We start from the raw sequence: 142,204 nt of genomic DNA on the forward strand, positions 1-142,204 counted from the left end.
TGATCAGAGCCACCACTTCCTCCCCGCAGAGCTGTATAATCAGTGCCACCACCTCCACCCCGCAGAGCTGTATGATCAGAGAAATCACCTCCACCCCGCAGAGCTGTATGATCAGAGCCACCACCTCCTCCCCGCAGAGCTGTATGATCAGAGCCACCACCCTCTCCCCGCAGAGCTGTATAATCAGTGCCACCACCTCCTCCCCGCAGAGCTGTATGATCAGAGAAATCACCTCCTCCCCGCACAGCTGTATGATCAGTACCACCACCTCCTCCCCGCAGAGCTGTATGATCAGAGCCACCACCTCCTCCCCGCAGAGCTGTATGATCAGAGCCACCACCTCCTCCCCGCAGAGCTGTATGATCAGAGCCACCACTTCCTCCCCGCAGAGCTGTATAATCAGTGCCACCACCTCCTCCCCGCAGAGCTGTATGATCAGTGCCACCACCTCCTCCCCGCAGAGCTGTATGATCAGTGCCACCTCCTCCTCCCCGCAGAGCTGTATGATCAGAGCCACCACCTCCTCCCCGCAGAGCTGTATGATCAGAGCCACCACCTCCTCCCCGCAGAGCTGTATGATCAGAGCCACCACCTCCTCCCCGCAGAGCTGTATGATCAGTGCCACCACCTCCTCCCCGCAGAGCTGTATGATCAGTGCCACCTCCTCCTCCCCGCAGAGCTGTATGATCAGTGCCACCTCCTCCTCCCCGCAGAGCTGTATGATCAGAGCCACCACCTCCTCCCCGCAGAGCTGTATGATCAGAGCCACCACCTCCTCCCTGCAGAGCTGTATGATCAGAGAAATCACCTCCTCCCCGCACAGCTGTATGATCAGTACCACCACCTCCTCCCCGCAGAGCTGTATGATCAGAGCCACCACCTCCTCCCCGCAGAGCTGTATGATCAGAGCCACCACCTCCTCCCTGCAGAGCTGTATGATCAGAGAAATCACCTCCTCCCCGCAGAGCTGTATGATCAGTGCCACCACCTCCTCCCCGCAGAGGTGTATGATCAGTGCCACCACCTCCTCCCCGCAGAGCTGTATGATCAGTGCCACCACCTCCTCCCCGCAGAGCTGTATGATCAGTGCCACCTCCTCCTCCCCGCAGAGCTGTATGATCAGAGCCACCACCTCTTCCCTGCAGAGCTGTATGATCAGAGAAATCACCTCCACCCCGCAGAGCTGTATGATCAGAGCCACCACCTACTCCTCCCTGCAGAGCTGTATGATCAGAGAAATCACCTCCACCCCGCAGAGCTGTATGATCAGTGCCACCACCTTCTCCCCCGCAGAGCTGTATGATCAGAGCCACCACTTCCTCCCCGCAGAGCTGTATAATCAGTGCCACCACCTCCACCCCGCAGAGCTGTATGATCAGAGAAATCACCTCCACCCCGCAGAGCTGTATGATCAGAGCCACCACCTCCTCCCCGCAGAGCTGTATGATCAGAGCCACCACCCTCTCCCCGCAGAGCTGTATAATCAGTGCCACAACCTCCTCCCCGCAGAGCTGTATGATCAGTGCCACCACCCTCTCCCCGCAGAGCTGTATAATCAGTGTCACCACCTCCTCCCCGCAGAGCTGTATGATCAGTATGATCAGAGCTGTATGATCAGAGAAATCACCTCCTCCCCGCACAGCTGTATGATCAGTACCACCACCTCCTCCCCGCAGAGCTGTATGATCAGAGCCACCACCTCCTCCCCGCAGAGCTGTATGATCAGAGCCACCACTTCCTCCCCGCAGAGCTGTATAATCAGTGCCACCACCTCCACCCCGCAGAGCTGTATGATCAGAGAAATCACCTCCACCCCGCAGAGCTGTATGATCAGAGCCACCACCTCCTCCCCGCAGAGCTGTATGATCAGAGCCACCACCCTCTCCCCGCAGAGCTGTATAATCAGTGCCACCACCTCCTCCCCGCAGAGCTGTATGATCAGAGAAATCACCTCCTCCCCGCACAGCTGTATGATCAGTACCACCACCTCCTCCCCGCAGAGCTGTATGATCAGAGCCACCACCTCCTCCCCGCAGAGCTGTATGATCAGAGCCACCACCTCCTCCCCGCAGAGCTGTATGATCAGAGCCACCACTTCCTCCCCGCAGAGCTGTATAATCAGTGCCACCACCTCCTCCCCGCAGAGCTGTATGATCAGTGCCACCACCTCCTCCCCGCAGAGCTGTATGATCAGTGCCACCTCCTCCTCCCCGCAGAGCTGTATGATCAGAGCCACCACCTCCTCCCCGCAGAGCTGTATGATCAGAGCCACCACCTCCTCCCCGCAGAGCTGTATGATCAGTGCCACCACCTCCTCCCCGCAGAGCTGTATGATCAGTGCCACCACCTCCTCCCCGCAGAGCTGTATGATCAGTGCCACCTCCTCCTCCCCGCAGAGCTGTATGATCAGTGCCACCTCCTCCTCCCCGCAGAGCTGTATGATCAGAGCCACCACCTCCTCCCTGCAGAGCTGTATGATCAGAGAAATCACCTCCTCCCCGCACAGCTGTATGATCAGTACCACCACCTCCTCCCCGCAGAGCTGTATGATCAGAGCCACCACCTCCTCCCCGCAGAGCTGTATGATCAGAGCCACCACCTCCTCCCCGCAGAGCTGTATGATCAGAGCCACCTCCTCCTCCCCGCAGAGCTGTATGATCAGTGCCACCACCTCCTCCCCGCAGAGCTGTATGATCAGTGCCACCACCTCCTCCCCGCAGAGCTGTATGATCAGTGCCACCTCCTCCTCCCCGCAGAGCTGTATGATCAGAGCCACCACCTCCTCCCCGCAGAGCTGTATGATCAGAGCCACCACCTCCTCCCTGCAGAGCTGTATGATCAGAGAAATCACCTCCTCCCCGCACAGCTGTATGATCAGTACCACCACCTCCTCCCCGCAGAGCTGTATGATCAGAGCCACCACCTCCTCCCCGCAGAGCTGTATGATCAGAGCCACCACCTCCTCCCTGCAGAGCTGTATGATCAGAGAAATCACCTCCTCCCCGCAGAGCTGTATGATCAGTGCCACCACCTCCTCCCCGCAGAGATGTATGATCAGAGCCACCACCTCCTCCCCGCAGAGATGTATGATCAGAGCCACCACCTCCTCCCTGCAGAGCTGTATGATCAGAGAAATCACCTCCTCCCCGCAGAGCTGTATGATCAGTGCCACCACCTCCTCCCCGCAGAGGTGTATGATCAGTGCCACCACCTCCTCCCCGCAGAGCTGTATGATCAGTGCCACCACCTCCTCCCCGCAGAGCTGTATGATCAGTGCCACCTCCTCCTCCCCGCAGAGCTGTATGATCAGAGCCACCACCTCTTCCCTGCAGAGCTGTATGATCAGAGAAATCACCTCCACCCCGCAGAGCTGTATGATCAGAGCCACCACCTACTCCTCCCTGCAGAGCTGTATGATCAGAGAAATCACCTCCACCCCGCAGAGCTGTATGATCAGTGCCACCACCTTCTCCCCCGCAGAGCTGTATGATCAGAGCCACCACTTCCTCCCCGCAGAGCTGTATAATCAGTGCCACCACCTCCACCCCGCAGAGCTGTATGATCAGAGAAATCACCTCCACCCCGCAGAGCTGTATGATCAGAGCCACCACCTCCTCCCCGCAGAGCTGTATGATCAGAGCCACCACCCTCTCCCCGCAGAGCTGTATAATCAGTGCCACCACCTCCTCCCCGCAGAGCTGTATGATCAGTGCCACCACCCTCTCCCCGCAGAGCTGTATAATCAGTGTCACCACCTCCTCCCCGCAGAGCTGTATGATCAGTATGATCAGAGCTGTATGATCAGAGAAATCACCTCCTCCCCGCACAGCTGTATGATCAGTACCACCACCTCCTCCCCGCAGAGCTGTATGATCAGAGCCACCACCTCCTCCCCGCAGAGCTGTATGATCAGAGCCACCACTTCCTCCCCGCAGAGCTGTATAATCAGTGCCACCACCTCCACCCCGCAGAGCTGTATGATCAGAGAAATCACCTCCACCCCGCAGAGCTGTATGATCAGAGCCACCACCTCCTCCCCGCAGAGCTGTATGATCAGAGCCACCACCCTCTCCCCGCAGAGCTGTATAATCAGTGCCACCACCTCCTCCCCGCAGAGCTGTATGATCAGAGAAATCACCTCCTCCCCGCACAGCTGTATGATCAGTACCACCACCTCCTCCCCGCAGAGCTGTATGATCAGAGCCACCACCTCCTCCCCGCAGAGCTGTATGATCAGAGCCACCACCTCCTCCCCGCAGAGCTGTATGATCAGAGCCACCACTTCCTCCCCGCAGAGCTGTATAATCAGTGCCACCACCTCCTCCCCGCAGAGCTGTATGATCAGTGCCACCACCTCCTCCCCGCAGAGCTGTATGATCAGTGCCACCTCCTCCTCCCCGCAGAGCTGTATGATCAGAGCCACCACCTCCTCCCCGCAGAGCTGTATGATCAGAGCCACCACCTCCTCCCCGCAGAGCTGTATGATCAGAGCCACCACCTCCTCCCCGCAGAGCTGTATGATCAGTGCCACCACCTCCTCCCCGCAGAGCTGTATGATCAGTGCCACCACCTCCTCCCCGCAGAGCTGTATGATCAGTGCCACCTCCTCCTCCCCGCAGAGCTGTATGATCAGTGCCACCTCCTCCTCCCCGCAGAGCTGTATGATCAGAGCCACCACCTCCTCCCTGCAGAGCTGTATGATCAGAGAAATCACCTCCTCCCCGCACAGCTGTATGATCAGTACCACCACCTCCTCCCCGCAGAGCTGTATGATCAGAGCCACCACCTCCTCCCCGCAGAGCTGTATGATCAGAGCCACCACCTCCTCCCCGCAGAGCTGTATGATCAGAGCCACCTCCTCCTCCCCGCAGAGCTGTATGATCAGTGCCACCACCTCCTCCCCGCAGAGCTGTATGATCAGTGCCACCACCTCCTCCCCGCAGAGCTGTATGATCAGTGCCACCTCCTCCTCCCCGCAGAGCTGTATGATCAGAGCCACCACCTCCTCCCCGCAGAGCTGTATGATCAGAGCCACCACCTCCTCCCTGCAGAGCTGTATGATCAGAGAAATCACCTCCTCCCCGCACAGCTGTATGATCAGTACCACCACCTCCTCCCCGCAGAGCTGTATGATCAGAGCCACCACCTCCTCCCCGCAGAGCTGTATGATCAGAGCCACCACCTCCTCCCTGCAGAGCTGTATGATCAGAGAAATCACCTCCTCCCCGCAGAGCTGTATGATCAGTGCCACCACCTCCTCCCCGCAGAGCTGTATGATCAGTGCCACCACCTCCTCCCCGCAGAGCTGTATGATCAGTGCCACCACCTCCTCCCCGCAGAGCTGTATGATCAGTGCCACCACCTCCTCCCCGCAGAGCTGTATGATCAGTGCCACCTCCTCCTCCCCGCAGAGCTGCATGATCAGTGCCACCACCTCCTCCCCGCAGAGCTGTATGATCAGTGCCACCACCTCCTCCCCGCAGAGCTGTATGATCAGTGCCATCACCTCCTCCCCGCAGAGCTGTATGATCAGTGCCACCTCAACCTCCCCGCAGAGCTGTATGATCAGAGCCACCACCTCCTCCCTGCAGAGCTGTATGATCAGAGAAATCACCTCCTCCCCGCACAGCTGTATGATCAGTACCACCACCTCCTCCCCGCAGAGCTGTATGATCAGTGCCACCACCTCCTCCCCGCACAGCTGTATGATCAGTGCCACCACCTCCTCCCCGCAGAGCTGCATGATCAGAGCCACCACCTCCTCTCCGCAGAGCTGTATGATCAGAGCCACCACCTCCTCCCTGCAGAGCTGTATGATCAGAGAAATCACCTCCTCCCCGGAGAGCCGTATGATCAGTGCCACCACCTTCTCCCCGCAGAGCTGTATGATCAGAGCCACCACATTCTCCTCGCAGAGCTGTAGGATTAGAGCCATCACATCCTCCCCGCAGAGCTGTATGATCAGTGCCACCACCCTCTCCCCGCAGAGCTGTATGATCAGAGCCACCACCTACTCCCCTCAGACCTGTATGATCAGAGCCATAACCTCCTCCTCCCTGCAGAGCTGTATGATCAGAGAAATCACCTCCTCCCCGGAGAGCTGTATGATCAGTGCCAACACCTTCTCCCCGCAGAGCTGTATGATCAGTGCCATCACCTCCTCCCTGCAGAGCTGTATGATCAGTGCCACCACCTCCTCCACGCAGAGCTGTACGATCAGTGCCACCACCTCCTCCCCGCAGAGCTGTATGATCAGTGCCACCACTTCCTCCCCGCAGAGCTGTATGATCAGTGCCACCACCTCCTCCCCGCAGAGCTGTATGATCAGTGCCACCACCTCCTCCCCGCAGAGCTGTATGATCAGTGCCACCTCCTCCTCCCCGCAGAGCTGTATGATCAGTGCCACCACCTCCTCCCCGCAGAGCTGTATCATCAGTGCCACCACCTACTCCTCCCTGCAGAGCTGTCTGATCAGAGAAATCACCTCCACCCCGCAGAGCTGTATGATCAGTGCCACCACCTTCTCCCCCGCAGAGCTGTATGATCAGTGCCACCACCTCCTCCCCGCAGAGCTGTATGATCAGAGCCACCACCTCCTCCCTGCAGAGCTGTATGATCAGAGAAATCACCTCCTCCCCGCACAGTTGTATGATCAGTGCCACCACCTCCTCCCCGCAGAGCTGTATGATCAGTGCCACCACCTCCTCCCCGCACAGCTGTATGATCAGTGCCACCACCTCCTCCCCGCAGAGCTGCATGATCAGAGCCACCACCTCCTCCCCGCAGAGCTGTATGATCAGAGCCACCACCTCCTCCCTGCAGAGCTGTATGATCAGAGAAATCACCTCCTCCCCGGAGAGCCGTATGATCAGTGCCACCACCTTCTCCCCGCAGAGCTGTATGATCAGAGCCACCACATTCTCCCCGCAGAGCTGTAGGATCAGAGCCATCACCTCCTCCCCGCAGAGCTGTATGATCAGTGCCACCACCCTCTCCCCGCAGAGCTGTATGATCAGAGCCACCACCTACTCCCCTCAGACCTGTATGATCAGAGCCATAACCTCCTCCTCCCTGCAGAGCTGTATGATCAGAGAAATCACCTCCTCCCCGGAGAGCTGTATGATCAGTGCCAACACCTCCTCCCCGCAGAGCTGTATGATCAGAGAAATCACCTCCTCCCCGCACAGCTGTATGATCAGTACCACCACCTCCTCCCCGCAGAGCTGTATGATCAGAGCCACCACCTCCTCCCCGCAGAGCTGTATGATCAGAGCCACCACCTCCTCCCCGCAGAGCTGTATGATCAGAGCCACCTCCTCCTCCCCGCAGAGCTGTATGATCAGTGCCACCACCTCCTCCCCGCAGAGCTGTATGATCAGTGCCACCACCTCCTCCCCGCAGAGCTGTATGATCAGTGCCACCTCCTCCTCCCCGCAGAGCTGTATGATCAGAGCCACCACCTCCTCCCCGCAGAGCTGTATGATCAGAGCCACCACCTCCTCCCTGCAGAGCTGTATGATCAGAGAAATCACCTCCTCCCCGCACAGCTGTATGATCAGTACCACCACCTCCTCCCCGCAGAGCTGTATGATCAGAGCCACCACCTCCTCCCCGCAGAGCTGTATGATCAGAGCCACCACCTCCTCCCTGCAGAGCTGTATGATCAGAGAAATCACCTCCTCCCCGCAGAGCTGTATGATCAGTGCCACCACCTCCTCCCCGCAGAGCTGTATGATCAGTGCCACCACCTCCTCCCCGCAGAGCTGTATGATCAGTGCCACCACCTCCTCCCCGCAGAGCTGTATGATCAGTGCCACCACCTCCTCCCCGCAGAGCTGTATGATCAGTGCCACCTCCTCCTCCCCGCAGAGCTGCATGATCAGTGCCACCACCTCCTCCCCGCAGAGCTGTATGATCAGTGCCACCACCTCCTCCCCGCAGAGCTGTATGATCAGTGCCATCACCTCCTCCCCGCAGAGCTGTATGATCAGTGCCACCTCAACCTCCCCGCAGAGCTGTATGATCAGAGCCACCACCTCCTCCCTGCAGAGCTGTATGATCAGAGAAATCACCTCCTCCCCGCACAGCTGTATGATCAGTACCACCACCTCCTCCCCGCAGAGCTGTATGATCAGTGCCACCACCTCCTCCCCGCACAGCTGTATGATCAGTGCCACCACCTCCTCCCCGCAGAGCTGCATGATCAGAGCCACCACCTCCTCTCCGCAGAGCTGTATGATCAGAGCCACCACCTCCTCCCTGCAGAGCTGTATGATCAGAGAAATCACCTCCTCCCCGGAGAGCCGTATGATCAGTGCCACCACCTTCTCCCCGCAGAGCTGTATGATCAGAGCCACCACATTCTCCTCGCAGAGCTGTAGGATTAGAGCCATCACATCCTCCCCGCAGAGCTGTATGATCAGTGCCACCACCCTCTCCCCGCAGAGCTGTATGATCAGAGCCACCACCTACTCCCCTCAGACCTGTATGATCAGAGCCATAACCTCCTCCTCCCTGCAGAGCTGTATGATCAGAGAAATCACCTCCTCCCCGGAGAGCTGTATGATCAGTGCCAACACCTTCTCCCCGCAGAGCTGTATGATCAGTGCCATCACCTCCTCCCTGCAGAGCTGTATGATCAGTGCCACCACCTCCTCCACGCAGAGCTGTACGATCAGTGCCACCACCTCCTCCCCGCAGAGCTGTATGATCAGTGCCACCACTTCCTCCCCGCAGAGCTGTATGATCAGTGCCACCACCTCCTCCCCGCAGAGCTGTATGATCAGTGCCACCACCTCCTCCCCGCAGAGCTGTATGATCAGTGCCACCTCCTCCTCCCCGCAGAGCTGTATGATCAGTGCCACCACCTCCTCCCCGCAGAGCTGTATCATCAGTGCCACCACCTACTCCTCCCTGCAGAGCTGTCTGATCAGAGAAATCACCTCCACCCCGCAGAGCTGTATGATCAGTGCCACCACCTTCTCCCCCGCAGAGCTGTATGATCAGTGCCACCACCTCCTCCCCGCAGAGCTGTATGATCAGAGCCACCACCTCCTCCCTGCAGAGCTGTATGATCAGAGAAATCACCTCCTCCCCGCACAGTTGTATGATCAGTGCCACCACCTCCTCCCCGCAGAGCTGTATGATCAGTGCCACCACCTCCTCCCCGCACAGCTGTATGATCAGTGCCACCACCTCCTCCCCGCAGAGCTGCATGATCAGAGCCACCACCTCCTCCCCGCAGAGCTGTATGATCAGAGCCACCACCTCCTCCCTGCAGAGCTGTATGATCAGAGAAATCACCTCCTCCCCGGAGAGCCGTATGATCAGTGCCACCACCTTCTCCCCGCAGAGCTGTATGATCAGAGCCACCACATTCTCCCCGCAGAGCTGTAGGATCAGAGCCATCACCTCCTCCCCGCAGAGCTGTATGATCAGTGCCACCACCCTCTCCCCGCAGAGCTGTATGATCAGAGCCACCACCTACTCCCCTCAGACCTGTATGATCAGAGCCATAACCTCCTCCTCCCTGCAGAGCTGTATGATCAGAGAAATCACCTCCTCCCCGGAGAGCTGTATGATCAGTGCCAACACCTTCTCCCCGCAGAGCTGTATGATCAGTGCCACCACCTCCTCCCTGCAGAGCTGTATGATCAGTGCCACCACCTCCTCCCTGCAGAGCTGTATGATCAGAGAAATCACCTCCTCCCCGCACAGCTGTATGATCAGTACCACCACCTCCTCCCCGCAGAGCTGTATGATCAGAGCCACCACCTCCTCCCCGCAGAGCTGTATGATCAGAGCCACCACCTCCTCCCCGCAGAGCTGTATGATCAGAGCCACCTCCTCCTCCCCGCAGAGCTGTATGATCAGTGCCACCACCTCCTCCCCGCAGAGCTGTATGATCAGTGCCACCACCTCCTCCCCGCAGAGCTGTATGATCAGTGCCACCTCCTCCTCCCCGCAGAGCTGTATGATCAGAGCCACCACCTCCTCCCCGCAGAGCTGTATGATCAGAGCCACCACCTCCTCCCTGCAGAGCTGTATGATCAGAGAAATCACCTCCTCCCCGCACAGCTGTATGATCAGTACCACCACCTCCTCCCCGCAGAGCTGTATGATCAGAGCCACCACCTCCTCCCCGCAGAGCTGTATGATCAGAGCCACCACCTCCTCCCTGCAGAGCTGTATGATCAGTGCCACCACCTCCTCCCCGCAGAGCTGTATGATCAGTGCCACCACCTCCTCCCCGCAGAGCTGTATGATCAGTGCCACCTCCTCCTCCCCGCAGAGCTGCATGATCAGTGCCACCACCTCCTCCCCGCAGAGCTGTATGATCAGTGCCACCACCTCCTCCCCGCAGAGCTGTATGATCAGTGCCATCACCTCCTCCCCGCAGAGCTGTATGATCAGTGCCACCTCAACCTCCCCGCAGAGCTGTATGATCAGAGCCACCACCTCCTCCCTGCAGAGCTGTATGATCAGAGAAATCACCTCCTCCCCGCACAGCTGTATGATCAGTACCACCACCTCCTCCCCGCAGAGCTGTATGATCAGTGCCACCACCTCCTCCCCGCACAGCTGTATGATCAGTGCCACCACCTCCTCCCCGCAGAGCTGCATGATCAGAGCCACCACCTCCTCTCCGCAGAGCTGTATGATCAGAGCCACCACCTCCTCCCTGCAGAGCTGTATGATCAGAGAAATCACCTCCTCCCCGGAAAGCCGTATGATCAGTGCCACCACCTTCTCCCCGCAGAGCTGTATGATCAGAGCCACCACATTCTCCTCGCAGAGCTGTAGGATTAGAGCCATCACATCCTCCCCGCAGAGCTGTATGATCAGTGCCACCACCCTCTCCCCGCAGAGCTGTATGATCAGAGCCACCACCTACTCCCCTCAGACCTGTATGATCAGAGCCATAACCTCCTCCTCCCTGCAGAGCTGTATGATCAGAGAAATCACCTCCTCCCCGGAGAGCTGTATGATCAGTGCCAACACCTTCTCCCCGCAGAGCTGTATGATCAGTGCCATCACCTCCTCCCTGCAGAGCTGTATGATCAGTGCCACCACCTCCTCCACGCAGAGCTGTACGATCAGTGCCACCACCTCCTCCCCGCAGAGCTGTATGATCAGTGCCACCACTTCCTCCCCGCAGAGCTGTATGATCAGTGCCACCACCTCCTCCCCGCAGAGCTGTATGATCAGTGCCACCACCTCCTCCCCGCAGAGCTGTATGATCAGTGCCACCTCCTCCTCCCCGCAGAGCTGTATGATCAGTGCCACCACCTCCTCCCCGCAGAGCTGTATCATCAGTGCCACCACCTACTCCTCCCTGCAGAGCTGTCTGATCAGAGAAATCACCTCCACCCCGCAGAGCTGTATGATCAGTGCCACCACCTTCTCCCCCGCAGAGCTGTATGATCAGTGCCACCACCTCCTCCCCGCAGAGCTGTATGATCAGAGCCACCACCTCCTCCCTGCAGAGCTGTATGATCAGAGAAATCACCTCCTCCCCGCACAGTTGTATGATCAGTGCCACCACCTCCTCCCCGCAGAGCTGTATGATCAGTGCCACCACCTCCTCCCCGCACAGCTGTATGATCAGTGCCACCACCTCCTCCCCGCAGAGCTGCATGATCAGAGCCACCACCTCCTCCCCGCAGAGCTGTATGATCAGAGCCACCACCTCCTCCCTGCAGAGCTGTATGATCAGAGAAATCACCTCCTCCCCGGAGAGCCGTATGATCAGTGCCACCACCTTCTCCCCGCAGAGCTGTATGATCAGAGCCACCACATTCTCCCCGCAGAGCTGTAGGATCAGAGCCATCACCTCCTCCCCGCAGAGCTGTATGATCAGTGCCACCACCCTCTCCCCGCAGAGCTGTATGATCAGAGCCACCACCTACTCCCCTCAGACCTGTATGATCAGAGCCATAACCTCCTCCTCCCTGCAGAGCTGTATGATCAGAGAAATCACCTCCTCCCCGGAGAGCTGTATGATCAGTGCCAACACCTTCTCCCCGCAGAGCTGTATGATCAGTGCCACCACCTCCTCCCTGCAGAGCTGTATGATCAGTGCCACCACCTCCTCCCCGCAGAGCTGTACGATCAGTGCCACCACCTCCTCCCCGCAGAGCTGTATGATCAGTGCCACCACCTCCTCCCCGCAGAGCTGTATGATCAGTGCCACCACCTCCTCCCCGCAGAGCTGTATGATCAGTGCCACCACCTCCTCCCCGCAGAGCTGTATGATCAGTGCCACCTCCTCCTCCCTGCAGAGCTGTATGATCAGAGAAATCACCTCCTCCCCGCACAGCTGTATGATCAGTACCACCACCTCCTCCCCGCAGAGCTGTATGATCAGAGCCACCACCTCCTCCCCGCAGAGCTGTATGATCAGTGCCACCACCTCCTCCCCGCACAGCTGTATGATCAGTGCCACCACCTCCTCCCCGCAGAGCTGCATGATCAGTGCCACCACCTCCTCCCCGCAGAGCTGTATGATCAGTGCCACCACCTCCTCCCCGCAGAGCTGTATGATCAGTGCCACCACCTCCTCCCCGCAGAGCTGTATGATCAGAGCCACCACCTCCTCCCTGCAGAGCTGTATGATCAGAGAAATCACCTCCTCCCCGCACAGCTGTATGATCAGTACCACCACCTCCTCCCCGCAGAGCTGTATGATCAGAGCCACCACCTCCTCCCCGCAGAGCTGTATGATCAGTGCCACCACCTCCTCCCCGCACAGCTGTATGATCAGTGCCACCACCTCCTCCCCGCAGAGCTGCATGATCAGAGCCACCACCTCCTCCCCGCAGAGCTGTATGATCAGTGCCACCACCTCCTCCCCGCAGAGCTGTATCATCAGTGCCACCACCTACTCCTCCCTGCAGAGCTGTATGATCAGAGAAATCACCTCCACCCCGCAGAGCTGTATGATCAGTGCCACCACCTCCTCCCCGCAGAGCTGTATCATCAGTGCCACCACCTACTCCTCCCTGCAGAGCTGTATGATCAGAGAAATCACCTCCACCCCGCAGAGCTGTATGATCAGTGCCACCACCTTCTCCCCCGCAGAGCTGTATGATCAGAGCCACCACTTCCTCCCCGCAGAGCTGTATAATCAGTGCCACCACCTCCACCCCGCAGAGCTGTATGATCAGAGAAATCACCTCCACCCCGCAGAGCTGTATGATCAGAGCCACCACCTCCTCCCCGCAGAGCTGTATGATCAGAGCCACCACCCTCTCCCCGCAGAGCTGTATAATCAGTGCCACCACCTCCTCCCCGCAGAGCTGTATGATCAGTGCCACCACCTCCTCCCCGCAGAGCTGTATGATCAGTGCCACCACCTCCTCCCCGCAGAGCTGTATGATCAGTGCCACCTCCTTCTCCCCGCAGAGCTGTATGATCAGAGAAATCACCTCCACCCCGCAGAGCTGTATGATCAGTGCCACCACCTCCTCCCCGCAGAGCTGTATCATCAGTGCCACCACCTACTCCTCCCTGCAGAGCTGTATGATCAGAGAAATCACCTCCACCCCGCAGAGCTCTATGATCAGTGCCAACACCTTCTCCCCCGCAGAGCTGTATGATCTGCGGGGGAGAAGGTGTTGGCACTGATCATAGAGCTCTGCGGGGTGGAGGTGATTTCTCTGATCATACAGCTCTGCAGGGAGGAGTAGGTGGTGGCACTGATGATACAGCTCTGCGGGGAGGAGGTGGTGGCACTGATCATACAGCTCTGCGGGGTGGAGGTGATTTCTCTGATCATACAGCTCTGCGGGGAGAAGGAGGTGGCACTGATCATACAGCTCTGCGGGGAGGAGGTGGTGGCACTGATCATACAGCTCTGCGGGGAGGAGGTGGTGGCACTGATCATACAGCTCTGCGGGGAGGAGGTGGTGGCACTGATTATACAGCTCTGCGGGGAGAGGGTGGTGGCTCTGATCATACAGCTCTGCGGGGAGGAGGTGGTGGCTCTGATCATACAGCTCTGCGGGGTGGAGGTGATTTCTCTGATCATACAGCTCTGCGGGGTGGAGGTGGTGGCACTGATTATACAGCTCTGCGGGGAGGAAGTGGTGGCTCTGATCATACAGCTCTGCGGGGGAGAAGGTGGTGGCACTGATCATACAGCTCTGCGGGGTGGAGGTGATTTCTCTGATCATACAGCTCTGCAGGGAGGAGTAGGTGGTGGCACTGATGATACAGCTCTGCGGGGAGGAGGTGGTGGCACTGATCATACAGCTCTGCGGGGTGGAGGTGATTTCTCTGATCATACAGCTCTGCAGGGAGGAGTAGGTGGTGGCACTGATGATACAGCTCTGCGGGGAGGAGGTGATGGCACTGATCATACAGCTCTGCGGGGAGGAGGTGGTGGCTCTGATCATGCAGCTCTGCGGGGAGGAGGTGGTGGCACTGATCATACAGCTGTGCGGGGAGGAGGTGGTGGCACTGATCATACAGCTCTGCGGGGAGGAGGTGGTGGCTCTGATCATACAGCTCTGCGGGGAGGAGGTGGTGGTACTGATCATACAGCTGTGCGGGGAGGAGGTGATTTCTCTGATCATACAGCTCTGCAGGGAGGAGGTGGTGGCTCTGATCATACAGCTCTGCGGGGAGGAGGAGGTGGCACTGATCATACAGCTCTGCGGGGAGGAGGTGGTGGCACTGATCATACAGCTCTGCGGGGAGGAGGTGGTGGCACTGATCATACAGCTCTGCGGGGAGGAGGTGGTGGCACTGATCATACAGCTCTGCGGGGAGGAGGAGGTGGCACTGATCATACAGCTCTGCGGGGAGGAGGTGGTGGCACTGATCATACAGCTCTGCGGGGAGGAGGTGGTGGCACTGATCATACAGCTCTGCGGGGAGGAGGTGGTGGCACTGATCATACAGCTCTGCGGGGAGGAGGTGGTGGCACTGATCGTACAGCTCTGCGGGGAGGAGGTGGTGGCACTGATCATACAGCTCTGCAGGGAGGAGGAGGTTATGGCTCTGATCATACAGGTCTGAGGGGAGTAGGTGGTGGCTCTGATCATACAGCTCTGCGGGGAGAGGGTGGTGGCACTGATCATACAGCTCTGCGGGGAGGAGGTGATGGCTCTGATCCTACAGCTCTGCGGGGAGAATGTGGTGGCTCTGATCATACAGCTCTGCGGGGAGAAGGTGGTGGCACTGATCATACGGCTCTCCGGGGAGGAGGTGATTTCTCTGATCATACAGCTCTGCAGGGAGGAGGTGGTGGCTCTGATCATACAGCTCTGCGGGGAGGAGGTGGTGGCTCTGATCATGCAGCTCTGCGGGGAGGAGGTGGTGGCACTGATCATACAGCTGTGCGGGGAGGAGGTGGTGGCACTGATCATACAGCTCTGCGGGGAGGAGGTGGTGGCACTGATCATACAACTGTGCGGGGAGGAGGTGATTTCTCTGATCATACAGCTCTGCAGGGAGGAGGTGGTGGCTCTGATCATACAGCTCTGCGGGGAGGAGGTGGTGGCACTGATCATACAGCTCTGCGGGGGAGAAGGTGGTGGCACTGATCATACAGCTCTGCGGGGTGGAGGTGATTTCTCTGATCAGACAGCTCTGCAGGGAGGAGTAGGTGGTGGCACTGATGATACAGCTCTGCGGGGAGGAGGTGGTGGCACTGATCATACAGCTCTGCGGGGAGGAGGAGGTGGCACTGATCATACAGCTCTGCGGGGAGGAGGTGGTGGCACTGATCATACAGCTCTGCGGGGAGGAGGTGGTGGCACTGATCATACAGCTCTGCGGGGAGGAAGTGGTGGCACTGATCATACAGCTCTGCGGGGAGGAGGTGGTGGCACTGATCGTACAGCTCTGCGTGGAGGAGGTGGTGGCACTGATCATACAGCTCTGCAGGGAGGAGGTGATGGCACTGATCATACAGCTCTGCGGGGAGAAGGTGTTGGCACTGATCATACAGCTCTCCGGGGAGGAGGTGATTTCTCTGATCATACAGCTCTGCAGGGAGGAGGAGGTTATGGCTCTGATCATACAGGTCTGAGGGGAGTAGGTGGTGGCTCTGATCATACAGCTCTGCGGGGAGAGGGTGGTGGCACTGATCATACAGCTCTGCGGGGAGGATGTGATGGCTCTAATCCTACAGCTCTGCGAGGAGAATGTGGTGGCTCTGATCATACAGCTCTGCGGGGAGAAGGTGGTGGCACTGATCATACGGCTCTCCGGGGAGGAGGTGATTTCTCTGATCATACAGCTCTGCAGGGAGGAGGTGGTGGCTCTGATCATACAGCTCTGCGGAGAGGAGGTGGTGGCTCTGATCATGCAGCTCTGCGGGGAGGAGGTGGTGGCACTGATCATACAGCTGTGCGGGGAGGAGGTGGTGGCACTGATCATACAGCTCTGCGGGGAGGAGGTGGTGGTACTGATCATACAGCTGTGCGGGGAGGAGGTGATTTCTCTGATCATACAGCTCTGCAGGGAGGAGGTGGTGGCTCTGATCATACAGCTCTGCGGGGAGGTTGAGGTGGCACTGATCATACAGCTCTGCGGGGAGGAGGTGATGGCACTGATCATACAGCTCTGCGGGGAGGAGGTGGTGGCACTGATCATACAGCTCTGCGGGGAGGAGGTGGTGGCACTGATCATGCAGCTCTGCGGGGAGGAGGAGGTGGCACTGATCATACAGCTCTGCGGGGAGGAGGTGGTGGCACTGATCATACAGCTCTGCGGGGAGGAGGTGGTGGCACTGATCATACAGCTCTGCAGGGAGGAGGTGGTGGCTCTGATCATACAGCTCTGCGGGGAGGAGGTGGTGGCTCTGATCATACAGCTCTGCGGGGAGGAGGTGGTGGTACTGATCATACAGCTGTGCGGGGAGGAGGTGATTTCTCTGATCATACAGCTCTGCAGGGAGGAGGTGGTGGCTCTGATCATACAGCTCTGCGGGGAGGAGGTGGTGGCTCTGATCATACAGCTCTGCGGGGAGGAGGAGGTGGCACTGATCATACAGCTCTGCGGGGAGGAGGTGGTGGCACTGATCATACAGCTCTGCGGGGAGGAGGTGGTGGCACTGATCATACAGCTCTGCGGGGAGGAGGAGGTGGCTCTGATCATACAGCTCTGCGGGGAGGAGGTGGTGGCTCTGATCATACAGCTCTGCGGGGAGGAGGTGGTGGCTCTGATCATACAGCTCTGCGGGGAGGAGGTGGTGGTACTGATCATACAGCTGTGCGGGGAGGAGGTGATTTCTCTGATCATACAGCTCTGCAGGGAGGAGGTGGTGGCACTGATCATACAGCTCTGCTCCTCCCCGCAGAGCTGTATGATCAGTGCCACCTCCTCCTCCCCGCAGAGCTGTATGATCAGAGCCACCTCCTCCTCCCCGCAGAGCTGTATGATCAGTGCCACCACCTCCTCCCCGCAGAGCTGTATGATCAGTGCCACCACCACCAGTGCCAAACCAGGGATTCAAGCTTCAGGAGGCTAATTTGCATATTCCAGGTGCCTTCTGGGAGAAGCGAAGTCTCCCTAAGCTAGAAGATCGTTGGGTACAGCCGGGACCAGCTGCTTCGAAAGCATCACCAAACCAGGGATTCAAGCTTCAGGAGGCTAATTTGCATATTCCAGGTGCCTTCTGGGAGAAGCGAAGTCTCCCTAAGCTAGAAGATCGTTGGGTACAGCCGGGACCAGCTGCTTCGAAAGCATCACCAAACCGCGCGCCTTATGGCGCGCGAATTTTTGCCTGTAGGACATTATTGCAAGAGAGCTTGGCTGAGTAGATTACACAAGAAGGAAAACACACAGCAAGTCAGCAGGATCTAGCAGCAACATGGCAGATGTGACAACCTACATGGTGAGCTGCAGCATGTGCTACATGTTCACAGATCGACCAGAAGAAGAATCCAATTTCACCTGTCAGAAGTGTAGACTAGTGGCCCTTTTAGAAGAAAAGGTGCGGGGTCTGGAAGAAAGAATAGCAACTTTGAAACTCATCAAAGAGAATGAAGACTTTCTAGACAGAACAGAAGCATCTTTACTGGTCACAGAAGGTGAAAAAAGTGTCAGAGAACCTCCAAAAGCAGATGAGTGGAAGCATGTGACCAAAAGAAGCAAGAAGACCATGGAGAAATCACCAACCACACAACTGAAGAACCGATATCAAATCTTTGTAGAGGATGAAGATGGCACACCTAAGAATGAAGCAATACCAGCAAGCAAAAAAGAAAAGGGCACACAGCAACAAGTGACAGCAAAAAGTACAGCCAAGAAGCAACGAAGAGTGGTGGTGGTGGGAGACTCACTACTGAGAGGCACAGAAGCAACCATCTGCAGACCGGACATAACTGCAAGAGAAGTATGCTGCCTTCCAGGTGCGATGATCAAGGATGTGACCGATAGGATACCAAAGCTCTTCAGCTCCAAGGACGTCCACCCATTTCTTCTGATACATGTTGGCACCAATGACACGGCAAGGAAGGACCTACCGACAATCTGCAAGGACTTTGAAGAGTTGGGGAAGAAAGTAAAGGAACTGGATGCACAGGTAGTTTTTTCTTCTATCCTTCCAGTAGACGGGCATGGCACCAGGAGATGGAACAGGATCCTTGATGCAAACAACTGGCTAAGACGATGGTGCAGACAACAAGGATTTGGATTCCTGGACCACGGTGTGAATTACTGGTATGATGGACTCCTCGCCAGAGACGGACTACACCTCAACAAACCTGGGAAACACACATTCGCCAGAAGACTCGCTACAATCATCAGGAGGGCGTTAAACTAGAAGAAAAGGGGACGGGAAGAAAAACATTAGACTCGAACAAAGACGACCCAGGAAAACATATTCAGAAGGGAGGTAAGAACATTTCTAAAACAATCCACAGTGAGGAGATTGGAACAAAACAAAATCCTCTAAACTGCATGCTCGCAAACGCCAGAAGCCTGACAAACAAGATGGAAGAACTAGAAGCAGAAATATCTACAGGTAACTTTGACATAGTGGGAATAACCGAGACATGGTTAGATGAAAGCTATGACTGGGCAGTTAACTTACAGGGTTACAGTCTGTTTAGAAAGGATCGTAAAAATCGGAGAGGAGGAGGGGTTTGTCTCTATGTAAAGTCTTGTCTAAAGTCCACTTTAAGGGAGGATATTAGCGAAGGGAATGAGGATGTCGAGTCCATATGGGTTTAAATTCATGGAGGGAAAAATGGTAACAAAATTCTCATTGGGGTCTGTTACAAACCCCCAAATATAACAGAAAGCATGGAAAGTCTACTTCTAAAGCAGATAGATGAAGCTGCAACCCATAATGAGGTCCTGGTTATGGGGGACTTTAACTACCCGGATATTAACTGGGAAACAGAAACCTGTGAAACCCATAAAGGCAACAGGTTTCTGCTAATAACCAAGAAAAATTATCTTTCACAATTGGTGCAGAATCCAACCAGAGGAGCAGCACTTTTAGACCTAATACTATCTAATAGACCTGACAGAATAACAAATCTGCAGGTGGTTGGGCATTTAGGAAATAGCGACCACAATATTGTGCAGTTTCACCTGTCTTTCACTAGGAGGACTTGTCAGGGAGTCACAAAAACATTGAACTTTAGGAAGGCAAAGTTTGAACAGCTTAGAGATGCCCTTAATCTGGTAGACTGGGACAATATCCTCAGAAATGAGAATACAGATAATAAATGGGAAATGTTTAAGAACATCCTAAATAGGCAGTGTAAGCGGTTTATACCTTGTGGGAATAAAAGGACTAGAAATAGGAAAAACCCAATGTGGCTAAACAAAGAAGTAAGACAGGCAATTAACAGTAAAAAGAAAGCATTTGCACTACTAAAGCAGGATGGCACCATTGAAGCTCTAAAAAACTATAGGGAGAAAAATACTTTATCTAAAAAACTAATTAAAGCTGCCAAAAAGGAAACAGAGAAGCACATTGCTAAGGAGAGTAAAACTAATCCCAAACTGTTCTTCAACTATATCAATAGTAAAAGAATAAAAACTGAAAATGTAGGCCCCTTAAAAAATAGTGAGGAAAGAATGGTTGTAGATGACGAGGAAAAAGCTAACATATTAAACACCTTCTTCTCCACGGTATTCACGGTGGAAAATGAAATGCTAGGTGAAATCCCAAGAAACAATGAAAACCCTATATTAAGGGTCACCAATCTAACCCAAGAAGAGGTGCGAAACCGGCTAAATAAGATTAAAATAGATAAATCTCCGGGTCCGGATGGCATACACCCACGAGTACTAAGAGAACTAAGTAATGTAATAGATAAACCATTATTTCTTATTTTTAGTGACTCTATAGCGACAGGGTCTGTTCCGCAGGATTGGCGCATAGCAAATGTGGTGCCAATATTCAAAAAGGGCTCTAAAAGTGAACCTGGAAATTATAGGCCAGTAAGTCTAACCTCTATTGTTGGTAAAATATTTGAAGGGTTTCTGAGGGATGTTATTCTGGATTATCTCAATGAGAATAACTGTTTAACTCCATATCAGCATGGGTTTATGAGAAATCGCTCCTGTCAAACCAATCTAATCAGTTTTTATGAAGAGGTAAGCTATAGGCTGGACCACGGTGAGTCATTGGACGTGGTATATCTCGATTTTTCCAAAGCGTTTGATACCGTGCCGCACAAGAGGTTGGTACACAAAATGAGAATGCTTGGTCTGGGGGAAAATGTGTGTAAATGGGTTAGTAACTGGCTTAGTGATAGAAAGCAGAGGGTGGTTATAAATGGTATAGTCTCTAACTGGGTCGCTGTGACCAGTGGGGTACCGCAGGGGTCAGTATTGGGACCTGTTCTCTTCAACATATTCATTAATGATCTGGTAGAAGGTTTACACAGTAAAACATCGATATTTGCAGATGATACAAAACTATGTAAAGCAGTTAATACAAGAGAAGATAGTATTCTGCTACAGATGGATCTGGATAAGTTGGAAACTTGGGCTGAAAGGTGGCAGATGAGGTTTAACAATGATAAATGTAAGGTTATACACATGGGAAGAGGGAATCAATATCACCATTACACACTGAACGGGAAACCACTGGGTAAATCTGACAGGGAGAAGGACTTGGGGATCCTAGTTAATGATAAACTTACCTGGAGCAGCCAGTGCCAGGCAGCAGCTGCCAAGGCAAACAGGATCATGGGGTGCATTAAAAGAGGTCTGGATACACATGATGAGAGCATTATACTGCCTCTGTACAAATCCCTAGTTAGACCGCACATGGAGTACTGTGTCCAGTTTTGGGCACCGGTGCTCAGGAAGGATATAATGGAACTAGAGAGAGTACAAAGGAGGGCAACAAAATTAATAAAGGGGATAGGAGAACTACAATACCCAGATAGATTAGCGAAATTAGGATTATTTAGTCTAGAAAAAAGACGACTGAGGGGCGATCTAATAACCATGTATAAGTATATAAGGGGACAATACAAATATCTCGCTGAGGATCTGTTTATACCAAGGAAGGTGACGGGCACAAGGGGGCATTCTTTGCGTCTGGAGGAGAGAAGGTTTTTCCACCAACACAGAAGAGGATTCTTTACTGTTAGGGCAGTGAGAATCTGGAATTGCTTGCCTGAGGAGGTGGTGATGGCGAACTCAGTCGAGGGGTTCAAGAGAGGCCTGGATGTCTTCCTGGAGCAGAACAATATTGTATCATACAATTATTAGGTTCTGTAGAAGGACGTAGATCTGGGTATTTATTATGATGGAATATAGGCTGAACTGGATGGACAAATGTCTTTTTTCGGCCTTACTAACTATGTTACTATGTTACTATGTTACCTCCTCCCCGCAGAGCTGTATGATCAGTGCCACCACCTCCTCCCCGCAGAGCTGTATGATCAGTGCCACCTCCTCCTCCCCGCAGAGCTGTATGATCAGAGCCACCACCTCCTCCCCGCAGAGCTGTATGATCAGAGCCACCACCTCCTCCCTGCAGAGCTGTATGATCAGAGAAATCACCTCCTCCCCGCACAGCTGTATGATCAGTACCACCACCTCCTCCCCGCAGAGCAGTATGATCAGAGCCACCACCTCCTCCCCGCAGAGCTGTATGATCAGTGCCACCACCTCCTCCCCGCAGAGCTGTATGATCAGTGCCACCTCCTCCTCCCCGCAGAGCTGTATGATCAGAGAAATCACCTCCACCCCGCAGAGCTGTATGATCAGTGCCACCACCTCCTCCCCGCAGAGCTGTATCATCAGTGCCACCACCTACTCCTCCCTGCAGAGCTGTATGATCAGAGAAATCACCTCCACCCCGCAGAGCTGTATGATCAGTGCCACCACCTTCTCCCCCGCAGAGCTGTATGATCAGAGCCACCACTTCCTCCCCGCAGAGCTGTATAATCAGTGCCACCACCTCCACACCGCAGAGCTGTATGATCAGAGAAATCACCTCCACCCCGCAGAGCTGTATGATCAGAGCCACCACCCTCTCCCCGCAGAGCTGTATAATCAGTGCCACCACCTCCTCCCCGCAGAGCTGTATGATCAGTGCCACCACCTCCTCCCCGCAGAGCTGTATGATCAGTGCCACCACCTCCTCCCCGCAGAGCTGTATGATCAGTGCCACCTCCTCCTCCCCGCAGAGCTGTATGATCAGAGCCACCTCCTCCTCCCCGCAGAGCTGTATGATCAGTGCCACCACCTCCTCCCCGCAGAGCTGTATGATCAGTGCCACCACCTCCTCCCCGCAGAGCTGTATGATCAGTGCCACCTCCTCCTCCCCGCAGAGCTGTATGATCAGAGCCACCACCTCCTCCCCGCAGAGCTGTATGATCAGAGCCACCACCTCCTCCCTGCAGAGCTGTATGATCAGAGCCACCACCTCCTCCCCGCAGAGCTGTATGATCAGAGCCACCACCTCCTCCCTGCAGAGCTGTATGATCAGAGAAATCACCTCCTCCCCGCAGAGCTGTATGATCAGTGCCACCACCTCCTCCCCGCAGAGCTGTATGATCAGTGCCACCACCTCCTCCCCGCAGAGCTGTATGATCAGTGCCACCACCTCCTCCCCGCAGAGCTGTATGATCAGTGCCACCACCTCCTCCCTGCAGAGCTGTATGATCAGAGAAATCACCTCCTCCCCGCACAGCTGTATGATCAGTACCAACACCTCCTCCCTGCAGAGCTGTATGATCAGAGAAATCACCTCCTCCCCGCACAGCTGTATGATCAGTACCACCACCTCCTCCCCGCAGAGCTGTATGATCAGTGCCACCACCTCCTCCCCGCAGAGCTGTATGATCAGAGCCACCACCTCCTCCCCGCAGAGCTGTATGATCAGTGCCACCACCTCCTCCCCGCACAGCTGTATGATCAGTGCCACCACCTCCTCCCCGCAGAGCTGCATGATCAGAACCACCACCTCCTCCCCGCAGAGCTGTATGATCAGAGCCACCACCTCCTCCCCGCAGAGCTGTATGATCAGTGCCACCACCTCCTCCCCGCAGAGCTGTATCATCAGTGCCACCACCTACTCCTCCCTGCAGAGCTGTATGATCAGAGAAATCACCTCCACCCCGCAGAGCTGTATGATCAGTGCCACCACCTCCTCCCCGCAGAGCTGTATCATCAGTGCCACCACCTACTCCTCCCTGCAGAGCTGTATGATCAGAGAAATCACCTCCACCCCGCAGAGCTGTATGATCAGTGCCACCACCTTCTCCCCCGCAGAGCTGTATGATCAGAGCCACCACTTCCTCCCCGCAGAGCTGTATAATCAGTGCCACCACCTCCACCCCGCAGAGCTGTATGATCAGAGAAATCACCTCCACCCCGCAGAGCTGTATGATCAGAGCCACCACCTCCTCCCCTCAGAGCTGTATGATCAGAGCCACCACCCTCTCCCCGCAGAGCTGTATAATCAGTGCCACCACCTCCTCCCCGCAGAGCTGTATGATCAGTGCCACCACCTCCTCCCCGCAGAGCTGTATGATCAGTGCCACCACCTCCTCCCCGCAGAGCTGTATGATCAGTGCCACCTCCTTCTCCCCGCAGAGCTGTATGATCAGAGAAATCACCTCCACCCCGCAGAGCTGTATGATCAGTGCCACCACCTCCTCCCCGCAGAGCTGTATGATCAGTGCCACCACCTCCTCCCCGCAGAGCTGTATGATCAGTGCCACCTCCTCCTCCCCGCAGAGCTGTATGATCAGAGCCACCACCTCCTCCCCGCAGAGCTGTATGATCAGAGCCACCACCTCCTCCCTGCAGAGCTGTATGATCAGAGAAATCACCTCCTCCCCGCACAGCTGTATGATCAGTACCACCACCTCCTCCCCGCAGAGCAGTATGATCAGAGCCACCACCTCCTCCCCGCAGAGCTGTATGATCAGTGCCACCACCTCCTCCCCGCAGAGCTGTATGATCAGTGCCACCTCCTCCTCCCCGCAGAGCTGTATGATCAGAGAAATCACCTCCACCCCGCAGAGCTGTATGATCAGTGCCACCACCTCCTCCCCGCAGAGCTGTATCATCAGTGCCACCACCTACTCCTCCCTGCAGAGCTGTATGATCAGAGAAATCACCTCCACCCCGCAGAGCTGTATGATCAGTGCCACCACCTTCTCCCCCGCAGAGCTGTATGATCAGAGCCACCACTTCCTCCCCGCAGAGCTGTATAATCAGTGCCACCACCTCCTCCCCGCAGAGCTGTATGATCGGTTTTCCTACTTGTAATGTTTTTAATATAACTGATGCTGGGCGCAGTCTCAGGATGGGGGGGTTGGTGTGATCTGACGATAATGTGGGAGCTGCACTGTACAGCGCTATACACGGGGACATTTCAACGCAGATACATCAGCTGCTCCAGCAGCGGCAAATGAGTGATCTGAGGACAGACGCATCACGAAAGAGGCGGGGACTTCAGGGGGCGGGGTTACTGGGCGGGAATAATAACAATGACTGGTCAAACATATCAACCCTTATTGGCCTCTTTTTTTCATGAAAGAACCAGTGGAGCGCAGGGGGCGTGTTTCCCGGAGACCAATGAGGACGCGCACCGGAGCATAAATACCCTGCTCCCGCCGCTCCTCTCATCACATCTGTGCCCGCCACGTCTATACGGAGCCATGGCAAGAACAAAGCAGACCGCTCGTAAATCCACCGGAGGGAAAGCTCCCCGCAAGCAGCTGGCCACAAAGGCCGCCAGGAAGAGCGCTCCCGCCACTGGTGGAGTGAAGAAGCCGCATCGTTACCGGCCAGGAACAGTCGCTCTCCGTGAGATCCGCCGCTATCAGAAATCCACCGAGCTGCTGATCCGTAAGCTTCCCTTCCAGCGCCTGGTGAGGGAGATCGCCCAGGACTTCAAAACCGATCTGCGTTTCCAGAGTTCGGCCGTCATGGCCCTGCAGGAGGCCAGCGAGGCTTATCTGGTGGGGTTGTTCGAGGACACCAACCTGTGCGCCATCCACGCCAAGAGGGTCACCATCATGCCCAAAGACATCCAGCTGGCCCGCCGGATCCGTGGGGAGAGAGCTTAGATCTGCCCCGGCTGCGACCACAACACAAAGGCTCTTTTCAGAGCCACCAAATCCTCCCACAAATGAGCCGAGTCCTGAACGGTCTCTCTTCTGCGCGTATTCTCCATATACGGAGCGCGGTCAGGAAAGGTAATAGCCGGCTGCTGTGTCCGATATTGTAGGTGATCAGCGATATTCCAGTTACCGCTCCGCGCATCCTTTATTCTCACCAAGTCCAAAAGTGCGACATCAATTACATGACTGACGTTTTATAAGGACAGGGTAAAGTGTGCGCTGTGCACAGCCCGGGTCTTTGGTGGTGGAGGCGCGGTTTCTGTACAGCGCAGACGTAAATGGGGTCCTAGTGCCGCCTCTGCAGTCTTGCGGCTTTAGGTTGTAATTATCATATATTTGAGTTTTCTCATCTTATCTGTGGCTGGTGCCGCCGGGGGTCTGGTTACATACAGCTCCCTGCTCTGCAGTGACCGGTAATGGCCACCAGTCGGGCACCACGTGTAATGATGAGTGACTGCCGGGGATCAGATGAGTTATCTGTAGATCAGTGTCCTTAAAATGTATTTTTTATTCTACTTTATAACAAGCTGGAAAATAACAACCGAAACTACAATGGAAGTAAAAATCAAAATAACCAACAGATCTAAGCGACGCTGAGATGAGAAGAATAGAGAAGCGGGAAAAGAAGAGCACAATAAGTGGAAAATTCAAAATCTCCAACCGTTCTGTGCTCAACCAATCAGACGAAAGGGAGGAGCTAGGAGCTAATTGCAAAATTTCTACTAGCAATCTCCCCCGGATACGCGTCGGAACAGGTGAATATGCATGGCTCACCCTCCCCCGTCATACTCACCCTCCTGGCAGCGTCTCTGCAAGTCCCTGCTTCTCCGATGGTCTCTGGTGCCGGCAACTTGTTCCTGTGTTCGTCATGGTACCGCTCATTAAAGTAATGAATATGCGCTCCACGCCTGTGGGAGTGGAGCCACGTATGTATTCATTACTTTGTTTAGTGGTCACGTGGTACCACTCATTACAGGAAGAGATGCAGGCGCCAGAGACTATCTGAGAAGCAGAGACCGCGCCAGTATGAGGTGAGTATGATGTGCCAGCCGCCGACCCCCTGGTACAATGACTCCAGTATAAGACGAGAGGGGCACTTTCAGCCTAAAAAAAATGGCTGCAAATCTCAGATTATACTCGAATGTATAAGGTAAATGCCTCTGGCACTATAGAGGGCGATGTAGTAAGGATTATTTTTCAGTTACACTGGTGTTTAACCCTCTTGCTGCCTGTACAGTTTTTACATTAAAGCAATGAATTAAAAAAAACACCAACAAACTAATTTGTACTTTACAATTATGAGCAGGTTCCTGTAATTTTGCATTAAAACATGATATTTTATATAAAAACAAATGCATAAAAATGTCTTTCTGGGTTGTAATTGGTACATGAGGTAACGGCATAAATGAAGTACCATCATCTGGTGATTAAATGATGGGAAATCTCTTCTAATTTCACTTGCTTCTTTCGTCCTTCCAAATCTCCATTTATGGAAGTTCTTCATCAGAAAATGAACAAATGTCTATCATTGCATTACGCTGAGGTTGGGACGCTCTGGGGGTATCACATCCACAGGAAGGATATAATGGAACTAGAGAGAGTACAAAGGAGGCCAACAAAATTAATAAAGGGAATGGGAGAACTACAATACCCAGATAGGTTAGCGAAATTAGGATTATTTAGTCTAGAAAAAAGACGGGGCGATCTAATAACCATGTATAAGTATATAAGGGGACAATACAAATATCTCGCTGAGGATCTGTTTATACCAAGGAAGGTGACGGGCACAAGGGGGCATTCTTTGCGTCTGGAAGAGAGAAGGTTTTTCCACCAACATAGAAGAGGATTCTTTACTGTTAGGGCAGTGAGAATCTGGAATTGCTTGCCTGAGGAGGTGGTGATGGCGAACTCAGTCGAGGGGTTCAAGAGAGGCCTGGATGTCTTCCTGGAGCAGAACAATATTGTATCATACAATTATTAGGTTCTGTAGAAGGACGTAGATCTGGGGATTTATTATGATGGAATATAGGCTGAACTGGAAGGACAAATGTATTTTTTCGGCCTTACTAACTATGTTACTATGTTACATTGTATAGGGGATAACTGTGGGTGCATCAAAGTGTGTGTGTGTGGGGGACTTAGGGCATCATACTGTTTGGGGAGTTACTGGGGGTATTGTACCCCCACACAGTAACTGTGGGGACATCCTGCTGTGTGGGTATCTTACTGTGTAGGAGGCATCATACTGTGTGGAGGGTAACTGGGGGCATCATCTGTTGTGGAAGATATGATCCACCATGATCTGGAACAGTAATGACAATATTTAGGATACCCTCAATCATAAGGGAAGGAAATTACACATAATAGAAGCTGGAAAGATAATTGCAGAAACTGAGCAATGAGCGGGAAAATCAAACTTCCCTACAGTTTAGTATTTAGCCAATCAGCAGAGAAAGGGAGGAGCTAATGTAGATTCTGTAAGCCCCGTCCCGGAAGTGCGTCATCTCTGCAGTTCTCTCTCTGGTCCATTCTCCCTCCATATAAAGGTGCAGTCCCTGAGGCTCAGGAATCAGTTTTTGCTCATTAACTGCAGAAAATGTCTGGTCGCGGCAAAGGAGGAAAAGGTCTCGGGAAGGGCGGCGCCAAACGGCACAGGAAGGTGCTCCGTGATAACATCCAGGGCATCACCAAGCCTGCCATCCGCCGTCTAGCTCGCAGAGGAGGCGTCAAGCGCATCTCCGGCCTCATCTATGAGGAGACTCGCGGTGTCCTGAAAGTCTTCCTGGAGAACGTGATCCGTGACGCCGTCACCTACACCGAGCACGCCAAGAGGAAGACCGTCACCGCCATGGACGTGGTGTACGCGCTCAAGCGCCAGGGCCGCACTCTCTACGGCTTCGGAGGTTAATTGTGTTCTCTTCTGTCTTCACAACCCAAAGGCTCTTTTCAGAGCCACCCACATCTTCTAAGTGAGAGGCTGCACCTGACTGCTAGGATCTCATTTCTCTGCTGTGGTGATGTCGCTGTAATGTTAGTAGAACACTCATCGGTGCCGAATTTACGCTCCGAATACTGAATAGTCGAAAACTACCATCGGCCAAATAATTGTGGGGAATGGTAATTCTGACCCTGATCCGCAGTTCGGTAACGTCCTCTGATGCCGTTTTTGGGCGGATGGTTCTGTCGCTGCTTTTGGTTGTGAGACCTATTTGCAAATCCTGTTTTGTACCCGACGGATTCCGTGTGTGTATGATCTGGGAGTAGGGTCTCTTTAACCATATTCCCACACATTCAGTTTCCGAAGGATATCCTGACGTGGAAAGGCTTATTGGAAGCAGATCTCTCTACAGCTCTAATCAGGGGGTGTTCCGGGCGGTTTCCAAATGTAGGTTAATATTCTGTCTAGACATTTAAGATCCTGTTCTTATTGGGCGCTGATTGATTAGTATCCGGCTCAGCGTCTCTGCAGGGCAAAATATCCCCTGTGCGGCTGCCTGTAGTACCGGCCTCAGCCTGGGACGTGCTAGTTGTATGCTCCCGGGTCCTGACATACTGGGGCCGTGTCTGCTCCCCCGTCTTTCACCGCGGACTTCGGGTGATGCGGTTTCTTCTCATTGACCTACAAAGATAACATGGATTCATGGGGGATATATATCCGCACTGGGCCGCAGTGATAATTTCCTGATCAGATCCGTGTACAGGGAATGTGGCTGTAAGAGGCAGCTGGATAGATGGACGTCCTGTGTACCGGGTACGGAGGCTCCTGTGTGATGACCAAGTCCTGGACACTAATGTGTCGGATGGATGTCGCCTCTGAAGACTATTATAACCTCCTCAGAATAATAATGGCGACTGATCCCCGTGTTTGGGGGCAGACAGTTGGGAGGACAGGACCCGGTATTATCAACGGGGTAGAGCTGCTCCCACCGGTATACACAGCGATCGCCGCTCCAGCAGAGGGGCCGGTAATAATCCGACGGACAAAGAAAAGCGATTGAGCGGGAAATTCAAAACCAGCAACGGATCTGTAATCAGCCAATGAGCGAGAGACATCCACAGGCGCCGACCAATCCCAGATACAGGAACATCCGCCCCCATTAACTCCTTAGTGTCCGTGTGTGCTGACCCCCACTACTCACTCGCTTTATAGAAGCGGCGACTTCCCCCACCCGAGACCCGGCAGCGTCACATCAGGCTCCGGGCAGAACATAGGAGACTTGTCTCAGTCAGGCTGTGATAGGATCAGCGCGGACACCACAGGGGATCTGCACAGGATAATACGCGGGTGAGTGAGGAGCCGCCTCCTGTGCAGATGGAGCGGAGGAGAAACACTGACAGGGATTAACCCCTCACCCGCCAGACTGTCAGTGCAAATTGAGTGTCGCTCGCAGAACTCAGCCTCGGAATAATCTGCAGATAGCTGGAAATTAGCCCTTATTGAAGGAGGACTTTGTGCAGTGATTGGGACAGATAATGGCCGTTTCCTCGTAGATCCAGGAAGCGGCTAGTCTGCTGTGCCAGGACTGTAAACTCCGCTCCTCCACATCTGTCCACACACTCAAAGGCTCTTCTAAGAGCCCCCACATCCTCCTCCTAAGAGCCGCACCGCTGATCACACTGATGGTTCACACTGCACCAGGCGGTATATAGAGGTCACTATACACGATCCGTGCTCCACTGTACTGCGGTCACCACAGAGCAGAGATTCGTGGCTGAAGTGACTGATCCGGCTTCATGTTACTGAGATCACACACAGGAGGGATAAGTGCAGTTTATACAGGGGACACAGCTCCTGAGGGAAGCCGGCTCTTCCTAGAAAACTGGGTGCGGCTACTACCGAAACATCTCACTGAATTCACAGGGTTTGCAGTCCTGGCACAGCTGACTAGCTGGGGTTTCCAGCACCATCTGGAGATATTACTGCACTATACGGAGTGTAACATGTCGGGCGCTGTACTGTAACTGCCTGCATAATGTGGCACAGTCATTTGTCAGTAGGTTGCAGTATATGGGGGTACTCTGCACTATTCAGATGAATAACAGCACTATGAAGGGTAAATAGAACATGAACACATACAGCGCTATATGAGGGTGCACTGCGGTATATGGAGCTTCACAGCACTATTTAGATGTATAGAGCATTATACAGGGTTTTACATCGCTATACAGCATCCCCGCTGCAAAGATGAAGCAATGATTTGGGAAACCACCAATCAGCTGCAGTGGGCGGAGCGTCTAACGTTCTCGTTGGTCACATGACTTCATCACCCAATAGAACGGCGGTCTGACAGCAGTGCTCATCTGCATGGCCGGGCTATAAATTCCGCCGCTCTTGGAGGCGCAGGATCATTATTCTTCTCACTTGTGCTGAGACCGGTTTGTTGTTATCATGCCTGATCCCGCCAAGTCTGCGCCTGCGCCCAAGAAGGGCTCCAAGAAAGCCGTGACTAAGACTCAGAAGAAGGACGGCAAGAAGCGGAGGAAGAGCAGGAAGGAGAGCTACGCCATCTACGTGTACAAGGTGCTGAAGCAGGTCCACCCCGACACCGGCATCTCCTCCAAGGCCATGGGCATCATGAACTCCTTCGTCAACGACATCTTCGAGCGCATCGCAGGGGAAGCCTCCCGCCTGGCTCACTACAACAAGCGCTCCACCATCACCTCCCGGGAGATCCAGACCGCCGTGCGCCTGCTGCTGCCCGGAGAGCTGGCCAAGCACGCCGTGTCCGAGGGCACCAAGGCCGTCACCAAGTACACCAGCGCCAAGTGATCGGCTCCGTGCTCCGCTCCTCACCCCAAAGGCTCTTCTAAGAGCCACCCACACCCTCCCTATAAGAGCCACCTACACCCTCACTATAAGAGCCACCCACACTGCTCCGGTGTCCTCTCCCGTCTCCCCGAGGTGTCTGCTCGCTCCGCCCGGGGCTCTGCGCCTGGTGACGAGGGAGATGGTGAGGAAATCTCAGGAATAATCTGGGCATTGCTCAGCGAGTTGATCTGTATTCAGGGACTTCTTATTTAACTCCTTGCTGCACAGATCTCGGCATTCTGGGGTCTCGTTTATTAGTTCATTACTCTCGTTTCTCAGGTAACAGGAGCCATTTGTGGTGGAGTTGATCTAGAGCCTAATCTGGATTCTTTTTACAGTGTAAGTGACGTCATTACATTTAGAAGCGGCGGGAAATTCAAACCCCCAACCGTCCTGTGTTCAGCCAATCAGCAGAGGGAGGAGCTAATGTTTCCAATGGTAACACGTTTACGGTTCCCGCTTTTTTCCGTCTTTTGTCTTCATATAACACGTGGTCCCAGGACCGATATCGGGAAATCTGCTTGTGTTGAGCGATCATTGGTCTCTTACATCCCACACAGGAATCTGCAGATTTCCAGGTTAGCGGCGCTGTATCCGCTCCGGTTTCCTCTCATGGATATAGAGAATGATTCGTGTTCTCCACATGCTGTGATGTTCCCGTGTGTCTGACCTGGAGACGATCAGATCGTCCCTTTCCCGTCACAATCCGTATTATGGAGACGATATACTGGTCAGGGACATATCCTACAAGAGACATTTCAGGGAAGACCAATTCTGCCCTTCCCAGCAGATCCCACCATGTCTCCCCATTACAGATCAGTCCTACGGCTGCAGGCAGGAGGTCTGTGATGGGAAATGTAGGATCATGTGTAGAAGATTGCGGAGTGTCCCTGCTCAGAACATTACCCTGTGGTGTCAGGATCTCACAGGTCAGGCAGTTACATTATCGGCCGTCACATCCTCCTCACAGGATCCCTGCTCAGTTACTGATCGTCCTTCTGTTCTATCACTTTTCCTCCCCCGCTTCATCTAGTGTCAGGACTGGCGGCTCTCGGGCAATATTATTATTTATTATTATAGCGCCATTTATTCCATGGCGCTTTACATGTGAGGAGGGGTATACATAATAACAGGTACAATGATCTTGAACAATACAAGTCATAACTGGTACAGGAGGAGAGAGGACCCTGCCCACGAGGGCTCGCAATCTACAATGGATGGATGAGGATACAGTAGGTGAAGGTAGAGCTGGTCGATCAGTGGTGGTTACTGCAGGTTGTAGGCTTGTCGGAAGAGGTGGGTCTTTAGGCTCTTTTTGAAGGTTTCCATGGTAGGTGAGAGTCTGATGTGTTGTGGTAGAGGGTTCCAGAGTAGGGGTGATGCGCAAGAGAAATCTTGTATGCGATTGTGGGAAGAGGAGATAAGAGGGGAGTAGAGAAGGAGATCTTGTGAGGATCGGAGGTTGCAGGAAAGTACCGGGAGAGGAGGTCACAGATGTATAAAGGAGACATTTTGTGGATGGCTTTGTATGTCATGGTTAGGCTTTTGTACTGGAGTCTCTGGGTAATGGGGAGCCAGTGAAGGGATTGACAGAGGGGAGAGGCCGGGGAATAGCGGGGGACAGGTTGGTTAGTCGGGCAGGAGAGTTTAGAATAGATAGGAGGGGTGCGAGAGTGTTAGAGGGGAGGCCACAGAGCAGGAGGTTACAGTAGTCCAGGCGGGAGATGATGAGGGCATAGACTAGGGTTTTTGCAGATTCTTGGTTTAGAAATCTACAGATCCTTGAAATATTTTGAGTTGAAGGCGGCAGGAAGTGGAAAGGGCTTGGATATGAGGTTTGAAGGAGAGATGAGTGTCAAGGATTACCCCGAGGCAGCGAACTTGGACTGAGGAGAGTGGGCAGCCGTTTCCTGTAATGGATAGGTTCGTTGGGGGGTTGCGTGTGATGTGGGAAAGACAATGAATTCTGTTTTGCCCACATGTAGAAGTTCCGAGAATGTGGAGGGGAACAACGAATCATGGGAGAAATATCCCAATACAATTGCAGGATAGGATCCTCTAGCACTAGATGTAATAATGTAAAACGAATGCCATAGATCTCATAGGGTTAATATGACGTGAGATAAAACCACTGCAGTGCAGAGAGATCCGATCACAAGTCTGACTGTAAGATGCCCCAAGTACTGGTGACTCCCATCACAGCACAAATGCGGTTTCTTCTTATTGATATATAAAATAAATAGAACCCGGATTTACAGGGAAATGGGCTGTACAGTAATATTCTCCTGATCAGATCCGTGTGGGGTGAATAGGGCAGCGAATATTCACAGGGAATGTGGCTGTCTGAGGCAGCTGGATAGATGGACGCCCTGTGTACCGGGTACGGAGACTCCTATGTGATGACCACGTCCCGGACACTAATGTTTCGGATGGATGGCGCCTATGAAGGTTATTATAACCTCCCCAGAGTAATAATGGCGACCGATCCCCGCCCGTGTTTGGGGGCATGAACAAGGATAATGGTGTGCACTCAGGTCAAGGACACGGAGGTGCTGGTAAAACAGACCGTGTGGTCAAGTTAATAGTAGAAGAAAAAATACCGCACACTCGAAACTGGTATGATGCAAAAGGTATATGCCAGATTTATTCACGAAAACAAGTCAACAATTGCCACTGTGATAATTCGTAGATAGAAACCCGACGTTTCGACCCTCCCGGGTCTTATTCATGGGGTTACTAGGAAAGCAAATAAACAGTATAAGTAACTGTATGTGACATAACATTATATGTAATAGAAAACGAATAAGAACAAAAAAGACAAAATAATAAACATACACCAAAATATAAAATATAATATGTACAATATTTACAAGGCAACCAGAGGCGATGAAGGGAATACTGTCCGGAGCAGCGAAAAGTAAGAGTCTGTGGATGCCAATGTAGAAGATAGTTGTGTTTCAATTGCTCTAATACTGTCCTTTGTTTCCGTAATAGCCTTTTGTAGAAATTCAATGGTCAGAATAATGATGTCTAAAGAACATTTATTTAGTATTCTCTTGTATTTGTCACAGTAATCGGGATCTTCAGAAAAAAGTGTTGGGCGCAGGTTGCACCTAAGACCTCTCGGGATCTTGCCCTGTTTATGATGTTCTGCCAAAGTTATGCAGTGTAAATCATATGAGATTAATTTTCGTCGCTCCTTCTCGTAGTCCCTCGTCCTCAACTCATGGGGAGGGGTTTTCAAGAATTCACTTGAGTTTGAAACTTGCGATAAGATGCTGGAACTGGTTGCGTCGTCGTATGCGAAGATGTCAGACGTCATCTGGTAAACCGGTGCTACACCAAGCAAAAAATCACATGAACAAGGATAATGGTGTGCACTCAGGTCAAGGACACGGAGGTGTTTGGGGGCAGACAGCTGGGATGACAGGACCCGGTATTATCAGCGATCGCCGCTCCAGCAGAGGGGCCGGTAATAAACCCGACGGACAAAGAGCAGAAACTGAGCGGGGAATTCAAAACCAGCAACGGATCTGTAATCAGCCAATGAGCGAGAGACATCCGCAGGCGCCGACCAATCCCAGATACAGGAATATCCGCCTCCATTTAACTCCTCAGTGTCCGTGTGTGCTGACCCCCCACTACACACTCGCTTTACAGAAGCGGCGACTTCCCCCACCCGAGACCCGGCAGCGTCACATCAGGCTCCGGGCAGAACATAGGAGACTTGTCTCAGTCAGGCTGTGATAGTATAAGCGCGGACACCACAGGGGATCTGCACAGGATAATAAGCGGGTGAGTGAGGAGCCTCCTCCTGACAGGAATTAACCCCTCACCCGCCAGACTGTCAGTGCAATATATGGCTGATAGAAGACACAAGTCCAACAAGTGCAAACAACAAGTCAACAGAATATTTCTGCATTTCCTTCTGCTCCAGGACAGATATCTGTGTTCACCCCTTATCTATTCTGTCCAAAGCGAACGTTTTCTATTGGGTGAGAAACTCATTTGAGCAAGGAGCAATAATAAGCTCCGCCCTCTGTAGCTCATTGGTGGATCTCCAATACTCTTCTCCATTTTCATCTTCAGATCCGTCCAACGACAGGAGAGGAGGGCGGAGCAACGGACTATATAAGGCGACACAGCACAGACTCTTCTCTACACGATTTTCCGTCATTAGTTATCGGCATCATGTCTGGACGCGGCAAACAAGGAGGAAAGGTCCGTGCTAAGGCCAAGACCCGCTCATCCCGGGCAGGACTGCAGTTCCCAGTCGGCCGTGTGCACAGGCTTCTCCGCAAGGGCAACTACGCTGAGAGAGTCGGCGCCGGCGCTCCGGTCTATCTGGCCGCTGTGCTGGAGTATCTGACCGCTGAGATCCTGGAATTGGCCGGCAATGCTGCCCGGGACAACAAGAAGACCCGCATCATCCCCCGTCACCTGCAGCTGGCGGTGCGCAATGACGAGGAGCTGAACAGGCTGCTGGGTGGGGTGACCATTGCCCAGGGGGGCGTCCTGCCCAACATCCAGGCCGTGCTGCTGCCCAAGAAGACCGAGAGCAGCAAGGCGAGCAAGAGCAAGTGAGCGCTGCCGCCAATCTCTACAAAACCAAAGGCTCTTCTAAGAGCCACCCACACCGTCACCACAAGAGCCGGCGCCGCCTATCTCGGGGGTCCTCGCATGAGGCTGATAGCTCATACACCATTGCCGCCATTGTTGGTGCACATATCCACAGAATAACAGGAGATGAATGGGTCAATCCCACATGAAGTCTCAGACCCTCAGGTGGAGTGTCGTCTGCCAAGCTCGCAGGAAATGTCCCCTCCTTAGTGTCTGATACTCCGCGGTGAGGTCTACATGTAGTTAGCAGGTCCCGCAGTAAGGGGGTGGGGGATGGTTGTCGCTATCAGTGACCTGTAACAATCCTCCGGAGATTATGAGCGGGGAATTCAAATTCCCCAACGGATTCTGTGATCAGACAATGAGCGAGAAACCTTGGTAACGCTCAGCCTTCAGTGATGTACATAGTAACATAGTTAGTAAGGCCGAAAAAAGACATCTGTCCATCCAGTTCAGCCCACACTCCATCACAACAAATCCCCAGATCTACGTCCCTCTACAGAACCTAATTGTATGATACAATATTGTTCTGCTCCAGGAAGACATCCAGGCCTCTCTTGAACCCCTCGACTGAGTTCGCCATCACCACCTCCTCAGGCAAGCAATTCCAGATTCTCACTGCCCTAACAGTAAAGAATCCTCTTCTATGTTGGTGGAAAAACCTTCTCTCCTCCAGACGCAAAGAATGCCCCCTTGTGCCCGTCACCTTCCTTGGTATAAACAGATCCTCAGCGAGATATTTGTATTGTCCCCTTATATACTTATACATGGTTATTAGATCGCCCCTCAGTCGTCTTTTTTCTAGACTAAATAATCCTAATTTCGCTAATCTATCTGGGTATTGTAGTTCTCCCATCCCCTTTATTAATTTTGTTGCCCGTCTTTCCTCTCCCGTTTAACTCCTTACGTGCCGTTTTCCAGCTGATCTTTTCTTTACCAGAGTATCCACAGATGCGGCACCTTCACCCCAGGCCCCGGCAGCGCTGTGTCCCCCATACACTGCACACAATGTATACGCTTTGTATATACATATACAGGACAGGAGCTGTAGGGAACAGAACCAACACCTGTGTCCCCCCATACACTGCACACACCGGATATATATAAATACATGACAGGACCTCAAAACGCGCAGCCGTGGCTATCAGACCTCAAACAGCCCATCATTATTCTGAGGAGGTTATAATAGTCTTCAGAGGCGCCATCCACCCGAAACATTAGTGTCCAGGACGTGGTCATCACATAGGAGTCGCCGTACCCTATGTGATGACACACAGGGCGTCCATCTATCCAGCTGCCTCCTACAGCCACATTCCCTGTACACGGATCTGATCAGGAAATTATCACTGCGGCCCAGTGCGGATATATATCCCCCATAAATCTACTAATCAGCGCCCAATAAGAACAGGATATTAAATGTCTAGACAGAATATTAACCTACATTTGGAAACCGCACTGAACACCCCCCTGATTAGAGCTGTAGAGGGATCTGCTTCGGGTAAGCCGTTTAGTCTTTCCACGTCAGGATATCCTTGGGACTATTCAGTATTCGGAGCGTAACGTTGGCACCGATGAGTGTTCTAACATTACAGCGACATCACCAAAGCAGAGAAATCAGATCCTAGCAGTCAGGTGCAGCCCTCACTTAGAAGATGTGGGTGGCTCTGAAAAGAGCCTTTGGGTTGTGAGGACAGAAGAGAACACAATTAACCTCCGAAGCCGTAGAGAGTGCGGCCCTGGCGCTTGAGCGCGTACACCACGTCCATGGCGGTGACGGTCTTCCTCTTGGCGTGCTCGGTGTAGGTGACGGCGTCACGGATCACGTTCTCCAGGAAGACTTTCAGGACACCGCGAGTCTCCTCATAGATGAGGCCGGAGATGCGCTTGACGCCTCCTCTGCGAGCTAGACGGCGGATGGCAGGCTTGGTGATGCCCTGGATGTTATCACGGAGCACCTTTCTGTGCCGTTTGGCGCCGCCCTTCCCGAGACCTTTTCCTCCTTTGCCGCGACCAGACATTTTCTGCAGTTAATGAGCAAAAACTGATTCCTGAGCCTCAGGGACTGCACCTTTATATGGAGGGAGAATGGACCAGAGAGAGAACTGCAGAGATGACGCACTTCCGGGACGGGGCTTACAGAATCTACATTAGCTCCTCCCTTTCTCTGCTGATTGGCTAAATACTAAACTGTAGGGAAGTTTGATTTTCCCGCTCATTGCTCAGTTACTGCAATTATCTTTCCAGCTTCTATTATGTGTAATTTCCTTCCCTTATGATTGAGGGTATCCTAAATATTGTCATTACTGTTCCAGATCATGGTGGATCATATCTTCCACAACAGATGATGCCCCCAGTTACCCTCCACACAGTATGATGCCTCCTACACAGTAAGATACCCACACAGCAGGATGTCCCCACAGTTACTGTGTGGGGGTACAATACCCCCAGTAACTCCCCAAACAGTATGATGCCCTAAGTCCCCCACACACACACACACTTTGATCTACCACCCTACCCGTGCCCTCCGCTCCGCTAATGACCTCAGGTTAGCATCCTCAATAATCAGAACCTCCCACTCCCGTCTCCAAGACTTTACACGTGCTGCGCCGATTCTTTGGAATGCACTACCTAGGTTAATACGATTAATCCCCAATCCCCACAGTTTTAAGCGTGCCCTAAAAACTCATTTGTTCAGACTGGCCTACCGCCTCAATGCATTAACCTAACGATCCCTGTGTGGCCTATTTATAATAAAAAAAAAAAATAAAAAAAAAGGTTCCTCGCATCATGTTCTCATACACTTTATGCAGTATTAGCCCTCTGTGTCTGTACTGCTACATACTTAGGCAGGTAACTGGTTCATGCAGCTTTACATGAACACCTGAGCCTTACACTATAGCTGGTCCGAATAACTAAAGCAATTGTTACCATCCACCTCTCGTGTCTCCCCTTTTCCCCATAGTTTGTAAGCTTGCGAGCAGGGCCCTCACTCCTCCTGGTATCTGTTTTGAACTGTATTTCTGTTATGATGTAATGTTTATTGTCTGTACAAGTCCCCTCTATAATTTGTAAAGCGTTGCGGAATATGTTGGCGCTATATAAATAAAATTATTATTATTATTATTATTATTATTATAGTTTGTAAGCTTGCGAGCAGCAGGGCCCTCATGCCTCCTGGTATCTGTTTTGAACTGTATTTCTGTTATGCTGTAATGTCTATTGTCTGTACAAGTCTCCTCTATAATTTGTAAAGCGCTGCGGAATATGTTGGCGCTATATAAATAAAAATTATTATTATTATTATTATTATATTTGATGCACCCACAGTTATCCCCTATACAATGTAACATAGTAACATAGTTAGTAAGGCCGAAAAAATACATTTGTCCTTCCAGTTCAGCCTATATTCCATCATAATAAATCCCCAGATCTACGTCCTTCTACAGAACCTAATAATTGTATGATACAATATTGTTCTGCTCCAGGAAGACATCCAGGCCTCTCTTGAACCCCTCGACTGAGTTCGCCATCACCACCTCCTCAGGCAAGCAATTCCAGATTCTCACTGCCCTAACAGTAAAGAATCCTCTTCTATGTTGGTGGAAAAACCTTCTCTCTTCCAGACGCAAAGAATGCCCCCTTGTGCCCGTCACCTTCCTTGGTATAAACAGATCCTCAGCGAGATATTTGTATTGTCCCCTTATATACTTATACATGGTTATTAGATCGCCCCGTCTTTTTTCTAGACTAAATAATCCTAATTTCGCTAACCTATCTGGGTATTGTAGTTCTCCCATTCCCTTTATTAATTTTGTTGGCCTCCTTTGTACTCTCTCTAGTTCCATTATATCCTTCCTGTGGATGTGATACCCCCAGAGCGTCCCAACCTCAGCGTAATGCAATGATAGACATTTGTTCATTTTCTGATGAAGAACTTCCATAAATGGAGATTTGGAAGGACGAAAGAAGCAAGTGAAATTAGAAGAGATTTCCCATCATTTAATCACCAGATGATGGTACTTCATTTATGCCGTTACCTCATGTACCAATTACAACCCAGAAAGACATTTTTATGCATTTTTTTTTTTTTATATAAAATATCATGCTTTAATGCAAAATTACAGGAACCTGCTCATAATTGTAAAGTACAAATTAGTTTGTTGGTGTTTTTTTTTAATTCATTGCTTTAATGTAAAAACTTTACAGGCAGCAAGAGGGTTAAACACCAGTGTAACTGAAAAATAATCCTTACTACATCGCCCTCTATAGTGCCAGAGGCATTTACCTTATACATTCGAGTATAATCTGAGATTTGCAGCCATTTTTTTTAGGCTGAAAGTGCCCCTCTCGTCTTATACTGGAGTCATTGTACCAGGGGGTCGGCGGCTGGCACATCATACTCACCTCATACTGGCGCGGTCTCTGCTTCTCAGATAGTCTCTGGCGCCTGCATCTCTTCCTGTAATGAGTGGTACCACGTGACCACTAAACAAAGTAATGAATACATACGTGGCTCCACTCCCACAGGCGTGGAGCGCATATTCATTACTTTAATGAGCGGTACCATGACGAACACAGGAACAAGTTGCCGGCACCAGAGACCATCGGAGAAGCAGGGACTTGCAGAGACGCTGCCAGGAGGGTGAGTATGACGGGGGAGGGTGAGCCATGCATATTCACCTGTTCCGACGCGTATCCGGGGGAGATTGCTAGTAGAAATTTTGCAATTAGCTCCTAGCTCCTCCCTTTCGTCTGATTGGTTGAGCACAGAACGGTTGGAGATTTTGAATTTTCCACTTATTGTGCTCTTCTTTTCCCGCTTCTCTATTCTTCTCATCTCAGCGTCGCTTAGATCTGTTGGTTATTTTGATTTTTACTTCCATTGTAGTTTCGGTTGTTATTTTCCAGCTTGTTATAAAGTAGAATAAAAAATACATTTTAAGGACACTGATCTACAGATAACTCATCTGATCCCCGGCAGTCACTCATCATTACACGTGGTGCCCGACTGGTGGCCATTACCGGTCACTGCAGAGCAGGGAGCTGTATGTAACCAGACCCCCGGCGGCACCAGCCACAGATAAGATGAGAAAACTCAAATATATGATAATTACAACCTAAAGCCGCAAGACTGCAGAGGCGGCACTAGGACCCCATTTACGTCTGCGCTGTACAGAAACCGCGCCTCCACCACCAAAGACCCGGGCTGTGCACAGCGCACACTTTACCCTGTCCTTATAAAACGTCAGTCATGTAATTGATGTCGCACTTTTGGACTTGGTGAGAATAAAGGATGCGCGGAGCGGTAACTGGAATATCGCTGATCACCTACAATATCGGACACAGCAGCCGGCTATTACCTTTCCTGACCGCGCTCCGTATATGGAGAATACGCGCAGAAGAGAGACCGTTCAGGACTCGGCTCATTTGTGGGAGGATTTGGTGGCTCTGAAAAGAGCCTTTGTGTTGTGGTCGCAGCCGGGGCAGATCTAAGCTCTCTCCCCACGGATCCGGCGGGCCAGCTGGATGTCTTTGGGCATGATGGTGACCCTCTTGGCGTGGATGGCGCACAGGTTGGTGTCCTCGAACAACCCCACCAGATAAGCCTCGCTGGCCTCCTGCAGGGCCATGACGGCCGAACTCTGGAAACGCAGATCGGTCTTGAAGTCCTGGGCGATCTCCCTCACCAGGCGCTGGAAGGGAAGCTTACGGATCAGCAGCTCGGTGGATTTCTGATAGCGGCGGATCTCACGGAGAGCGACTGTTCCTGGCCGGTAACGATGCGGCTTCTTCACTCCACCAGTGGCGGGAGCGCTCTTCCTGGCGGCCTTTGTGGCCAGCTGCTTGCGGGGAGCTTTCCCTCCGGTGGATTTACGAGCGGTCTGCTTTGTTCTTGCCATGGCTCCGTATAGACGTGGCGGGCACAGATGTGATGAGAGGAGCGGCGGGAGCAGGGTATTTATGCTCCGGTGCGCGTCCTCATTGGTCTCCGGGAAACACGCCCCCTGCGCTCCACTGGTTCTTTCATGAAAAAAAGAGGCCAATAAGGGTTGATATGTTTGACCAGTCATTGTTATTATTCCCGCCCAGTAACCCCGCCCCCTGAAGTCCCCGCCTCTTTCGTGATGCGTCTGTCCTCAGATCACTCATTTGCCGCTGCCGCAGCTGATGTATCTGCGTTGAAATGTCCCCGTGTATAGCGCTGTACAGTGCAGCTCCCACATTATCGTCAGATCACACAAACCCCCCATCCTGAGACTGCGCCCAGCATCAGTTATATTAAAAACATTACAAGTAGGAAAACCGATCATACAGCTCTGCGGGGAGGAGGTGGTGGCACTGATCATACAGCTCTGCGGGGAGAAGGTGTTGGCACTGATCATACAGCTCTCCGGGGAGGAGGTGATTTCTCTGATCATACAGCTCTGCAGGGAGGATGAGGTTATGGCTCTGATCATACAGGTCTGAGGGGAGTAGGTGGTGGCTCTGATCATACAGCTCTGCGGGGAGAGGGTGGTGGCACTGATCATACAGCTCTGCGGGGAGGAGGTGATGGCTCTGATCCTACAGCTCTGCGGGGAGAATGTGGTGGCTCTGATCATACAGCTCTGCGGGGAGAAGGTGGTGGCACTGATCATACGGCTCTCCGGGGAGGAGGTGATTTCTCTGATCATACAGCTCTGCAGGGAGGAGGTGGTGGCTCTGATCATACAGCTCTGCGGAGAGGAGGTGGTGGCTCTGATCATGCAGCTCTGCGGGGAGGAGGTGGTGGCACTGATCATACAGCTGTGCGGGGAGGAGGTGGTGGCACTGATCATACAGCTCTGCGGGGAGGAGGTGGTGGTACTGATCATACAGCTGTGCGGGGAGGAGGTGATTTCTCTGATCATACAGCTCTGCAGGGAGGAGGTGGTGGTACTGATCATACAGCTGTGCGGGGAGGAGGTGATTTCTCTGATCATACAGCTCTGCAGGGAGGAGGTGGTGGCACTGATCATACAGCTCTGCGGGGAGGAGGTGGTGGCACTGATCATACAGCTCTCCGGGGAGGAGGTGATTTCTCTGATCATACAGCTCTGCAGGGAGGATGAGGTTATGGCTCTGATCATACAGGTCTGAGGGGAGTAGGTGGTGGCTCTGATCATACAGCTCTGCGGGGAGAGGGTGGTGGCACTGATCATACAGCTCTGCGGGGAGGAGGTGATGGCTCTGATCCTACAGCTCTGCGGGGAGAATGTGGTGGCTCTGATCATACAGCTCTGCGGGGAGAAGGTGGTGGCACTGATCATACGGCTCTCCGGGGAGGAGGTGATTTCTCTGATCATACAGCTCTGCAGGGAGGAGGTGGTGGCTCTGATCATACAGCTCTGCGGAGAGGAGGTGGTGGCTCTGATCATGCAGCTCTGCGGGGAGGAGGTGGTGGCACTGATCATACAGCTGTGCGGGGAGGAGGTGGTGGCACTGATCATACAGCTCTGCGGGGAGGAGGTGGTGGTACTGATCATACAGCTGTGCGGGGAGGAGGTGATTTCTCTGATCATACAGCTCTGCAGGGAGGAGGTGGTGGTACTGATCATACAGCTGTGCGGGGAGGAGGTGATTTCTCTGATCATACAGCTCTGCAGGGAGGAGGTGGTGGCACTGATCATACAGCTCTGCGGGGAGGAGGTGGTGGCACTGATCATACAGCTCTGCGGGGAGGAGGTGGTGGCACTGATCATACAGCTCTGCGGGGAGGAGGTGGTGGCACTGATCATACAGCTCTGCGGGGAGGAGGTGATTTCTCTGATCATACAGCTCTGCAGGGAGGAGGTGGTGGCTCTGATCATACAGCTCTGCGGGGAGGAGGTGGTGGCTCTGATCATACAGCTCTGCGGGGAGGAGGTGGTGGTACTGATCATACAGCTGTGCGGGGAGGAGGTGATTTCTCTGATCATACAGCTCTGCAGGGAGGAGGTGGTGGCTCTGATCATACAGCTCTGCGGGGAGGAGGTGGTGGCTCTGATCATACAGCTCTGCGGGGAGGAGGAGGTGGCACTGATCATACAGCTCTGCGGGGAGGAGGTGGTGGCACTGATCATACAGCTCTGCGGGGAGGAGGTGGTGGCACTGATCATACAGCTCTGCGGGGAGGAGGTGGTGGCACTGATCATACAGCTCTGCGGGGAGGAGGAGGTGGCTCTGATCATACAGCTCTGCGGGGAGGAGGAGGTGGCACTGATCATACAGCTCTGCGGGGAGGAGGTGGTGGCACTGATCATACAGCTCTGCGGGGAGGAGGTGGTGGCACTGATCATACAGCTCTGCGGGGAGGAGGTGGTGGCACTGATTATACAGCTCTGCGGGGAGAGGGTGGTGGCTCTGATCATACAGCTCTGCGGGGAGGAGGTGGTGGCTCTGATCATACAGCTCTGCGGGGTGGAGGTGATTTCTCTGATCATACAGCTCTGCGGGGTGGAGGTGGTGGCACTGATTATACAGCTCTGCGGGGAGGAAGTGGTGGCTCTGATCATACAGCTCTGCGGGGGAGAAGGTGGTGGCACTGATCATACAGCTCTGCGGGGTGGAGGTGATTTCTCTGATCATACAGCTCTGCAGGGAGGAGTAGGTGGTGGCACTGATGATACAGCTCTGCGGGGAGGAGGTGGTGGCACTGATCATACAGCTCTGCGGGGTGGAGGTGATTTCTCTGATCATACAGCTCTGCGGGGAGGAGGAGGTGGCACTGATCATACAGCTCTGCGGGGAGGAGGTGGTGGCACTGATCATACAGCTCTGCGGGGAGGAGGTGGTGGCTCTGATCATACTGCTCTGCGGGGAGGAGGTGGTGGTACTGATCATACAGCTGTGCGGGGAGGAGGTGATTTCTCTGATCATACAGCTCTGCAGGGAGGAGGTGGTGGCTCTGATCATAGAGCTCTGCGGGGAGGAGGTGGTGGCTCTGATCATACAGCTCTGCGGGGAGGAGGAGGTGGCACTGATCATACAGCTCTGCGGGGAGGAGGTGGTGGCACTGATCGTACAGCTCTGCGGGGAGGAGGTGGTGGCACTGATCATACAGCTCTGCGGGGAGGAGGTGGTGGCACTGATCATACAGCTCTGCGGGGAGGAGGAGGTGGCTCTGATCATACAGCTCTGCGGGGAGGAGGAGGTGGCACTGATCATACAGCTCTGCGGGGAGGAGGTGGTGGCACTGATCATACAGCTCTGCGGGGGAGAAGGTGGTGGCACTGATCATACAGCTCTGCGGGGTGGAGGTGATTTCTCTGATCATACAGCTCTGCGGGGAGGAGTAGGTGGTGGCACTGATGATACAGCTCTGCGGGGAGGAGGTGGTGGCACTGATCATACAGCTCTGCGGGGTGGAGGTGATTTCTCTGATCATACAGCTCTGCGGGGATAAGGAGGTGGCACTGATCATACAGCTCTGCGGGGAGGAGGTGGTGGCACTGATCATACAGCTCTGCGGGGAGGAGGTGGTGGCACTGATCATACAGCTCTGCGGGGAGGAGGTGGTGGCACTGATTATACAGCTCTGCGGGGAGAGGGTGGTGGCTCTGATCATACAGCTCTGCGGGGAGGAGGTGGTGGCTCTGATCATACAGCTCTGCGGGGTGGAGGTGATTTCTCTGATCATACAGCTCTGCGGGGTGGAGGTGGTGGCACTGATTATACAGCTCTGCGGGGAGGAAGTGGTGGCTCTGATCATACAGCTCTGCGGGGGAGAAGGTGGTGGCACTGATCATACAGCTCTGCGGGGTGGAGGTGATTTCTCTGATCATACAGCTCTGCGGGGAGGAGGTGGTGGCACTGATCATACAGCTCTGCGGGGTGGAGGTGATTTCTCTGATCATACAGCTCTGCAGGGAGGAGTAGGTGGTGGCACTGATGATACAGCTCTGCGGGGAGGAGGTGGTGGCACTGATCATACAGCTCTGCGGGGAGGAGGTGGTGGCTCTGATCATACAGCTCTGCGGGGAGGAGGAGGTGGCACTGATCATACAGCTCTGCGGGGAGGAGGTGGTGGCACTGATCATACAGCTCTGCGGGGAGGAGGTGGTGGCACTGATCATACAGCTGTGCGGGGAGGAGGTGATTTCTCTGATCATACAGCTCTGCAGGGAGGAGGTGGTGGCTCTGATCATACAGCTCTGCGGGGAGGAGGAGGTGGCACTGATCATACAGCTCTGCGGGGAGGAGGTGGTGGCACTGATCATACAGCTCTGCGGGGAGGAGGTGGTGGCACTGATCATACAGCTCTGCGGGGAGGAGGTGGTGGCACTGATCATACAGCTCTGCGGGGAGGAGGAGGTGGCACTGATCATACAGCTCTGCGGGGAGGAGGTGGTGGCACTGATCATACAGCTCTGCGGGGAGGAGGTGGTGGCACTGATCATACAGCTCTGCGGGGAGGAGGTGGTGGCACTGATCATACAGCTCTGCGGGGAGGAGGTGGTGGCACTGATCGTACAGCTCTGCGGGGAGGAGGTGGTGGCACTGATCATACAGCTCTGCAGGGAGGAGGTGGTGGCACTGATCATACAGCTCTGCGGGGAGAAGGTGTTGGCACTGATCATACAGCTCTCCGGGGAGGAGGTGATTTCTCTGATCATACAGCTCTGCAGGGAGGAGGAGGTTATGGCTCTGATCATACAGGTCTGAGGGGAGTAGGTGGTGGCTCTGATCATACAGCTCTGCGTGGAGAGGGTGGTGGCACTGATCATACAGCTCTGCGGGGAGGAGGTGATGGCTCTGATCCTACAGCTCTGAGGGGAGAATGTGGTGGCTCTGATCATACAGCTCTGCGGGGAGAAGGTGGTGGCACTGATCATACGGCTCTCCGGGGAGGAGGTGATTTCTCTGATCATACAGCTCTGCAGGGAGGAGGTGGTGGCTCTGATCATACAGCTCTGCGGGGAGGAGGTGGTGGCTCTGATCATGCAGCTCTGCGGGGAGGAGGTGGTGGCACTGATCATACAGCTGTGCGGGGAGGAGGTGGTGGCACTGATCATACAGCTCTGCGGGGAGGAGGTGGTGGCACTGATCATACAGCTGTGCGGGGAGGAGGTGATTTCTCTGATCATACAGCTCTGCAGGGAGGAGGTGGTGGCTCTGATCATACAGCTCTGCGGGGAGGAGGTGGTGGCACTGATCATACAGCTCTGCGGGGGAGAAGGTGGTGGCACTGATCATACAGCTCTGCGGGGTGGAGGTGATTTCTCTGATCAGACAGCTCTGCAGGGAGGAGTAGGTGGTGGCACTGATGATACAGCTCTGCGGGGAGGAGGTGGTGGCACTGATCATACAGCTCTGCGGGGAGGAGGAGGTGGCACTGATCATACAGCTCTGCGGGGAGGAGGTGGTGGCACTGATCATACAGCTCTGCGGGGAGGAGGTGGTGGCACTGATCATACAGCTCTGCGGGGAGGAAGTGGTGGCACTGATCATACAGCTCTGCGGGGAGGAGGTGGTGGCACTGATCGTACAGCTCTGCGTGGAGGAGGTGGTGGCACTGATCATACAGCTCTGCAGGGAGGAGGTGATGGCACTGATCATACAGCTCTGCGGGGAGAAGGTGTTGGCACTGATCATACAGCTCTCCGGGGAGGAGGTGATTTCTCTGATCATACAGCTCTGCAGGGAGGAGGAGGTTATGGCTCTGATCATACAGGTCTGAGGGGAGTAGGTGGTGGCTCTGATCATACAGCTCTGCGGGGAGAGGGTGGTGGCACTGATCATACAGCTCTGCGGGGAGGAGGTGATGGCTCTAATCCTACAGCTCTGCGAGGAGAATGTGGTGGCTCTGATCATACAGCTCTGCGGGGAGAAGGTGGTGGCACTGATCATACGGCTCTCCGGGGAGGAGGTGATTTCTCTGATCACACAGCTCTGCAGGGAGGAGGTGGTGGCTCTGATCATACAGCTCTGCGGAGAGGAGGTGGTGGCTCTGATCATGCAGCTCTGCGGGGAGGAGGTGGTGGCACTGATCATACAGCTGTGCGGGGAGGAGGTGATTTATCTGATCATACAGCTCTGCAGGGAGGAGGTGGTGGCTCTGATCATACAGCTCTGCGGGGAGGTTGAGGTGGCACTGATCATACAGCTCTGCGGGGAGGAGGTGATGGCACTGATCATACAGCTCTGCGGGGAGGAGGTGGTGGCACTGATCATACAGCTCTGCGGGGAGGAGGTGGTGGCACTGATCATGCAGCTCTGCGGGGAGGAGGAGGTGGCACTGATCATACAGCTCTGCGGGGAGGAGGTGGTGGCACTGATCATACAGCTCTGCGGGGAGGAGGTGGTGGCACTGATCATACAGCTCTGCGGGGAGGAGGTGGTGGCACTGATCATACAGCTCTGCGGGGAGGAGGTGGTGGCACTGATCATACAGCTCTGCGGGGAGGAGTTGATTTCTCTGATCATACAGCTCTGCAGGGAGGAGGTGGTGGCTCTGATCATACAGCTCTGCGGGGAGGAGGTGGTGGCTCTGATCATACAGCTCTGCGGGGAGGAGGTGGTGGTACTGATCATACAGCTGTGCGGGGAGGAGGTGATTTCTCTGATCATACAGCTCTGCAGGGAGGAGGTGGTGGCTCTGATCATACAGCTCTGCGGGGAGGAGGTGGTGGCTCTGATCATACAGCTCTGCGGGGAGGAGGAGGTGGCACTGATCATACAGCTCTGCGGGGAGGAGGTGGTGGCACTGATCATACAGCTCTGCGGGGAGGAGGTGGTGGCACTGATCATACAGCTCTGCGGGGAGGAGGTGGTGGCACTGATCATACAGCTCTGCGGGGAGGAGGAGGTGGCTCTGATCATACAGCTCTGCGGGGAGGAGGTGGTAGCTCTGATCATACAGCTCTGCGGGGAGGAGGTGGTGGCTCTGATCATACAGCTCTGCGGGGAGGAGGTGGTGGTACTGATCATACAGCTGTGCGGGGAGGAGGTGATTTCTCTGATCATACAGCTCTGCAGGGAGGAGGTGGTGGCTCTGATCATACAGCTCTGCGGGGAGGAGGAGGTGGCACTGAACATACAGCTCTGCGGGGAGGAGGAGGTGGCACTGATCATACAGCTCTGCGGGGAGGAGGTGGTGGCACTGATCATACAGCTCTGCGGTGAGGAAGTGGTCGCACTGATCATACAGCTCTGCGGGGAGGAGGTGGTGGCTCTGATCATACAGCTCTGCGGGGTGGAGGTGATTTCTCTGATCATACAGCTCTGCGGGGTGGAGGTGGTGGCACTGATTATACAGCTCTGCGGGGAGGAAGTGGTGGCTCTGATCATACAGCTCTGCGGGGAGGAGGTGGTGGCTCTGATCATACAGCTCTGCGGGGAGGAGGTGGTGGTACTGATCATACAGCTGTGCGGGGAGGAGGTGATTTCTCTGATCATACAGCTCTGATCATACTGATCATACAGCTCTGCGGGGAGGAGGTGGTGGCACTGATTATACAGCTCTGCGGGGAGAGGGTGGTGGCACTGATCATACAGCTCTGCGGGGAGGAGGTGGTGGCACTGATTATACAGCTCTGCGGGGAGAGGGTGGTGGCTCTGATCATACAGCTCTGCGGGGAGGAGGTGGTGGCTCTGATCATACAGCTCTGCGGGGTGGAGGTGATTTCTCTGATCATACAGCTCTGCGGGGTGGAGGTGGTGGCACTGATTATACAGCTCTGCGGGGAGGAAGTGGTGGCTCTGATCATACAGCTCTGCGGGGGAGAAGGTGGTGGCACTGATCATACAGCTCTGCGGGGTGGAGGTGATTTCTCTGATCATACAGCTCTGCAGGGAGGAGTAGGTGGTGGCACTGATGATACAGCTCTGCGGGGAGGAGGTGGTGGCACTGATCATACAGCTCTGCGGGGTGGAGGTGATTTCTCTGATCATACAGCTCTGCAGGGAGGAGTAGGTGGTGGCACTGATGATACAGCTCTGCGGGGAGGAGGTGGTGGCACTGATCATACAGCTCTGCGGGGAGGAGGTGGTGGCTCTGATCATACAGCTCTGCGGGGAGGAGGTGGTGGCTCTGATCATGCAGCTCTGCGGGGAGGAGTTGGTGGCACTGATCATACAGCTGTGCGGGGAGGAGGTGGTGGCACTGATCATACAGCCCTGCGGGGAGGAGGTGGTGGCTCTGATCATACAGCTCTGCGGGGAGGAGGTGGTGGTATTGATCATACAGCTGTGCGGGGAGGAGGTGATTTCTCTGATCATACAGCTCTGCAGGGAAGAGGTGGTGGCTCTGATCATACAGCTCTGCGGGGAGGAGGAGGTGGCACTGATCATACAGCTCTGCGGGGAGGAGGTGGTGGCACTGATCATACAGCTCTGCGGGGAGGAGGTGGTGGCACTGATCATACAGCTCTGCGGGGAGGAGGTGGTGGCACTGATCATACAGCTCTGCGGGGAGGAGGAGGTGGCACTGATCATACAGCTCTGCGGGGAGGAGGTGGTGGCACTGATCATACAGCTCTGCGGGGAGGAGGTGATTTCTCTGATCATACAGCTCTGCAGGGAGGAGGTGGTGGCTCTGATCATACATCTCTGCGGGGAGGAGGTGGTGGCTCTGATCATACATCTCTGCGGGGAGGAGGTGGTGGCTCTGATCATACAGCTCTGCGGGGAGGAAGTGGTGGCACTGATCATACAGCTCTGCGGGGAGGAGATGGTGGCTCTGATCATACAGCTCTGCGGGGAGGAGGTGATTTCTCTGATCATACAGCTCTGCAGGGAGGAGAGGGTGGCTATGATCATACAGCTCTGTGGGGAGGAGGTGGTGGCACTGATCATACAGCTCTGCGGGGAGGAAGTGGTGGCACTGATCATACAGCTCTGCGGGGAGGAGGTTGTGGCACTGATCATACAGCTCTGCGGGGAGGAGGTGGTGGCACTGATCATACAGCTCTGCGGGGAGGAGGTGGTGGCTCTTATAAGAGCCTTTGTGGTAACAGAACAGGGGCTGCAGCTTATTTCTTAGCCGCGGGCTTCTTGGCTTTCGCAGCCTTCTTAGCCGGACTCTTGGCGGGTTTGGCCGCCTTCTTCGCCGGACTCTTCGTCACCTTCTTGGGCTTGGGAGCGGCTTTCGGCTTCTTGGGGCTCTTGGCCGCTTTCTTGGCCGCTGCGGGCTTCTTGGCCTTTTTCGGGCTCTTCTTGGCCGCAGTCGGAGCCTTCTTGGGCTTCTTCGGAGATTTGGCGGCTTTCTTGGCAGCAGCGGGTTTCTTAGGTTTGGCCGCAGCTGCTGGCTTCGTCTTGGCCACTTTGTCCTTCGTCTCCTGCTTCTTGTTCAGCTTGAAGGACCCGGAGGCGTCGCTGCCTTTCACCTGGAGGAGGGCGCCCTTGGTGACCAGAGCCTTGACGGCCAGCTTCAGGCGGCTGTTGTTCTTCTCTACATCGTATCCTCCAGCAGACAGAGCCTTCTTCAGGGCGGCCAGAGACACCCCGCTGCGCTCCTTGGAGGCGGACACGGCTTTCACGATCAGCTCGGAGACGCTGGGGCCGGAAGGTTTATTGCTCTTCTTGGCAGCAGATTTCTTCGGCTGCTTCTTGGATTTGGCGGCCGGTTCTGCGGGAGGGGGAGCGGCGGCTGGCGCGGTCTCTGCCATCATGTGCTGCGGAAAAACAAAATGAAAATATTTCCTGATAGGAAGGAAAGCACTGAGGCCGGAGCTGGAGGCGCCTGTTATATGTACAGGCTTACTGCGCACTGATTGGCTGCTGAGCAGCACCGTCCTGAGCTTCTATTGGCTGACACTGGACACAGGCCCCGCCCCCTCCCAGCTGAGTCCGAGTGAAGCTCCGCTCTCCCCTTGTGCTTCCCTGCCCGGGATAAAAGCCCTTTACCGGCTAACACCGGACAGCAGAGCGCGATTCCTCCGTCGCCTCCCCTTCTCCAACATCTCCACCGGCCATTTGTAGCCGTCACTAGCAGAGATGCCGGGAAAGAGCGGAGAGGAAATCCCGGGATCATCGCCGCCGTCCTCCCGATCTGCACATCACTGTGTATCCGGGGAGATAAATCTGCTGCGGGAGCTCGTTCCTCCTATTCCCGGCTCCTGTCACCATCACAGGGATCTTTACTCCTATGTCTATCGCACAGGAAGCTGATTGTACGATGTGGGGACGAGCTGGAGCTGCTGACAACCCAGAAGGGTAACACAGGCGACGGCCTCCGCTGACTGCCACCTCCCTGACCTGTGGTGTCACTGTACCCCGTATGTGCAGAGGATTGGGGGGACACGTGTTCCACACCAGTAGATGATCCACATCGGTGGCTGATTGCAATCACCTGCCTGATATCGTGTCTTACCCAGTGTGAAGCTGTGACCGCTGCGGCCTGTCATGGTGCGAAGAGCTCTGATGAGGCGACAGCTGCACACTGCGACTCCCCAACCAAACACATAAACATCTCCGGGGAGAAAACTGAAATATTAATGGATTTATGTGACCCCCACTATTGTGTAAAAGGGGAATATTGGGAGAAAAGCGGAGACACAAAATCCAGCGTCTACACAGAGAACACAGCTGTACATAGTATATATAGTGCACAACATCACATCTGCACAGCCCAGATCAGCAGTGTAATAAGTGTCACTGATACTAGAGGAGAGGGTACAGTATATACAGCAGGGTGTACAGTATATACAGCAGAGTACACAGTATATACAGCAGAGTACACAGTATATACAGCAGTGTGCACAGTATATAGAGCCAGTGTGTACAGTACATACAGCAGTGTGTACAGTATATAGAGCAGTGTGTAAAGTATATACAGCAGTGTGTACAATTTATAGACCAGAGTGTACAGTATATAGAGCAGTCTCCCCTCTCTTCTTCTTTCTCTCTCTCTCCCTCTTTCTTAATCTCTATTTCTCTCTCCTCTCTTTCATTATTTCCTTCTCTCCTTTCTCTCTTCGCTCTCCTCTCTTTCTTTCTCTCTTCTTTTTTCTCTAAATCTTTCTCTCACTCTTACTCTTTCTTCCTTTCTATTTCTCTCTCTCCCTCTCTTTCCCTTGCTTTCTCTTTTTCTTACTTTATATCTATCTCTCTCCTTCTCTCTTTCTTTATCTCTCTTCTCTCTACTTCTCTCTCTCTCTCTTTATGTCTCTTTGTCTCTCTCTCTCTCTTTCTCCCTTTCTTTCTCTCTATCTCCTTCTTTCTCATTCTCTCTCTTTCACTTTATCTCTCTCTTTCTCTCTCTCAGGGAGAGATTATCAATCCTTCATGTCAGCAGTGCACCTCTCCAAAATGAGGCAGATGTACTAGATTTTCTAGGCACCGCCATCTGCACGTGGGGTGCTGCTGTAATCCCTGTCATCATCCTCGTTTTTCCTCTCCACGTTTCCATATCCAGCCAAGTGATCGCTGGGCCCAGTATTCTCATCAGCATTGCCGATACTTCGAGCTGTAGCAAAGGAGAAGGCACAAGTGATGATAACCCGCCTCTATGTGCCCTCAAGTGTCTCCGCTGTGGTGCGGGATGATATGCTATGGAAGGTTAATAATCAATAATTGTGTCCTTCCTACAGGCTCTGGTGCCCCATGGAATGAAAGGTTTCCCCAGGAGGGCGGTGGTAAAGATGTTTAATGACTTGCTAAGGAATGGTCGCATGCAAAAACTCCAAGACTCGGACACCGTGCTGTCCCAGATTTTGGAGATGACGTGCAGTGACTTGGATTGGGAGGTGAAGGTGAACGCAGTGGACCTGGCACATTCCTATATGTCCCAAACATTGGAGATGGGACCGTCCCTAACGTGCCCTTACACTATAGGGCTGCCATCTAGCAGAAGCTCAGGTTCCATCTCCGACGCTCTGGTTACATGTGAATGAGTCGGGCTTTTTCCGGCCTTATTGACTTGTCTGTGTGACTGTGACCGGCCAGTGGCATTAAAGTTTTGTGAAATCCTTCTTGCTGTGAAGCCCAAACTGTGTAATGGGGACACTGATCCCTCCGAACAGCATGGAAGAGACTGGCTGGAGCACACGATAAAAGAGAAGCAAATGGCAGGCGGGGACGGTGCTGGGGCCGGCAGGGTCGCCCACCAGATTGGGCCACTGGTGTCATACAGAAGATGGATTTGGATAACATAAAATGTCCCCTTCCGAAAAACAGCGATCATGTCACTGCTGCAGGACGTCAAAGCAACCTTATGGGGGGAAGAAATGCACGATGCAGATTGCTACTGATGCGGAAGTTTATGGTACTTTTCTGCTGCAGATTTCACTGCGGAAATGCCTTTTGTGCTGTAATTTGTAGTGGATCCAACCTGTGTTTTTCTTTTTTTACTACAGTGCCCTACTGGGACCCAGAAGCCCTCCTGGCCATCCAACTGCTACTCAGGCGCCAATTTCTAAGAAAGATTTATCTCCTCTCTTTCTTTCTCTTTTCTTTCTCTAAATCTTTCTCTCACTCTTACCCTTTTCCCCTTTCTATTTCTCTCTCACCCTCTCTTTCTCTTGCTTTCTCTTTCTCTTTTTTCTCACTTTATCTCTATCTTTCTCTCTCCTTGTCTCTTTCTTCATCTCTATTTCTTCTCTCTCTACTTATCTCCCTCTTTCTTTCTCTTTGTCTTTATCTCTCTTTCTTTCTCCTTTGCTTTCTCTCTCTCTCTCTCTCCTTCTTTCTCATTCTCTCTCGTTCACTCTCTCTCTCTTTGTCTTTATCTCTCTCTCTCCTTCTCTCTTCCAGGGAGAGATGATCAATCCTTCATGTCAGCAGTGCACCTCTCCAAAATGAGGCAGATGTACTAGATTTTCCAGGCACCGCCATCTGTACGTGCGGTGCTGCTGTAATCCCTGTCATCATCCTCGTTTTTCCTCTCCACGTTTCCATATCCAGCCAAGTGATCGCTGGGCCCAGTATTCTCATCAGCATTGCCGATACTTCGAGCTATAGCTAAGGAGAAGGCACAAGTGATGATAACCCGCCTCTATGTGCCCTCAAGTGTCTCCGCTGTGGTGCGGGATGATATGCTATGGAAGGTTAATAATCAATAATTGTGTCCTTCCTACAGGCTCTGGTGCCCCATGTAATGAAAGGTTTCCCCAGGAGGGCGGTGGTAAAGGTGTTTACTAACTTGCTAAGGAATGGTCGCATGCAAAAACTCCAAGACTCGGACACCGTGCTGTCCCAGATTTTGGAGATGACGTGCAGTGACTTGGATTGGGAGGTGAAGGTGAACGCATTGGATCTGGCACATTCCTATATGTCCCAAACATTGGAGATGGGACCGTCCCTAACGTGCCCTTACACTATAGGGCTGCCATCTAGCAGAAGCTCAGGTTCCATCTCCGACGCTCTGGTTACATGTGAATGAGTCGGGCTTTTTCCGGCCTTATTGACTTGTCTGTGTGACTGTGACCGGTCAGTGGCATCAAAGGCGTGTGAAATCCTTCTCGCTGTGAAGCCCAAACTGTGCAATGGGGACACTGATCCCTCCGAAGAGTATGGAAGAGACCAGCCAGGAGCAAACGATAAAAGAGAAGCAAATGGCAGGCGGGGACGGTGCTGGGGACCGGCAGGGTCGCCCACCAGAATGGGCCACTGGGGTCATAAAGAAGATGGATTTGGATAACATAAAATGTTCCCTGCCGAAATACAGCGATTATGTACACGAGACTCCCCGGTCACTGCTGCAGGACGTCAAAGCCACCTTATGGGGGGAAGAAATGCACGATGCAGATTGCTACTGATGCGGAAGTTTAAGGGACTTTTCTGCTGCAGATCTCATTGCGGAAATGCCTTTTGTGCTGTGATTTGTAGTGGATCCAACCTGTTTTTTTCCTACAGTGTCCTACTGGGACCCAGAAGCCCTCCTGGCCATCCGACAGCTACTCAGGCCCCAATTTCGAAGAAGCACGTCCTGGTTATAAGAAAGCAAATGCTTTTGGCACTATAGAGGGTGATGTAGTAGGGATTATTTTTCTATTTTGGTTTGCTTCCAGTACAGTTTTCACATTAAATCAGAACAATTAAAGAAAACAAACAAAAAAAAAACACGGCACATTCCTGTAATTTTGAATTAAAGCATAACATTTTATATAAACAATGCATAAAAATGTGTCTTTCTGGGTTGTGATTGGTACATGAGGTAATGGCATAAATTAACATTCAATCACCTGATGTTGATATGATGAAAAATCTCTCCTAATTTCACTTGCTGCTTTCAACCGTGTATTGGGATTAACTGTGGGGGCATCATACATTGTGGAGAGTATGATCCACTCTGATCTGGCATGGTCATGACAATAGTCGGGATACCTGCCGCTACAGGGAAGGAAATTGTATATAATAAAGAAGCTGGAAAAATAATTGCAGAAACTGTACAATGGGCGGGAAATTCAAACTTCCCAACAGTTCTGTGTTCAGCCAATCAGCAGAGGAAGGGAGGAGCTAATGATTCTGTAAGCCCCGCCCCGGATAGCGTCATCTCTCCAGTTCTCTCTCTGGTCCATTCTTCCTCCATATAAAGGAGCAGTCCCTGAGGCTTAGGAATCAGTTTTTGCTCATTGACTGAAGAAAATGTCTGGTCGCGGCAAAGGAGGAAAAGGTCTCGGGAAGGGCGGCGCCAAGCGGCACAGGAAGGTGCTCCGTGATAACATCCAGGGCATCACCAAGCCTGCCATCCGCCGTCTAGCTCGCAGAGGAGGCGTCAAGCGCATCTCCGGCCTCATCTATGAGGAGACTCGCGGTGTCCTGAAAGTCTTCCTGGAGAACGTGATCCGTGACGCCGTCACCTACACCGAGCACGCCAAGAGGAAGACCGTCACCGCCATGGACGTGGTGTACGCGCTCAAGCGCCAGGGCCGCACTCTCTACGGCTTCGGAGGTTAATTGTGTTCTCTTCTGTCCTCACAACCCAAAGGCTCTTTTCAGAGCCACCCACATCTTCTAAGTGAGGGCTGCACCTGACTGCTAGGATCTGATTTCTCTGCTTTGGTGATGTCGCTGTAATGTTAGAACACTCATCGGTGCCAACGTTACGCTCCGAATACTGACTAGTCCCAAGGATATCCTGACGTGGAAAGACTAAACGGCTTACCCGAAGCAGATCCCTCTACAGCTCTAATCAGGGGGGTGTTCAGGGCGGTTTCCAAATGTAGGTTAATATTCTGTCTAGACATTTAATATCCTGTTCTTATTGGGCGCTGATTAGTAGATTTATGGGGGATATATATCCGCACTGGGCCGCAGTGATAATTTCCTGATCAGATCCGTGTACAGGGAATGTGGCTGTAGGAGGCAGCTGGATAGATGGACGCCCTGTGTGTCATCACATAGGGTACGGCGACTCCTATGTGATGACCACGTCCTGGACACTAATGTTTCGGGTGGATGGCGCCTCTGAAGACTATTATAACCTCCTCAGAATAATGATGGGCTGTTTGAGGTCTGATAGCCACGGCTGCGCGTTTTGAGGTCCTGTCATGTATTTATATATATCCGGTGTGTGCAGTGTATGGGGGGACACAGGTGTTGGTTCTGTTCCCTACAGCTCCTGTCCTGTATATGTATATACAAAGCGTATACATTGTGTGCAGTGTATGGGGGACACAGCGCTGCCGGGGCCTGGGGTGAAGGTGCCGCATCTGTGGATACTCTGGTAAAGAAAAGATCAGCTGGAAAACGGCACGTAAGGAGTTAAACGGGAGAGGAAAGACGGGCAACAAAATTAATAAAGGGGATGGGAGAACTACAATACCCAGATAGATTAGCGAAATTAGGATTATTTAGTCTAGAAAAAAGACGACTGAGGGGCGATCTAATAACCATGTATAAGTATATAAGGGGACAATACAAATATCTCGCTGAGGATCTGTTTATACCAAGGAAGGTGACGGGCACAAGGGGGCATTCGTTGCGTCTGGAGGAGAGAAGGTTTTTCCACCAACATAGAAGAGGATTCTTTACTGTTAGGGCAGTGAGAATCTGGAATTGCTTGCCTGAGGAGGTGGTGATGGCGAACTCAGTCGAGGGGTTCAAGAGAGGCCTGGATGTCTTCCTGGAGCAGAACAATATTGTATCATACAATTAGGTTCTGTAGAGGGACGTAGATCTGGGGATTTGTTGTGATGGAGTGTGGGCTGAACTGGATGGACAGATGTCTTTTTTCGGCCTTACTAACTATGTTACTATGTACATCACTGAAGGCTGAGCGTTACCAAGGTTTCTCGCTCATTGTCTGATCACAGAATCCGTTGGGGAATTTGAATTCCCCGCTCATAATCTCCGGAGGATTGTTACAGGTCACTGATAGCGACAACCATCCCCCACCCCCTTACTGCGGGACCTGCTAACTACATGTAGACCTCACCGCGGAGTATCAGACACTAAGGAGGGGACATTTCCTGCGAGCTTGGCAGACGACACTCCACCTGAGGGTCTGAGACTTCATGTGGGATTGACCCATTCATCTCCTGTTATTCTGTGGATATGTGCACCAACAATGGCGGCAATGGTGTATGAACTATCAGCCTCATGCGAGGACCCCCGAGATAGGCGGCGCCGGCTCTTGTGGTGACGGTGTGGGTGGCTCTTAGAAGAGCCTTTGGTTTTGTAGAGATTGGCGGCAGCGCTCACTTGCTCTTGCTCGCCTTGCTGCTCTCGGTCTTCTTGGGCAGCAGCACGGCCTGGATGTTGGGCAGGACGCCCCCCTGGGCAATGGTCACCCCACCCAGCAGCCTGTTCAGCTCCTCGTCATTGCGCACCGCCAGCTGCAGGTGACGGGGGATGATGCGGGTCTTCTTGTTGTCCCGGGCAGCATTGCCGGCCAATTCCAGGATCTCAGCGGTCAGATACTCCAGCACAGCGGCCAGATAGACCGGAGCGCCGGCGCCGACTCTCTCAGCGTAGTTGCCCTTGCGGAGAAGCCTGTGCACACGACCGACTGGGAACTGCAGTCCTGCCCGGGATGAGCGGGTCTTGGCCTTAGCACGGACCTTTCCTCCTTGTTTGCCGCGTCCAGACATGATGCCGATAACTAATGACGGAAAATCGTGTAGAGAAGAGTCTGTGCTGTGTCGCCTTATATAGTCCGTTGCTCCGCCCTCCTCTCCTGTCGTTGGACGGATCTGAAGATGAAAATGGAGAAGAGTATTGGAGATCCACCAATGAGCTACAGAGGGCGGAGCTTATTATTGCTCCTTGCTCAAATGAGTTTCTCACCCAATAGAAAACGTTCGCTTTGGACAGAATAGATAAGGGGTGAAAACAGATATCTGTCCTGGAGCAGAAGGAAATGCAGAAATATTCTGTTGACTTGTTGTTTGCACTTGTTGGACTTGTGTCTTCTATCAGCCATATATTGCACTGACAGTCTGGCGGGTGAGGGGTTAATTCCTGTCAGGAGGAGGCTCCTCACTCACCCGCTTATTATCCTGTGCAGATCCCCTGTGGTGTCCGCGCTTATACTATCACAGCCTGACTGAGACAAGTCTCCTATGTTCTGCCCGGAGCCTGATGTGACGCTGCCGGGTCTCGGGTGGGGGAAGTCGCCGCTTCTGTAAAGCGAGTGTGTAGTGGGGGGTCAGCACACACGGACACTGAGGAGTTAAATGGAGGCGGATATTCCTGTATCTGGGATTGGTCGGCGCCTGCGGATGTCTCTCGCTCATTGGCTGATTACAGATCCGTTGCTGGTTTTGAATTCCCCGCTCAGTTTCTGCTCTTTGTCCGTCGGGTTTATTACCGGCCCCTCTGCTGGAGCGGCGATCGCTGATAATACCGGGTCCTGTCATCCCAGCTGTCTGCCCCCAAACACCTCCGTGTCCTTGACCTGAGTGCACACCATTATCCTTGTTCATGTGATTTTTTGCTTGGTGTAGCACCGGTTTACCAGATGACGTCTGACATCTTCGCATACGACGACGCAACCAGTTCCAGCATCTTATCGCAAGTTTCAAACTCAAGTGAATTCTTGAAAACCCCTCCCCATGAGTTGAGGACGAGGGACTACGAGAAGGAGCGACGAAAATTAATCTCATATGATTTACACTGCATAACTTTGGCAGAACATCATAAACAGGGCAAGATCCCGAGAGGTCTTAGGTGCAACCTGCGCCCAACACTTTTTTCTGAAGATCCCGATTACTGTGACAAATACAAGAGAATACTAAATAAATGTTCTTTAGACATCATTATTCTGACCATTGAATTTCTACAAAAGGCTATTACGGAAACAAAGGACAGTATTAGAGCAATTGAAACACAACTATCTTCTACATTGGCATCCACAGACTCTTACTTTTCGCTGCTCCGGACAGTATTCCCTTCATCGCCTCTGGTTGCCTTGTAAATATTGTACATATTATATTTTATATTTTGGTGTATGTTTATTATTTTGTCTTTTTTGTTCTTATTCGTTTTCTATTACATATAATGTTATGTCACATACAGTTACTTATACTGTTTATTTGCTTTCCTAGTAACCCCATGAATAAGACCCGGGAGGGTCGAAACGTCGGGTTTCTATCTACGAATTATCACAGTGGCAATTGTTGACTTGTTTTCGTGAATAAATCTGGCATATACCTTTTGCATCATACCAGTTTCGAGTGTGCGGTATTTTTTCTTCTACTATTAACTTGACCACACGGTCTGTTTTACCAGCACCTCCGTGTCCTTGACCTGAGTGCACACCATTATCCTTGTTCATGCCCCCAAACACGGGCGGGGATCGGTCGCCATTATTACTCTGGGGAGGTTATAATAACCTTCATAGGCGCCATCCATCCGAAACATTAGTGTCCGGGACGTGGTCATCACATAGGAGTCTCCGTACCCGGTACACAGGGCGTCCATCTATCCAGCTGCCTCAGACAGCCACATTCCCTGTGAATATTCGCTGCCCTATTCACCCCACACGGATCTGATCAGGAGAATATTACTGTACAGCCCATTTCCCTGTAAATCCGTGTTCTATTTATTTTATATATCAATAAGAAGAAACCGCATTTGTGCTGTGATGGGAGTCACCAGTACTTGGGGCATCTTACAGTCAGACTTGTGATCGGATCTCTCTGCACTGCAGTGGTTTTATCTCACGTCATATTAACCCTATGAGATCTATGGCATTCGTTTTACATTATTACATCTAGTGCTAGAGGATCCTATCCTGCAATTGTATTGGGATATTTCTCCCATGATTCGTTGTTCCCCTCCACATTCTCGGAACTTCTACATGTGGGCAAAACAGAATTCATTGTCTTTCCCACATCACACGCAACCCCCCAACGAACCTATCCATTACAGGAAACGGCTGCCCACTCTCCTCAGTCCAAGTTCGCTGCCTCGGGGTAATCCTTGACACTCATCTCTCCTTCAAACCTCATATCCAAGCCCTTTCCACTTCCTGCCGCCTTCAACTCAAAATATTTCAAGGATCTGTAGATTTCTAAACCAAGAATCTGCAAAAACCCTAGTCTATGCCCTCATCATCTCCCGCCTGGACTACTGTAACCTCCTGCTCTGTGGCCTCCCCTCTAACACTCTCGCACCCCTCCTATCTATTCTAAACTCTCCTGCCCGACTAACCAACCTGTCCCCCGCTATTCCCCGGCCTCTCCCCTCTGTCAATCCCTTCACTGGCTCCCCATTACCCAGAGACTCCAGTACAAAAGCCTAACCATGACATACAAAGCCATCCACAAAATGTCTCCTTTATACATCTGTGACCTCCTCTCCCGGTACTTTCCTGCAACCTCCGATCCTCACAAGATCTCCTTCTCTACTCCCCTCTTATCTCCTCTTCCCACAATCGCATACAAGATTTCTCTTGCGCATCACCCCTACTCTGGAACCCTCTACCACAACACATCAGACTCTCACCTACCATGGAAACCTTCAAAAAGAGCCTAAAGACCCACCTCTTCCGACAAGCCTACAACCTGCAGTAACCACCACTGATCGACCAGCTCTACCTTCACCTACTGTATCCTCATCCATCCATTGTAGATTGCGAGCCCTCGTGGGCAGGGTCCTCTCTCCTCCTGTACCAGTTATGACTTGTATTGTTCAAGATCATTGTACCTGTTATTATGTATACCCCTCCTCACATGTAAAGCGCCATGGAATAAATGGCGCTATAATAATAAATAATAATATTGCCCGAGAGCCGCCAGTCCTGACACTAGATGAAGCGGGGGAAGAAAAGTGATAGAACAGAAGGACGATCAGTAACTGAGCAGGGATCCTGTGAGGAGGATGTGACGGCCGATAATGTAACTGCCTGACCTGTGAGATCCTGACACCACAGGGTAATGTTCTGAGCAGGGACACTCCGCAATCTTCTACACATGATCCTACATTTCCCATCACAGACCTCCTGCCTGCAGCCGTAGGACTGATCTGTAATGGGGAGACATGGTGGGATCTGCTGGGAAGGGCAGAATTGGTCTTCCCTGAAATGTCTCTTGTAGGATATGTCCCTGACCAGTATATCGTCTCCACAATACGGATTGTGACGGGAAAGGGACGATCTGATCGTCTCCAGGTCAGACACACGGGAACATCACAGCATGTGGAGAACACGAATCATTCTCTATATCCATGAGAGGAAACCGGAGCGGATACAGCGCCGCTAACCTGGAAATCTGCAGATTCCTGTGTGGGATGTAAGAGACCAATGATCGCTCAACACAAGCAGATTTCCCGATATCGGTCCTGGGACCACGTGTTATATGAAGACAAAAGACGGAAAAAAGCGGGAACCGTAAACGTGTTACCATTGGAAACATTAGCTCCTCCCTCTGCTGATTGGCTGAACACAGGACGGTTGGGGGTTTGAATTTCCCGCCGCTTCTAAATGTAATGACGTCACTTACACTGTAAAAAGAATCCAGATTAGGCTCTAGATCAACTCCACCACAAATGGCTCCTGTTACCTGAGAAACGAGAGTAATGAACTAATAAACGAGACCCCAGAATGCCGAGATCTGTGCAGCAAGGAGTTAAATAAGAAGTCCCTGAATACACATCAACTCGCTGAGCAATGCCCAGATTATTCCTGAGATTTCCTCACCATCTCCCTCGTCACCAGGCGCAGAGCCCCGGGCGGAGCGAGCAGACACCTCGGGGAGACGGGAGAGGACACCGGAGCAGTGTGGGTGGCTCTTATAGTGAGGGTGTAGGTGGCTCTTATAGGGAGGGTGTGGGTGGCTCTTAGAAGAGCCTTTGGGGTGAGGAGCGGAGCACGGAGCCGATCACTTGGCGCTGGTGTACTTGGTGACGGCCTTGGTGCCCTCGGACACGGCGTGCTTGGCCAGCTCTCCGGGCAGCAGCAGGCGCACGGCGGTCTGGATCTCCCGGGAGGTGATGGTGGAGCGCTTGTTGTAGTGAGCCAGGCGGGAGGCTTCCCCTGCGATGCGCTCGAAGATGTCGTTGACGAAAGAGTTCATGATGCCCATGGCCTTGGAGGAGATGCCGGTGTCGGGGTGGACCTGCTTCAGCACCTTGTACACGTAGATGGCGTAGCTCTCCTTCCTGCTCTTCCTCCGCTTCTTGCCGTCCTTCTTCTGAGTCTTAGTCACGGCTTTCTTGGAGCCCTTCTTGGGCGCAGGCGCAGACTTGGCGGGATCAGGCATGATAACAACAAACCGGTCTCAGCACAAGTGAGAAGAATAATGATCCTGCGCCTCCAAGAGCGGCGGAATTTATAGCCCGGCCATGCAGATGAGCACTGCTGTCAGACCGCCGTTCTATTGGGTGATGAAGTCATGTGACCAACGAGAACGTTAGACGCTCCGCCCACTGCAGCTGATTGGTGGTTTCCCAAATCATTGCTTCATCTTTGCAGCGGGGATGCTGTATAGCGATGTAAAACCCTGTATAATGCTCTATACATCTAAATAGTGCTGTGAAGCTCCATATACCGCAGTGCACCCTCATATAGCGCTGTATGTGTTCATGTTCTATTTACCCTTCATAGTGCTGTTATTCATCTGAATAGTGCAGAGTACCCCCATATACTGCAACCTACTGACAAATGACTGTGCCACATTATGCAGGCAGTTACAGTACACCGCCCGACATGTTACACTCCGTATAGTGCAGTAATATCTCCAGATGGTGCTGGAAACCCCAGCTAGTCAGCTGTGCCAGGACTGCAAACCCTGTGAATTCAGTGAGATGTTTCGGTAGTAGCCGCACCCAGTTTTCTAGGAAGAGCCGGCTTCCCTCAGGAGCTGTGTCCCCTGTATAAACTGCACTTATCCCTCCTGTGTGTGATCTCAGTAACATGAAGCCGGATCAGTCACTTCAGCCACGAATCTCTGCTCTGTGGTGACCGCAGTACAGTGGAGCACGGATCGTGTATAGTGACCTCTATATACCGCCTGGTGCAGTGTGAACCATCAGTGTGATCAGCGGTGCGGCTCTTAGGAGGAGGATGTGGGGGCTCTTAGAAGAGCCTTTGAGTGTGTGGACAGATGTGGAGGAGCGGAGTTTACAGTCCTGGCACAGCAGACTAGCCGCTTCCTGGATCTACGAGGAAACGGCCATTATCTGTCCCAATCACTGCACAAAGTCCTCCTTCAATAAGGGCTAATTTCCAGCTATCTGCAGATTATTCCGAGGCTGAGTTCTGCGAGCGACACTCAATTTGCACTGACAGTCTGGCGGGTGAGGGGTTAATCCCTGTCAGTGTTTCTCCTCCGCTCCATCTGCACAGGAGGCGGCTCCTCACTCACCCGCGTATTATCCTGTGCAGATCCCCTGTGGTGTCCGCGCTGATCCTATCACAGCCTGACTGAGACAAGTCTCCTATGTTCTGCCCGGAGCCTGATGTGACGCTGCCGGGTCTCGGGTGGGGGAAGTCGCCGCTTCTATAAAGCGAGTGAGTAGTGGGGGTCAGCACACACGGACACTAAGGAGTTAATGGGGGCGGATGTTCCTGTATCTGGGATTGGTCGGCGCCTGTGGATGCCTCTCGCTCATTGGCTGATTACAGATCCGTTGCTGGTTTTGAATTTCCCGCTCAATCGCTTTTCTTTGTCCGTCGGATTATTACCGGCCCCTCTGCTGGAGCGGCGATCGCTGTGTATACCGGTGGGAGCAGCTCTACCCCGCTGATAATACCGGGTCCTGTCCTCCCAACTGTCTGCCCCCAAACACGGGGATCAGTCGCCATTATTATTCTGAGGAGGTTATAATAGTCTTCAGAGGCGACATCCATCCGACACATTAGTGTCCAGGACTTGGTCATCACACAGGAGCCTCCGTACCCGGTACACAGGGCGTCCATCTATCCAGCTGCCTCTTACAGCCACATTCCCTGTACACGGATCTGATCAGGAAATTATCACTGCGGCCCAGTGCGGATATATATCCCCCATGAATCCATGTTATCTTTGTAGGTCAATGAGAAGAAACCGCATCACCCGAAGTCCGCGGTGAAAGACGGGGGAGCAGACACGGCCCCAGTATGTCAGGACCCGGGAGCATACAACTAGCACGTCCCAGGCTGAGGCCGGTACTACAGGCAGCCGCACAGGGGATATTTTGCCCTGCAGAGACGCTGAGCCGGATACTAATCAATCAGCGCCCAATAAGAACAGGATCTTAAATGTCTAGACAGAATATTAACCTACATTTGGAAACCGCCCGGAACACCCCCTGATTAGAGCTGTAGAGAGATCTGCTTCCAATAAGCCTTTCCACGTCAGGATATCCTTCGGAAACTGAATGTGTGGGAATATGGTTAAAGAGACCCTACTCCCAGATCATACACACACGGAATCCGTCGGGTACAAAACAGGATTTGCAAATAGGTCTCACAACCAAAAGCAGCGACAGAACCATCCGCCCAAAAACGGCATCAGAGGACGTTACCGAACTGCGGATCAGGGTCAGAATTACCATTCCCCACAATTATTTGGCCGATGGTAGTTTTCGACTATTCAGTATTCGGAGCGTAAATTCGGCACCGATGAGTGTTCTACTAACATTGTGTTCTACTACTATCCGGGGCGGGGCTTACAGAATCATTAGCTCCTCCCTTCCTCTGCTGATTGGCTGAACACAGAACTGTTGGGAAGTTTGAATTTCCCGCCCATTGTACAGATCTGCAATTATTTTTCCAGCTTCTTTATTATATACAATTTCCTTCCCTGTAGCGGCAGGTATCCCGACTATTGTCATGACCATGCCAGATCAGAGTGGATCATACTCTCCACAATGTATGATGCCCCCACAGTTAATCCCAATACACGGTTGAAAGCAGCAAGTGAAATTAGGAGAGATTTTTCATCATATCAACATCAGGTGATTGAATGTTAATTTATGCCATTACCTCATGTACCAATCACAACCCAGAAAGACACATTTTTATGCATTGTTTATATAAAATGTTATGCTTTAATTCAAAATTACAGGAATGTGCCGTGTTTTTTTTTTGTTTGTTTTCTTTAATTGTTCTGATTTAATGTGAAAACTGTACTGGAAGCAAACCAAAATAGAAAAATAATCCCTACTACATCACCCTCTATAGTGCCAAAGGCATTTGCTTTCTTATAACCAGGACGTGCTTCTTCGAAATTGGGGCCTGAGTAGCTGTCGGATGGCCAGGAGGGCTTCTGGGTCCCAGTAGGACACTGTAGGAAAAAAACAGGTTGGATCCACTACAAATCACAGCACAAAAGGCATTTCCGCAATGAGATCTGCAGCAGAAAAGTCCCTTAAACTTCCGCATCAGTAGCAATCTGCATCGTGCATTTCTTCCCCCCATAAGGTGGCTTTGACGTCCTGCAGCAGTGACCGGGGAGTCTCGTGTACATAATCGCTGTATTTCGGCAGGGAACATTTTATGTTATCCAAATCCATCTTCTTTATGACCCCAGTGGCCCATTCTGGTGGGCGACCCTGCCGGTCCCCAGCACCGTCCCCGCCTGCCATTTGCTTCTCTTTTATCGTGTGCTCCTGGCTGGTCTCTTCCATACTCTTCGGAGGGATCAGTGTCCCCATTGCACAGTTTGGGCTTCACAGCGAGAAGGATTTCACACGCCTTTGATGCCACTGACCGGTCACAGTCACACAGACAAGTCAATAAGGCCGGAAAAAGCCCGACTCATTCACATGTAACCAGAGCGTCGGAGATGGAACCTGAGCTTCTGCTAGATGGCAGCCCTATAGTGTAAGGGCACGTTAGGGACGGTCCCATCTCCAATGTTTGGGACATATAGGAATGTGCCAGATCCAATGCGTTCACCTTCACCTCCCAATCCAAGTCACTGCACGTCATCTCCAAAATCTGGGACAGCACGGTGCCCGAGTCTTGGAGTTTTTGCATGCGACCATTCCTTAGCAAGTTAGCAAGTTTACCACCGCCCTCCTGGGGAAACCTTTCATTACATGGGGCACCAGAGCCTGTAGGAAGGACACAATTATTGATTATTAACCTTCCATAGCATATCATCCCGCACCACAGCGGAGACACTTGAGGGCACATAGAGGCGGGTTATCATCACTTGTGCCTTCTCCTTAGCTATAGCTCGAAGTATCGGCAATGCTGATGAGAATACTGGGCCCAGCGATCACTTGGCTGGATATGGAAACGTGGAGAGGAAAAACGAGGATGATGACAGGGATTACAGCAGCACCGCACGTACAGATGGCGGTGCCTGGAAAATCTAGTACATCTGCCTCATTTTGGAGAGGTGCACTGCTGACATGAAGGATTGATCATCTCTCCCTGGAAGAGAGAAGGAGAGAGAGAGATAAAGACAAAGAGAGAGAGAGTGAACGAGAGAGAATGAGAAAGAAGGAGAGAGAGAGAGAGAGAAAGCAAAGGAGAAAGAAAGAGAGATAAAGACAAAGAGAAAGAAAGAGGGAGATAAGTAGAGAGAGAAGAAATAGAGATGAAGAAAGAGACAAGGAGAGAGAAAGATAGAGATAAAGTGAGAAAAAAGAGAAAGAGAAAGCAAGAGAAAGAGAGGGTGAGAGAGAAATAGAAAGGGGAAAAGGGTAAGAGTGAGAGAAAGATTTAGAGAAAGAAAAGAGAAAGAAAGAGAGGAGATAAATCTTTCTTAGAAATTGGCGCCTGAGTAGCAGTTGGATGGCCAGGAGGGCTTCTGGGTCCCAGTAGGGCACTGTAGTAAAAAAAGAAAAACACAGGTTGGATCCACTACAAATTACAGCACAAAAGGCATTTCCGCAGTGAAATCTGCAGCAGAAAAGTACCATAAACTTCCGCATCAGTAGCAATCTGCATCGTGCATTTCTTCCCCCCATAAGGTTGCTTTGACGTCCTGCAGCAGTGACCGGGGAGTTTCGTGTACATGATCGCTGTTTTTCGGAAGGGGACATTTTATGTTATCCAAATCCATCTTCTGTATGACACCAGTGGCCCAATCTGGTGGGCGACCCTGCCGGCCCCAGCACCGTCCCCGCCTGCCATTTGCTTCTCTTTTATCGTGTGCTCCAGCCAGTCTCTTCCATGCTGTTCGGAGGGATCAGTGTCCCCATTACACAGTTTGGGCTTCACAGCAAGAAGGATTTCACAAAACTTTAATGCCACTGGCCGGTCACAGTCACACAGACAAGTCAATAAGGCCGGAAAAAGCCCGACTCATTCACATGTAACCAGAGCGTCGGAGATGGAACCTGAGCTTCTGCTAGATGGCAGCCCTATAGTGTAAGGGCACGTTAGGGACGGTCCCATCTCCAATGTTTGGGACATATAGGAATGTGCCAGGTCCACTGCGTTCACCTTCACCTCCCAATCCAAGTCACTGCACGTCATCTCCAAAATCTGGGACAGCACGGTGTCCGAGTCTTGGAGTTTTTGCATGCGACCATTCCTTAGCAAGTCATTAAACATCTTTACCACCGCCCTCCTGGGGAAACCTTTCATTCCATGGGGCACCAGAGCCTGTAGGAAGGACACAATTATTGATTATTAACCTTCCATAGCATATCATCCCGCACCACAGCGGAGACACTTGAGGGCACATAGAGGCGGGTTATCATCACTTGTGCCTTCTCCTTTGCTACAGCTCGAAGTATCGGCAATGCTGATGAGAATACTGGGCCCAGCGATCACTTGGCTGGATATGGAAACGTGGAGAGGAAAAACGAGGATGATGACAGGGATTACAGCAGCACCCCACGTGCAGATGGCGGTGCCTAGAAAATCTAGTACATCTGCCTCATTTTGGAGAGGTGCACTGCTGACATGAAGGATTGATAATCTCTCCCTGAGAGAGAGAAAGAGAGAGATAAAGTGAAAGAGAGAGAATGAGAAAGAAGGAGATAGAGAGAAAGAAAGGGAGAAAGAGAGAGAGAGAGACAAAGAGACATAAAGAGAGAGAGAGAGAAGTAGAGAGAAGAGAGATAAAGAAAGAGAGAAGGAGAGAGATAGATATAAAGTAAGAAAAAGAGAAAGCAAGGGAAAGAGAGGGAGAGAGAGAAATAGAAAGGAAGAAAGAGTAAGAGTGAGAGAAAGATTTAGAGAAAAAAGAAGAGAGAAAGAAAGAGAGGAGAGCGAAGAGAGAAAGGAGAGAAGGAAATAATGAAAGAGAGGAGAGAGAAATAGAGATTAAGAAAGAGGGAGAGAGAGAGAAAGAAGAAGAGAGGGGAGACTGCTCTATATACTGTACACTCTGGTCTATAAATTGTACACACTGCTGTATATACTTTACACACTGCTCTATATACTGTACACACTGCTGTATGTACTGTACACACTGGCTCTATATACTGTGCACACTGCTGTATATACTGTGTACTCTGCTGTATATACTGTGTACTCTGCTGTATATACTGTACACTCTGCTGTATATACTGTACCCTCTCCTCTAGTATCAGTGACACTTATTACACTGCTGATCTGGGCTGTGCAGATGTGATGTTGTGCACTATATATACTATGTACAGCTGTGTTCTCTGTGTAGACGCTGGATTTTGTGTCTCCGCTTTTCTCCCAATATTCCCCTTTTACACAATAGTGGGGGTCACATAAATCCATTAATATTTCAGTTTTCTCCCCGGAGATGTTTATGTGTTTGGTTGGGGAGTCGCAGTGTGCAGCTGTCGCCTCATCAGAGCTCTTCGCACCATGACAGGCCGCAGCGGTCACAGCTTCACACTGGGTAAGACACGATATCAGGCAGGTGATTGCAATCAGCCACCGATGTGGATCATCTACTGGTGTGGAACACGTGTCCCCCCAATCCTCTGCACATACGGGGTACAGTGACACCACAGGTCAGGGAGGTGGCAGTCAGCGGAGGCCGTCGCCTGTGTTACCCTTCTGGGTTGTCAGCAGCTCCAGCTCGTCCCCACATCGTACAATCAGCTTCCTGTGCGATAGACATAGGAGTAAAGATCCCTGTGATGGTGACAGGAGCCGGGAATAGGAGGAACGAGCTCCCGCAGCAGATTTATCTCCCCGGATACACAGTGATGTGCAGATCGGGAGGACGGCGGCGATGATCCCGGGATTTCCTCTCCGCTCTTTCCCGGCATCTCTGCTAGTGACGGCTACAAATGGCCGGTGGAGATGTTGGAGAAGGGGAGGCGACGGAGGAATCGCGCTCTGCTGTCCGGTGTTAGCCGGTAAAGGGCTTTTATCCCGGGCAGGGAAGCACAAGGGGAGAGCGGAGCTTCACTCGGACTCAGCTGGGAGGGGGCGGGGCCTGTGTCCAGTGTCAGCCAATAGAAGCTCAGGACGGTGCTGCTCAGCAGCCAATCAGTGCGCAGTAAGCCTGTACATATAACAGGCGCCTCCAGCTCCGGCCTCAGTGCTTTCCTTCCTATCAGGAAATATTTTCATTTTGTATTTCCGCAGCACATGATGGCAGAGACCGCGCCAGCCGCCGCTCCCCCTCCCGCAGAACCGGCCGCCAAATCCAAGAAGCAGCCGAAGAAATCTGCTGCCAAGAAGAGCAATAAACCCTCCGGCCCCAGCGTCTCCGAGCTGATCGTGAAAGCCGTGTCCGCCTCCAAGGAGCGCAGCGGGGTGTCTCTGGCCGCCCTGAAGAAGGCTCTGTCTGCTGGAGGATACGATGTAGAGAAGAACAACAGCCGCCTGAAGCTGGCCGTCAGGTCTCTGGTCACCAAGGGCGCCCTCCTCCAGGTGAAGGGCAGCGGCGCCTCCGGGTCCTTTAAGCTGAACAAGAAGCAGGAGACGAAGGACAAAGTGGCCAAGACGAAGCCAGCAGCTGCGGCCAAACCTAAGAAACCCGCTGCTGCCAAGAAAGCCGCCAAATCTCCGAAGAAGCCCAAGAAGGCTCCGACTGCGGCCAAGAAGAGCCCGAAAAAGGCCAAGAAGCCCGCAGCGGCCAAGAGCCCCAAGAAGCCGAAAGCCGCTCCCAAGCCCAAGAAGGTGACGAAGAGTCCGGCGAAGAAGGCGGCCAAACCCGCCAAGAGTCCGGCTAAGAAGGCTGCGAAAGCCAAGAAGCCCGCGGCTAAGAAATAAGCTGCAGCCCCTGTTCTGTTACCACAAAGGCTCTTATAAGAGCCACCACCTCCTCCCCGCAGAGCTGTATGATCAGTGCCACCACCTCCTCCCCGCAGAGCTGTATGATCATAGCCACCCTCTCCTCCCTGCAGAGCTGTATGATCAGAGAAATCACCTCCTCCCCGCAGAGCTGTATGATCAGAGCCACCATCTCCTCCCCGCAGAGCTGTATGATCAGTGCCACCACTTCCTCCCCGCAGAGCTGTATGATCAGAGCCACCACCTCCTCCCCGCAGAGATGTATGATCAGAGCCACCACCTCCTCCCCGCAGAGATGTATGATCAGAGCCACCACCTCCTCCCTGCAGAGCTGTATGATCAGAGAAATCACCTCCTCCCCGCAGAGCTGTATGATCAGTGCCACCACCTCCTCCCCGCAGAGCTGTATGATCAGTGCCACCTCCTCCTCCCCGCAGAGCTGTATGATCAGTGCCACCACCTCCTCCCCGCAGAGCTGTATGATCAGTGCCACCACCTCCTCCCCGCAGAGCTGTATGATCAGTGCCACCACCTCCTCCCCGCAGAGCTGTATGATCAGTGCCACCTCCTCCTCCCCGCAGAGCTGTATGATCAGAGCCACCACCTCTTCCCTGCAGAGCTGTATGATCAGAGAAATCACCTCCTCCCCGCACAGCTGTATGATCAATACCACCACCTCCTCCCCGCAGAGCTGTATGATCAGAGCCACCACCTCCTCCCCGCAGGGCTGTATGATCAGTGCCACCACCTCCTCCCCGCACAGCTGTATGATCAGTGCCACCAACTCCTCCCCGCAGAGCTGCATGATCAGAGCCACCACCTCCTCCCCGCAGAGCTGTATGATCAGAGCCACCACCTCCTCCCCGCAGAGCTGTATGATCAGTGCCACCACCTCCTCCCCGCAGAGCTGTATCATCAGTGCCACCACCTACTCCTCCCTGCAGAGCTGTATGATCAGAGAAATCACCTCCACCCCGCAGAGCTGTATGATCAGTGCCACCACCTCCTCCCCGCAGAGCTGTATCATCAGTGCCACCACCTACTCCTCCCTGCAGAGCTGTATGATCAGAGAAATCACCTCCACCCCGCAGAGCTGTATGATCAGTGCCACCACCTTCTCCCCCGCAGAGCTGTATGATCAGAGCCACCACTTCCTCCCCGCAGAGCTGTATAATCAGTGCCACCACCTCCACCCCGCAGAGCTGTATGATCAGAGAAATCACCTCCACCCCGCAGAGCTGTATGATCAGAGCCACCACCTCCTCCCCGCAGAGCTGTATGATCAGAGCCAACACCCTCTCCCCGCAGAGCTGTATAATCAGTGCCACCACCTCCTCCCCGCAGAGCTGTATGATCAGTGCCACCACCCTCTCCCCGCAGAGCTGTATAATCAGTGCCACCACCTCCTCCCCGCAGAGCTGTATGATCAGTATGATCAGAGCTGTATGATCAGAGAAATCACCTCCTCCCCGCACAGCTGTATGATCAGTACCACCACCTCCTCCCCGCAGAGCTGTATGATCAGAGCCACCACCTCCTCCCCGCAGAGCTGTATGATCAGAGCCACCACTTCCTCCCCGCAGAGCTGTATAATCAGTGCCACCACCTCCACCCCGCAGAGCTGTATGATCAGAGAAATCACCTCCACCCCGCAGAGCTGTATGATCAGAGCCACCACCTCCTCCCCGCAGAGCTGTATGATCAGAGCCACCACCCTCTCCCCGCAGAGCTGTATAATCAGTGCCACTACCTCCTCCCCGCAGAGCTGTATGATCAGTGCCACCACCTCCTCACCGCAGAGCTGTATGATCAGTGCCACCACCTCCTCCCCGCAGAGCTGTATGATCAGTGCCACCTCCTCCTCCCCGCAGAGCTGTATGATCAGTGCCACCTCCTCCTCCCCGCAGAGCTGTATGATCAGAGCCACCACCTCCTCCCTGCAGAGCTGTATGATCAGAGAAATCACCTCCTCCCCGCACAGCTGTATGATCAGTACCACCACCTCCTCCCCGCAGAGCTGTATGATCAGAGCCACCACCTCCTCCCCGCAGAGCTGTATGATCAGAGCCACCACCTCCTCCCCGCAGAGCTGTATGATCAGAGCCACCTCCTCCTCCCCGCAGAGCTGTATGATCAGTGCCACCACCTCCTCCCCGCAGAGCTGTATGATCAGTGTCACCACCTCCTCCCCGCAGAGCTGTATGATCAGTGCCACCACCTCCTCCCCGCAGAGCTGTATGATCAGTGCCACCTCCTCCTCCCCGCAGAGCTGTATGATCAGAGCCACCACCTCCTCCCCGCAGAGCTGTATGATCAGAGCCACCACCTCCTCCCTGCAGAGCTGTATGATCAGAGAAATCACCTCCTCCCCGCAGAGCTGTATGATCAGTGCCACCACCTCCTCCCCGCAGAGCTGTATCATCAGTGCCACCACCTACTCCTCCCTGCAGAGCTGTATGATCAGAGAAATCACCTCCACCCCGCAGAGCTGTATGATCAGTGCCACCACCTTCTCCCCCGCAGAGCTGTATGATCAGAGCCACCACTTCCTCCCCGCAGAGCTGTATAATCAGTGCCACCACCTCCACCCCGCAGAGCTGTATGATCAGAGAAATCACCTCCACCCCGCAGAGCTGTATGATCAGAGCCACCACCTCCTCCCCGCAGAGCTGTATGATCAGAGCCACCACCCTCTCCCCGCAGAGCTGTATAATCAGTGCCACCACCTCCTCCCCGCAGAGCTGTATGATCAGTGCCACCACCCTCTCCCCGCAGAGCTGTATAATCAGTGCCACCACCTCCTCCCCGCAGAGCTGTATGATCAGTATGATCAGAGCTGTATGATCAGAGAAATCACCTCCTCCCCGCACAGCTGTATGATCAGTACCACCACCTCCTCCCCGCAGAGCTGTATGATCAGAGCCACCACCTCCTCCCCGCAGAGCTGTATGATCAGAGCCACCACTTCCTCCCCGCAGAGCTGTATAATCAGTGCCACCACCTCCACCCCGCAGAGCTGTATGATCAGAGAAATCACCTCCACCCCGCAGAGCTGTATGATCAGAGCCACCACCTCCTCCCCGCAGAGCTGTATGATCAGAGCCACCACCCTCTCCCCGCAGAGCTGTATAATCAGTGCCACCACCTCCTCCCCGCAGAGCTGTATGATCAGTGCCACCACTTCCTCACCGCAGAGCTGTATGATCAGTGCCACCACCTCCTCCCCGCAGAGCTGTATGATCAGTGCCACCTCCTCCTCCCCGCAGAGCTGTATGATCAGTGCCACCTCCTCCTCCCCGCAGAGCTGTATGATCAGAGCCACCACCTCCTCCCTGCAGAGCTGTATGATCAGAGAAATCACCTCCTCCCCGCACAGCTGTATGATCAGTACCACCACCTCCTCCCCGCAGAGCTGTATGATCAGAGCCACCACCTCCTCCCCGCAGAGCTGTATGATCAGAGCCACCACCTCCTCCCCGCAGAGCTGTATGATCAGAGCCACCTCCTCCTCCCCGCAGAGCTGTATGATCAGTGCCACCACCTCCTCCCCGCAGAGCTGTATGATCAGTGCCACCACCTCCTCCCCGCAGAGCTGTATGATCAGTGCCACCACCTCCTCCCCGCAGAGCTGTATGATCAGTGCCACCTCCTCCTCCCCGCAGAGCTGTATGATCAGAGCCACCACCTCCTCCCCGCAGAGCTGTATGATCAGAGCCACCACCTCCTCCCTGCAGAGCTGTATGATCAGAGAAATCACCTCCTCCCCGCACAGCTGTATGATCAGTACCACCACCTCCTCCCCGCAGAGCTGTATGATCAGAGCCACCACCTCCTCCCCGCAGAGCTGTATGATCAGAGCCACCACCTCCTCCCTGCAGAGCTGTATGATCAGAGAAATCACCTCCTCCCCGCAGAGCTGTATGATCAGTGCCACCACCTCCTCCCCGCAGAGCTGTATGATCAGTGCCACCACCTCCTCCCCGCAGAGCTGTATGATCAGTGCCACCACCTCCTCCCCGCAGAGCTGTATGATCAGTGCCACCACCTCCTCCCCGCAGAGCTGTATGATCAGTGCCACCTCCTCCTCCCCGCAGAGCTGCATGATCAGTGCCACCACCTCCTCCCCGCAGAGCTGTATGATCAGTGCCACCACCTCCTCCCCGCAGAGCTGTATGATCAGTGCCATCACCTCCTCCCCGCAGAGCTGTATGATCAGTGCCACCTCAACCTCCCCGCAGAGCTGTATGATCAGAGCCACCACCTCCTCCCTGCAGAGCTGTATGATCAGAGAAATCACCTCCTCCCCGCACAGCTGTATGATCAGTGCCACCACCTCCTCCCCGCAGAGCTGCATGATCAGAGCCACCACCTCCTCTCCGCAGAGCTGTATGATCAGAGCCACCACCTCCTCCCTGCAGAGCTGTGTGATCAGAGAAATCACCTCCTCCCCGGAGAGCCGTATGATCAGTGCCACCACCTTCTCCCCGCAGAGCTGTATGATCAGAGCCACCACATTCTCCTCGCAGAGCTGTAGGATTAGAGCCATCACCTCCTCCCCGCAGAGCTGTATGATCAGTGCCACCACCCTCTCCCCGCAGAGCTGTATGATCAGAGCCACCACCTACTCCCCTCAGACCTGTATGATCAGAGCCATAACCTCCTCCTCCCTGCAGAGCTGTATGATCAGAGAAATCACCTCCTCCCCGGAGAGCTGTATGATCAGTGCCAACACCTTCTCCCCGCAGAGCTGTATGATCAGTGCCATCACCTCCTCCCTGCAGAGCTGTATGATCAGTGCCACCACCTCCTCCACGCAGAGCTGTACGATCAGTGCCACCACCTCCTCCCCGCAGAGCTGTATGATCAGTGCCACCACTTCCTCCCCGCAGAGCTGTATGATCAGTGCCACCACCTCCTCCCCGCAGAGCTGTATGATCAGTGCCACCACCTCCTCCCCGCAGAGCTGTATGATCAGTGCCACCTCCTCCTCCCCGCAGAGCTGTATGATCAGTGCCACCACCTCCTCCCCGCAGAGCTGTATCATCAGTGCCACCACCTACTCCTCCCTGCAGAGCTGTCTGATCAGAGAAATCACCTCCACCCCGCAGAGCTGTATGATCAGTGCCACCACCTTCTCCCCCGCAGAGCTGTATGATCAGTGCCACCACCTCCTCCCCGCAGAGCTGTATGATCAGAGCCACCACCTCCTCCCTGCAGAGCTGTATGATCAGAGAAATCACCTCCTCCCCGCACAGCTGTATGATCAGTGCCACCACCTCCTCCCCGCAGAGCTGTATGATCAGTGCCACCACCTCCTCCCCGCACAGCTGTATGATCAGTGCCACCACCTCCTCCCCGCAGAGCTGCATGATCAGAGCCACCACCTCCTCCCCGCAGAGCTGTATGATCAGAGCCACCACCTCCTCCCTGCAGAGCTGTATGATCAGAGAAATCACCTCCTCCCCGGAGAGCCGTATGATCAGTGCCACCACCTTCTCCCCGCAGAGCTGTATGATCAGTGCCACCACCTCCTCCCCGCAGAGCTGTATGATCAGTGCCACCACCTCCTCCCCGCAGAGCTGTATGATCAGTGCCACCACCTCCTCCCCGCAGAGCTGTATGATCAGTGCCACCTCCTCCTCCCCGCAGAGCTGTATGATCAGAGCCACCACCTCCTCCCTGCAGAGCTGTATGATCAGAGAAATCACCTCCTCCCCGCACAGCTGTATGATCAGTGCCACCACCTCCTCCCCGCAGAGCTGTATGATCAGTGCCACCACCTCCTCCCCGCAGAGCTGTATGATCAGTGCCACCTCCTCCTCCCCGCAGAGCTGTATGATCAGAGCCACCACCTCCTCCCCGCAGAGCTGTATGATCAGTGCCACCACCTCCTCCCCGCAGAGCTGTATCATCAGTGCCACCACCTACTCCTCCCTGCAGAGCTGTATGATCAGAGAAATCACCTCCACCCCGCAGAGCTGTATGATCAGTGCCACCACCTCCTCCCCGCAGAGCTGTATGATCAGAGAAATCACCTCCACCCCGCAGAGCTGTATGATCAGTGCCACCACCTTCTCCCCCGCAGAGCTGTATGATCAGAGCCACCACTTCCTCCCCGCAGAGCTGTATGATCAGTGCCACCTCCTCCTCCCCGCAGAGCTGTATGATCAGAGCCACCACCTCCTCCCTGCAGAGCTGTATGATCAGAGAAATCACCTCCTCCCCGCACAGCTGTATGATCAGTGCCACCACCTCCTCCCCGCAGAGCTGTATGATCAGTGCCACCACCTCCTCCCCGCAGAGCTGTATGATCAGAGAAATCACCTCCACCCCGCAGAGCTGTATGATCAGTGCCACCACCTCCTCCCCGCAGAGCTGTATGATCAGAGAAATCACCTCCACCCCGCAGAGCTGTATGATCAGTGCCACCACCTTCTCCCCCGCAGAGCTGTATGATCAGAGCCACCACTTCCTCCCCGCAGAGCTGTATGATCAGTGCCACCTCCTCCTCCCCGCAGAGCTGTATGATCAGAGCCACCACCTCCTCCCTGCAGAGCTGTATGATCAGAGAAATCACCTCCTCCCCGCACAGCTGTATGATCAGTGCCACCACCTCCTCCCCGCAGAGCTGTATGATCAGTGCCACCACCTCCTCCCCGCAGAGCTGTATGATCAGTGCCACCTCCTCCTCCCCGCAGAGCTGTATGATCAGAGCCACCACCTCCTCCCCGCAGAGCTGTATGATCAGTGCCACCACCTCCTCCCCGCAGAGCTGTATGATCAGTGCCACCACCTCCTCCCCGCAGAGCTGTATGATCAGTGCCACCTCCTCCTCCCCGCAGAGCTGTATGATCAGAGCCACCACCTCCTCCCCGCAGAGCTGTATGATCAGAGCCACCACCTCCTCCCTGCAGAGCTGTATGATCAGAGAAATCACCTCCTCCCCGCACAGCTGTATGATCAGTACCACCACCTCCTCCCCGCAGAGCTGTATGATCAGAGCCACCACCTCCTCCCCGCAGAGCTGTATGATCAGAGCCACCACCTCCTCCCTGCAGAGCTGTATGATCAGAGAAATCACCTCCTCCCCGCAGAGCTGTATGATCAGTGCCACCACCTCCTCCCCGCAGAGCTGTATGATCAGTGCCACCACCTCCTCCCCGCAGAGCTGTATGATCAGTGCCACCACCTCCTCCCCGCAGAGCTGTATGATCAGTGCCACCACCTCCTCCCCGCAGAGCTGTATGATCAGTGCCACCTCCTCCTCCCCGCAGAGCTGCATGATCAGTGCCACCACCTCCTCCCCGCAGAGCTGTATGATCAGTGCCACCACCTCCTCCCCGCAGAGCTGTATGATCAGTGCCATCACCTCCTCCCCGCAGAGCTGTATGATCAGTGCCACCTCAACCTCCCCGCAGAGCTGTATGATCAGAGCCACCACCTCCTCCCTGCAGAGCTGTATGATCAGAGAAATCACCTCCTCCCCGCACAGCTGTATGATCAGTGCCACCACCTCCTCCCCGCAGAGCTGCATGATCAGAGCCACCACCTCCTCTCCGCAGAGCTGTATGATCAGAGCCACCACCTCCTCCCTGCAGAGCTGTGTGATCAGAGAAATCACCTCCTCCCCGGAGAGCCGTATGATCAGTGCCACCACCTTCTCCCCGCAGAGCTGTATGATCAGAGCCACCACATTCTCCTCGCAGAGCTGTAGGATTAGAGCCATCACCTCCTCCCCGCAGAGCTGTATGATCAGTGCCACCACCCTCTCCCCGCAGAGCTGTATGATCAGAGCCACCACCTACTCCCCTCAGACCTGTATGATCAGAGCCATAACCTCCTCCTCCCTGCAGAGCTGTATGATCAGAGAAATCACCTCCTCCCCGGAGAGCTGTATGATCAGTGCCAACACCTTCTCCCCGCAGAGCTGTATGATCAGTGCCATCACCTCCTCCCTGCAGAGCTGTATGATCAGTGCCACCACCTCCTCCACGCAGAGCTGTACGATCAGTGCCACCACCTCCTCCCCGCAGAGCTGTATGATCAGTGCCACCACTTCCTCCCCGCAGAGCTGTATGATCAGTGCCACCACCTCCTCCCCGCAGAGCTGTATGATCAGTGCCACCACCTCCTCCCCGCAGAGCTGTATGATCAGTGCCACCTCCTCCTCCCCGCAGAGCTGTATGATCAGTGCCACCACCTCCTCCCCGCAGAGCTGTATCATCAGTGCCACCACCTACTCCTCCCTGCAGAGCTGTCTGATCAGAGAAATCACCTCCACCCCGCAGAGCTGTATGATCAGTGCCACCACCTTCTCCCCCGCAGAGCTGTATGATCAGTGCCACCACCTCCTCCCCGCAGAGCTGTATGATCAGAGCCACCACCTCCTCCCTGCAGAGCTGTATGATCAGAGAAATCACCTCCTCCCCGCACAGCTGTATGATCAGTGCCACCACCTCCTCCCCGCAGAGCTGTATGATCAGTGCCACCACCTCCTCCCCGCACAGCTGTATGATCAGTGCCACCACCTCCTCCCCGCAGAGCTGCATGATCAGAGCCACCACCTCCTCCCCGCAGAGCTGTATGATCAGAGCCACCACCTCCTCCCTGCAGAGCTGTATGATCAGAGAAATCACCTCCTCCCCGGAGAGCCGTATGATCAGTGCCACCACCTTCTCCCCGCAGAGCTGTATGATCAGTGCCACCACCTCCTCCCCGCAGAGCTGTATGATCAGTGCCACCACCTCCTCCCCGCAGAGCTGTATGATCAGTGCCACCACCTCCTCCCCGCAGAGCTGTATGATCAGTGCCACCTCCTCCTCCCCGCAGAGCTGTATGATCAGAGCCACCACCTCCTCCCTGCAGAGCTGTATGATCAGAGAAATCACCTCCTCCCCGCACAGCTGTATGATCAGTGCCACCACCTCCTCCCCGCAGAGCTGTATGATCAGTGCCACCACCTCCTCCCCGCAGAGCTGTATGATCAGTGCCACCTCCTCCTCCCCGCAGAGCTGTATGATCAGAGCCACCACCTCCTCCCCGCAGAGCTGTATGATCAGTGCCACCACCTCCTCCCCGCAGAGCTGTATCATCAGTGCCACCACCTACTCCTCCCTGCAGAGCTGTATGATCAGAGAAATCACCTCCACCCCGCAGAGCTGTATGATCAGTGCCACCACCTCCTCCCCGCAGAGCTGTATGATCAGAGAAATCACCTCCACCCCGCAGAGCTGTATGATCAGTGCCACCACCTTCTCCCCCGCAGAGCTGTATGATCAGAGCCACCACTTCCTCCCCGCAGAGCTGTATAATCAGTGCCACCACCTCCACCCCGCAGAGCTGTATGATCAGAGAAATCACCTCCACCCCGCAGAGCTGTATGATCAGAGCCACCACCTCCTCCCCGCAGAGCTGTATGATCAGAGCCACCACCCTCTCCCCGCAGAGCTGTATAATCAGTGCCACCACCTCCTCCCCGCAGAGCTGTATGATCAGTGCCACCACCTCCTCCCCGCAGAGCTGTATGATCAGTGCCACCACCTCCTCCCCGCAGAGCTGTATGATCAGTGCCACCTCCTTATCCCCGCAGAGCTGTATGATCAGAGAAATCACCTCCACCCCGCAGAGCTGTATGATCAGTGCCACCACCTCCTCCCCGCAGAGCTGTATCATCAGTGCCACCACCTACTCCTCCCCGCAGAGCTGTATGATCAGAGAAATCACCTCCACCCCGCAGAGCTGTATGATCAGTGCCACCACCTTCTCCCCCGCAGAGCTGTATGATCAGTGCCACCACCTCCTCCCCGCAGAGCTGTATGATCAGTGCCACCTCCTCCTCCCCGCAGAGCTGTATGATCAGAGCCACCTCCTCCTCCCCGCAGAGCTGTATGATCAGTGCCACCACCTCCTCCCCGCAGAGCTGTATGATCAGTGCCACCACCTCCTCCCCGCAGAGCTGTACGATCAGTGCCACCACCTCCTCCCCGCAGAGCTGTATGATCAGTGCCACCTCCTCCTCCCCGCAGAGCTGTATGATCAGAGCCACCACCTCCTCCCCGCAGAGCTGTATGATCAGAGCCACCACCTCCTCCCTGCAGAGCTGTATGATCAGAGAAATCACCTCCTCCCCGCACAGCTGTATGATCAGTACCACCACCTCCTCCCCGCAGAGCAGTATGATCAGAGCCACCACCTCCTCCCCGCAGAGCTGTATGATCAGTGCCACCACCTCCTCCCCGCAGAGCTGTATGATCAGTGCCACCTCCTCCTCCCCGCAGAGCTGTATGATCAGAGAAATCACCTCCACCCCGCAGAGCTGTATGATCAGTGCCACCACCTCCTCCCCGCAGAGCTGTATCATCAGTGCCACCACCTACTCCTCCCTGCAGAGCTGTATGATCAGAGAAATCACCTCCACCCCGCAGAGCTGTATGATCAGTGCCACCACCTTCTCCCCCGCAGAGCTGTATGATCAGAGCCACCACTTCCTCCCCGCAGAGCTGTATAATCAGTGCCACCACCTCCACCCCGCAGAGCTGTATGATCAGAGAAATCACCTCCACCCCGCAGAGCTGTATGATCAGAGCCACCACCTCCTCCCCGCAGAGCTGTATGATCAGAGCCACCACCCTCTCCCCGCAGAGCTGTATAATCAGTGCCACCACCTCCTCCCCGCAGAGCTGTATGATCAGTGCCACCACCTCCTCCCCGCAGAGCTGTATGATCAGTGCCACCACCTCCTCCCCGCAGAGCTGTATGATCAGTGCCACCTCCTCCTCCCCGCAGAGCTGTATGATCAGAGCCACCTCCTCCTCCCCGCAGAGCTGTATGATCAGTGCCACCACCTCCTCCCCGCAGAGCTGTATGATCAGTGCCACCACCTCCTCCCCGCAGAGCTGTATGATCAGTGCCACCACCTCCTCCCCGCAGAGCTGTATGATCAGTGCCACCTCCTCCTCCCCGCAGAGCTGTATGATCAGTGCCACCACCTTCTCCCCCGCAGAGCTGTATGATCAGAGCCACCACTTCCTCCCCGCAGAGCTGTATAATCAGTGCCACCACCTCCACCCCGCAGAGCTGTATGATCAGAGAAATCACCTCCACCCCGCAGAGCTGTATGATCAGAGCCACCACCTCCTCCCCGCAGAGCTGTATGATCAGAGCCAACACCCTCTCCCCGCAGAGCTGTATAATCAGTGCCACCACCTCCTCCCCGCAGAGCTGTATGATCAGTGCCACCACCCTCTCCCCGCAGAGCTGTATAATCAGTGCCACCACCTCCTCCCCGCAGAGCTGTATGATCAGTATGATCAGAGCTGTATGATCAGAGAAATCACCTCCTCCCCGCACAGCTGTATGATCAGTACCACCACCTCCTCCCCGCAGAGCTGTATGATCAGAGCCACCACCTCCTCCCCGCAGAGCTGTATGATCAGAGCCACCACTTCCTCCCCGCAGAGCTGTATAATCAGTGCCACCACCTCCACCCCGCAGAGCTGTATGATCAGAGAAATCACCTCCACCCCGCAGAGCTGTATGATCAGAGCCACCACCTCCTCCCCGCAGAGCTGTATGATCAGAGCCACCACCCTCTCCCCGCAGAGCTGTATAATCAGTGCCACTACCTCCTCCCCGCAGAGCTGTATGATCAGTGCCACCACCTCCTCACCGCAGAGCTGTATGATCAGTGCCACCACCTCCTCCCCGCAGAGCTGTATGATCAGTGCCACCTCCTCCTCCCCGCAGAGCTGTATGATCAGTGCCACCTCCTCCTCCCCGCAGAGCTGTATGATCAGAGCCACCACCTCCTCCCTGCAGAGCTGTATGATCAGAGAAATCACCTCCTCCCCGCACAGCTGTATGATCAGTACCACCACCTCCTCCCCGCAGAGCTGTATGATCAGAGCCACCACCTCCTCCCCGCAGAGCTGTATGATCAGAGCCACCACCTCCTCCCCGCAGAGCTGTATGATCAGAGCCACCTCCTCCTCCCCGCAGAGCTGTATGATCAGTGCCACCACCTCCTCCCCGCAGAGCTGTATGATCAGTGTCACCACCTCCTCCCCGCAGAGCTGTATGATCAGTGCCACCACCTCCTCCCCGCAGAGCTGTATGATCAGTGCCACCTCCTCCTCCCCGCAGAGCTGTATGATCAGAGCCACCACCTCCTCCCCGCAGAGCTGTATGATCAGAGCCACCACCTCCTCCCTGCAGAGCTGTATGATCAGAGAAATCACCTCCTCCCCGCAGAGCTGTATGATCAGTGCCACCACCTCCTCCCCGCAGAGCTGTATCATCAGTGCCACCACCTACTCCTCCCTGCAGAGCTGTATGATCAGAGAAATCACCTCCACCCCGCAGAGCTGTATGATCAGTGCCACCACCTTCTCCCCCGCAGAGCTGTATGATCAGAGCCACCACTTCCTCCCCGCAGAGCTGTATAATCAGTGCCACCACCTCCACCCCGCAGAGCTGTATGATCAGAGAAATCACCTCCACCCCGCAGAGCTGTATGATCAGAGCCACCACCTCCTCCCCGCAGAGCTGTATGATCAGAGCCACCACCCTCTCCCCGCAGAGCTGTATAATCAGTGCCACCACCTCCTCCCCGCAGAGCTGTATGATCAGTGCCACCACCCTCTCCCCGCAGAGCTGTATAATCAGTGCCACCACCTCCTCCCCGCAGAGCTGTATGATCAGTATGATCAGAGCTGTATGATCAGAGAAATCACCTCCTCCCCGCACAGCTGTATGATCAGTACCACCACCTCCTCCCCGCAGAGCTGTATGATCAGAGCCACCACCTCCTCCCCGCAGAGCTGTATGATCAGAGCCACCACTTCCTCCCCGCAGAGCTGTATAATCAGTGCCACCACCTCCACCCCGCAGAGCTGTATGATCAGAGAAATCACCTCCACCCCGCAGAGCTGTATGATCAGAGCCACCACCTCCTCCCCGCAGAGCTGTATGATCAGAGCCACCACCCTCTCCCCGCAGAGCTGTATAATCAGTGCCACCACCTCCTCCCCGCAGAGCTGTATGATCAGTGCCACCACTTCCTCACCGCAGAGCTGTATGATCAGTGCCACCACCTCCTCCCCGCAGAGCTGTATGATCAGTGCCACCTCCTCCTCCCCGCAGAGCTGTATGATCAGTGCCACCTCCTCCTCCCCGCAGAGCTGTATGATCAGAGCCACCACCTCCTCCCTGCAGAGCTGTATGATCAGAGAAATCACCTCCTCCCCGCACAGCTGTATGATCAGTACCACCACCTCCTCCCCGCAGAGCTGTATGATCAGAGCCACCACCTCCTCCCCGCAGAGCTGTATGATCAGAGCCACCACCTCCTCCCCGCAGAGCTGTATGATCAGAGCCACCTCCTCCTCCCCGCAGAGCTGTATGATCAGTGCCACCACCTCCTCCCCGCAGAGCTGTATGATCAGTGCCACCACCTCCTCCCCGCAGAGCTGTATGATCAGTGCCACCACCTCCTCCCCGCAGAGCTGTATGATCAGTGCCACCTCCTCCTCCCCGCAGAGCTGTATGATCAGAGCCACCACCTCCTCCCCGCAGAGCTGTATGATCAGAGCCACCACCTCCTCCCTGCAGAGCTGTATGATCAGAGAAATCACCTCCTCCCCGCACAGCTGTATGATCAGTACCACCACCTCCTCCCCGCAGAGCTGTATGATCAGAGCCACCACCTCCTCCCCGCAGAGCTGTATGATCAGAGCCACCACCTCCTCCCTGCAGAGCTGTATGATCAGAGAAATCACCTCCTCCCCGCAGAGCTGTATGATCAGTGCCACCACCTCCTCCCCGCAGAGCTGTATGATCAGTGCCACCACCTCCTCCCCGCAGAGCTGTATGATCAGTGCCACCACCTCCTCCCCGCAGAGCTGTATGATCAGTGCCACCACCTCCTCCCCGCAGAGCTGTATGATCAGTGCCACCTCCTCCTCCCCGCAGAGCTGCATGATCAGTGCCACCACCTCCTCCCCGCAGAGCTGTATGATCAGTGCCACCACCTCCTCCCCGCAGAGCTGTATGATCAGTGCCATCACCTCCTCCCCGCAGAGCTGTATGATCAGTGCCACCTCAACCTCCCCGCAGAGCTGTATGATCAGAGCCACCACCTCCTCCCTGCAGAGCTGTATGATCAGAGAAATCACCTCCTCCCCGCACAGCTGTATGATCAGTGCCACCACCTCCTCCCCGCAGAGCTGCATGATCAGAGCCACCACCTCCTCTCCGCAGAGCTGTATGATCAGAGCCACCACCTCCTCCCTGCAGAGCTGTGTGATCAGAGAAATCACCTCCTCCCCGGAGAGCCGTATGATCAGTGCCACCACCTTCTCCCCGCAGAGCTGTATGATCAGAGCCACCACATTCTCCTCGCAGAGCTGTAGGATTAGAGCCATCACCTCCTCCCCGCAGAGCTGTATGATCAGTGCCACCACCCTCTCCCCGCAGAGCTGTATGATCAGAGCCACCACCTACTCCCCTCAGACCTGTATGATCAGAGCCATAACCTCCTCCTCCCTGCAGAGCTGTATGATCAGAGAAATCACCTCCTCCCCGGAGAGCTGTATGATCAGTGCCAACACCTTCTCCCCGCAGAGCTGTATGATCAGTGCCATCACCTCCTCCCTGCAGAGCTGTATGATCAGTGCCACCACCTCCTCCACGCAGAGCTGTACGATCAGTGCCACCACCTCCTCCCCGCAGAGCTGTATGATCAGTGCCACCACTTCCTCCCCGCAGAGCTGTATGATCAGTGCCACCACCTCCTCCCCGCAGAGCTGTATGATCAGTGCCACCACCTCCTCCCCGCAGAGCTGTATGATCAGTGCCACCTCCTCCTCCCCGCAGAGCTGTATGATCAGTGCCACCACCTCCTCCCCGCAGAGCTGTATCATCAGTGCCACCACCTACTCCTCCCTGCAGAGCTGTCTGATCAGAGAAATCACCTCCACCCCGCAGAGCTGTATGATCAGTGCCACCACCTTCTCCCCCGCAGAGCTGTATGATCAGTGCCACCACCTCCTCCCCGCAGAGCTGTATGATCAGAGCCACCACCTCCTCCCTGCAGAGCTGTATGATCAGAGAAATCACCTCCTCCCCGCACAGCTGTATGATCAGTGCCACCACCTCCTCCCCGCAGAGCTGTATGATCAGTGCCACCACCTCCTCCCCGCACAGCTGTATGATCAGTGCCACCACCTCCTCCCCGCAGAGCTGCATGATCAGAGCCACCACCTCCTCCCCGCAGAGCTGTATGATCAGAGCCACCACCTCCTCCCTGCAGAGCTGTATGATCAGAGAAATCACCTCCTCCCCGGAGAGCCGTATGATCAGTGCCACCACCTTCTCCCCGCAGAGCTGTATGATCAGTGCCACCACCTCCTCCCCGCAGAGCTGTATGATCAGTGCCACCACCTCCTCCCCGCAGAGCTGTATGATCAGTGCCACCACCTCCTCCCCGCAGAGCTGTATGATCAGTGCCACCTCCTCCTCCCCGCAGAGCTGTATGATCAGAGCCACCACCTCCTCCCTGCAGAGCTGTATGATCAGAGAAATCACCTCCTCCCCGCACAGCTGTATGATCAGTGCCACCACCTCCTCCCCGCAGAGCTGTATGATCAGTGCCACCACCTCCTCCCCGCAGAGCTGTATGATCAGTGCCACCTCCTCCTCCCCGCAGAGCTGTATGATCAGAGCCACCACCTCCTCCCCGCAGAGCTGTATGATCAGTGCCACCACCTCCTCCCCGCAGAGCTGTATCATCAGTGCCACCACCTACTCCTCCCTGCAGAGCTGTATGATCAGAGAAATCACCTCCACCCCGCAGAGCTGTATGATCAGTGCCACCACCTCCTCCCCGCAGAGCTGTATGATCAGAGAAATCACCTCCACCCCGCAGAGCTGTATGATCAGTGCCACCACCTTCTCCCCCGCAGAGCTGTATGATCAGAGCCACCACTTCCTCCCCGCAGAGCTGTATAATCAGTGCCACCACCTCCACCCCGCAGAGCTGTATGATCAGAGAAATCACCTCCACCCCGCAGAGCTGTATGATCAGAGCCACCACCTCCTCCCCGCAGAGCTGTATGATCAGAGCCACCACCCTCTCCCCGCAGAGCTGTATAATCAGTGCCACCACCTCCTCCCCGCAGAGCTGTATGATCAGTGCCACCACCTCCTCCCCGCAGAGCTGTATGATCAGTGCCACCACCTCCTCCCCGCAGAGCTGTATGATCAGTGCCACCTCCTTATCCCCGCAGAGCTGTATGATCAGAGAAATCACCTCCACCCCGCAGAGCTGTATGATCAGTGCCACCACCTCCTCCCCGCAGAGCTGTATCATCAGTGCCACCACCTACTCCTCCCCGCAGAGCTGTATGATCAGAGAAATCACCTCCACCCCGCAGAGCTGTATGATCAGTGCCACCACCTTCTCCCCCGCAGAGCTGTATGATCAGTGCCACCTCCTCCTCCCCGCAGAGCTGTATGATCAGTGCCACCTCCTCCTCCCCGCAGAGCTGTATGATCAGAGCCACCACCTCCTCCCTGCAGAGCTGTATGATCAGAGAAATCACCTCCTCCCCGCACAGCTGTATGATCAGTACCACCACCTCCTCCCCGCAGAGCTGTATGATCAGAGCCACCACCTCCTCCCCGCAGAGCTGTATGATCAGAGCCACCACCTCCTCCCCGCAGAGCTGTATGATCAGAGCCACCTCCTCCTCCCCGCAGAGCTGTATGATCAGTGCCACCACCTCCTCCCCGCAGAGCTGTATGATCAGTGCCACCACCTCCTCCCCGCAGAGCTGTATGATCAGTGCCACCACCTCCTCCCCGCAGAGCTGTATGATCAGTGCCACCTCCTCCTCCCCGCAGAGCTGTATGATCAGAGCCACCACCTCCTCCCCGCAGAGCTGTATGATCAGAGCCACCACCTCCTCCCTGCAGAGCTGTATGATCAGAGAAATCACCTCCTCCCCGCACAGCTGTATGATCAGTACCACCACCTCCTCCCCGCAGAGCTGTATGATCAGAGCCACCACCTCCTCCCCGCAGAGCTGTATGATCAGAGCCACCACCTCCTCCCTGCAGAGCTGTATGATCAGAGAAATCACCTCCTCCCCGCAGAGCTGTATGATCAGTGCCACCACCTCCTCCCCGCAGAGCTGTATGATCAGTGCCACCACCTCCTCCCCGCAGAGCTGTATGATCAGTGCCACCACCTCCTCCCCGCAGAGCTGTATGATCAGTGCCACCACCTCCTCCCCGCAGAGCTGTATGATCAGTGCCACCTCCTCCTCCCCGCAGAGCTGCATGATCAGTGCCACCACCTCCTCCCCGCAGAGCTGTATGATCAGTGCCACCACCTCCTCCCCGCAGAGCTGTATGATCAGTGCCATCACCTCCTCCCCGCAGAGCTGTATGATCAGTGCCACCTCAACCTCCCCGCAGAGCTGTATGATCAGAGCCACCACCTCCTCCCTGCAGAGCTGTATGATCAGAGAAATCACCTCCTCCCCGCACAGCTGTATGATCAGTGCCACCACCTCCTCCCCGCAGAGCTGCATGATCAGAGCCACCACCTCCTCTCCGCAGAGCTGTATGATCAGAGCCACCACCTCCTCCCTGCAGAGCTGTGTGATCAGAGAAATCACCTCCTCCCCGGAGAGCCGTATGATCAGTGCCACCACCTTCTCCCCGCAGAGCTGTATGATCAGAGCCACCACATTCTCCTCGCAGAGCTGTAGGATTAGAGCCATCACCTCCTCCCCGCAGAGCTGTATGATCAGTGCCACCACCCTCTCCCCGCAGAGCTGTATGATCAGAGCCACCACCTACTCCCCTCAGACCTGTATGATCAGAGCCATAACCTCCTCCTCCCTGCAGAGCTGTATGATCAGAGAAATCACCTCCTCCCCGGAGAGCTGTATGATCAGTGCCAACACCTTCTCCCCGCAGAGCTGTATGATCAGTGCCATCACCTCCTCCCTGCAGAGCTGTATGATCAGTGCCACCACCTCCTCCACGCAGAGCTGTACGATCAGTGCCACCACCTCCTCCCCGCAGAGCTGTATGATCAGTGCCACCACTTCCTCCCCGCAGAGCTGTATGATCAGTGCCACCACCTCCTCCCCGCAGAGCTGTATGATCAGTGCCACCACCTCCTCCCCGCAGAGCTGTATGATCAGTGCCACCTCCTCCTCCCCGCAGAGCTGTATGATCAGTGCCACCACCTCCTCCCCGCAGAGCTGTATCATCAGTGCCACCACCTACTCCTCCCTGCAGAGCTGTCTGATCAGAGAAATCACCTCCACCCCGTAGAGCTGTATGATCAGTGCCACCACCTTCTCCCCCGCAGAGCTGTATGATCAGTGCCACCACCTCCTCCCCGCAGAGCTGTATGATCAGAGCCACCACCTCCTCCCTGCAGAGCTGTATGATCAGAGAAATCACCTCCTCCCCGCACAGCTGTATGATCAGTGCCACCACCTCCTCCCCGCAGAGCTGTATGATCAGTGCCACCACCTCCTCCCCGCACAGCTGTATGATCAGTGCCACCACCTCCTCCCCGCAGAGCTGCATGATCAGAGCCACCACCTCCTCCCCGCAGAGCTGTATGATCAGAGCCACCACCTCCTCCCTGCAGAGCTGTATGATCAGAGAAATCACCTCCTCCCCGGAGAGCCGTATGATCAGTGCCACCACCTTCTCCCCGCAGAGCTGTATGATCAGTGCCACCACCTCCTCCCCGCAGAGCTGTATGATCAGTGCCACCACCTCCTCCCCGCAGAGCTGTATGATCAGTGCCACCACCTCCTCCCCGCAGAGCTGTATGATCAGTGCCACCTCCTCCTCCCCGCAGAGCTGTATGATCAGAGCCACCACCTCCTCCCTGCAGAGCTGTATGATCAGAGAAATCACCTCCTCCCCGCACAGCTGTATGATCAGTGCCACCACCTCCTCCCCGCAGAGCTGTATGATCAGTGCCACCACCTCCTCCCCGCAGAGCTGTATGATCAGTGCCACCTCCTCCTCCCCGCAGAGCTGTATGATCAGAGCCACCACCTCCTCCCCGCAGAGCTGTATGATCAGTGCCACCACCTCCTCCCCGCAGAGCTGTATCATCAGTGCCACCACCTACTCCTCCCTGCAGAGCTGTATGATCAGAGAAATCACCTCCACCCCGCAGAGCTGTATGATCAGTGCCACCACCTCCTCCCCGCAGAGCTGTATGATCAGAGAAATCACCTCCACCCCGCAGAGCTGTATGATCAGTGCCACCACCTTCTCCCCCGCAGAGCTGTATGATCAGAGCCACCACTTCCTCCCCGCAGAGCTGTATAATCAGTGCCACCACCTCCACCCCGCAGAGCTGTATGATCAGAGAAATCACCTCCACCCCGCAGAGCTGTATGATCAGAGCCACCACCTCCTCCCCGCAGAGCTGTATGATCAGAGCCACCACCCTCTCCCCGCAGAGCTGTATAATCAGTGCCACCACCTCCTCCCCGCAGAGCTGTATGATCAGTGCCACCACCTCCTCCCCGCAGAGCTGTATGATCAGTGCCACCACCTCCTCCCCGCAGAGCTGTATGATCAGTGCCACCTCCTTATCCCCGCAGAGCTGTATGATCAGAGAAATCACCTCCACCCCGCAGAGCTGTATGATCAGTGCCACCACCTCCTCCCCGCAGAGCTGTATCATCAGTGCCACCACCTACTCCTCCCCGCAGAGCTGTATGATCAGAGAAATCACCTCCACCCCGCAGAGCTGTATGATCAGTGCCACCACCTTCTCCCCCGCAGAGCTGTATGATCAGTGCCACCACCTCCTCCCCGCAGAGCTGTATGATCAGTGCCACCTCCTCCTCCCCGCAGAGCTGTATGATCAGAGCCACCTCCTCCTCCCCGCAGAGCTGTATGATCAGTGCCACCACCTCCTCCCCGCAGAGCTGTATGATCAGTGCCACCACCTCCTCCCCGCAGAGCTGTACGATCAGTGCCACCACCTCCTCCCCGCAGAGCTGTATGATCAGTGCCACCTCCTCCTCCCCGCAGAGCTGTATGATCAGAGCCACCACCTCCTCCCCGCAGAGCTGTATGATCAGAGCCACCACCTCCTCCCTGCAGAGCTGTATGATCAGAGAAATCACCTCCTCCCCGCACAGCTGTATGATCAGTACCACCACCTCCTCCCCGCAGAGCAGTATGATCAGAGCCACCACCTCCTCCCCGCAGAGCTGTATGATCAGTGCCACCACCTCCTCCCCGCAGAGCTGTATGATCAGTGCCACCTCCTCCTCCCCGCAGAGCTGTATGATCAGAGAAATCACCTCCACCCCGCAGAGCTGTATGATCAGTGCCACCACCTCCTCCCCGCAGAGCTGTATCATCAGTGCCACCACCTACTCCTCCCTGCAGAGCTGTATGATCAGAGAAATCACCTCCACCCCGCAGAGCTGTATGATCAGTGCCACCACCTTCTCCCCCGCAGAGCTGTATGATCAGAGCCACCACTTCCTCCCCGCAGAGCTGTATAATCAGTGCCACCACCTCCACCCCGCAGAGCTGTATGATCAGAGAAATCACCTCCACCCCGCAGAGCTGTATGATCAGAGCCACCACCTCCTCCCCGCAGAGCTGTATGATCAGAGCCACCACCCTCTCCCCGCAGAGCTGTATAATCAGTGCCACCACCTCCTCCCCGCAGAGCTGTATGATCAGTGCCACCACCTCCTCCCCGCAGAGCTGTATGATCAGTGCCACCACCTCCTCCCCGCAGAGCTGTATGATCAGTGCCACCTCCTCCTCCCCGCAGAGCTGTATGATCAGAGCCACCTCCTCCTCCCCGCAGAGCTGTATGATCAGTGCCACCACCTCCTCCCCGCAGAGCTGTATGATCAGTGCCACCACCTCCTCCCCGCAGAGCTGTATGATCAGTGCCACCACCTCCTCCCCGCAGAGCTGTATGATCAGTGCCACCTCCTCCTCCCCGCAGAGCTGTATGATCAGAGCCACCACCTCCTCCCCGCAGAGCTGTATGATCAGAGCCACCACCTCCTCCCTGCAGAGCTGTATGATCAGAGAAATCACCTCCTCCCCGCACAGCTGTATGATCAGTACCACCACCTCCTCCCCGCAGAGCTGTATGATCAGAGCCACCACCTCCTCCCCGCAGAGCTGTATGATCAGAGCCACCACCTCCTCCCTGCAGAGCTGTATGATCAGAGAAATCACCTCCTCCCCGCAGAGCTCTATGATCAGTGCCACCACCTCCTCCCCGCAGAGCTGTATGATCAGTGCCACCACCTCCTCCCCGCAGAGCTGTATGATCAGTGCCACCACCTCCTCCCCGCAGAGCTGTATGATCAGTGCCACCACCTCCTCCCTGCAGAGCTGTATGATCAGAGAAATCACCTCCTCCCCGCACAGCTGTATGATCAGTACCACCACCTCCTCCCTGCAGAGCTGTATGATCAGAGAAATCACCTCCTCCCCGCACAGCTGTATGATCAGTACCACCACCTCCTCCCCGCAGAGCTGTATGATCAGTGCCACCACCTCCTCCCCGCACAGCTGTATGATCAGTGCCACCACCTCCTCCCCGCAGAGCTGCATGATCAGAGCCACCACCTCCTCTCCGCAGAGCTGTATGATCAGAGCCACCACCTCCTCCCTGCAGAGCTGTATGATCAGAGAAATCACCTCCTCCCCGGAGAGCCGTATGATCAGTGCCACCACCTTCTCCCCGCAGAGCTGTATGATCAGAGCCACCACATTCTCCCCGCAGAGCTGTAGGATCAGAGCCATCACCTCCTCCCCGCAGAGCTGTATGATCAGTGCCACCACCCTCTCCCCGCAGAGCTGTATGATCAGAGCCACCACCTACTCCCCTCAGACCTGTATGATCAGAGCCATAACCTCATCCTCCCTGCAGAGCTGTATGATCAGAGAAATCACCTCCTCCCCGGAGAGCTGTATGATCAGTGCCAACACCTTCTCCCCGCAGAGCTGTATCATCAGTGCCACCACCTCCTCCCCGCAGAGCTGTATGATCAGTTTTCCTACTTGTAATGTTTTTAATATAACTGATGCTGGGCGCAGTCTCAGGATGGGGGGTTTGTGTGATCTGACGATAATGTGGGAGCTGCACTGTACAGCGCTATACACGGGGACATTTCAACGCAGATACATCAGCTGCTCCAGCAGCGGCAAATGAGTGATCTGAGGACAGACGCATCACGAAAGAGGCGGGGACTTCAGGGGGCGGGGTTACTGGGCGGGAATAATAACAATGACTGGTCAAACATATCAACCCTTATTGGCCTCTTTTTTTCATGAAAGAACCAGTGGAGCGCAGGGGGCGTGTTTCCCGGAGACCAATGAGGACGCGCACCGGAGCATAAATACCCTGCTCCCGCCGCTCCTCTCATCACATCTGTGCCCGCCACGTCAATACGGAGCCATGGCAAGAACTAAGCAGACCGCTCGTAAATCCACCGGAGGGAAAGCTCCCCGCAAGCAGCTGGCCACAAAGGCCGCCAGGAAGAGCGCTCCCGCCACTGGTGGAGTGAAGAAGCCGCATCGTTACCGGCCAGGAACAGTCGCTCTCCGTGAGATCCGCCGCTATCAGAAATCCACCGAGCTGCTGATCCGTAAGCTTCCCTTCCAGCGCCTGGTGAGGGAGATCGCCCAGGACTTCAAGACCGATCTGCGTTTCCAGAGTTCGGCCGTCATGGCCCTGCAGGAGGCCAGCGAGGCTTATCTGGTGGGGTTGTTCGAGGACACCAACCTGTGCGCCATCCACGCCAAGAGGGTCACCATCATGCCCAAAGACATCCAGCTGGCCCGCCGGATCCGTGGGGAGAGAGCTTAGATCTGCCCCGGCTGCGACCACAACACAAAGGCTCTTTTCAGAGCCACCAAATCCTCCCACAAATGAGCCGAGTCCTGAACGGTCTCTCTTCTGCGCGTATTCTCCATATACGGAGCGCGGTCAGGAAAGGTAATAGCCGGCTGCTGTGTCCGATATTGTAGGTGATCAGCGATATTCCAGTTACCGCTCCGCGCATCCTTTATTCTCACCAAGTCCAAAAGTGCGACATCAATTACATGACTGACGTTTTATAAGGACAGGGTAAAGTGTGCGCTGTGCACAGCCCGGGTCTTTGGTGGTGGAGGCGCGGTTTCTGTACAGCGCAGACGTAAATGGGGTCCTAGTGGCGCCTCTGCAGTCTTGCGGCTTTAGGTTGTAATTATCATATATTTGAGTTTTCTCATCTTATCTGTGGCTGGTGCCGCCGGGGGTCTGGTTACATACAGCTCCCTGCTCTGCAGTGACCGGTAATGGCCACCAGTCGGGCACCACGTGTAATGATGAGTGACTGCCGGGGATCAGATGAGTTATCTGTAGATCAGTGTCCTTAAAATGTATTTTTTATTCTAGTTTATAACAAGCTGGAAAATAACAACCGAAACTACAATGGAAGTAAAAATCAAAATAACCAACAGATCTAAGCGACGCTGAGATGAGAAGAATAGAGAAGCGGGAAAAGAAGAGCACAATAAGTGGAAAATTCAAAATCTCCAACCGTTCTGTGCTCAACCAATCAGACGAAAGGGAGGAGCTAGGAGCTAATTGCAAAATTTCTACTAGCAATCTCCCCCGGATACGCGTCGGAACAGGTGAATATGCATGGCTCACCCTCCCCCGTCATACTCACCCTCCTGGCAGCGTCTCTGCAAGTCCCTGCTTCTCCGATGGTCTCTGGTGCCGGCAACTTGTTCCTGTGTTCGTCATGGTACCGCTCATTAAAGTAATGAATATGCGCTCCACGCCTGTGGGAGTGGAGCCACGTATGTATTCATTACTTTGTTTAGTGGTCACGTGGTACCACTCATTACAGGAAGAGATGCAGGCGCCAGAGACTATCTGAGAAGCAGAGACCGCGCCAGTATGAGGTGAGTATGATGTGCCAGCCGCCGACCCCCTGGTACAATGACTCCAGTATAAGACGAGAGGGGCACTTTCAGCCTAAAAAAAATGGCTGCAAATCTCAGATTATACTCGAATGTATAAGGTAAATGCCTCTGGCACTATAGAGGGCGATGTAGTAAGGATTATTTTTCAGTTACACTGGTGTTTAACCCTTTTGCTGCCTGTACAGTTTTTACATTAAAGCAATGAATTAAAAAAAAACACCAACAAACTAATTTGTACTTTACAATTATGAGCAGGTTCCTGTAATTTTGCATTAAAGCATGATATTTTATATAAAAACAAATGCATAAAAATGTCTTTCTGGGTTGTAATTGGTACATGAGGTAACGGCATAAATGAAGTACCATCATCTGGTGATTAAATGATGGGAAATCTCTTCTAATTTCACTTGCTTCTTTCGTCCTTCCAAATCTCCATTTATGGAAGTTCTTCATCAGAAAATGAACAAATGTCTATCATTGCATTACGCTGAGGTTGGGACGCTCTGGGGGTATCACATCCACAGGAAGGATATAATGGAACTAGAGAGAGTACAAAGGAGGCCAACAAAATTAATAAAGGGAATGGGAGAACTACAATACCCAGATAGATTAGCGAAATTAGGATTATTTAGTCTAGAAAAAAGACGGGGCGATCTAATAACCATGTATAAGTATATAAGGGGACAATACAAATATCTCGCTGAGGATTTGTTTATACCAAGGAAGGTGACGGGCACAAGGGGGCATTCTTTGCGTCTGGAAGAGAGAAGGTTTTTCCACCAACATAGAAGAGGATTCTTTACTGTTAGGGCAGTGAGAATCTGGAATTGCTTGCCTGAGGAGGTGGTGATGGCGAACTCAGTCGAGGGGTTCAAGAGAGGCCTGGATGTCTTCCTGGAGCAGAACAATATTGTATCATACAATTATTAGGTTCTGTAGAAGGACGTAGATCTGGGGATTTATTATGATGGAATATAGGCTGAACTGGAAGGACAAATGTATTTTTTCGGCCTTACTAACTATGTTACTATGTTACATTGTATAGGGGATAACTGTGGGTGCATCAAAGTGTGTGTGTGTGTGTGGGGGACTTAGGGCATCATACTGTTTGGGGAGTTACTGGGGGTATTGTACCCCCACACAGTAACTGTGGGGACATCCTGCTGTGTGGGTATCTTACTGTGTAGGAGGCATCATACTGTGTGGAGGGTAACTGGGGGCATCATCTGTTGTGGAAGATATGATCCACCATGATCTGGAACAGTAATGACAATATTTAGGATACCCTCAATCATAAGGGAAGGAAATTACACATAATAGAAGCTGGAAAGATAATTGCAGAAACTGAGCAATGAGCGGGAAAATCAAACTTCCCTACAGTTTAGTATTTAGCCAATCAGCAGAGAAAGGGAGGAGCTAATGTAGATTCTGTAAGCCCCGTCCCGGAAGTGCGTCATCTCTGCAGTTCTCTCTCTGGTCCATTCTCCCTCCATATAAAGGTGCAGTCCCTGAGTCTCAGGAATCAGTTTTTGCTCATTAACTGCAGAAAATGTCTGGTCGCGGCAAAGGAGGAAAAGGTCTCGGGAAGGGCGGCGCCAAACGGCACAGGAAGGTGCTCCGTGATAACATCCAGGGCATCACCAAGCCTGCCATCCGCCGTCTAGCTCGCAGAGGAGGCGTCAAGCGCATCTCCGGCCTCATCTATGAGGAGACTCGCGGTGTCCTGAAAGTCTTCCTGGAGAACGTGATCCGTGACGCCGTCACCTACACCGAGCACGCCAAGAGGAAGACCGTCACCGCCATGGACGTGGTGTACGCGCTCAAGCGCCAGGGCCGCACTCTCTACGGCTTCGGAGGTTAATTGTGTTCTCTTCTGTCCTCACAACCCAAAGGCTCTTTTCAGAGCCACCCACATCTTCTAAGTGAGGGCTGCACCTGACTGCTAGGATCTGATTTCTCTGCTTTGGTGATGTCGCTGTAATGTTAGTAGAACACTCATCGGTGCCAACGTTACGCTCCGAATACTGACTAGTCCCAAGGATATCCTGACGTGGAAAGATTAAACGGCTTACCCGAAGCAGATCCCTCTACAGCTCTAATCAGGGGGGTGTTCAGGGCGGTTTCCAAATGTAGGTTAATATTCTGTCTAGACATTTAATATCCTGTTCTTATTGGGCGCTGATTAGTAGATTTATGGGGGATATATATCCGCACTGGGCCGCAGTGATAATTTCCTGATCAGATCCGTGTACAGGGAATGTGGCTGTAGGAGGCAGCTGGATAGATGGACGCCCTGTGTGTCATCACATAGGGTACGGCGACTCCTATGTGATGACCACGTCCTGGACACTAATGTTTCGGGTGGATGGCGCCTCTGAAGACTATTATAACCTCCTCAGAATAATGATGGGCTGTTTGAGGTCTGATAGCCACGGCTGCGCGTTTTGAGGTCCTGTCATGTATTTATATATATCCGGTGTGTGCAGTGTATGGGGGGACACAGGTGTTGGTTCTGTTCCCTACAGCTCCTGTCCTGTATATGTATATACAAAGCGTATACATTGTGTGCAGTGTATGGGGGACACAGCGCTGCCGGGGCCTGGGGTGAAGGTGCCGCATCTGTGGATACTCTGGTAAAGAAAAGATCAGCTGGAAAACGGCACGTAAGGAGTTAAACGGGAGAGGAAAGACGGGCAACAAAATTAATAAAGGGGATGGGAGAACTACAATACCCAGATAGATTAGCGAAATTAGGATTATTTAGTCTAGAAAAAAGACGACTGAGGGGCGATCTAATAACCATGTATAAGTATATAAGGGGACAATACAAATATCTCGCTGAGGATCTGTTTATACCAAGGAAGGTGACGGGCACAAGGGGGCATTCTTTGCGTCTGGAGGAGAGAAGGTTTTTCCACCAACATAGAAGAGGATTCTTTACTGTTAGGGCAGTGAGAATCTGGAATTGCTTGCCTGAGGAGGTGGTGATGGCGAACTCAGTCGAGGGGTTCAAGAGAGGCCTGGATGTCTTCCTGGAGCAGAACAATATTGTATCATACAATTAGGTTCTGTAGAGGGACGTAGATCTGGGGATTTGTTGTGATGGAGTGTGGGCTGAACTGGATGGACAGATGTCTTTTTTCGGCCTTACTAACTAAGTTACTATGTACATCACTGAAGGCTGAGCGTTACCAAGGTTTCTCGCTCATTGTCTGATCACAGAATCCGTTGGGGAATTTGAATTCCCCGCTCATAATCTCCGGAGGATTGTTACAGGTCACTGATAGCGACAACCATCCCCCACCCCCTTACTGCGGGACCTGCTAACTACATGTAGACCTCACCGCGGAGTATCAGACACTAAGGAGGGGACATTTCCTGCGAGCTTGGCAGACGACACTCCACCTGAGGGTCTGAGACTTCATGTGGGATTGACCCATTCATCTCCTGTTATTCTGTGGATATGTGCACCAACAATGGCGGCAATGGTGTATGAACTATCAGCCTCATGCGAGGACCCCCGAGATAGGCGGCGCCGGCTCTTGTGGTGACGGTGTGGGTGGCTCTTAGAAGAGCCTTTGGTTTTGTAGAGATTGGCGGCAGCGCTCACTTGCTCTTGCTCGCCTTGCTGCTCTCGGTCTTCTTGGGCAGCAGCACGGCCTGGATGTTGGGCAAGACGCCCCCCTGGGCAATGGTCACCCCACCCAGCAGCCTGTTCAGCTCCTCGTCATTGCGCACCGCCAGCTGCAGGTGACGGGGGATGATGCGGGTCTTCTTGTTGTCCCGGGCAGCATTGCCGGCCAATTCCAGGATCTCAGCGGTCAGATACTCCAGCACAGCGGCCAGATAGACCGGAGCGCCGGCGCCGACTCTCTCAGCGTAGTTGCCCTTGCGGAGAAGCCTGTGCACACGACCGACTGGGAACTGCAGTCCTGCCCGGGATGAGCGGGTCTTGGCCTTAGCACGGACCTTTCCTCCTTGTTTGCCGCGTCCAGACATGATGCCGATAACTAATGACGGAAAATCGTGTAGAGAAGAGTCTGTGCTGTGTCGCCTTATATAGTCCGTTGCTCCGCCCTCCTCTCCTGTCGTTGGACGGATCTGAAGATGAAAATGGAGAAGAGTATTGGAGATCCACCAATGAGCTACAGAGGGCGGAGCTTATTATTGCTCCTTGCTCAAATGAGTTTCTCACCCAATAGAAAACGTTCGCTTTGGACAGAATAGATAAGGGGTGAAAACAGATATCTGTCCTGGAGCAGAAGGAAATGCAGAAATATTCTGTTGACTTGTTGTTTGCACTTGTTGGACTTGTGTCTTCTATCAGCCATATATTGCACTGACAGTCTGGCGGGTGAGGGGTTAATTCCTGTCAGGAGGAGGCTCCTCACTCACCCGCTTATTATCCTGTGCAGATTCCCTGTGGTGTCCGCGCTTATACTATCACAGCCTGACTGAGACAAGTCTCCTATGTTCTGCCCGGAGCCTGATGTGACGCTGCCGGGTCTCGGGTGGGGGAAGTCGCCGCTTCTGTAAAGCGAGTGTGTAGTGGGGGGTCAGCACACACGGACACTGAGGAGTTAAATGGAGGCGGATATTCCTGTATCTGGGATTGGTCGGCGCCTGCGGATGTCTCTCGCTCATTGGCTGATTACAGATCCGTTGCTGGTTTTGAATTCCCCGCTCAGTTTCTGCTCTTTGTCCGTCGGGTTTATTACCGGCCCCTCTGCTGGAGCGGCGATCGCTGATAATACCGGGTCCTGTCATCCCAGCTGTCTGCCCCCAAACACCTCCGTGTCCTTGACCTGAGTGCACACCATTATCCTTGTTCATGTGATTTTTTGCTTGGTGTAGCACCGGTTTACCAGATGACGTCTGACATCTTCGCATACGACGACGCAACCAGTTCCAGCATCTTATCGCAAGTTTCAAACTCAAGTGAATTCTTGAAAACCCCTCCCCATGAGTTGAGGACGAGGGACTACGAGAAGGAGCGACGAAAATTAATCTCATATGATTTACACTGCATAACTTTGGCAGAACATCATAAACAGGGCAAGATCCCGAGAGGTCTTAGGTGCAACCTGCGCCCAACACTTTTTTCTGAAGATCCCGATTACTGTGACAAATACAAGAGAATACTAAATAAATGTTCTTTAGACATCATTATTCTGACCATTGAATTTCTACAAAAGGCTATTACGGAAACAAAGGACAGTATTAGAGCAATTGAAACACAACTATCTTCTACATTGGCATCCACAGACTCTTACTTTTCGCTGCTCCGGACAGTATTCCCTTCATCGCCTCTGGTTGCCTTGTAAATATTGTACATATTATATTTTGGTGTATGTTTATTATTTTGTCTTTTTTGTTCTTATTCGTTTTCTATTACATATAATGTTATGTCACATACAGTTACTTATACTGTTTATTTGCTTTCCTAGTAACCCCATGAATAAGACCCGGGAGGGTCGAAACGTCGGGTTTCTATCTACGAATTATCACAGTGGCAATTGTTGACTTGTTTTCGTGAATAAATCTGGCATATACCTTTTGCATCATACCAGTTTCGAGTGTGCGGTATTTTTTCTTCTACTATTAACTTGACCACACGGTCTGTTTTACCAGCACCTCCGTGTCCTTGACCTGAGTGCACACCATTATCCTTGTTCATGCCCCCAAACACGGGCGGGGATCGGTCGCCATTATTACTCTGGGGAGGTTATAATAACCTTCATAGGCGCCATCCATCCGAAACATTAGTGTCCGGGACGTGGTCATCACATAGGAGTCTCCGTACCCGGTACACAGGGCGTCCATCTATCCAGCTGCCTCAGACAGCCACATTCCCTGTGAATATTCGCTGCCCTATTCACCCCACACGGATCTGATCAGGAGAATATTACTGTACAGCCCATTTCCCTGTAAATCCGTGTTCTATTTATTTTATATATCAATAAGAAGAAACCGCATTTGTGCTGTGATGGGAGTCACCAGTACTTGGGGCATCTTACAGTCAGACTTGTGATCGGATCTCTCTGCACTGCAGTGGTTTTATCTCACGTCATATTAACCCTATGAGATCTATGGCATTCGTTTTACATTATTACATCTAGTGCTAGAGGATCCTATCCTGCAATTGTATTGGGATATTTCTCCCATGATTCGTTGTTCCCCTCCACATTCTCGGAACTTCTACATGTGGGCAAAACAGAATTCATTGTCTTTCCCACATCACACGCAACCCCCCAACGAACCTATCCATTACAGGAAACGGCTGCCCACTCTCCTCAGTCCAAGTTCGCTGCCTCGGGGTAATCCTTGACACTCATCTCTCCTTCAAACCTCATATCCAAGCCCTTTCCACTTCCTGCCGCCTTCAACTCAAAATATTTCAAGGATCTGTAGATTTCTAAACCAAGAATCTGCAAAAACCCTAGTCTATGCCCTCATCATCTCCCGCCTGGACTACTGTAACCTCCTGCTCTGTGGCCTCCCCTCTAACACTCTCGCACCCCTCCTATCTATTCTAAACTCTCCTGCCCGACTAACCAACCTGTCCCCCGCTATTCCCCGGCCTCTCCCCTCTGTCAATCCCTTCACTGGCTCCCCATTACCCAGAGACTCCAGTACAAAAGCCTAACCATGACATACAAAGCCATCCACAAAATGTCTCCTTTATACATCTGTGACCTCCTCTCCCGGTACTTTCCTGCAACCTCCGATCCTCACAAGATCTCCTTCTCTACTCCCCTCTTATCTCCTCTTCCCACAATCGCATACAAGATTTCTCTTGCGCATCACCCCTACTCTGGAACCCTCTACCACAACACATCAGACTCTCACCTACCATGGAAACCTTCAAAAAGAGCCTAAAGACCCACCTCTTCCGACAAGCCTACAACCTGCAGTAACCACCACTGATCGACCAGCTCTACCTTCACCTACTGTATCCTCATCCATCCATTGTAGATTGCGAGCCCTCGTGGGCAGGGTCCTCTCTCCTCCTGTACCAGTTATGACTTGTATTGTTCAAGATCATTGTACCTGTTATTATGTATACCCCTCCTCACATGTAAAGCGCCATGGAATAAATGGCGCTATAATAATAAATAATAATATTGCCCGAGAGCCGCCAGTCCTGACACTAGATGAAGCGGGGGAGGAAAAGTGATAGAACAGAAGGACGATCAGTAACTGAGCAGGGATCCTGTGAGGAGGATGTGACGGCCGATAATGTAACTGCCTGACCTGTGAGATCCTGACACCACAGGGTAATGTTCTGAGCAGGGACACTCCGCAATCTTCTACACATGATCCTACATTTCCCATCACAGACCTCCTGCCTGCAGCCGTAGGACTGATCTGTAATGGGGAGACATGGTGGGATCTGCTGGGAAGGGCAGAATTGGTCTTCCCTGAAATGTCTCTTGTAGGATATGTCCCTGACCAGTATATCGTCTCCATAATACGGATTGTGACGGGAAAGGGACGATCTGATCGTCTCCAGGTCAGACACACGGGAACATCACAGCATGTGGAGAACACGAATCATTCTCTATATCCATGAGAGGAAACCGGAGCGGATACAGCGCCGCTAACCTGGAAATCTGCAGATTCCTGTGTGGGATGTAAGAGACCAATGATCGCTCAACACAAGCAGATTTCCCGATATCGGTCCTGTGACCAGGTGTTATATGAAGACAAAAGACGGAAAAAAGCGGGAACCGTAAACGTGTTACCATTGGAAACATTAGCTCCTCCCTCTGCTGATTGGCTGAACACAGGACGGTTGGGGGTTTGAATTTCCCGCCGCTTCTAAATGTAATGACGTCACTTACACTGTAAAAAGAATCCAGATTAGGCTCTAGATCAACTCCACCACAAATGGCTCCTGTTACCTGAGAAACGAGAGTAATGAACTAATAAACGAGACCCCAGAATGCCGAGATCTGTGCAGCAAGGAGTTAAATAAGAAGTCCCTGAATACACATCAACTCGCTGAGCAATGCCCAGATTATTCCTGAGATTTCCTCACCATCTCCCTCGTCACCAGGCGCAGAGCCCCGGGCGGAGCGAGCAGACACCTCGGGGAGACGGGAGAGGACACCGGAGCAGTGTGGGTGGCTCTTATAGTGAGGGTGTAGGTGGCTCTTATAGGGAGGGTGTGGGTGGCTCTTAGAAGAGCCTTTGGGGTGAGGAGCGGAGCACGGAGCCGATCACTTGGCGCTGGTGTACTTGGTGACGGCCTTGGTGCCCTCGGACACGGCGTGCTTGGCCAGCTCTCCGGGCAGCAGCAGGCGCACGGCGGTCTGGATCTCCCGGGAGGTGATGGTGGAGCGCTTGTTGTAGTGAGCCAGGCGGGAGGCTTCCCCTGCGATGCGCTCGAAGATGTCGTTGACGAAAGAGTTCATGATGCCCATGGCCTTGGAGGAGATGCCGGTGTCGGGGTGGACCTGCTTCAGCACCTTGTACACGTAGATGGCGTAGCTCTCCTTCCTGCTCTTCCTCCGCTTCTTGCCGTCCTTCTTCTGAGTCTTAGTCACGGCTTTCTTGGAGCCCTTCTTGGGCGCAGGCGCAGACTTGGCGGGATCAGGCATGATAACAACAAACCGGTCTCAGCACAAGTGAGAAGAATAATGATCCTGCGCCTCCAAGAGCGGCGGAATTTATAGCCCGGCCATGCAGATGAGCACTGCTGTCAGACCGCCGTTCTATTGGGTGATGAAGTCATGTGACCAACGAGAACGTTAGACGCTCCGCCCACTGCAGCTGATTGGTGGTTTCCCAAATCATTGCTTCATCTTTGCAGCGGGGATGCTGTATAGCGATGTAAAACCCTGTATAATGCTCTATACATCTAAATAGTGCTGTGAAGCTCCATATACCGCAGTGCACCCTCATATAGCGCTGTATGTGTTCATGTTCTATTTACCCTTCATAGTGCTGTTATTCATCTGAATAGTGCAGAGTACCCCCATATACTGCAACCTACTGACAAATGACTGTGCCACATTATGCAGGCAGTTACAGTACAGCGCCCGACATGTTACACTCCGTATAGTGCAGTAATATCTCCAGATGGTGCTGGAAACCCCAGCTAGTCAGCTGTGCCAGGACTGCAAACCCTGTGAATTCAGTGAGATGTTTCGGTAGTAGCCGCACCCAGTTTTCTAGGAAGAGCCGGCTTCCCTCAGGAGCTGTGTCCCCTGTATAAACTGCACTTATCCCTCCTGTGTGTGATCTCAGTAACATGAAGCCGGATCAGTCACTTCAGCCACGAATCTCTGCTCTGTGGTGACCGCAGTACAGTGGAGCACGGATCGTGTATAGTGACCTCTATATACCGCCTGGTGCAGTGTGAACCATCAGTGTGATCAGCGGTGCGGCTCTTAGGAGGAGGATGTGGGGGCTCTTAGAAGAGCCTTTGAGTGTGTGGACAGATGTGGAGGAGCGGAGTTTACAGTCCTGGCACAGCAGACTAGCCGCTTCCTGGATCTACGAGGAAACGGCCATTATCTGTCCCAATCACTGCACAAAGTCCTCCTTCAATAAGGGCTAATTTCCAGCTATCTGCAGATTATTCCGAGGCTGAGTTCTGCGAGCGACACTCAATTTGCACTGACAGTCTGGCGGGTGAGGGGTTAATCCCTGTCAGTGTTTCTCCTCCGCTCCATCTGCACAGGAGGCGGCTCCTCACTCACCCGCGTATTATCCTGTGCAGATCCCCTGTGGTGTCCGCGCTGATCCTATCACAGCCTGACTGAGACAAGTCTCCTATGTTCTGCCCGGAGCCTGATGTGACGCTGCCGGGTCTCGGGTGGGGGAAGTCGCCGCTTCTATAAAGCGAGTGAGTAGTGGGGGTCAGCACACACGGACACTAAGGAGTTAATGGGGGCGGATGTTCCTGTATCTGGGATTGGTCGGCGCCTGTGGATGCCTCTCGCTCATTGGCTGATTACAGATCCGTTGCTGGTTTTGAATTTCCCGCTCAATCGCTTTTCTTTGTCCGTCGGATTATTACCGGCCCCTCTGCTGGAGCGGCGATCGCTGTGTATACCGGTGGGAGCAGCTCTACCCCGCTGATAATACCGGGTCCTGTCCTCCCAACTGTCTGCCCCCAAACACGGGGATCAGTCGCCATTATTATTCTGAGGAGGTTATAATAGTCTTCAGAGGCGACATCCATCCGACACATTAGTGTCCAGGACTTGGTCATCACACAGGAGCCTCCGTACCCGGTACACAGGGCGTCCATCTATCCAGCTGCCTCTTACAGCCACATTCCCTGTACACGGATCTGATCAGGAAATTATCACTGCGGCCCAGTGCGGATATATATCCCCCATGAATCCATGTTATCTTTGTAGGTCAATGAGAAGAAACCGCATCACCCGAAGTCCGCGGTGAAAGACGGGGGAGCAGACACGGCCCCAGTATGTCAGGACCCGGGAGCATACAACTAGCACGTCCCAGGCTGAGGCCGGTACTACAGGCAGCCGCACAGGGGATATTTTGCCCTGCAGAGACGCTGAGCCGGATACTAATCAATCAGCGCCCAATAAGAACAGGATCTTAAATGTCTAGACAGAATATTAACCTACATTTGGAAACCGCCCGGAACACCCCCTGATTAGAGCTGTAGAGAGATCTGCTTCCAATAAGCCTTTCCACGTCAGGATATCCTTCGGAAACTGAATGTGTGGGAATATGGTTAAAGAGACCCTACTCCCAGATCATACACACACGGAATCCGTCGGGTACAAAACAGGATTTGCAAATAGGTCTCACAACCAAAAGCAGCGACAGAACCATCCGCCCAAAAACGGCATCAGAGGACGTTACCGAACTGCGGATCAGGGTCAGAATTACCATTCCCCACAATTATTTGGCCGATGGTAGTTTTCGACTATTCAGTATTCGGAGCGTAAATTCGGCACCGATGAGTGTTCTACTAACATTACAGCGACATCACCACAGCAGAGAAATGAGATCCTAGCAGTCAGGTGCAGCCTCTCACTTAGAAGATGTGGGTGGCTCTGAAAAGAGCCTTTGGGTTGTGAAGACAGAAGAGAACACAATTAACCTCCGAAGCCGTAGAGAGTGCGGCCCTGGCGCTTGAGCGCGTACACCACGTCCATGGCGGTGACGGTCTTCCTCTTGGCGTGCTCGGTGTAGGTGACGGCGTCACGGATCACGTTCTCCAGGAAGACTTTCAGGACACCGCGAGTCTCCTCATAGATGAGGCCGGAGATGCGCTTGACGCCTCCTCTGCGAGCTAGACGGCGGATGGCAGGCTTGGTGATGCCCTGGATGTTATCACGGAGCACCTTCCTGTGCCGTTTGGCGCCGCCCTTCCCGAGACCTTTTCCTCCTTTGCCGCGACCAGACATTTTCTGCAGTTAATGAGCAAAAACTGATTCCTGAGCCTCAGGGACTGCACCTTTATATGGAGGGAGAATGGACCAGAGAGAGAACTGCAGAGATGACGCACTTCCGGGACGGGGCTTACAGAATCTACATTAGCTCCTCCCTTTCTCTGCTGATTGGCTAAATACTAAACTGTAGGGAAGTTTGATTTTCCCGCTCATTGCTCAGTTTCTGCAATTATCTTTCCAGCTTCTATTATGTGTAATTTCCTTCCCTTATGATTGAGGGTATCCTAAATATTGTCATTACTGTTCCAGATCATGGTGGATCATATCTTCCACAACAGATGATGCCCCCAGTTACCCTCCACACAGTATGATGCCTCCTACACAGTAAGATACCCACACAGCAGGATGTCCCCACAGTTACTGTGTGGGGGTACAATACCCCCAGTAACTCCCCAAACAGTATGATGCCCTAAGTCCCCCACACACACACACACACTTTGATGCACCCACAGTTATCCCCTATACAATGTAACATAGTAACATAGTTAGTAAGGCCGAAAAAATACATTTGTCCTTCCAGTTCAGCCTATATTCCATCATAATAAATCCCCAGATCTACGTCCTTCTACAGAACCTAATAATTGTATGATACAATATTGTTCTGCTCCAGGAAGACATCCAGGCCTCTCTTGAACCCCTCGACTGAGTTCGCCATCACCACCTCCTCAGGCAAGCAATTCCAGATTCTCACTGCCCTAACAGTAAAGAATCCTCTTCTATGTTGGTGGAAAAACCTTCTCTCTTCCAGACGCAAAGAATGCCCCCTTGTGCCCGTCACCTTCCTTGGTATAAACAGATCCTCAGCGAGATATTTGTATTGTCCCCTTATATACTTATACATGGTTATTAGATCGCCCCGTCTTTTTTCTAGACTAAATAATCCTAATTTCGCTAACCTATCTGGGTATTGTAGTTCTCCCATTCCCTTTATTAATTTTGTTGGCCTCCTTTGTACTCTCTCTAGTTCCATTATATCCTTCCTGTGGATGTGATACCCCCAGAGCGTCCCAACCTCAGCGTAATGCAATGATAGACATTTGTTCATTTTCTGATGAAGAACTTCCATAAATGGAGATTTGGAAGGACGAAAGAAGCAAGTGAAATTAGAAGAGATTTCCCATCATTTAATCACCAGATGATGGTACTTCATTTATGCCGTTACCTCATGTACCAATTACAACCCAGAAAGACATTTTTATGCATTTGTTTTTATATAAAATATCATGCTTTAATGCAAAATTACAGGAACCTGCTCATAATTGTAAAGTACAAATTAGTTTGTTGGTGTTTTTTTTTAATTCATTGCTTTAATGTAAAAACTGTACAGGCAGCAAAAGGGTTAAACACCAGTGTAACTGAAAAATAATCCTTACTACATCGCCCTCTATAGTGCCAGAGGCATTTACCTTATACATTCGAGTATAATCTGAGATTTGCAGCCATTTTTTTTAGGCTGAAAGTGCCCCTCTCGTCTTATACTGGAGTCATTGTACCAGGGGGTCGGCGGCTGGCACATCATACTCACCTCATACTGGCGCGGTCTCTGCTTCTCAGATAGTCTCTGGCGCCTGCATCTCTTCCTGTAATGAGTGGTACCACGTGACCACTAAACAAAGTAATGAATACATACGTGGCTCCACTCCCACAGGCGTGGAGCGCATATTCATTACTTTAATGAGCGGTACCATGACGAACACAGGAACAAGTTGCCGGCACCAGAGACCATCGGAGAAGCAGGGACTTGCAGAGACGCTGCCAGGAGGGTGAGTATGACGGGGGAGGGTGAGCCATGCATATTCACCTGTTCCGACGCGTATCCGGGGGAGATTGCTAGTAGAAATTTTGCAATTAGCTCCTAGCTCCTCCCTTTCGTCTGATTGGTTGAGCACAGAACGGTTGGAGATTTTGAATTTTCCACTTTATTGTGCTCTTCTTTTCCCGCTTCTCTATTCTTCTCATCTCAGCGTCGCTTAGATCTGTTGGTTATTTTGATTTTTACTTCCATTGTAGTTTCGGTTGTTATTTTACAGCTTGTTATAAAGTAGAATAAAAAATACATTTTAAGGACACTGATCTACAGATAACTCATCTGATCCCCGGCAGTCACTCATCATTACACGTGGTGCCCGACTGGTGGCCATTACCGGTCACTGCAGAGCAGGGAGCTGTATGTAACCAGACCCCCGGCGGCACCAGCCACAGATAAGATGAGAAAACTCAAATATATGATAATTACAACCTAAAGCCGCAAGACTGCAGAGGCGGCACTAGGACCCCATTTACGTCTGCGCTGTACAGAAACCGCGCCTCCACCACCAAAGACCCGGGCTGTGCACAGCGCACACTTTACCCTGTCCTTATAAAACGTCAGTCATGTAATTGATGTCGCACTTTTGGACTTGGTGAGAATAAAGGATGCGCGGAGCGGTAACTGGAATATCGCTGATCACCTACAATATCGGACACAGCAGCCGGCTATTACCTTTCCTGACCGCGCTCCGTATATGGAGAATACGCGCAGAAGAGAGACCGTTCAGGACTCGGCTCATTTGTGGGAGGATTTGGTGGCTCTGAAAAGAGCCTTTGTGTTGTGGTCGCAGCCGGGGCAGATCTAAGCTCTCTCCCCACGGATCCGGCGGGCCAGCTGGATGTCTTTGGGCATGATGGTGACCCTCTTGGCGTGGATGGCGCACAGGTTGGTGTCCTCGAACAACCCCACCAGATAAGCCTCGCTGGCCTCCTGCAGGGCCATGACGGCCGAACTCTGGAAACGCAGATCGGTCTTGAAGTCCTGGGCGATCTCCCTCACCAGGCGCTGGAAGGGAAGCTTACGGATCAGCAGCTCGGTGGATTTCTGATAGCGGCGGATCTCACGGAGAGCGACTGTTCCTGGCCGGTAACGATGCGGCTTCTTCACTCCACCAGTGGCGGGAGCGCTCTTCCTGGCGGCCTTTGGGGCCAGCTGCTTGCGGGGAGCTTTCCCTCCGGTGGATTTACGAGCGGTCTGCTTAGTTCTTGGCGGGCACAGATGTGATGAGAGGAGCGGCGGGAGCAGGGTATTTATGCTCCGGTGCGCGTCCTCATTGGTCTCCGGGAAACACGCCCCCTGCGCTCCACTGGTTCTTTCATGAAAAAAAGAGGCCAATAAGGGTTGATATGTTTGACCAGTCATTGTTATTATTCCCGCCCAGTAACCCCGCCCCCTGAAGTCCCCGCCTCTTCCGTGATGCGTCTGTCCTCAGATCACTCATTTGCCGCTGCTGGAGCAGCTGATGTATCTGCGTTGAAATGTCCCCGTGTATAGCGCTGTACAGTGCAGCTCCCACATTATCGTCAGATCACACAAACCCCCCATCCTGAGACTGCGCCCAGCATCAGTTATATTAAAAACATTACAAGTAGGAAAACTGATCATACAGCTCTGCGGGGAGGAGGTGGTGGCACTGATCATACAGCTCTGCGGGGGAGAAGGTGGTGGCACTGATCATACAGCTCTGCGGGGAGGAGGAGGTGGTGGCACTGATCATACAGCTCTGCGGGGAGGAGGTGGTGGCACTGATCATACAGCTCTGCGGGGAGGAGGTGGTGGCACTGATCATACAGCTCTGCGGGGAGGAGGTGGTGGCACTGATCCTACAGCTCTGCGGGGAGAATGTGGTGGCTCTGATCATACAGCTCTGCGGGGAGAAGGTGGTGGCACTGATCATACGGCTCTCCGGGGAGGAGGTGATTTCTCTGATCATACAGCTCTGCAGGGAGGATGAGGTTATGGCTCTGATCATACAGGTCTGAGGGGAGTAGGTGGTGGCTCTGATCATACAGCTCTGCGGGGAGAGGGTGGTGGCACTGATCATACAGCTCTGCGGGGAGGAGGTGATGGCACTGATCCTACAGCTCTGCGGGGAGAATGTGGTGGCTCTGATCATACAGCTCTGCGGGGAGAAGGTGGTGGCACTGATCATACGGCTCTCCGGGGAGGAGGTGATTTCTCTGATCATACAGCTCTGCAGGGAGGAGGTGGTGGCTCTGATCATACAGCTCTGCGGGGAGGAGGTGGTGGCTCTGATCATACAGCTCTGCGGGGAGGAGGTGGTGGTACTGATCATACAGCTGTGCGGGGAGGAGGTGATTTCTCTGATCATACAGCTCTGCAGGGAGGAGGTGGTGGCTCTGATCATACAGCTCTGCGGGGAGGAGGTGGTGGCTCTGATCATACAGCTCTGCGGGGAGGAGGAGGTGGCACTGATCATACAGCTCTGCGGGGAGGAGGTGGTGGCACTGATCATACAGCTCTGCGGGGAGGAGGTGGTGGCACTGATCATACAGCTCTGCGGGGAGGAGGTGGTGGCACTGATCATACAGCTCTGCGGGGAGGAGGAGGTGGCTCTGATCATACAGCTCTGCGGGGAGGAGGAGGTGGCACTGATCATACAGCTCTGCGGGGAGGAGGTGGTGGCACTGATCATACAGCTCTGCGGGGAGGAGGTGGTGGCACTGATCATACAGCTCTGCGGGGAGGAGGTGGTGGCACTGATTATACAGCTCTGCGGGGAGAGGGTGGTGGCTCTGATCATACAGCTCTGCGGGGAGGAGGTGGTGGCTCTGATCATACAGCTCTGCGGGGTGGAGGTGATTTCTCTGATCATACAGCTCTGCGGGGTGGAGGTGGTGGCACTGATTATACAGCTCTGCGGGGAGGAAGTGGTGGCTCTGATCATACAGCTCTGCGGGGGAGAAGGTGGTGGCACTGATCATACAGCTCTGCGGGGTGGAGGTGATTTCTCTGATCATACAGCTCTGCAGGGAGGAGTAGGTGGTGGCACTGATGATACAGCTCTGCGGGGAGGAGGTGGTGGCACTGATCATACAGCTCTGCGGGGTGGAGGTGATTTCTCTGATCATACAGCTCTGCGGGGAGGAGGAGGTGGCACTGATCATACAGCTCTGCGGGGAGGAGGTGGTGGCACTGATCATACAGCTCTGCGGGGAGGAGGTGGTGGCTCTGATCATACTGCTCTGCGGGGAGGAGGTGGTGGTACTGATCATACAGCTGTGCGGGGAGGAGGTGATTTCTCTGATCATACAGCTCTGCAGGGAGGAGGTGGTGGCTCTGATCATACAGCTCTGCGGGGAGGAGGTGGTGGCTCTGATCATACAGCTCTGCGGGGAGGAGGAGGTGGCACTGATCATACAGCTCTGCGGGGAGGAGGTGGTGGCACTGATCATACAGCTCTGCGGGGAGGAGGTGGTGGCACTGATCATACAGCTCTGCGGGGAGGAGGTGGTGGCACTGATCATACAGCTCTGCGGGGAGGAGGAGGTGGCTCTGATCATACAGCTCTGCGGGGAGGAGGAGGTGGCACTGATCATACAGCTCTGCGGGGAGGAGGTGGTGGCACTGATCATACAGCTCTGCGGGGGAGAAGGTGGTGGCACTGATCATACAGCTCTGCGGGGTGGAGGTGATTTCTCTGATCATACAGCTCTGCAGGGAGGAGTAGTTGGTGGCACTGATGATACAGCTCTGCGGGGAGGAGGTGGTGGCACTGATCATACAGCTCTGCGGGGTGGAGGTGATTTCTCTGATCATACAGCTCTGCGGGGAGAAGGAGGTGGCACTGATCATACAGCTCTGCGGGGAGGAGGTGGTGGCACTGATCATACAGCTCTGCGGGGAGGAGGAGGTGGCTCTGATCATACAGCTCTGCGGGGAGGAGGAGGTGGCACTGATCATACAGCTCTGCGGGGAGGAGGTGGTGGCACTGATCATACAGCTCTGCGGGGAGGAGGTGGTGGCACTGATCATACAGCTCTGCGGGGAGGAGGTGGTGGCACTGATTATACAGCTCTGCGGGGAGAGGGTGGTGGCTCTGATCATACAGCTCTGCGGGGAGGAGGTGGTGGCTCTGATCATACAGCTCTGCGGGGTGGAGGTGATTTCTCTGATCATACAGCTCTGCGGGGTGGAGGTGGTGGCACTGATTATACAGCTCTGCGGGGAGGAAGTGGTGGCTCTGATCATACAGCTCTGCGGGGGAGAAGGTGGTGGCACTGATCATACAGCTCTGCGGGGTGGAGGTGATTTCTCTGATCATACAGCTCTGCAGGGAGGAGTAGGTGGTGGCACTGATGATACAGCTCTGCGGGGAGGAGGTGGTGGCACTGATCATACAGCTCTGCGGGGTGGAGGTGATTTCTCTGATCATACAGCTCTGCGGGGAGGAGGAGGTGGCACTGATCATACAGCTCTGCGGGGAGGAGGTGGTGGCACTGATCATACAGCTCTGCGGGGAGGAGGTGGTGGCTCTGATCATACTGCTCTGCGGGGAGGAGGTGGTGGTACTGATCATACAGCTGTGCGGGGAGGAGGTGATTTCTCTGATCATACAGCTCTGCAGGGAGGAGGTGGTGGCTCTGATCATACAGCTCTGCGGGGAGGAGGTGGTGGCTCTGATCATACAGCTCTGCGGGGAGGAGGAGGTGGCACTGATCATACAGCTCTGCGGGGAGGAGGTGGTGGCACTGATCATACAGCTCTGCGGGGAGGAGGTGGTGGCACTGATCATACAGCTCTGCGGGGAGGAGGAGGTGGCTCTGATCATACAGCTCTGCGGGGAGGAGGAGGTGGCACTGATCATACAGCTCTGCGGGGAGGAGGTGGTGGCACTGATCATACAGCTCTGCGGGGGAGAAGGTGGTGGCACTGATCATACAGCTCTGCGGGGTGGAGGTGATTTCTCTGATCATACAGCTCTGCAGGGAGGAGTAGGTGGTGGCACTGATGATACAGCTCTGCGGGGAGGAGGTGGTGGCACTGATCATACAGCTCTGCGGGGTGGAGGTGATTTCTCTGATCATACAGCTCTGCGGGGAGAAGGAGGTGGCACTGATCATACAGCTCTGCGGGGAGGAGGTGGTGGCACTGATCATACAGCTCTGCGGGGAGGAGGTGGTGGCACTGATCATACAGCTCTGCGGGGAGGAGGTGGTGGCACTGATTATACAGCTCTGCGGGGAGAGGGTGGTGGCTCTGATCATACAGCTCTGCGGGGAGGAGGTGGTGGCTCTGATCATACAGCTCTGCGGGGTGGAGGTGATTTCTCTGATCATACAGCTCTGCGGGGTGGAGGTGGTGGCACTGATTATACAGCTCTGCGGGGAGGAAGTGGTGGCTCTGATCATACAGCTCTGCGGGGGAGAAGGTGGTGGCACTGATCATACAGCTCTGCGGGGTGGAGGTGATTTCTTTGATCATACAGCTCTGCAGGGAGGAGTAGGTGGTGGCACTGATGATACAGCTCTGCGGGGAGGAGGTGGTGGCACTGATCATACAGCTCTGCGGGGTGGAGGTGATTTCTCTGATCATACAGCTCTGCAGGGAGGAGTAGGTGGTGGCACTGATGATACAGCTCTGCGGGGAGGAGGTGGTGGCACTGATCATACAGCTCTGCGGGGAGGAGGTGGTGGCTCTGATCATACAGCTCTGCGGGGAGGAGGTGGTGGCTCTGATCATGCAGCTCTGCGGGGAGGAGGTGGTGGCACTGATCATACAGCTGTGCGGGGAGGAGGTGGTGGCACTGATCATACAGCTCTGCGGGGAGGAGGTGGTGGCTCTGATCATACAGCTCTGCGGGGAGGAGGTGGTGGTACTGATCATACAGCTGTGCGGGGAGGAGGTGATTTCTCTGATCATACAGCTCTGCAGGGAGGAGGTGGTGGCTCTGATCATACAGCTCTGCGGGGAGGAGGAGGTGGCACTGATCATACAGCTCTGCGGGGAGGAGGTGGTGGCACTGATCATACAGCTCTGCGGGGAGGAGGTGGTGGCACTGATCATACAGCTCTGCGGGGAGGAGGTGGTGGCACTGATCATACAGCTCTGCGGGGAGGAGGAGGTGGCACTGATCATACAGCTCTGCAGGGAGGAGGTGGTGGCACTGATCATACAGCTCTGCGGGGAGAAGGTGTTGGCACTGATCATACAGCTCTCCGGGGAGGAGGTGATTTCTCTGATCATACAGCTCTGCAGGGAGGAGGAGGTTATGGCTCTGATCATACAGGTCTGAGGGGAGTAGGTGGTGGCTCTGATCATACAGCTCTGCGGGGAGAGGGTGGTGGCACTGATCATACAGCTCTGCGGGGAGGAGGTGATGGCTCTGATCCTACAGCTCTGCGGGGAGAATGTGGTGGCTCTGATCATACAGCTCTGCGGGGAGAAGGTGGTGGCACTGATCATACGGCTCTCCGGGGAGGAGGTGATTTCTCTGATCATACAGCTCTGCAGGGAGGAGGTGGTGGCTCTGATCATACAGCTCTGTGGGGAGGAGGTGGTGGCTCTGATCATGCAGCTCTGCGGGGAGGAGGTGGTGTCACTGATCATACAGCTGTGCGGGGAGGAGGTGGTGGCACTGATCATACAGCTCTGCGGGGAGGAGGTGGTGGCACTGATCATACAGCTGTGCGGGGAGGAGGTGATTTCTCTGATCATACAGCTCTGCAGGGAGGAGGTGGTGGCTCTGATCATACAGCTCTGCGGGGAGGAGGTGGTGGCACTGATCATACAGCTCTGCGGGGTGGAGGTGATTTCTCTGATCAGACAGCTCTGCAGGGAGGAGTAGGTGGTGGCACTGATGATACAGCTCTGCGGGGAGGAGGTGGTGGCACTGATCATACAGCTCTGCGGGGTGGAGGTGATTTCTCTGATCAGACAGCTCTGCAGGGAGGAGTAGGTGGTGGCACTGATGATACAGCTCTGCGGGGAGGAGGTGGTGGCACTGATCATACAGCTCTGCGGGGAGGAGGAGGTGGCACTGATCATACAGCTCTGCGGGGAGGAGGTGGTGGCACTGATCATACAGCTCTGCGGGGAGGAGGTGGTGGCACTGATCATACAGCTCTGCGAGGAGGAAGTGGTGGCACTGATCATACAGCTCTGCGGGGAGGAGGTGGTGGCACTGATCGTACAGCTCTGCGTGGAGGAGGTGGTGGCAATGATCATACAGCTCTGCAGGGAGGAGGTGATGGCACTGATCATACAGCTCTGCGGGGAGAAGGTGTTGGCACTGATCATACAGCTCTCCGGGGAGGAGGTGATTTCTCTGATCATACAGCTCTGCAGGGAGGAGGAGGTTATGGCTCTGATCATACAGGTCTGAGGGGAGTAGGTGGTGGCTCTGATCATACAGCTCTGCGGGGAGAGGGTGGTGGCACTGATCATACAGCTCTGCGGGGAGGAGGTGATGGCTCTAATCCTACAGCTCTGCGAGGAGAATGTGGTGGCTCTGATCATACAGCTCTGCGGGGAGTAGGTGGTGGCACTGATCATACGCCTCTCCGGGGAGGAGGTGATTTCTCTGATCATACAGCTCTGCAGGGAGGATGTGGTGGCTCTGATCATACAGCTCTGCGGAGAGGAGGTGGTGGCTCTGATCATGCAGCTCTGCGGGGAGGAGGTGGTGGCACTGATCATACAGCTGTGCGGGGAGGAGGTGGTGGCACTGATCATACAGCTCTGCGGGGAGGAGGTGGTGGTACTGATCATACAGCTGTGCGGGGAGGAGGTGATTTCTCTGATCATACAGCTCTGCAGGGAGGAGGTGGTGGCTCTGATCATACAGCTCTGCGGGGAGGAGGTGATGGCACTGATCATACAGCTCTGCGGGGAGGAGGTGGTGGCACTGATCATACAGCTCTGCAGGGAGGAGGTGGTGGCACTGATCATGCAGCTCTGCGGGGAGGAGGAGGTGGCACTGATCATACAGCTCTGCGGGGAGGAGGTGGTGGCACTGATCATACAGCTCTGCGGGGAGGAGGTGGTGGCACTGATCATACAGCTCTGCGGGGAGGAGGTGGTGGCACTGATCATACAGCTCTGCGGGGAGGAGGTGGTGGCACTGATCATACAGCTCTGCGGGGAGGAGGTGATTTCTCTGATCATACAGCTCTGCAGGGAGGAGGTGGTGGCTCTGATCATACAGCTCTGCGGGGAGGAGGTGGTGGCTCTGATCATACAGCTCTGCGGGGAGGAGGTGGTGGTACTGATCATACAGCTGTGCGGGGAGGAGGTGATTTCTCTGATCATACAGCTCTGCAGGGAGGAGGTGGTGGCTCTGATCATACAGCTCTGCGGGGAGGAGGTGGTGGCTCTGATCATACAGCTCTGCGGGGAGGAGGAGGTGGCACTGATCATACAGCTCTGCGGGGAGGAGGTGGTGGCACTGATCATACAGCTCTGCGGGGAGGAGGTGGTGGCACTGATCATACAGCTCTGCGGGGAGGAGGTGGTGGCACTGATCATACAGCTCTGCGGGGAGGAGGAGGTGGCTCTGATCATACAGCTCTGCGGGGAGGAGGTGGTGGCTCTGATCATACAGCTCTGCGGGGAGGAGGTGGTGGCTCTGATCATACAGCTCTGCGGGGAGGAGGTGGTGGTACTGATCATACAGCTGTGCGGGGAGGATGTGATTTCTCTGATCATACAGCTCTGCAGGGAGGAGGTGGTGGCTCTGATCATACAGCTCTGCGGGGAGGAGGAGGTGGCACTGATCATACAGCTCTGCGGGGAGGAGGTGGTGGCACTGATCATACAGCTCTGCGGGGAGGAGGTGGTGGCACTGATCATACAGCTCTGCGGGGAGGAGGTGGTGGCACTGATCATACAGCTCTGCGGGGAGGAGGAGGTGGCACTGATCATACAGCTCTGCGGGGAGGAGCTGGTGGCACTGATCATACAGCTCTGCGGGGAGGAGGTGGTGGCACTGATCATACAGCTCTGCAGGGAGGAGGTGGTGGCACTGATCATACAGCTCTGCGGGGAGAAGGTGTTGGCACTGATCATACAGCTCTCCGGGGAGGAGGTGATTTCTCTGATCATACAGCTCTGCAGGGAGGAGGAGGTTATGGCTCTGATCATACAGGTCTGAGGGGAGTAGGTGGTGGCTCTGATCATACAGCTCTGCGGGGAGAGGGTGGTGGGACTGATCATACAGCTCTGCGGGGAGGAGCTGATGGCTCTGATCCTACAGCTCTGCGGGGAGAATGTGGTGGCTCTGATCATACAGCTCTGCGGGGAGAAGGTGGTGGCACTGATCATACGGCTCTCCGGGGAGGAGGTGATTTCTCTGATCATACAGCTCTGCAAGGAGGAGGTGGTGGCTCTGATCATACAGCTCTGCGGGGAGGAGGTGGTGGCTCTGATCATGCAGCTCTGCGGGGAGGAGGTGGTGGCACTGATCATACAGCTGTGCGGGGAGGAGGTGGTGGCACTGATCATACAGCTCTGCGGGGAGGAGGTGGTGGTACTGATCATACAGCTGTGCGGGGAGGAGGTGATTTCTCTGATCATACAGCTCTGCAGGGAGGAGGTGGTGGCTCTGATCATACAGCTCTGCGGGGAGGAGGAGGTGGCACTGATCATATAGCTCTGCGGGGAGGAGGTGGTGGCACTGATCATACAGCTCTGCGGGGGAGAAGGTGGTGGCACTGATCATACAGCTCTTCGGGGTGGAGGTGATTTCTCTGATCATACAGCTCTGCAGGGAGGAGTAGGTGGTGGCACTGATGATACAGCTCTGCGGGGAGGAGGTGGTGGCACTGATCATACAGCTCTGCGGGGAGGAGGTGGTGGCTCTGATCATACAGCTCTGCGGGGAGGAGGTGGTGGCTCTGATCATGCAGCTCTGCGGGGAGGAGGTGGTGGCACTGATCATACAGCTCTGCGGGGAGGAGGTGGTGGCTCTGATCATACAGCTCTGCGGGGAGGAGGTGGTGGTACTGATCATACAGCTGTGCGGGGAGGAGGTGATTTCTCTGATCATACAGCTCTGCAGGGAGGAGGTGGTGGCTCTGATCATACAGCTCTGCAGGGAGGAGGAGGTGGCACTGATCATACAGCTCTGCGGGGAGGAGGTGGTGGCACTGATCATACAGCTCTGCGGGGAGGAGGTGGTGTCACTGATCATACAGCTCTGCGGGGAGGAGGTGGTGGCACTGATCATACAGCTCTGCGGGGAGGAGGAGGTGGCACTGATCATACAGCTCTGCGGGGAGGAGGTGGTGGCACTGTTCATACAGCTCTGCGGGGAGGAGGTGGTGGCACTGACCATACAGCTCTGCGGGGAGGAGGTGGTGGCACTGATCATACAGCTCTGCGGGGAGGAGGTGGTGGCACTGATCATACAGCTCTGCGGGGAGGAGGTGGTGGCACTGATCGTACAGCTCTGCGGGGAGGAGGTGGTGGCACTGATCCTACAGCTCTGCAGGGAGGAGGTGGTGGCACTGATCCTACAGCTCTGCGGGGAGAATGTGGTGGCTCTGATCATACAGCTCTGCGGGGAGAAGGTGGTGGCACTGATCATACGGCTCTCCGGAGAGGAGGTGATTTCTCTGATCATACAGCTCTGCAGGGAGGAGGTGGTGGCTCTGATCATACAGCTCTGCGGGGAGGAGGTGGTGGCTCTGATCATGCAGCTCTGCGGGGAGGAGGTGGTGGCACTGATCATACAGCTGTGCGGGGAGGAGGTGGTGGCACTGATCATACAGCTGTGCGGGGAGGAGGTGGTGGCACTGATCATACAGCTGTGCGGGGAGGAGGTGGTGGCACTGATCATACAGCTCTGCGGGGAGGAGGTGGTGGTGCTGAACATACAGCTGTGCGGGGAGGAGGTGATTTCTCTGATCATACAGCTCTGCAGGGAGGAGGTGGTGGTACTTATCATACAGCTGTGCGGGGAGGAGGTGATTTCTCTGATCATACAGCTCTGCAGGGAGGAGGTGGTGGCACTGATCATACAGCTCTGCGGGGAGGAGATGGTGGCACTGATCATACAGCTCTGCGGGGAGGAGGTGGTGGCACTGATCATACAGCTCTGCGGGGAGGAGGTGGTGGCACTGATCATACAGCTCTGCGGGGAGGAGGTAACATAGTAACATAGTAACATAGTTAGTAAGGCCGAAAAAAGACATTTGTCCATCCAGTTCAGCCTATATTCCATCATAATAAATACCCAGATCTACGTCCTTCTACAGAACCTAATAATTGTATGATACAATATTGTTCTGCTCCAGGAAGACATCCAGGCCTCTCTTGAACCCCTCGACTGAGTTCGCCATCACCACCTCCTCAGGCAAGCAATTCCAGATTCTCACTGCCCTAACAGTAAAGAATCCTCTTCTATGTTGGTGGAAAAACCTTCTCTCCTCCAGACGCAAAGAATGCCCCCTTGTGCCCGTCACCTTCCTTGGTATAAACAGATCCTCAGCGAGATATTTGTATTGTCCCCTTATATACTTATACATGGTTATTAGATCGCCCCTCAGTCGTCTTTTTTCTAGACTAAATAATCCTAATTTCGCTAATCTATCTGGGTATTGTAGTTCTCCCATCCCCTTTATTAATTTTGTTGCCCTCCTTTGTACTCTCTCTAGTTCCATTATATCCTTCCTGAGCACCGGTGCCCAAAACTGGACACAGTACTCCATGTGCGGTCTAACTAGGGATTTGTACAGAGGCAGTATAATGCTCTCATCATGTGTATCCAGACCTCTTTTAATGCACCCCATGATCCTGTTTGCCTTGGCAGCTGCTGCCTGGCACTGGCTGCTCCAGGTAAGTTTATCATTAACTAGGATCCCCAAGTCCTTCTCCCTGTCAGATTTACCCAGTGGTTTCCCGTTCAGTGTGTAATGGTGATATTGATTCCCTCTTCCCATGTGTATAACCTTACATTTATCATTGTTAAACCTCATCTGCCACCTTTCAGCCCAAGTTTCCAACTTATCCAGATCCATCTGTAGCAGAATACTATCTTCTCTTGTATTAACTGCTTTACATAGTTTTGTATCATCTGCAAATATCGATATTTTACTGTGTAAACCTTCTACCAGATCATTAATGAATATGTTGAAGAGAACAGGTCCCAATACTGACCCCTGCGGTACCCCACTGGTCACAGCGACCCAGTTAGAGACTATACCATTTATAACCACCCTCTGCTTTCTATCACTAAGCCAGTTACTAACCCATTTACACACATTTTCCCCCAGACCAAGCATTCTCATTTTGTGTACCAACCTCTTGTGCGGCACGGTATCAAACGCTTTGGAAAAATCGAGATATACCACGTCCAATGACTCACCGTGGTCCAGTCTATAGCTTACCTCTTCATAAAAACTGATTAGATTGGTTTGACAGGAGCGATTTCTCATAAACCCATGCTGATATGGAGTTAAACAGTTATTCTCATTGAGATAATCCAGAATAACATCCCTCAGAAACCCTTCAAATATTTTACCAACAATAGAGGTTAGACTTACTGGCCTATAATTTCCAGGTTCACTTTTAGAGCCCTTTTTGAATATTGGCACCACATTTGCTATGCGCCAGTCCTGCGGAACAGACCCTGTCGCTATAGAGTCACTAAAAGTAAGAAATAATGGTTTATCTATTACATTACTTAGTTCTCTTAGTACTCGTGGGTGTATGCCATCCGGACCCGGAGATTTATCTATTTTAATCTTATTTAGCCGGTTTCGCACCTCTTCTTGGGTTAGATTGGTGACCCTTAATATAGGGTTTTCATTGTTTCTTGGGATTTCACCTAGCATTTCATTTTCCATCGTGAATACCGTGGAGAAGAAGGTGTTTAATATGTTAGCTTTTTCCTCGTCATCTACAACCATTCTTTCCTCACTATTTTTTAAGGGGCCTACATTTTCAGTTTTTATTCTTTTACTATTGATATAGTTGAAGAACAGTTTGGGATTAGTTTTACTCTCCTTAGCAATGTGCTTCTCTGTTTCCTTTTTGGCAGCTTTAATTAGTTTTTTAGATAAAGTATTTTTCTCCCTATAGTTTTTTAGAGCTTCAATGGTGCCATCCTGCTTTAGTAGTGCAAATGCTTTCTTTTTACTGTTAATTGCCTGTCTTACTTCTTTGTTTAGCCACATTGGGTTTTTCCTATTTCTAGTCCTTTTATTCCCACAAGGTATAAACCGCTTACACTGCCTATTTAGGATGTTCTTAAACATTTCCCATTTATTATCTGTATTCTCATTTCTGAGGATATTGTCCCAGTCTACCAGATTAAGGGCATCTCTAAGCTGTTCAAACTTTGCCTTCCTAAAGTTCAATGTTTTTGTGACTCCCTGACAAGTCCCCCTAGTGAAAGACAGGTGAAACTGCACAATATTGTGGTCGCTATTTCCTAAATGCCCAACCACCTGCAGATTTGTTATTCTGTCAGGTCTATTAGATAGTATTAGGTCTAAAAGTGCTGCTCCTCTGGTTGGATTCTGCACCAATTGTGAAAGATAATTTTTCTTGGTTATTAGCAGAGGTGATTTCTCTGATCATACAGCTCTGCAGGGAGGAGGTGGTGGCTCTGATCATACAGCTCTGCGGGGAGGAGGTGGTGGCTCTGATCATACAGCTCTGCGGGGAGGAGGTGGTGGTACTGATCATACAGCTGTGCGGGGAGGAGGTGATTTCTCTGATCATACAGCTCTGCGGGGAGGAGGTGGTGGCTCTGATCATACAGCTCTGCGGGGAGGAGGTGGTGGCTCTGATCATACAGCTCTGCGGGGAGGAGGAGGTGGCACTGATCATACAGCTCTGCGGGGAGGAGGTGGTGGCACTGATCATACAGCTCTGCGGGGAGGAGGTGGTGGCACTGATCATACAGCTCTGCGGGGAGGAGGAGGTGGCTCTGATCATACAGCTCTGCGGGGAGGAGGAGGTGGCACTGATCATACAGCTCTGCGGGGAGGAGGTGGTGGCACTGATCATACAGCTCTGCGGGGAGGAGGTGGTGGCACTGATCATACAGCTCTGCGTGGAGGAGGTGGTGGCACTGATCATACAGCTCTGCGTGGAGGAGGTGGTGGCACTGATTATACAGCTCTGCGGGGAGAGGGTGGTGGCTCTGATCATACAGCTCTGCGGGGAGGAGGTGGTGGCTCTGATCATACAGCTCTGCGGGGTGGAGGTGATTTCTCTGATCATACAGCTCTGCGGGGTGGAGGTGGTGGCACTGAATATACAGCTCTGCGTGGAGGAAGTGGTGGCTCTGATCATACAGCTCTGCGGGGTGGAGGTGATTTCTCTGATCATACAGCTCTGCGGGGAGGAGGTGGTGGCTCTGATCATACAGCTCTGCGGGGAGGAGGAGGTGGCACTGATCATACAGCTCTGCGGGGAGGAGGTGGTGGCACTGATCATACAGCTCTGCGGGGAGGAGGTGGTGGCACTGATCATACAGCTCTGCGGGGAGGAGGTGGTGGCACTGATCATACAGCTCTGCGGGGAGGAGGTGGTGGCACTGATCATACAGCTCTGCGTGGAGGAGGTGGTGGCACTGATCATACAGCTCTGCGTGGAGGAGGTGGTGGCACTGATTATACAGATCTGCGGGGTGGAGGTGGTGGCACTGAATATACAGCTCTGCGTGGAGGAAGTGGTGGCTCTGATCATACAGCTCTGCGGGGGAGAAGGTGGTGGCACTGATCATACAGCTCTGCGGGGTGGAGGTGATTTCTCTGATCATACAGCTCTGCAGGGAGGAGTAGGTGGTGGCACTGATGATACAGCTCTGCGGGGAGGAGGTGGTGGCACTGATCATACAGCTCTGCGTGGAGGAGGTGGTGGCACTGATTATACAGCTCTGCGGGGAGAGGGTGGTGGCTCTGATCATACAGCTCTGCGGGGAGGAGGTGGTGGCACTGATCATACAGCTCTGCGGGGAGGAGGTAACATAGTAACATAGTAACATAGTAAGGCCGAAAAAAGACATTTGTCCATCCAGTTCAGCCTATATTCCATCATAATAAATACCCAGATCTACGTCCTTCTACAGAACCTAATAATTGTATGATACAATATTGTTCTGCTCCAGGAAGACATCCAGGCCTCTCTTGAACCCCTCGACTGAGTTCGCCATCACCACCTCCTCAGGCAAGCAATTCCAGATTCTCACTGCCCTAACAGTAAAGAATCCTCTTCTATGTTGGTGGAAAAACCTTCTCTCCTCCAGACGCAAAGAATGCCCCCTTGTGCCCGTCACCTTCCTTGGTATAAACAGATCCTCAGCGAGATATTTGTATTGTCCCCTTATATACTTATACATGGTTATTAGATCGCCCCTCAGTCGTCTTTTTTCTAGACTAAATAATCCTAATTTCGCTAATCTATCTGGGTATTGTAGTTCTCCCATCCCCTTTATTAATTTTGTTGCCCTCCTTTGTACTCTCTCTAGTTCCATTATATCCTTCCTGAGCACCGGTGCCCAAAACTGGACACAGTACTCCATGTGCGGTCTAACTAGGGATTTGTACAGAGGCAGTATAATGCTCTCATCATGTGTATCCAGACCTCTTTTAATGCACCCCATGATCCTGTTTGCCTTGGCAGCTGCTGCCTGGCACTGGCTGCTCCAGGTAAGTTTATCATTAACTAGGATCCCCAAGTCCTTCTCCCTGTCAGATTTACCCAGTGGTTTCCCGTTCAGTGTGTAATGGTGATATTGATTCCCTCTTCCCATGTGTATAACCTTACATTTATCATTGTTAAACCTCATCTGCCACCTTTCAGCCCAAGTTTCCAACTTATCCAGATCCATCTGTAGCAGAATACTATCTTCTCTTGTATTAACTGCTTTACATAGTTTTGTATCATCTGCAAATATCGATATTTTACTGTGTAAACCTTCTACCAGATCATTAATGAATATGTTGAAGAGAACAGGTCCCAATACTGACCCCTGCGGTACCCCACTGGTCACAGCGACCCAGTTAGAGACTATACCATTTATAACCACCCTCTGCTTTCTATCACTAAGCCAGTTACTAACCCATTTACACACATTTTCCCCCAGACCAAGCATTCTCATTTTGTGTACCAACCTCTTGTGCGGCACGGTATCAAACGCTTTGGAAAAATCGAGATATACCACGTCCAATGACTCACCGTGGTCCAGTCTATAGCTTACCTCTTCATAAAAACTGATTAGATTGGTTTGACAGGAGCGATTTCTCATAAACCCATGCTGATATGGAGTTAAACAGTTATTCTCATTGAGATAATCCAGAATAACATCCCTCAGAAACCCTTCAAATATTTTACCAACAATAGAGGTTAGACTTACTGGCCTATAATTTCCAGGTTCACTTTTAGAGCCCTTTTTGAATATTGGCACCACATTTGCTATGCGCCAGTCCTGCGGAACAGACCCTGTCGCTATAGAGTCACTAAAAGTAATAAATAATGGTTTATCTATTACATTACTTAGTTCTCTTAGTACTCGTGGGTGTATGCCATCCGGACCCGGAGATTTATCTATTTTAATCTTATTTAGCCGGTTTCGCACCTCTTCTTGGGTTAGATTGGTGACCCTTAATATAGGGTTTTCATTGTTTCTTGGGATTTCACCTAGCATTTCATTTTCCACCGTGAATACCGTGGAGAAGAAGGTGTTTAATATGTTAGCTTTTTCCTCGTCATCTACAACCATTCTTTCCTCACTATTTTTTAAGGGGCCTACATTTTCAGTTTTTATTCTTTTACTATTGATATAGTTGAAGAACAGTTTGGGATTAGTTTTACTCTCCTTAGCAATGTGCTTCTCTGTTTCCTTTTTGGCAGCTTTAATTAGTTTTTTAGATAAAGTATTTTTCTCCCTATAGTTTTTTAGAGCTTCAATGGTGCCATCCTGCTTTAGTAGTGCAAATGCTTTCTTTTTACTGTTAATTGCCTGTCTTACTTCTTTGTTTAGCCACATTGGGTTTTTCCTATTTCTAGTCCTTTTATTCCCACAAGGTATAAACCGCTTACACTGCCTATTTAGGATGTTCTTAAACATTTCCCATTTATTATCTGTATTCTCATTTCTGAGGATATTGTCCCAGTCTACCAGATTAAGGGCATCTCTAAGCTGTTCAAACTTTGCCTTCCTAAAGTTCAATGTTTTTGTGACTCCCTGACAAGTCCCCCTAGTGAAAGACAGGTGAAACTGCACAATATTGTGGTCGCTATTTCCTAAATGCCCAACCACCTGCAGATTTGTTATTCTGTCAGGTCTATTAGATAGTATTAGGTCTAAAAGTGCTGCTCCTCTGGTTGGATTCTGCACCAATTGTGAAAGATAATTTTTCTTGGTTATTAGCAGAGGTGATTTCTCTGATCATACAGCTCTGCAGGGAGGAGGTGGTGGCTCTGATCATACAGCTCTGCGGGGAGGAGGTGGTGGCTCTGATCATACAGCTCTGCGGGGAGGAGGTGGTGGTACTGATCATACAGCTGTGCGGGGAGGAGGTGATTTCTCTGATCATACAGCTCTGCGGGGAGGAGGTGGTGGCTCTGATCATACAGCTCTGCGGGGAGGAGGTGGTGGCTCTGATCATACAGCTCTGCGGGGAGGAGGAGGTGGCACTGATCATACAGCTCTGCGGGGAGGAGGTGGTGGCTCTGATCATACAGCTCTGCGGGGAGGAGGTGGTGGCACTGATCATACAGCTCTGCGGGGAGGAGGTGGTGGCACTGATCATACAGCTCTGCGGGGAGGAGGAGGTGGCTCTGATCATACAGCTCTGCGGGGAGGAGGAGGTGGCACTGATCATACAGCTCTGCGGGGAGGAGGTGGTGGCACTGATCATACAGCTCTGCGGGGAGGAGGTGGTGGCACTGATCATACAGCTCTGCGTGGAGGAGGTGGTGGCACTGATCATACAGCTCTGCGTGGAGGAGGTGGTGGCACTGATTATACATCTCTGCGGGGAGAGGGTGGTGGCTCTGATCATACAGCTCTGCGGGGAGGAGGTGGTGGCTCTGATCATACAGCTCTGCGGGGTGGAGGTGATTTCTCTGATCATACAGCTCTGCGGGGTGGAGGTGGTGGCACTGAATATACAGCTCTGCGTGGAGGAAGTGGTGGCTCTGATCATACAGCTCTGCGGGGTGGAGGTGATTTCTCTGATCATACAGCTCTGCGGGGAGGAGGTGGTGGCTCTGATCATACAGCTCTGCGGGGAGGAGGAGGTGGCACTGATCATACAGCTCTGCGGGGAGGAGGTGGTGGCACTGATCATACAGCTCTGCGGGGAGGAGGTGGTGGCACTGATCATACAGCTCTGCGGGGAGGAGGTGGTGGCACTGATCATACAGCTCTGCGGGGAGGAGGTGGTGGCACTGATCATACAGCTCTGCGTGGAGGAGGTGGTGGCACTGATCATACAGCTCTGCGTGGAGGAGGTGGTGGCACTGATTATACAGCTCTGCGGGGTGGAGGTGGTGGCACTGAATATACAGCTCTGCGTGGAGGAAGTGGTGGCTCTGATCATACAGCTCTGCGGGGGAGAAGGTGGTGGCACTGATCATACAGCTCTGCGGGGTGGAGGTGATTTCTCTGATCATACAGCTCTGCAGGGAGGAGTAGGTGGTGGCACTGATGATACAGCTCTGCGGGGAGGAGGTGGTGGCACTGATCATACAGCTCTGCGGGGTGGAGGTGATTTCTCTGATCATACAGCTCTGCGGGGAGGAGTAGGTGGTGGCACTGATGATACAGCTCTGCGGGGAGGAGGTGGTGGCACTGATCATACAGCTCTGCGGGGTGGAGGTGATTTCTCTGATCATACAGCTCTGCGGGGAGGAGGAGGTGGCACTGATCATACAGCTCTGCGGGGAGGAGGTGGTGGTACTGATCATACAGCTGTGCGGGGAGGAGGTGATTTCTCTGATCATACAGCTCTGCAGGGAGGAGGTGGTGGCTCTGATCATACAGCTCTGCGGGGAGGAGGTGGTGGCTCTGATCATACAGCTCTGCGGGGAGGAGGAGGTGGCACTGATCATACAGCTCTGCGGGGAGGAGGTGGTGGCACTGATCATACAGCTCTGCGGGGAGGAGGTGGTGGCATTGATCATACAGCTCTGCGGGGAGGAGGTGGTGGCACTGATCATACAGCTCTGCGGGGAGGAGGTGGTGGCACTGATCATACAGCTCTGCGTGGAGGAGGTGGTGGCACTGATCATACAGCTCTGCGTGGAGGAGGTGGTGGCACTGATTATACAGCTCTGCGGGGTGGAGGTGGTGGCACTGAATATACAGCTCTGCGTGGAGGAAGTGGTGGCTCTGATCATACAGCTCTGCGGGGGAGAAGGTGGTGGCACTGATCATACAGCTCTGCGGGGTGGAGGTGATTTCTCTGATCATACAGCTCTGCAGGGAGGAGTAGGTGGTGGCACTGATGATACAGCTCTGCGGGGAGGAGGTGGTGGCACTGATCATACAGCTCTGCGGGGTGGAGGTGATTTCTCTGATCATACAGCTCTGCGGGGAGGAGGAGGTGGCACTGATCATACAGCTCTGCGGGGAGGAGGTGGTGGCACTGATCATACAGCTCTGCGGGGAGGAGGTGGTGGCTCTGATCATACAGCTCTGCGGGGAGGAGGTGGTGGTACTGATCATACAGCTGTGCGGGGAGGAGGTGATTTCTCTGATCATACAGCTCTGCAGGGAGGAGGTGGTTGCTCTGATCATACAGCTCTGCGGGGAGGAGGTGGTGGCTCTGATCATACAGCTCTGCGGGGAGGAGGAGGTGGCACTGATCATACAGCTCTGCGGGGAGGAGGTGGTGGCACTGATCATACAGCTCTGCGGGGAGGAGGTGGTGGCACTGATCATACAGCTCTGCGGGGAGGAGGTGGTGGCACTGATCATACAGCTCTGCGGGGAGGAGGTGGTGGCACTGATCATACAGCTCTGCGTGGAGGAGGTGGTGGCACTGATCATACAGCTCTGCGTGGAGGAGGTGGTGGCACTGATTATACAGCTCTGCGGGGTGGAGGTGGTGGCACAGAATATACAGCTCTGCGTGGAGGAAGTGGTGGCTCTGATCATACAGCTCTGCGGGGGAGAAGGTGGTGGCACTGATCATACAGCTCTGCGGGGTGGAGGTGATTTCTCTGATCATACAGCTCTGCAGGGAGGAGTAGGTGGTGGCACTGATGATACAGCTCTGCGGGGAGGAGGTGGTGGCACTGATCATACAGCTCTGCGGGGTGGAGGTGATTTCTCTGATCATACAGCTCTGCGGGGAGGAGGAGGTGGCACTGATCATACAGCTCTGCGGGGAGGAGGTGGTGGCACTGATCATACAGCTCTGTGGGGAGGAGGTGGTGGCTCTGATCATACAGCTCTGCGGGGAGGAGGTGGTGGTACTGATCATACAGCTGTGCGGGGAGGAGGTGATTTCTCTGATCATACAGCTCTGCAGGGAGGAGGTGGTGGCTCTGATCATACAGCTCTGCGGGGAGGAGGTGGTGGCTCTGATCATACAGCTCTGCGGGGAGGAGGAGGTGGCACTGATCATACAGCTCTGCGGGGAGGAGGTGGTGGCACTGATCATACAGCTCTGCGGGGAGGAGGTGGTGGCACTGATCATACAGCTCTGCGGGGAGGAGGTGGTGGCACTGATCATACAGCTCTGCGGGGAGGAGGTGGTGGCACTGATCATACAGCTCTGCGTGGAGGAGGTGGTGGCACTGATCATACAGCTCTGCGTGGAGGAGGTGGTGGCACTGATTATACAGCTCTGCGGGGTGGAGGTGGTGGCACTGAATATACAGCTCTGCGTGGAGGAAGTGGTGGCTCTGATCATACAGCTCTGCGGGGGAGAAGGTGGTGGCACTGATCATACAGCTCTGCGGGGTGGAGGTGATTTCTCTGATCATACAGCTCTGCAGGGAGGAGTAGGTGGTGGCACTGATGATACAGCTCTGCGGGGAGGAGGTGGTGGCACTGATCATACAGCTCTGCGGGGTGGAGGTGATTTCTCTGATCATACAGCTCTGCGGGGAGGAGGAGGTGGCACTGATCATACAGCTCTGCGGGGAGGAGGTGGTGGCACTGATCATACAGCTCTGCGGGGAGGAGGTGGTGGCTCTGATCATACAGCTCTGCGGGGAGGAGGTGGTGGTACTGATCATACAGCTGTGCGGGGAGGAGGTGATTTCTCTGATCATACAGCTCTGCAGGGAGGAGGTGGTGGCTCTGATCATACAGCTCTGCGGGGAGGAGGTGGTGGCTCTGATCATACAGCTCTGCGGGGAGGAGGAGGTGGCACTGATCATACAGCTCTGCGGGGAGGAGGTGGTGGCACTGATCATACAGCTCTGCGGGGAGGAGGTGGTGGCACTGATCATACAGCTCTGCGGGGAGGAGGTAACATAGTAACATAGTAACATAGTTAGTAAGGCCAAAAAAAGACATTTGTCCATCCAGTTCAGCCTATATTCCATCATAATAAATACCCAGATCTACGTCCTTCTACAGAACCTAATAATTGTATGATACAATATTGTTCTGCTCCAGGAAGACATCCAGGCCTCTCTTGAACCCCTCGACTGTGTTCGCCATCACCACCTCCTCAGGCAAGCAATTCCAGATTCTCACTGCCCTAACAGTAAAGAATCCTCTTCTATGTTGGTGGAAAAACCTTCTCTCCTCCAGACGCAAAGAATGCCCCCTTGTGCCCGTCACCTTCCTTGGTATAAACAGATCCTCAGCGAGATATTTGTATTGTCCCCTTATATACTTATACATGGTTATTAGATCGCCCCTCAGTCGTCTTTTTTCTAGACTAAATAATCCTAATTTCGCTAATCTATCTGGGTATTGTAGTTCTCCCATCCCCTTTATTAATTTTGTTGCCCGTCTTTCCTCTCCCGTTTAACTCCTTACGTGCCGTTTTCCAGCTGATCTTTTCTTTACCAGAGTATCCACAGATGCGGCACCTTCACCCCAGGCCCCGGCAGCGCTGTGTCCCCCATACACTGCACACAATGTATACGCTTTGTATATACATATACAGGACAGGAGCTGTAGGGAACAGAACCAACACCTGTGTCCCCCCATACACTGCACACACCGGATATATATAAATACATGACAGGACCTCAAAACGCGCAGCCGTGGCTATCAGACCTCAAACAGCCCATCATTATTCTGAGGAGGTTATAATAGTCTTCAGAGGCGCCATCCACCCGAAACATTAGTGTCCAGGACGTGGTCATCACATAGGAGTCGCCGTACCCTATGTGATGACACACAGGGCGTCCATCTATCCAGCTGCCTCCTACAGCCACATTCCCTGTACACGGATTGATCAGGAAATTATCACTGCGGCCCAGTGCGGATATATATCCCCCATAAATCTACTAATCAGCGCCCAATAAGAACAGGATATTAAATGTCTAGACAGAATATTAACCTACATTTGGAAACCGCCCTGAACACCCCCCTGATTAGAGCTGTAGAGGGATCTGCTTCGGGTAAGCCGTTTAGTCTTTCCACGTCAGGATATCCTTGGGACTATTCAGTACGTTACGTTGGCACCGATGAGTGTTCTAACATTACAGCGACATCACCAAAGCAGAGAAATCAGATCCTAGCAGTCAGGTGCAGCCCTCACTTAGAAGATGTGGGTGGCTCTGAAAAGAGCCTTTGGGTTGTGAGGACAGAAGAGAACACAATTAACCTCCGAAGCCGTAGAGAGTGCGGCCCTGGCGCTTGAGCGCGTACACCACGTCCATGGCGGTGACGGTCTTCCTCTTGGCGTGCTCGGTGTAGGTGACGGCGTCACGGATCACGTTCTCCAGGAAGACTTTCAGGACACCGCGAGTCTCCTCATAGATGAGGCCGGAGATGCGCTTGACGCCTCCTCTGCGAGCTAGACGGCGGATGGCAGGCTTGGTGATGCCCTGGATGTTATCACGGAGCACCTTCCTGTGCCGCTTGGCGCCGCCCTTCCCGAGACCTTTTCCTCCTTTGCCGCGACCAGACATTTTCTTCAGTCAATGAGCAAAAACTGATTCCTGAGCCTCAGGGACTGCTCCTTTATATGGAGGAAGAATGGACCAGAGAGAGAACTGGAGAGATGACGCTATCCGGGGCGGGGCTTACAGAATCATTAGCTCCTCCCTTCCTCTGCTGATTGGCTGAACACAGAACTGTTGGGAAGTTTGAATTTCCCGCCCATTGTACAGTTTCTGCAATTATTTTTCCAGCTTCTTTATTATATACAATTTCCTTCCCTGTAGCGGCAGGTATCCCGACTATTGTCATGACCATGCCAGATCAGAGTGGATCATACTCTCCACAATGTATGATGCCCCCACAGTTAATCCCAATACACGGTTGAAAGCAGCAAGTGAAATTAGGAGAGATTTTTCATCATATCAACATCAGGTGATTGAATGTTAATTTATGCCATTACCTCATGTACCAATCACAACCCAGAAAGACACATTTTTATGCATTGTTTATATAAAATGTTATGCTTTAATTCAAAATTACAGGAATGTGCCGTGTTTTTTTTTTTGTTTGTTTTCTTTAATTGTTCTGATTTAATGTGAAAACTGTACTGGAAGCAAACCAAAATAGAAAAATAATCCCTACTACATCACCCTCTATAGTGCCAAAGGCATTTGCTTTCTTATAACCAGGACGTGCTTCTTCGAAATTGGGGCCTGAGTAGCTGTCGGATGGCCAGGAGGGCTTCTGGGTCCCAGTAGGACACTGTAGGAAAAAAACAGGTTGGATCCACTACAAATCACAGCACAAAAGGCATTTCCGCAATGAGATCTGCAGCAGAAAAGTCCCTTAAACTTCCGCATCAGTAGCAATCTGCATCGTGCATTTCTTCCCCCCATAAGGTGGCTTTGACGTCCTGCAGCAGTGACCGGGGAGTCTCGTGTACATAATCGCTGTATTTCGGCAGGGAACATTTTATGTTATCCAAATCCATCTTCTGTATGACCCCAGTGGCCCATTCTGGTGGGCGACCCTGCCGGTCCCCAGCACCGTCCCCGCCTGCCATTTGCTTCTCTTTTATCGTGTGCTCCAGCCAGTCTCTTCCATACTCTTCGGAGGGATCAGTGTCCCCATTGCACAGTTTGGGCTTCACAGCGAGAAGGATTTCACACGCCTTTGATGCCACTGACCGGTCACAGTCACACAGACAAGTCAATAAGGCCGGAAAAAGCCCGACTCATTCACATGTAACCAGAGCGTCGGAGATGGAACCTGAGCTTCTGCTAGATGGCAGCCCTATAGTGTAAGGGCACGTTAGGGACGGTCCCATCTCCAATGTGTGGGACATATAGGAATGTGCCAGGTCCAATGCGTTCACCTTCACCTCCCAATCCAAGTCACTGCACGTCATCTCCAAAATCTGGGACAGCACGGTGTCCGAGTCTTGGAGTTTTTGCATGCGACCATTCCTTAGCAAGTTAGTAAACACCTTTACCACCGCCCTCCTGGGGAAACCTTTCATTACATGGGGCACCAGAGCCTGTAGGAAGGACACAATTATTGATTATTAACCTTCCATAGCATATCATCCCGCACCACAGCGGAGACACTTGAGGGCACATAGAGGCGGGTTATCATCACTTGTGCCTTCTCCTTAGCTATAGCTCGAAGTATCGGCAATGCTCATGAGAATACTGGGCCCAGCGATCACTTGGCTGGATATGGAAACGTGGAGAGGAAAAACGAGGATGATGACAGGGATTACAGCAGCACCGCACGTACAGATGGCGGTGCCTGGAAAATCTAGTACATCTGCCTCATTTTGGAGAGGTGCACTGCTGACATGAAGGATTGATCATCTCTCCCTGGAAGAGAGAAGGAGAGAGAGAGATAAAGACAAAGAGAGAGAGAGTGAACGAGAGAGAATGAGAAAGAAGGAGAGAGAGAGAGAGAAAGCAAAGGAGAAAGAAAGAGAGATAAAGACAAAGAGAAAGAAAGAGGGAGATAAGTAGAGAGAGAAGAAATAGAGATGAAGAAAGAGACAAGGAGAGAGAAAGATAGAGATAAAGTGAGAAAAAAGAGAAAGAGAAAGCAAGAGAAAGAGAGGGTGAGAGAGAAATAGAAAGGGGAAAAGGGTAAGAGTGAGAGAAAGATTTAGAGAAAGAAAAGAGAAAGAAAGAGAGGAGATAAATCTTTCTTAGAAATTGGCGCCTGAGTAGCAGTTGGATGGCCAGAAGGGCTTCTGGGTCCCAGTAGGGCACTGTAGTAAAAAAAGAAAAACACAGGTTGGATCCACTACAAATTACAGCACAAAAGGCATTTCCGCAGTGAAATCTGCAGCAGAAAAGTACCATAAACTTCCGCATCAGTAGCAATCTGCATCGTGCATTTCTTCCCCCCATAAGGTTGCTTTGACGTCCTGCAGCAGTGACCGGGGAGTTTCGTGTACATGATCGCTGTTTTTCGGAAGGGGACATTTTATGTTATCCAAATCCATCTTCTGTATGACACCAGTGGCCCAATCTGGTGGGCGACCCTGCCGGCCCCAGCACCGTCCCCGCCTGCCATTTGCTTCTCTTTTATCGTGTGCTCCAGCCAGTCTCTTCCATGCTGTTCGGAGGGATCAGTGTCCCCATTACACAGTTTGGGCTTCACAGCAAGAAGGATTTCACAAAACTTTAATGCCACTGGCCGGTCACAGTCACACAGACAAGTCAATAAGGCCGGAAAAAGCCCGACTCATTCACATGTAACCAGAGCGTCGGAGATGGAACCTGAGCTTCTGCTAGATGGCAGCCCTATAGTGTAAGGGCACGTTAGGGACGGTCCCATCTCCAATGTTTGGGACATTTAGGAATGTGCCAGGTCCACTGCGTTCACCTTCACCTCCCAATCCAAGTCACTGCACGTCATCTCCAAAATCTGGGACAGCACGGTGTCCGAGTCTTGGAGTTTTTGCATGCGACCATTCCTTAGCAAGTCATTAAACATCTTTACCACCGCCCTCCTGGGGAAACCTTTCATTCCATGGGGCACCAGAGCCTGTAGGAAGGACACAATTATTGATTATTAACCTTCCATAGCATATCATCCCGCACCACAGCGGAGACACTTGAGGGCACATAGAGGCGGGTTATCATCACTTGTGCCTTCTCCTTTGCTACAGCTCGAAGTATCGGCAATGCTGATGAGAATACTGGGCCCAGCGATCACTTGGCTGGATATGGAAACGTGGAGAGGAAAAACGAGGATGATGACAGGGATTACAGCAGCACCCCACGTGCAGATGGCGGTGCCTAGAAAATCTAGTACATCTGCCTCATTTTGGAGAGGTGCACTGCTGACATGAAGGATTGATAATCTCTCCCTGAGAGAGAGAAAGAGAGAGATAAAGTGAAAGAGAGAGAATGAGAAAGAAGGAGATAGAGAGAAAGAAAGGGAGAAAGAGAGAGAGAGAGACAAAAAGACATAAAGAGAGAGATAGAGAAGTAGAGAGAAGAGAGATAAAGAAAGAGAGAAGGAGAGAGATAGATATAAAGTAAGAAAAAGAGAAAGCAAGGGAAAGAGAGGGAGAGAGAGAAATAGAAAGGAAGAAAGAGTAAGAGTGAGAGAAAGATTTAGAGAAAAAAGAAGAGAGAAAGAGAGGAGAGCGAAGAGAGAAAGGAGAGAAGGAAATAATGAAAGAGAGGAGAGAGAAATAGAGATTAAGAAAGAGGGAGAGAGAGAGAAAGAAGAAGAGAGGGGAGACTGCTCTATATACTGTACACTCTGGTCTATAAATTGTACACACTGCTGTATATACTTTACACACTGCTCTATATACTGTACACACTGCTGTATGTACTGTACACACTGGCTCTATATACTGTGCACACTGCTGTATATACTGTACACTCTGCTCTATATACTGTGTACTCTGCTGTATATACTGTACACTCTGCTGTATATACTGTACCCTCTCCTCTAGTATCAGTGACACTTATTACACTGCTGATCTGGGCTGTGCAGATGTGATGTTGTGCACTATATATACTATGTACAGCTGTGTTCTCTGTGTAGACGCTGGATTTTGTGTCTCCGCTTTTCTCCCAATATTCCCCTTTTACACAATAGTGGGGGTCACATAAATCCATTAATATTTCAGTTTTCTCCCCGGAGATGTTTATGTGTTTGGTTGGGGAGTCGCAGTGTGCAGCTGTCGCCTCATCAGAGCTCTTCGCACCATGACAGGCCGCAGCGGTCACAGCTTCACACTGGGTAAGACACGATATCAGGCAGGTGATTGCAATCAGTCACCGATGTGGATCATCTACTGGTGTGGAACACGTGTCCCCCCAATCCTCTGCACATACGGGGTACAGTGACACCACAGGTCAGGGAGGTGGCAGTCAGCGGAGGCCGTCGCCTGTGTTACCCTTCTGGGTTCTCAGCAGCTCCAGCTCGTCCCCACATCGTACAATCAGCTTCCTGTGCGATAGACATAGGAGTAAAGATCCCTGTGATGGTGACAGGAGCCGGGAATAGGAGGAACGAGCTCCCGCAGCAGATTTATCTCCCCGGATACACAGTGATGTGCAGATCGGGAGGACGGCGGCGATGATCCCGGGATTTCCTCTCCGCTCTTTCCCGGCATCTCTGCTAGTGACGGCTACAAAAAGGCCGGTGGAGATGTTGGAGAAGGGGAGGCGACGGAGGAATCGCGCTCTGCTGTCCGGTGTTAGCCGGTAAAGGGCTTTTATCCCGGGCAGGGAAGCACAAGGGGAGAGCGGAGCTTCACTCGGACTCAGCTGGGAGGGGGCGGGGCCTGTGTCCAGTGTCAGCCAATAGAAGCTCAGGACGGTGCTGCTCAGCAGCCAATCAGTGCGCAGTAAGCCTGTACATATAACAGGCGCCTCCAGCTCCGGCCTCAGTGTTTTCCTTCCTATCAGGAAATATTTTCATTTTGTTTCCGCAGCACATGATGGCAGAGACCGCGCCAGCCGCCGCTCCCCCTCCCGCAGAACCGGCCGCCAAATCCAAGAAGCAGCCGAAGAAATCTGCTGCCAAGAAGAGCAATAAACCCTCCGGCCCCAGCGTCTCCGAGCTGATCGTGAAAGCCGTGTCCGCCTCCAAGGAGCGCAGCGGGGTGTCTCTGGCCGCCCTGAAGAAGGCTCTGTCTGCTGGAGGATACGATGTAGAGAAGAACAACAGCCGCCTGAAGCTGGCCGTCAAGGCTCTGGTCACCAAGGGCGCCCTCCTCCAGGTGAAAGGCAGCGGCGCCTCCGGGTCCTTCAAGCTGAACAAGAAGCAGGAGACGAAGGACAAAGTGGCCAAGACGAAGCCAGAAGCTGCGGCCAAACCTAAGAAACCCGCTGCTGCCAAGAAAGCCGCCAAATCTCCGAAGAAGCCCAAGAAGGCTCCGACTGCGGCCAAGAAGAGCCCGAAAACGGCCAAGAAGCCCGCAGCGGCCAAGAAAGCGGCCAAGAGTCCCAAGAAGCCGAAAGCCGCTCCCAAGCCCAAGAAGGTGACGAAGAGTCCGGCTAAGAAGGCGGCCAAACCCGCCAAGAGTCCGGCTAAGAAGGCTGCGAAAGCCAAGAAGCCCGCGGCTAAGAAATAAGCTGCAGCCCCTGTTCTGTTACCACAAAGGCTCTTATAAGAGCCACCACCTCCTCCCCGCAGAGCTGTATGATCAGTGCCACCACCTCCTCCCCGCAGAGCTGTATCAGTGCCACCACCTCCTCCCCGCAGAGCTGTATGATCAGTTCCACCACCTCCTCCCCGCAGAGCTGTATGATCAGAGAAATCACCTCCTCCCCGCAGAGCTGTATGATCAGTGCCACCACCTCCTCCCCGCAGAGCTGTATGATCAGTGCCACCACCTCCCCGCAGAGCTGTATGATCAGTGCCACCACCTCCTCCCCGCAGAGCTGTATGATCAGTGCCACCACCTCCTCCCTGCAGAGCTGTATGATCAGAGAAATCACCTCCTCCCCGCACAGCTGTATGATCAGTACCACCACCTCCTCCCTGCAGAGCTGTATGATCAGAGAAATCACCTCCTCCCCGCAGAGCTGTATGATCAGTGCCACCACCTCCTCCCCGCAGAGCTGTATGATCAGTGCCACCACCTCCTCCCCGCAGAGCTGTATGATCAGTGCCACCTCCTCCTCCCCGCAGAGCTGTATGATCAGTGCCACCACCTCCTCCCCGCAGAGCTGTATGATCAGTGCCACCACCTCCTCCCCGCAGAGCTGTATGATCAGTGCCACCACCTCCTCCCCGCAGAGCTGTATGATCAGTGCCACCTCCTCCTCCCCGCAGAGCTGTATGATCAGAGCCACCACCTCTTCCCTGCAGAGCTGTATGATCAGAGAAATCACCTCCTCCCCGCACAGCTGTATGATCAGTACCACCACCTCCTCCCCGCAGAGCTGTATGATCAGAGCCACCACCTCCTCCCCGCAGAGCTGTATGATCAGTGCCACCACCTCCCCGCAGAGCTGTATGATCAGTGCCACCACTTCCTCCCTGCAGAACTGTATGATCAGAGAAATCACCTCCTCCCCGCAGAGCTGTATGATCAGTGCCACCACCTCCTCCCCGCAGAGCTGTATGATCAGTGCCACCACCTCCCCGCAGAGCTGTATGATCAGTGCCACCACCTCCTCCCCGCAGAGCTGTATGATCAGTGCCACCACCTCCTCCCTGCAGAGCTGTATGATCAGAGAAATCACCTCCTCCCCGCACAGCTGTATGATCAGTACCACCACCTCCTCCCTGCAGAGCTGTATGATCAGAGAAATCACCTCCTCCCCGCAGAGCTGTATGATCAGTGCCACCACCTCCTCCCCGCAGAGCTGTATGATCAGTGCCACCACCTCCTCCCCGCAGAGCTGTATGATCAGTGCCACCTCCTCCTCCCCGCAGAGCTGTATGATCAGTGCCACCACCTCCTCCCCGCAGAGCTGTATGATCAGTGCCACCACCTCCTCCCCGCAGAGCTGTATGATCAGTGCCACCACCTCCTCCCCGCAGAGCTGTATGATCAGTGCCACCTCCTCCTCCCCGCAGAGCTGTATGATCAGAGCCACCACCTCTTCCCTGCAGAGCTGTATGATCAGAGAAATCACCTCCTCCCCGCACAGCTGTATGATCAGTACCACCACCTCCTCCCCGCAGAGCTGTATGATCAGAGCCACCACCTCCTCCCCGCAGAGCTGTATGATCAGTGCCACCACCTCCTCCCCGCACAGCTGTATGATCAGTGCCACCAACTCCTCCCCGCAGAGCTGCATGATCAGAGCCACCACCTCCTCCCCGCAGAGCTGTATGATCAGAGCCACCACCTCCTCCCCGCAGAGCTGTATGATCAGTGCCACCACCTCCTCCCCGCAGAGCTGTATCATCAGTGCCACCACCTACTCCTCCCTGCAGAGCTGTATGATCAGAGAAATCACCTCCACCCCGCAGAGCTGTATGATCAGTGCCACCACCTCCTCCCCGCAGAGCTGTATCATCAGTGCCACCACCTTCTCCTCCCTGCAGAGCTGTATGATCAGAGAAATCACCTCCACCCCGCAGAGCTGTATGATCAGTGCCACCACCTTCTCCCCCGCAGAGCTGTATGATCAGAGCCACCACTTCCTCCCCGCAGAGCTGTATAATCAGTGCCACCACCTCCACCCCGCAGAGCTGTATGATCAGAGAAATCACCTCCACCCCGCAGAGCTGTATGATCAGAGCCACCACCTCCTCCCCGCAGAGCTGTATGATCAGAGCCACTACCCTCTCCCCGCAGAGCTGTATAATCAGTGCCACCACCTCCTCCCCGCAGAGCTGTATGATCAGTGCCACCACCTCCTCCCCGCAGAGCTGTATGATCAGTGCCACCACCTCCTCCCCGCAGAGCTGTATGATCAGTGCCACCTCCTCCTCCCCGCAGAGCTGTATGATCAGAGCCACCTCCTCCTCCCCGCAGAGCTGTATGATCAGTGCCACCACCTCCTCCCCGCAGAGCTGTATGATCAGTGCCACCACCTCCTCCCCGCAGAGCTGTATGATCAGTGCCACCACCTCCTCCCCGCAGAGCTGTATGATCAGTGCCACCTCCTCCTCCCCGCAGATCTGTATGATCAGAGCCACCACCTCCTCCCCGCAGAGCTGTATGATCAGAGACACCACCTCCTCCCTGCAGAGCTGTATGATCAGAGAAATCACCTCCTCCCCGCACAGCTGTATGATCAGTACCACCACCTCCTCCCCGCAGAGCTGTGTGATCAGAGCCACCACCTCCTCCCCGCAGAGCTGTATGATCAGTACCACCACCTCCTCCCCGCAGAGCTGTATGATCAGTGCCACCACCTCCTCCCCGCAGAGCTGTATGATCAGTGCCACCACCTCCTCCCTGCAGAGCTGTATGATCAGAGAAATCACCTCCTCCCCGCACAGCTGTATGATCAGTACCACCACCTCCTCCCTGCAGAGCTGTATGATCAGAGAAATCACCTCCTCCCCGCAGAGCTGTATGATCAGTGCCACCACCTCCTCCCCGCAGAGCTGTATGATCAGTGCCACCACCTCCTCCCCGCAGAGCTGTATGATCAGTGCCACCTCCTCCTCCCCGCAGAGCTGTATGATCAGTGCCACCACCTCCTCCCCGCAGAGCTGTATGATCAGTGCCACCACCTCCTCCCCGCAGAGCTGTATGATCAGTGCCACCACCTCCTCCCCGCAGAGCTGTATGATCAGTGCCACCTCCTCCTCCCCGCAGAGCTGTATGATCAGAGCCACCACCTCTTCCCTGCAGAGCTGTATGATCAGAGAAATCACCTCCTCCCCGCACAGCTGTATGATCAGTACCACCACCTCCTCCCCGCAGAGCTGTATGATCAGAGCCACCACCTCCTCCCCGCAGAGCTGTATGATCAGTGCCACCACCTCCTCCCCGCACAGCTGTATGATCAGTGCCACCAACTCCTCCCCGCAGAGCTGCATGATCAGAGCCACCACCTCCTCCCCGCAGAGCTGTATGATCAGAGCCACCACCTCCTCCCCGCAGAGCTGTATGATCAGTGCCACCACCTCCTCCCCGCAGAGCTGTATCATCAGTGCCACCACCTACTCCTCCCTGCAGAGCTGTATGATCAGAGAAATCACCTCCACCCCGCAGAGCTGTATGATCAGTGCCACCACCTCCTCCCCGCAGAGCTGTATCATCAGTGCCACCACCTTCTCCTCCCTGCAGAGCTGTATGATCAGAGAAATCACCTCCACCCCGCAGAGCTGTATGATCAGTGCCACCACCTTCTCCCCCGCAGAGCTGTATGATCAGAGCCACCACTTCCTCCCCGCAGAGCTGTATAATCAGTGCCACCACCTCCACCCCGCAGAGCTGTATGATCAGAGAAATCACCTCCACCCCGCAGAGCTGTATGATCAGAGCCACCACCTCCTCCCCGCAGAGCTGTATGATCAGAGCCACTACCCTCTCCCCGCAGAGCTGTATAATCAGTGCCACCACCTCCTCCCCGCAGAGCTGTATGATCAGTGCCACCACCTCCTCCCCGCAGAGCTGTATGATCAGTGCCACCACCTCCTCCCCGCAGAGCTGTATGATCAGTGCCACCTCCTCCTCCCCGCAGAGCTGTATGATCAGAGCCACCTCCTCCTCCCCGCAGAGCTGTATGATCAGTGCCACCACCTCCTCCCCGCAGAGCTGTATGATCAGTGCCACCACCTCCTCCCCGCAGAGCTGCATGATCAGAGCCACCACCTCCTCTCCGCAGAGCTGTATGATCAGAGCCACCACCTCCTCCCTGCAGAGCTGTATGATCAGAGAAATCACCTCCTCCCCGGAGAGCCGTATGATCAGTGCCACCACCTTCTCCCCGCAGAGCTGTATGATCAGAGCCACCACATTCTCCCCGCAGAGCTGTAGGATCAGAGCCATCACCTCCTCCCCGCAGAGCTGTATGATCAGTGCCACCACCCTCTCCCCGCAGAGCTGTATGATCAGAGCCACCACCTACTCCCCTCAGACCTGTATGATCAGAGCCATAACCTCCTCCTCCCTGCAGAGCTGTATGATCAGAGAAATCACCTCCTCCCCGGAGAGCTGTATGATCAGTGACACCACCTCCTCCCCGCAGAGCTGTACGATCAGTGCCACCACCTCCTCCCCGCAGAGCTGTATGATCAGTGCCACCACCTCCTCCCCGCAGAGCTGTATGATCAGTGCCACCACCTCCTCCCCGCAGAGCTGTATGATCAGTGCCACCACCTCCTCCCCGCAGAGCTGTATGATCAGTGCCACCTCCTCCTCCCCGCAGAGCTGTATGATCAGTGCCACCACCTCCTCCCCGCAGAGCTGTATGATCAGTGCCACCACCTCCTCCCCGCAGAGCTGTATGATCAGTGCCACCTCCTCCTCCCCGCAGAGCTGTATGATCAGTGCCACCACCTCCTCCCCGCAGAGCTGTATGATCAGTGCCACCACCTCCTCCCCGCAGAGCTGTATGATCAGTGCCACCACCTCCTCCCCGCAGAGCTGTATG

The 142,204-nt window shown here is 53.4% G+C and overlaps 13 protein-coding genes across 13 annotated transcripts; 6 read left to right on the forward strand and 7 right to left on the reverse strand.

Moving 5' to 3' along the window:
• The first annotated feature begins 25,100 nt into the window (after nt 1-25,100).
• LOC138646149 (histone H3) lies at nt 25,101-25,511 on the forward strand. Its single transcript, XM_069735612.1, has one exon. The coding sequence runs from the start codon at nt 25,101-25,103 to the stop codon at nt 25,509-25,511; it is 411 nt and encodes a 136-aa protein (XP_069591713.1).
• A 5,443-nt stretch (nt 25,512-30,954) lies between these two features.
• LOC138645967 (histone H2B 1.1-like) lies at nt 30,955-31,335 on the forward strand. Its single transcript, XM_069735445.1, has one exon. It carries the CDS (start codon nt 30,955-30,957, stop codon nt 31,333-31,335), a length of 381 nt encoding a protein of 126 aa, XP_069591546.1.
• A 4,079-nt stretch (nt 31,336-35,414) lies between these two features.
• LOC138645968 (histone H2A type 1) lies at nt 35,415-35,958 on the forward strand. The gene has a single exon (XM_069735446.1). It carries the CDS (start codon nt 35,566-35,568, stop codon nt 35,956-35,958), a length of 393 nt encoding a protein of 130 aa, XP_069591547.1. The 5' UTR covers nt 35,415-35,565.
• A 5,476-nt stretch (nt 35,959-41,434) lies between these two features.
• Nucleotides 41,435-41,924, reverse strand: LOC138645969 (histone H3). Its single transcript, XM_069735447.1, has one exon. It carries the CDS (start codon nt 41,892-41,894, stop codon nt 41,484-41,486), a length of 411 nt encoding a protein of 136 aa, XP_069591548.1. The 5' UTR covers nt 41,895-41,924; the 3' UTR covers nt 41,435-41,483.
• A 9,039-nt stretch (nt 41,925-50,963) lies between these two features.
• LOC138645971 (histone H1C-like) lies at nt 50,964-51,599 on the reverse strand. The gene has a single exon (XM_069735448.1). It carries the CDS (start codon nt 51,597-51,599, stop codon nt 50,964-50,966), a length of 636 nt encoding a protein of 211 aa, XP_069591549.1.
• Nucleotides 51,600-58,571: 6,972 nt separating this feature from the next.
• On the reverse strand, nt 58,572-59,495 carry LOC138645972 (histone H2A type 1). The gene has a single exon (XM_069735449.1). It carries the CDS (start codon nt 58,962-58,964, stop codon nt 58,572-58,574), a length of 393 nt encoding a protein of 130 aa, XP_069591550.1. The 5' UTR covers nt 58,965-59,495.
• Nucleotides 59,496-63,194: 3,699 nt separating this feature from the next.
• Nucleotides 63,195-63,575, reverse strand: LOC138645973 (histone H2B 1.1-like). Its single transcript, XM_069735450.1, has one exon. It carries the CDS (start codon nt 63,573-63,575, stop codon nt 63,195-63,197), a length of 381 nt encoding a protein of 126 aa, XP_069591551.1.
• A 7,205-nt stretch (nt 63,576-70,780) lies between these two features.
• LOC138645974 (histone H1C-like) lies at nt 70,781-71,404 on the forward strand. The gene has a single exon (XM_069735452.1). It carries the CDS (start codon nt 70,781-70,783, stop codon nt 71,402-71,404), a length of 624 nt encoding a protein of 207 aa, XP_069591553.1.
• Nucleotides 71,405-93,914: 22,510 nt separating this feature from the next.
• On the forward strand, nt 93,915-94,374 carry LOC138646150 (histone H3). The gene has a single exon (XM_069735613.1). It carries the CDS (start codon nt 93,915-93,917, stop codon nt 94,323-94,325), a length of 411 nt encoding a protein of 136 aa, XP_069591714.1. The 3' UTR covers nt 94,326-94,374.
• A 4,663-nt stretch (nt 94,375-99,037) lies between these two features.
• LOC138645975 (histone H2A type 1) lies at nt 99,038-99,632 on the reverse strand. Its single transcript, XM_069735453.1, has one exon. The coding sequence runs from the start codon at nt 99,428-99,430 to the stop codon at nt 99,038-99,040; it is 393 nt and encodes a 130-aa protein (XP_069591554.1). The 5' UTR covers nt 99,431-99,632.
• Nucleotides 99,633-103,653: 4,021 nt separating this feature from the next.
• LOC138645976 (histone H2B 1.1-like) lies at nt 103,654-104,034 on the reverse strand. The gene has a single exon (XM_069735454.1). The coding sequence runs from the start codon at nt 104,032-104,034 to the stop codon at nt 103,654-103,656; it is 381 nt and encodes a 126-aa protein (XP_069591555.1).
• A 4,952-nt stretch (nt 104,035-108,986) lies between these two features.
• Nucleotides 108,987-110,044, reverse strand: LOC138646151 (histone H3-like). The gene has a single exon (XM_069735614.1). The coding sequence runs from the start codon at nt 110,042-110,044 to the stop codon at nt 109,484-109,486; it is 561 nt and encodes a 186-aa protein (XP_069591715.1). The 3' UTR covers nt 108,987-109,483.
• A 26,588-nt stretch (nt 110,045-136,632) lies between these two features.
• Nucleotides 136,633-137,291, forward strand: LOC138645977 (histone H1C-like). Its single transcript, XM_069735455.1, has one exon. It carries the CDS (start codon nt 136,633-136,635, stop codon nt 137,266-137,268), a length of 636 nt encoding a protein of 211 aa, XP_069591556.1. The 3' UTR covers nt 137,269-137,291.
• Nucleotides 137,292-142,204: the final 4,913 nt, after the last annotated feature.

Source organism: Ranitomeya imitator, chromosome 7 (genome assembly GCF_032444005.1).
Source record: "Ranitomeya imitator isolate aRanImi1 chromosome 7, aRanImi1.pri, whole genome shotgun sequence".
Classification (NCBI taxonomy): Eukaryota; Metazoa; Chordata; class Amphibia; order Anura; family Dendrobatidae; genus Ranitomeya; species Ranitomeya imitator.

What these genes read in the sequence shown, in the direction of transcription:
- LOC138646149 (XM_069735612.1), top strand. Translation starts at nt 25,101, where the DNA reads ATGGCAAGAACAAAGCAGACCGCTCGTAAATCCACCGGAGGGAAAGCT.
- LOC138645972 (XM_069735449.1), bottom strand. Translation starts at nt 58,964, where the DNA reads ATGTCTGGACGCGGCAAACAAGGAGGAAAGGTCCGTGCTAAGGCCAAG.
- LOC138646151 (XM_069735614.1), bottom strand. Translation starts at nt 110,044, where the DNA reads ATGACTGGTCAAACATATCAACCCTTATTGGCCTCTTTTTTTCATGAA.
- LOC138645967 (XM_069735445.1), top strand. Translation starts at nt 30,955, where the DNA reads ATGCCTGATCCCGCCAAGTCTGCGCCTGCGCCCAAGAAGGGCTCCAAG.
- LOC138645974 (XM_069735452.1), top strand. Translation starts at nt 70,781, where the DNA reads ATGGCAGAGACCGCGCCAGCCGCCGCTCCCCCTCCCGCAGAACCGGCC.
- LOC138645969 (XM_069735447.1), bottom strand. Translation starts at nt 41,894, where the DNA reads ATGGCAAGAACAAAGCAGACCGCTCGTAAATCCACCGGAGGGAAAGCT.
- LOC138645971 (XM_069735448.1), bottom strand. Translation starts at nt 51,599, where the DNA reads ATGGCAGAGACCGCGCCAGCCGCCGCTCCCCCTCCCGCAGAACCGGCC.
- LOC138645968 (XM_069735446.1), top strand. Translation starts at nt 35,566, where the DNA reads ATGTCTGGACGCGGCAAACAAGGAGGAAAGGTCCGTGCTAAGGCCAAG.
- LOC138646150 (XM_069735613.1), top strand. Translation starts at nt 93,915, where the DNA reads ATGGCAAGAACTAAGCAGACCGCTCGTAAATCCACCGGAGGGAAAGCT.
- LOC138645976 (XM_069735454.1), bottom strand. Translation starts at nt 104,034, where the DNA reads ATGCCTGATCCCGCCAAGTCTGCGCCTGCGCCCAAGAAGGGCTCCAAG.
- LOC138645973 (XM_069735450.1), bottom strand. Translation starts at nt 63,575, where the DNA reads ATGCCTGATCCCGCCAAGTCTGCGCCTGCGCCCAAGAAGGGCTCCAAG.
- LOC138645975 (XM_069735453.1), bottom strand. Translation starts at nt 99,430, where the DNA reads ATGTCTGGACGCGGCAAACAAGGAGGAAAGGTCCGTGCTAAGGCCAAG.
- LOC138645977 (XM_069735455.1), top strand. Translation starts at nt 136,633, where the DNA reads ATGGCAGAGACCGCGCCAGCCGCCGCTCCCCCTCCCGCAGAACCGGCC.